Source organism: Lepus europaeus, chromosome 1 (genome assembly GCF_033115175.1).
Source record: "Lepus europaeus isolate LE1 chromosome 1, mLepTim1.pri, whole genome shotgun sequence".
Lineage (NCBI taxonomy): Eukaryota > Metazoa > Chordata > Mammalia > Lagomorpha > Leporidae > Lepus > Lepus europaeus.
In genome coordinates this window covers 116,730,643-116,840,077 of record NC_084827.1, presented here as the reverse complement: position 1 = coordinate 116,840,077, position 109,435 = coordinate 116,730,643, and the positions used below count along the sequence as shown (strand labels likewise).

General features: G+C 42.9%; 1 protein-coding gene across 6 annotated transcripts; it reads left to right on the top strand.

Annotated features, from left to right (window-relative positions):
- Positions 1 to 35,164: 35,164 nt before the first annotated feature.
- On the top strand, positions 35,165 to 96,408 carry SP3 (Sp3 transcription factor). 6 transcript variants are annotated; one of them, XM_062187915.1, is made up of 7 exons: positions 35,165 to 35,261; positions 35,872 to 36,023; positions 36,521 to 36,658; positions 45,074 to 46,433; positions 84,124 to 84,316; positions 90,380 to 90,576; positions 94,665 to 96,408. In XM_062187915.1, the coding sequence occupies exons 1-7, from the start codon at positions 35,255 to 35,257 to the stop codon at positions 94,979 to 94,981; spliced, it is 2,364 nt and encodes a 787-aa protein (XP_062043899.1). In that variant the 5' UTR covers positions 35,165 to 35,254; the 3' UTR covers positions 94,982 to 96,408. The 6 variants fall into 6 exon arrangements, with proteins under 6 accessions (XP_062043899.1, XP_062043907.1, XP_062043931.1 ...); XM_062187923.1 differs by lacking the exon at positions 36,521 to 36,658; XM_062187947.1 differs by lacking the exons at positions 35,165 to 35,261; positions 35,872 to 36,023; positions 36,521 to 36,658 and adding an exon at positions 39,777 to 39,821.
- The last annotated feature ends 13,027 nt before the right edge of the window (positions 96,409 to 109,435 follow it).

Below are 109,435 nucleotides of genomic sequence, written 5' to 3'. Positions count from 1 at the left end.
TTATTTATTTATTTGAAAGTCAGAGTTACACAGAGAGAGAAGGAAAAGCAGAGAGAGAATGGTCTTCTACCTACTGGTTCACACCCCAGGTGGCCACAATGGCCAGAAATGGGCTGATCCAAAGCCAGGAGCTAGGAGCTTTCTCCAGGTCTCCCATGCAGGTGCAGGGGCCCAAGGACTTGGGCCATCTTCTACTGCTTTCCCAGGACACAGCAGAGAGCCAGATTGGAAGTGGAGCAGCTGGGACTCGAACCAGTGCTCATATGGGATGCTGGCACTGCAGGTGGCGGAGGCTTTACCGGCTACACCCAGCGCCAGCCCTGTGAATTCCTCCTCTTAAAAAGTCTTTGTGTGCCTGGTGAAACTCCTCCCTCACCCAGCCATTCTTAGCAAACACACCGTTAATGCAAGCTTGGAAGAGGATACCTGGCAGTCTCCTACTGGCTTCTGGCTGTCCTTTCTACACCTCTTGGTAGAGATGGCCCCTCTTCTGTGCACAGAAAGCCGTAAAAAAAAAAAAAAAAAAAAAAAAAAAAAAAGGAGAGACCTGTCTCTGCTCTGTGGCCCGTGGGAGAGGAAAACTCTTATAAACTGTAGAGTTCTTAAATCTCTAGCTAGTGTTAAGTGCCCATGGTAAAGTTAACCATGGCTTCAATTTGGTCTGTCAAAGATGGAATTAAAAGTAAATTTGAAGTTTCACAACATAGTTCTCTCTATTACGGGTGCTGCTGTGCATTAAAATGGTCTGTGCGAGGCTCATTGGGATGGGCAGAGATTCAATCACTGCTAATGGGTTAAGGAAATGGGGTGGTGAGAATTAGGGTCATCCATCCCAATTGGGGCAAGAAAGAGAACCAGGGCATGTGTTTTGCAGACTTGACATCTTGCCAGCTGGAGCCAGAGGGAAATGTTTTTCTGAACTCATTGAGCAGCCTACTCACAAATCATAGAGATAGCTGCATTCAATGAGATTAGATAGAATTTTTATGCGATCTGGTTAAAGACCTACACCACCCACTCAGAGTTGCACAGAGCACCCCTTAGGGACCTTGAAACTATACCACGTCGTTAGGTAGAAGCCACTTTAGCAAATACCATGACAACTGCTTTTATGGAATGAGGCTATTTGCATATCCCTATTACAGTTTAGGATTTAAAAAAAATTTTTTTTTTGATAGGCAGAGTTAGACAATGAGAGAGAGAGACAGCAAGAAAGGCCTTCCTTCTGCTGGTTCACCCTGCAAATGGCCGCTAAGGCCGAGCTACGCCGATCCGAAGCCAGGAGCCAGGTGCTTCTCCTGGTCTCCCATGCGGGTGCAGGGCCCAAGCACTTGGGCCATCCTCCACTGCCCTCCTGGGCCACAACAGAGAACTGGACTGGAAGAGGAGCAACCGGGACAGAAGCCACCGCCCCAACTGGCACTAGAACCCCGGGGTGCCGGCGCCGCAGGTGGAAGATTAGCATAGTGAGCCGTGGCAACAGCCTAGGGTTTGTTTTTTTTTTTTTTTTTAAGATTTATTTTATTTGCCTGGAAGCAGAGTTACAGAGAGGAGAGACGAAAAGAGATCTTCCATCTACTGGTTTGCTCTCCCAAATTCCTACAACATCTAAGGCTGGCCCAGCCTGAAACCAGGAGCCCACATCTCAACCCAGGTCTCCTGTGTGGGTGGCAGGGACCCAAGCACCTGCTGCCTTCTAGGATGCACATTAGTAGGATGCTGGAATCGGTACTCTGATATGCATGCAGGTGTCCCAGGTGGTGTCTCCACCATGCACTAAATGCCTGCCCTGACCATGATGATTACTGTGTAGACTCCTCAACATCTCTGATTTTTCTGCTCTGCTGTCCCATACAAAGAGAGATGCCAGGAATCCTTATGCCTCTGAGCTACTTCAGTCTGTCCTGGGCTCCAGGTGTAGGGAGTCTCTGGGCCCTTGACTTTCATAGGGGCAGACAGGGCCTGAAATCCTGGCCTGGCCTGTCCTTCCAGATCAATTTCCATAGTTTTGCTTGAGGCCAGATTTGAATGGGATGATTAGAACTGGAGCCGTTTGTTTGTTTTAATTTCATGTTTTTTTTTTTTTTTTAAATGAGCATTCTATTTCCTTTTATGGGGCATGTAGGGGGGAGATTTACTTGTTTATTTATTTATCTGAAAGGCAGATTGACAGCGAGAGGGGAGAGAGATAAAAAGAGAGATCTTCCATCTACTAGTTAATTCCCCAAATGATTGCAACAACTAAAGCTGGGCCGGGATGAAACGAGGAGCCAGGAACCCCATCTGGGTCTCCCGCATGGGTGGCAGGTGTCCAAGTACTGGACCGTCTTCTGCTGCTTTCTCAGGGGCATTAGCAGGGAACTCAATCAGAAGTGGAGCAGCTGGGACTGGAACTGGCGCTCCAATACAGGATGCTGGTGTCTCAAATGGAGGCTTAACCCACTATGCCACAATGCTGACCCTAGGTTTCATGTTTCTCTGGTCTCTAAATATGAGGATGGTAAGAAACCCCTGTAGGAAGAGTATGTGTTCAAGCAGGGTGTTCAAGCAGGAGGTGCATCTCCTCCTGCGGGAAGATCTGCCTGTAGGGCTTACCTAGTCCTCAGCCTGAGCGTGGGATCGCTCTGACTAGTTTTAAACCCTTAGCACATCAATACTTCAGGCGTGCCCTGGTCTGATTCCTGGAGAAGAGGGCAAATGTGGTAGGATTTACACAGATGCATTTCATCTCAAACACTATGATTCCTTTTTTTATTTCTTTAAGATTTATTTATTTATTTGAGAGGCAGAGTTACAGAGAGAGGTCTTCCATCTGCTGGTTCACTCCCCAAATGGCCACAATGGCTGGAGCTGGACCAATCCGAAGCCAGGAGCCAGGAACTTTTTCCAGGTGTCCCACATGGATGCAGGGGCCCAAGGACTTGGGCCATCTTCTACTGCTTTCCCAGGCCATTAGCATGGAGCTGGATCAGAAGTGGAGCAGCCCGGGGCTTGAACCAGCGCCAATATGGGACTACACCACAGCGCTGGCCCCCTCAAAGACTATTCTTAAAGGTGGGGGTGCATGTTTGCCAGTATTATGCTGAAGCTTAGGAAGGGCTTCTCCCAGCCCCCCGGGAATGGGCTGGGTGCCTTGGGCTCAAGAAGGGGCAGTGGTGACCAGCACAGGCTGGCACACGCTGGTTTGGGGGTTGGGGCATGCACTCGCTCACCTCGTGCCTTTGCTTGTTTTTTTTTTTTTTTTTTTTTTTTTTTTGAGAAAAGAAGAGAAACATACCCCAAATTCCAGATGACAGAACTTCCTTAAGTTGGAGGCACCAAGGTTCTGGGAGTGGGGAGGATTTTCCTTGCACAAGAAAATGTACAAAAACAAAGAACCTGGTGCTCCTGTATAGCTGGAACTCATCCATTTCACCCATGGGTGTGAATCCTGCTGCTGCCGGGGGTCTAGAGGACAGAGCTGTGGGCTCTCAGGAATCAGAGAACAGGCCGGGGGAAACCCAGGGCCTTTTTAGCTGCTCTACCCAGAGTACGATGCAAAAGCGTCGCGCCCACAGCCCGCAGCTCGCTGCCTGGACAGGGCGCAGTGCAGTGCTGCAGGGGAAGGTGGGACTTGGAAGTCTCTAATAGGCTGTGAGAACATGCTTTCCCACATCAACTCCCAGACATCTGGAGGGAGAGAGAGAGAGGGGTGGAGGCAGGGAGACCTTCTCCGTCTAGTGGAAGCCAAGAGCCCAACAGCAGCAGTAACCGTGCCAGAGGAAGGCAGGCAGATGGCCAAAAATCCCGGAGCAAAAGCTGAGCAGTGGGGGCAGGCCCCCCTCTCCGAGCAGAGCTCTGGCCCAGAAGTGTTGGAGTGGGGGTGGGGGGAACAGTTGCCTAAGCAACCAGGGACTGTCTAGAATCCCTGGGGGTTCCTCTGAGCTCTGGGCTCCAAGTTGGGGTGGGATGGGTCAGGGGGAGGGAAGCTTGCTTATTCTTTCCTTACTGCGTGGCAGGCAGTTGCAGGGTCAGAAGGGGCCCTGTGGCTTGAGACTGTCAGAATCCCCCTTCCCTGGCCAGCAGAGTCCCTGGCCTTCATGCAACCAGGAAGGGACTGTGTGCGTCAGGCCAGCAGCTGTGTGCCTCTGGAGTTCTGAACTGCATGTAAAATCCTATTTGTTACTGTGTGCTGCCCGGTTCAGCAAGGATGTAACTTTGGTTTTTACATTGTCATCTGCTGGCCAAGAGTCAGCCAGCACTCGTGTCTCCCTGCGTCCCCCCAGCAGGACATCAGGAGCCTTACAGTAGTATCTCAGCCCTCAAGCTCCAAGAGGGTAAGGGAGGCCCTGGGGAGACAAGCGGGCCCCACCGCGTGGGGAGCACCCCAAGCACCGGGCTTCCCCACTCTCTGCGCCCCTTCTCTTGAGAGCCAGCTTCCTTTCCTGCGCTCCCTGGGCTGCCGGCCTCGTTTCCTGGCTCCCAGAAAGCTTTGCTGTGAGAACAGGCCGAGGAATCTCCTGGGGTGTATTTGCAAGGAAGGGAGTAAGCTGGGGTTGGATGCCGTCCACGGGCGAGCGGAATCGACCTCCGTGGTTCCTCACCCCACCGCACAGCACACTCTTCTGGGAGCTGAGTCGTCGGTGCACCGGGCCAGAATACAGCTTCTTGTTTCGTTTTATTCTTCTGAAACAAGTTTTGACAAAGGAATTTAAAAAAAAGAAAACAACATTTCCCAGGTGCCTCCGAGTCGAGACTCACTGGGGTAAAGCAGCGTGGCTCGGGCCGTGTGCTGCAGACCGGGCCGAGCTGCAGGGCGGTGCAGAGAGCCAGCGCGCGGCCGGGCCTGCAGCTGCGGGCGGCGGAGGGGACGGCGGGGACGGCGGGGACGGCGGGGGACGGCGGGGGCGGCCTTCGTCCTCTCCCCGGGTCTGCCCCGGTCCCGTGGCGCCGTTAGGGGAAGGGCGCTTGTGGGAAGCCGGCGGCGAGGAGAAACGCGACTCAGAGCCCTGGAGGAGGGGCCGGGTGGTGCACTTTTTTTCTGTCTAAAATAAAACCCAGAGGAGGGGTGAGGCAAAGACAAAAGAAGGGAAGAAAAGGAAGTGAAACAGCGGGCAGAATCGCTGACGAAAATGAGAGGATCCAGGCAGATTGAAAACTCGCACACACCTGTTCTTTGGGCAGCTCAAGAAAGTTGGGCTCTTGACTCAAACAGTGACAATCACAAGTGGCCTCCTTGGAAATCTGTCCCAAATCTCTGAATAGCTGTAGCTCCAGCTGCTGCTTTGGGACAGTTATTTCAGTATCCCAGAGGAAAGATATTTTGGGGTTTAATCCTTGCCAGAAATAAGAAGCCAAGGGAAAAGGAGAAACATTACAGAATTTCCAAAAATATTTTGATAGCAATGCAAAACTTTGGAGATGCTTAAAGAAAAATGAGAGTACACACTTAGTTTAAGGAAGCCTGCTTGGACTGGCTCTGTGTTTTGGCCTGCAGATTAATTATGTTTCTGTGTTGTAGGGTCTTCAAAAGGGTCTAGGCTCAGCGATACACACTCTCAATCATCTGGGTAGGCTGTGCTTGTGTGTGTGTGTGCATTTGTGTGTTTCTGTGCCTTTGTTTATAATGTGTATTTTTAGTTGTGGCTTGAATATTTGAGGGGTCTTAAAATGTATATTATGCAAAAACTGCATCAATTTCACATTTTGCACTAAAATAAACTTATCTTTTAATTCCATTTTCCATGAACTTAAAAAAAAAAAAAAAACAGAGGCAGACTGAGACAGAGCTACCGTCTGCTGGTTCACTTCCCAGATGTTTGCAAGAGCTAGAGCTGGGCTGAAGCTGGGAGCTGGGGGCTCTATCAGGGTCTCCCACGTGGGTGGCAGAGACCCAGCTGCCTGGGCCATCACCACTGCCTCCCCGGGTCTGCATTTACAGGAAGCTGGAGTTGGGAATAGAGCTGGAGCTTGAACCCAGGCACTCCAATATGGGATGTAGGCCTCTTGGCCCACTGGGCCAACCACCGGCTGCTCAGTGAACATTTGAACACTACCTGCCTCAGTGGGTGTGGAACAGGTAAGTTCTATTGAAGTTTTAAAGAAATATGGGAGGAGCTGGCGCTGTGGCATAAGAGGTTAATCCTCGGCTTGTAGCACTGGCAATCCATATGGGTGCCAGTTCTAATCCCGCTGCTCCTCTTCCGATCCAGCTCTCTACTGTGGCCTGGGAAAGCAGTGAAAGATGGCCCAAGCTCTTGGGCCCTTGCACCCATGTGGGAGACCTGGAAAAAGCTCCTGGCTCCTGGCTTTGGATCGGCTGAGCTCTGGCCATTGTGGCTATTTAGGGAGTGAACCAGTGGATGGAACACCTCTCTCTTTGCTTCTCCCTCTCACTGTCTGTAACTCTACCTCTCAGATAAAAAAAATATATAATAATAATATAATAATAATATGGGACTTTTGTCATTTGGGAAAAGGAAGGAGGTAGGAAGGCCTCAGCAATTTAAAGTTGACCTGGTCATCAGGGCGGTACTGGCTCATTCCCTTTCTCAGAGACCTTTTGTGGGCCTGGCTAGGAACTAGTTTGCTCCTAATAAAACTTGCTGTTTTCTTCCTGCTACCTCCTGTATCTCTTGAATTGCTTGGGAAAAATCTTTTCTTTTTAATGTGTCCCAGTCTTAGTGGTTAAAGGACTCTGTCCCTTCCCGGCAGCTTGGCAATGAGACTACTTTATGTGTTCTTGTTTTTAATGAGTGTACACTATTAATTGTAGTTCTATAATATTTTATTTGTTATACTCATTTTCTCTATTAACACCCAAGGGCAGCGTTGCACATGTTGCACTTTTAAAAGAAAATAACGGTAATTATGCCTTGAAGGTAGGCAGAGAGGGCCTTAGGAATGACTGCACTATGAGGGTTTCCCCCAGTCCTGTGCTCATGAATAAAAATCCGCCCATCGTCAACTTTCCTGGGCAGTCAAATCTGTAGAATCAGTTTTGGATCAAAGCTACTGAAAGTGGCAAAGCTTTGCTCATCTCAGCAAAGGTTTTCGTGCAATTTGGGACCAAGTAATAAACATTTGCCTGGTGGAATCAGCATCTGAAGGAACAGGATTTTCCCAGTGGCCCAAGTATGAGCTCTTTTGAAGGCTTGACAGTTAAAACTGAGCAGAATTCAGATTGCAGTCTTGCTGCAGGACTTAGCAATTGTGTAAACAACGTCTTATCTGCTCCATAAAGTGTTGTAAAAATAACTCACCCTGGTGGCTGTTGGTTTAACTTTTCAGTGACAGGAGACAGAAATTGTATATTTAATTTAAAAAGGAAGAGAGAAAAAGTGTTTTCATTCACATGATTATACTTGCAGGAATTTGTTTTGTTTCCTTGAATTTTAAAATACAGACATTAGTAACATGTAAACTCCACAAAGAAGAGTTTTCAAGTTTACTTTGCTATCGAAATTTTTTTTAAAGATTTATTTATTTATTTGAAAGGTAGAGTTATACACACAGAGAGAAGAAGAGACAGAGAGCAAGAGGTCTTCCATCCATTGGTTTACTCCCCAATTGGCTGCAATGGCTGGAACCACCGATCCAAAGCCAGGAACAAAGAGCTTCTTCCGGGTCTTCCCATGTGGGTGCAGGGGCCCGAGGACTTGGGCCGTCTTCTAGTGCTTTCCCAGGCCATAGCAGAGAGATGGATAGGAAGTGGAGCAGCCCAGACTCCAACTGGCACCCATATGGATGCCGGCACTGCGGGCGGTGGCTTTACCCGCTACGCCACAGCACTGGCCCCATCAAATTTAAGATTGAACTTAATAAAGAAAGTTTGAGGGGCAGATGGTTAGTTAGCCTAGTGGTCAAGATGCTGTGTCCCATACCTGAGTGCCTGGGTTTTATGCCCAGCTCTGGCTCTTGACGCTAGCCTTCTGCTAACGCAGACCCTGGGAAGCAGCAGTGAGGGTTGGACTAACCGAGTTCCTACAACCTAAGTAGGTGACCTGGATTGAGTTCCCAGTCTCTAGCTTCCACCTAGCCTATCCCCAGCTGCTGTGGGCATTTGGAGAGTGAACTCTCCAAATAGAGAACTCTCTCTCAAATAAACAAACACTTCCACCTTTTAATAAAGAAAGTTATTAAGTTGAATGCTAATTGGTAATGGCAATTACAATTTTAGAGTGCTTAACAGTTTATAAAAATTGTTCATATGCTTGCTCGTTTAATTTTCAATCCTGGAGAGGTAGATTCATTTGGTTTTATTGTCTCTCCTTTATGGGTGGGAGGGTAGAGAGACCAAGGCTCAGAGAAGTTAGGCATAAAAGTCATAAAACAGAAACACGAAGAAATTAAGTCTGACACCAAAGCCCTGCCCTTGTTAGCTGCTTGTTGATTACTTGGTGAGCACTGTGAAAAGCTAATGAATCCTGTGTAGGTGTCTTGGATCGTACGGTGTTCAGTTTTGTTGGGATTCGTTAGGAGAAAATGTGAGATGGGTAGCAGGCTCAAGCTTCCTCCTGGTTCCGGGTCCCTGTCCCATGTTCAGCACCTCTGTTGGCTCAGTCAGCCGCTGTTCCCGGTCCCAGTGCTAAACGAGATCTAGAAAAATTCTTTCCTCTAAGTTAGGCCAGCCCAGCTGTGACAACACTGGACCCTTTCAAAATTGGCTCAGTCTAGTAAACTGAGAAAACAACTATAAAAACATATAAATGGATTTGTTCAGGGAACCCAGATTTTTTTTCAAGTTTTAACTGAACTATAGCCTGGCCTGTAGCCACTGGGGTTGTCAGGACACCCCCCAGCAGCTCCTAGGCCTAATTCCATCTTATTTGGGGTGACAGGATGTGACAAAAGGCACTCAAATACCCAGCCTAGTATGGATTTCCGGTCTAACCAGACATTCAGTCCTTTCCACTGTTCTCACTCAGAGCTCTCTGACCGTGTGTCCTGCCACGTCTCTGTCCCGTAGCCACTTCTGGATCTGTAGGCTGTTAGAGCCCACAGGGCATGTGATTTGTAGTATGATAGGCAAGCATGAGGTTGGGAGGAAGGGGCCTGGGGCCAGGTTCAAGTTCCCGTGTGTGATGCTTTTCTGGTCTCAGTTTTCTCACCCGGGAATCAAGTGGATTAAGTTGGACCCACTCTTCTTTTGTGAGCCTCCATCATAGAATTTCCTGCCAGTAGCCAAAGCCTAAGAGGCACGGCAACCGTGGGAGGAGTCTCCTCTCAAACCGGCGCACATGCATGTGGGAGAGGGTTGGATGCGGGCACCTTGCTTCTCCAACGACCCAAAGGGCCAAAACCAACTCATTTCTAGCCCAGGGGTACAAACACGAGGGAAAAAGCAAGCTAACCGCCTCGAAGAACCAGAGAAGACGCAGGGCTGTCACGGATGACGCCCGATGGGATGTGGCTCTCACAGGGCAGCAGTTTCTGTCTGGCGGTGAATCCCAGGCTCAGGCACTCAAGGCGTGCTTCTCGGATGACGAATCAATGGACTTCTGATAAGATAAATGAGCAAGCGGTATTATCTGACGGCCTTCTCTGTGAAGCTATAGCTGGACCTAGGCTAGCCCCTGGGTAGTCACGTGGGGTTCTGGAATCACTAGTCCAGAGGCCGTCTTTGTAGCCACTGACTGGAGAGGCCTTGCTTTCTACAGCTCTTGCCTTCCCTAGCCTGAGCCTGGCCTGTGGAATGGTTGATCTGACATTTATTGCTCTGCCCATCACCAGTCAATCACCAATCAACAGCCCCAGGATAATCCTCCTGTGACTCAATTCACTCATTAGGCTGAAACCGATCACACAGTCCTCTGGAGACTTTTTTTTTTCCTAAGATTTATTTTATTTATTTGAAAGACAGAGTTACAGAGAGAGGTCGAGACAGAGAGAGAGGTCTTCCATCTGCTGGTTCACTCCCCAGATGGCCGCAACTGCCGGAGCTGTGCCGATCCGAAGCCAAGAGCCAGGAGCCTCTTTTGGGTTTTCCACGTGGGTGCAGGGGCCCAAAGACTTGGGTCGTCTTCCACTGCTTGCCCAGGCCATAGCAGAGAGCTGGACGGGAAGAGGAGCAGTTGGGACTCGAACCGGCGCCCATATGGGATGCCGGTGCTTCAGGCCAGGGCTTTAACCTACTGCACCACAGCGCCGGCCCCCTCTGGAGACTGAGTGTATGGTGCTAAGGGTGCAGTTAACATATGGATGGATGTGTAAATAAGCAAATTTAGTGTTAAACTGAGAAGAGCAGGAGAGGATGAGGAGAAAGGCACCGGGTCTCCCCGTCTCGGTGGGTGCTTCTCTCTGGTATTCAGAAACAGGCACAGTGTGCTTTGCAAAGGCTCTGCCTGTGTTCAGCTTTGAAAACAGACCATGTCAAATGATCTCATGAACATCATTTTACAGTCAGAAAAGCCGGACACAAATACGGAGGACATCGCATGGGACCACAGGATTTTAAAGCCCTGGCAGGTCTTGCAATACCTGCTTGGTGCCAGTTCCAAAGCTCTGAACTGTGGTGGAGCAACACCTCCCTCGGAGGCCGGGCTGCCTCTGGCTGCTCTCCCCTGCAGGCAGGTTCAGGCGCCTCTCCCTCGGCTTCCACTCCTCTCCAGAAGCCAATTCCACAGCCTGATGATTTGGTTCCGTTGCTTAATGCCTACATTAGTAGTTGCTTTTTCTCCTCTTCACCAGCCTCTGTTCTGCCTGGCCCCGTGGTGTGTTAGTGCTGTGGGATGCACACACCAGGACATGGGACATGTTGGGTACCCGCCGTGTTCTTCCTAAGGAGCAGGAAGGTTTACCTACTTTGGGTTATAAGTGATCCTTGCCCCACACGCAGATCACAACCAAGTAATTAGATAGGAGAGGCAAATATTGCATGGTGTGTAAATAGTAAATGAATTGATATTTAAAAATGCATAATTTACAGGGAGATAGGCTTCATTGTTTTTTTATACAGAGAGTCCAACACTGGCAGAGAAGATGGATTTATGATTTATTCATTCCATCATCTGCTGGTAACTACATAAATGTGCTATGTTGGGCACTAAGATGGGTAAGATGTATTTCTTCTCTCAGAGGTGACAGTCTATAGAGGACCCGGGATGTGTGCACTCATGTATAAAATACAGATAAAAGTTGTTCTGCATAACCAAAGAGGCACACACACAAGGCTTAGGCAAGGGAGCATTTATTGTTGACAGGGGAGGTGGTGCAAGCCTTTGAAGTAGGTTTGCATGGTGGGATTTCAGTGTTTTCACATGACCAGTGTTTTTGCCTGGTCACTGATACCTGGAGATAAACATAAGTCACATAGGGGCCAGTATTATGGCACAGCTGGTTAAGCTGCTGGTTGCAAACCTGGCATCCCATATCAAAGTGCTGGTTCAAGTCCTGGCTACTCTACTTCTGATCCGGCTCACTGCTATTGTGCCTGGGAAGGCAGAGGAAGCTGGCCCGAGTACCTGGGCCTCTGCACCCGCTTGGGAGACCCAGATGGAGTTCCTCACTCTTGGCTGCAGCTTGGCTCAGACCTGGCTATTGTGGCCAGTTGGGGGAGTGAACTAGCAGATGGAAAATCAATTTCTCTTTCTTTCTCTCTCTCCTTCCCTCTTTTTCTCTCCCCTTGCCTTACCCGCTTGTTGCTCTGCCCCTCTGATAAATATATCTTTTAAAAACATAATTCACACTTACGGAAAAATTAGCATTTTTTTCTGAGTTTGGCCAATATTTACCACAGTAGCATTATCAGAATCTTACAATACCTGCAGCCCCTCCCTGTTTTGGGGAAGTTGCCAGGGCCATAGTTCTTAACCTTTTTTTTTTCCCCAAAAAGATTTATTTATTTATTTGAAAGGCAGAGTTGCAGAGACAGAGGGAGAGACAGATGAAGAGAGAAGTTCTGAACCTTTTGACAATCACTTCCTGTTTTGAGAACCTGATGAAAGTGATATAGCCTCTTTCTAGAAAAATAAACACATATACTCAGTGGGTTTTCCCAGGAGTTTGTAGATCCCTGCAGCCTATTCTTGGACTCCCAGGAGTCCGTGGTCCCTTGTGTAAGAATTCCTGGTGCAGGAAGCTGTTGGTGTTCAGAGCTGCAGGGCAGGGTCACACTGCCGGAGCCCTGGGGACTCTGGGAGATGGAAGCTGCAGCCACAGCGTTTTCTCTGGGGCCCTTGCACCCTGGGCGCAGACTGATCTGCATAGCGAGGGCCGCGTTAGGTGTAGAGCAGCGCTCCCCGGTAGGGTGCACCCACATGGACACGCATGCGCACGCACACAGGCAGACTGGGGCTTGTGCTTGTATGGGGCGCACGTGCGTTCCGAAGTTTCCCTGGTGACTCTGGTACCTGTGCTGCGTCCCCACTCCCACTGCCTTAGGATGTTATTTTCTATCAGTCTCCGCAGCTGGTCGTGCTGAGAGACTCCTGGCAAGCCCGTCAGACGTGCCCAGGCGAATCTGTATCCTGGCCCGGAGCCCAGCTTCAGCTCAGGCGGGGACATCCCTCCCATCCCCTTCCACGCTGCATTAATATTGAAGCTGGATGGCAAAATAAGGCTACCAACAAGGAGACTGGAAAGCAGGCAGCTTACAAATGCCGGAGGAAATCCCCCTGTAGCTTAGCTTCATTGAGCAGGAGCCGGACTGGAGCGTTCTGGGGTCTGGGGTGTGGCCTGCAGAGGCTGATGGAGTCCTGTCTGCTATGTTTTATGCCATTTAGCAGCTCGGTGGCTTCTCCCTGGGGACTGAGGCCAAAGACCAGACAGAATAAACACGCGTGCCAGGCACCAGAGGCACCCTCTGCCTTTATCTGCTCCCGCCTTCGTAGGGGCACGGGGGCTCTTCTCTCCATCCAGACCCCCTTTCCCCACTGGGAAGGGCAATCCTGGCAGTACTGTAGCAGCCCTTCTGGTTCCAGCGGGGCAGTCTGCGGAGACTCCAAGACCATACCTCGTCCACAAACATACCAGCAGTCCCCAGGAATTACTGAGTTCCTATCAGTTCCCACAGAATCTCACTCCATCTGGGGATTGGGTCAGGCACTTCAGACATCCAACATTTATGGGAAGTTTATGGCAGGGAGATATTCTGGGGAATGCGTGAGGAGGGGACCTTCCCAAGGTCCCTTGATATAACAAAAGCAAACTAAGGGGCCGGTGCTGTGACATAGCCCGTAAAGCTGCCGCCTGCAGCATCCCATATGGGCACTGGTTCATATCCCAGCTTCTCCACTTCCGACCCAGCTCTCTGCTATGGCCTGGGAAAGCAGTGGAATATGGTCCAAGTACTTGGGCCCCTGCACCCACTTGGGAGACCTGGAAGAAGCTCCTAGCACCTGGCTCCTGGCTTTGGTCTGGTCCAGCCCTGACCATTGTGGCCACTTGGGAAGTGAACCAGTGTATGGAAGGTCTCTCTCTCTCTCTCTCTCTCTCTCTCTCTCTCTCCCTGTCTCTCTTACTCTCTCTGTAACTCTGCCTTTCAAATAAACAAATCTTAAAAACAATGACGCTCACACCTGTTGGAATGGTTGTTATGAAAGGCCAAAGGCAGCAAGTGTTGGTGAGGCTGTGGAGGAGGGGGAACTGTCGTGGGAATGTAAAACAGTGCAGCCATGGTGGAAAACAGTATGGAGGTTCCTCAGAAAATTAAAAATAGAAATGTGTTGTCCTAGTCCATTTTCTAGTGCCACAACAGAACACCGTAGACCGGGTAATTTATAAACTATGGAAGTTTACTTGGCTCACGGCTCTGGCCACTGGGGAGTTCGAGGGTGTGGTGCCAACAGCGGGTGAGGGCCTTCCTGCTGTGTCATAGGATGGCAGATGGACAAGAGAGGAAATCCAGCCGCCTCACTCCTCTTGTCAGGAACCCATTGCTGCAATAAGGAACCCACACTTGGGATAACAGCATCAATAGGTTCACCTCCTATTCTGTTACAATGGCAATTAATTTTCAACTCAAATTTTGGAGGGAATGGTAATGTGGGGAGAGCATTTGGCTCACCTGGAATGTAGACATCCCACATTGAAGTGCCTGGATTCAAGTCCCTCTGCTTTGCTTCCAAATCTAGCTTCCTGTGAATGTGCAACTTGGGAGGAAGCAGGGGATGGCTCTAGTCCCCGCCATCCACATGGGCAATTCAAATTAAGTTTCAGGCACCTGGCTTTGGCCTGGTCCATGCCTGGCTGTTGTGGGCATTTGAGGAGTAAACCAGTGGATGGAAGACCTCTCTTTGTCTCTCTGTACGTCTGCCTTTCAAATAAATGAAAATGTATAGAGGTGGGCATTGCTGTTGCACACCCTGGGAGGCAGCAGGGGATAACGTGAGTCCCTGCCACCCATGTGGGAGACCTGGATGGACTTCTGAGTTCCTGGCTTCAACCTGGCAGAGCCCTGGCTGTTGTGAACATTTGGACATTTGGAGAGTGACCCAGCAGATGGAAGAGCTCGCCTTCTTTCTGTCTATATCTGCTCCTCCCTCTTTGTCACCTGGCCTTTCAATGAATGACAAGAAAAACAAGACAACACACTGAACTGTAGCACATGTGATCCAGCTATTGGGTATGCAGCCAATGGAAATGAAGTCAGTATGTTGGGGCGGGTGCTGTGGCGTGGTGGGCTAAGCCTCTGCCTGCGCCACCGGTGTCCTATATGTCCTAGCTGTTCCTCCTCTGATCCAGCTCTCTGCTATGGGAAAGCAGTAGAAGATGGCCCAAGTCCTTGGGCCCCTGTATCCGCGTGGGAGGCCTGGAGGAAGCTCCTGGCCCCTGGCTTCAGACTGGCTCAGCTCCAGTTGTTGTGGCCGTTTGGGGAGTGAATCAGCAGGTGGAAGATCTCTCTCTCTCTGTCTCTCCCTCTCTCTGTCTGTAACTCTACCTGTCAAATAAATAAATAAAATCTTAAAAAAGAGAGGGAGAGAAAAATACCTGCACTGATGTTCACTGCAAAATTATTCACAATAGCCAAGGTATAAAATCAACCTAAATGTCCATCAACAGATAAAGGGATAAGAAAATGTGATGTATATACACTGTGGAGTACCATTCAGCCTTTTTAAGAAGGTGGGAAATCCTGTCATTTGTGACCACATAGATGGACCTGGAGGATGTTCTGCAAAGTGAAATACATCAGGCACAGAAAGAACAATCCTGCATGATGTCCCTTGCCTATGGAATCCAGCACAGTGGAATGAATTCACAGAAGCACAGAGTAGAATGCTGGTTCCCAGCAGCTAGGGCACAAGGGGGGTGGGCAGCAGGTAGGAAGTGGGGAGCTGTTGGTCACAGGATGCAAAATTTCAGTTAGGCAGGAGGCACAAGTTCAAGAGCTCTACCGCACAACACGGACTACGGGGAATAACAATGCCCTGGACATTGGAGCAATGCTAAGAGGGTACATGTTACGTGTCCCACCACACAGGAAGGGAGCAGTGAGGTAATGCCTGTGTCAGTTGGCTTCGTTCTACTATTCTACAATGTATGCATATTATAAAACAATCACGTTGCACACCGTAAATATGTACAAAAATTTTGTCAATTAACAAAATGGCAAAGTACACTTCCCAGCTGGGATCCAGACTGCCTTCTTGTCTTGTTTCCTTTTCTTGTTTCTTTTGTCTTTACTTAAAATTACGGTGAAGCTTTTGCCATTTTAAATGCTTTCATGAAAGAAAAAGAGGAAGAAGGTGTTTTACTCTTTCTAGTTCTTTTTATTTATTTATTTATTTTAAACATTTATTTATTTGAAAGACAAAGTTACAGAGAGGCAGAGGCACCGAGAGAGCGAGAGCAAGAGAGAGAGAGAGAGAGGGAAAGAGAGAGAGGTCTTCCATTCGCTGATTCACTCCCCAGATGGCTGCAGTGGCTGGAGCTGTGCTGATCTGAAGCCAGGAGCTTCCTACGGGTCTTCCATATAGGTGCAGGGGCCTAAGGACTTGGGCCATCTTCTGCTGCCTTCCCGGGCCATAGCAGAGAGCTGGATCAGAAGTGGAGCAGCTGGGACTAAAACGAGCGCCCGTATGGGATGCCAGGGCCTCAGGAGGTGGCTTTACCTGCTATGCCACAGCGCCAACCCTCTGGTTCTTTTAAATAACATCCAGTCCTGACGTCTGTCCTGAAATTGTCGTGACCAAGAGAAGAGAAAACAGAGAGAGAAATCCCAGCCTCTCGCTCCCTATTCAGAGGGAGCTCAGCCCCTTGGGGAAGAACCTGTTGGCTGGGCCACAGGAGCACCTTGGTTGAGGTTTGGGGGCTGAACTGTGTTAGAAGATGGGCTGTTGCCCTGAGGGTCGTTCTTGTCTTTGGAATGGGTTCCCTTGAATGTGGAAGGCAGGCTGAATAGAGCAGCTCCCAGGGCCTTGTGCTTCTGAATTTGTTTGCATTTTTTTGGTTTTGTTTTATTTATTTATTTTTAATCTCCTAAGGTTTGCGACTTTGAGAACTCACTCAGAAGCCGAGCACTGCCAACATGTAATGATTTTGCTGTGCAGCAGAACTTGGGACAGCTGCCCGAGACAGGAACCACCAAGACTCAGGGCTCAAAACTGAGCTCCTTGTGAAACCCACACCGACACCGAACTAAAAAGCAAACACAGCTTCCCAAGGCAGAAAACACACGGGAAGGTTCATCCCTCTGAAGAACACGATATCATTAAAACACAAGTGAAAAACTGGGAAAAAATATTTGAAACGCAGAGACAGAATAAATGTAACATCACTTCTAATCCATGAGAAACGCTGCAGAAAATTGGAAAAGGGTAAAAACAAGTAATTCATGGTATAATACGTGTGGCACTAAGTTTATGAAAATGCTCACTCTGTACTAGTAATTAAAGAAAGGCAACTTAAAATCAACCAAAAAAAAATGCCAATTTTTGATAACCAAGTTTGCAAAGATTAAAAAGGAAGTAAAAACAGTTGAGTGAGTAGGTGGAGAAACAGGTATTTGTATAAATTGCTTTTGAGTATATAAGTTGGTACATATATATATATATATTTTAAAAATCTTTATGCTATTTGAAAGGCAGAGTGACGGGGTGGGGTGGGGTAGGGGAGAGAGAGCAGTATTTTCTATCCACTGGTTGATTCCCCAAATGGCCACAAGAGTCAGGGAGTTAGGACTGTGCCAGCTGAAACCAAGAGCCAGGAACTCCATCCGGATCTCCCACATGGGTGACAGGGGCTCAAGTACTAGGATCATCTTTTACTGCCTTCCCAGGCACATCAGCAGGGAGCTGGATTGGAAGTGGAGCAAGGTGGGACTCAAACTGTCACTCTGATATGGGATGCTACTGTCTTAACTGGCCTGTTTGTATACTTTGTGAGGCAGTTTGGCAGAGTATATCAGAAGCTTTACAAATGTGTGTGCCCTTTGATATGCAAGTCCACTTAACGGAATTTAACCTTAGGGGATTGTCACTGGTCTGTGCAAATGTCTAGCTCCATAGACCTTAAACAGTATGACATACTGTGAAATATTATGTAGGTATTAAAAATAATGTCAGAGATGTTTAATTATATAAAAAGATCTATCCTAGATTTAAATCTCAATTTATAATTAGTATACAATATTATAGTTCACTACAAAAGAAACTGTGTTTGGATAGAAAAAAGACTAAAAGCTTATATAAAAAGGTTAACAGTTAGAAATGGTGGTTGATTTTTCTGGGATAGTGGAATTACAGGTCATTTTATTTCCTTCCATCTAGTTACCCAAATTTTCTAAAGTTTCTACAAGTAATATATTTTCCTGTCATAATTAGAACAGCAGAGTTCATAGCTTTGTTTATTTAGCCAATTGGTGTTGTATTGTTAGTCTGCGAGGATGGTACAGTAAGTTTTCTGTCTCAAAGCTTCAAAGATAATTTGGCCAATGAGCTCTGTCGCTGTGAAAGTTTCAATGAAAATTTTTTGAATTTGGAGCAATTTTGGTTTTTCCCTTTGTAGAACAGTGATGTCAGAAGTGTCTCTAAAAACAGCAAATTCACTCTGGCTTATTGTATGATATTGGACAAGTGATCTAATCCCTTTATGTTATAATGATCTATGGAATTTCAAGTCCACAATGTTTAATATAACTATGACATTTGTAGGTTTTAAAAAAACAAATCAGGGCCGGCGCCGTGGCTTAACAGGCTAATCCTCCACCTTGCGGCGCCGGCACACCGGGTTCCAGGCCAGCTCTCTGCTATGGCCCGGGAAGGCAGTGGAGGACCTGCACCCGCATGGGAGACCAGGAGGGGCACCTGGCTCCTGGCTTCAGATCAGTGCGATGTGCCGGCCGCAGTGGCCATTGGAGGGTGAACCAACGGCAAAAAGGAAGACCTTCCTCTCTGTCTCTCTCTCTCACTATCCACTCTGCCTGTCAAAAAAAAAAAAAAACAACAACAAACAAACCAAATCAGGACCCCTAGTCCTATAAAACCAGTCAAAGCATGAAAGGCAGAATTAGACGAACCCAAGCTAAGAGACATTCTACAAAATACCAATACCTCTCAAGAGTCAAGGACCTGAGAAGCAGAGGAAGAGAAACCGTCACAGGCCAGTGTGGACACCAAGACATGGCAGCTAACACAGTGAATGTATGCCCTGAGTTAGAGCTGGTAACAGAAACACTGGGGAAATCCCAACGAAGCTTGGAGTTTTTTTAACAATGTGCTATTGTTGGCTTCTCAGTTTTGACAAATGTACCATGTAGTGTGAGATGTTAACACTGTAGGATTTCTAATCATCCCGATTTGCTCAGGAGGGGACTTTCTTGGGATAGAGACTCTCAGTGTTAAAAACTAAGATAAGCTGGGCAAATTGGGACAGCTGGTCAACCCACATTGGGGAAAAATGGGTTAGAAATATACAGGCGGGGCCAGTGCTATGGCACAGCGGGTTAACCCCCTGGCCTAAAGTGCCAGCACCCCATATAGGCGGTGGTTTGAGACCCGGCTGCTCCACTTCCAATCCAGCTCTCTACTGTGGCCTGGGAAAGCAGTAGAAGATGGCCCAAGTCCTTAGGCCCCTGCACCCACGTGGGAGACCCAGAAGAAGCTCCTGGCTCCTGGCTTCGGATCGGCGTAGTTCCGGCCGTTGCAGCCAATTTGGGAGAGAACCATTGGATGGAAGACCTCTCTCTCTCTCTCTCTCTCTCTCTGCCTCTCCTTCACTGTGTAACTCTGACTTTCAAATAAATAAATAAATCTTTAAAAAAAATATACAGGAGCTCCATTATCCTGGTAACTATTTTTGTATATGTAAAAATATTCCAAAGTAAAAGTTCTATTAGAAAATATGAGACATTTTAAAACTCCCTCAAAAATGGGAGTGGATGTTTGGCTCAGGGGTTAAGCCATGGCTTGGGGTATCAGCATCCCCTATGGGAGTGCTGCTTAGATCCAGGCTTCTGGTAATGTGTTGTGGGGGGCTGGGTCCTTGACACCCACGTGAGAGATCTGCATAAAGTTCTGGGCCCCTGGCTTTGGCCTCCCCCAGCCCTGGCTGTCAGCATTTGGAAAGTGAACCAGGTGGTAGAAGATCTCTGTCTGTCTCTCTGCCTTTCAGGTAATCCCCCCACCCCACCCCACCCCATTAGTAACAGCTGACTAATGGGCTGGAGTAAGGGGGCTAAAGAAGTTAAATACTCATGTATTCAATACACTGATGGAAGTCTTACTACACACAAAGTTTTCTGCTGCTCCCTGCTTTCTAGTGGACAAACAGGTACCCACAAGTGCCCACTTCTCTTCTGACCCTTACCTTGCTGGATAATCTTAGCGGTACAAGTATGTGTTTGTAAGGGACTCTCAGCTTTTATTCATTCACTTTTTAATACATTCACTTTTAGCATACATTAAATAAGATTTTAAAAGTTTGGGGGCTGCTGTTGTGTTACAGCAGGTTAAGCTGCTGTCTGCAATGCTGGCATCCCATATGGGCATCCATTCTAGTCCTGGCTGCTCTGCTTCCGATCCATTTTCCTGCTAATGCTCCTGGGGAAGCAGTGAAAGATGGCCCAAGTACTTGGATCCCTGCCACCTGCGTGGGAGACCTGGCTGAAGCTACTGGCTCTTGGCTGTTGCAGCAATTTGGGGAGTGAACCAATGGGCAGAAGACTCTTTCTCTTTCTCCCTGTTTCTCTGTAACTGTCTTTCAAATACATAAATAAATGTTTACCTATGAATTTTTCCAACTCACAAAATATTCATTTCTAGGCCTTTTATTCCCATATTCCCTTCTTCTCCAAAAAGTTTCCACAGTGAGAGTCTGTGTGAGACCACTCCAGGGCTAGGACCCCAGGCCATCTCCCCTACTGTGATCTGCCCTCTCTTGCCCTCGTACTCCACCAGACTTGTTTTCTTTCTTTCTTTCTTCTTCTTCTTCTTTTTTAAAAAATTTCATTTTATTGATTTGAATGGCAGAGTGATAGAGAGAGAGGAAGAGACAGAGAAGTAGAGAGATCATCCATCCACTGATTCACTCCCCAAGTGGCCACGTGGTTGGAGTTGGGCTGGGTGGAAGCCAGGAGCCAGGAACTTCTGAGTCTGGGACTCAAACTGAACTGGCTGGCAATCTGATACGGGCTGCCGGAGTTGCAGGCTGCACCACAATGCCAGTGTCCCTGCTAGGCCTTTTAAACTGAAGAGTCTTTTTTTCTACCACTTAAAAATATTCAGGTCCAGGGGCCAGTGCTGCTGGCATCCCATATAGGTGCCAGTTCAAGTCCCTGCGGCTCGACTTCTGATCCAGCTCTCTGCTATGGTCTGGGAAAGCAGTAGAAGATGGCCCAAGTGCTTGGGCCCCTGCACCCATGTGGGAGACCTGGAAGAAGTTCCTGGCCCCTGGCTTCGGATCGGCCCAGATCCAGCTGTTGCATCCATTTGAGGAGTGAACCAGCATATGGAAGATTTCTCTCTCTCTCTCTCTCTCTGCAACTCTTTCAAATAAATAAATAAATCTTTAAATAATATGTTAAGGCCTAATTTACATATAGTAAAACTCACCCTTTTCAGGTAGAGTTTCTGTAAATCTTTTATTACGATTTATTTAGTTATTTGAAAGAGAGGGATAGAGAGATAGAGGGATAGAGGGCTAGAGGGAGGGGGGAGAGAGAAAGAGAGAGAGAGAGAAAGGTGTCTTCCATCTACTGGTTTACTCCCCAGATGACCACAATGGCTGGAGCTGTGCCTATCTGAAGTCAGGAGCCAGAAGATTCTTCTGGGTCTCCCACATGGGTGCAGGGGTCCAAGGACCTGGGCCATCTTCCACTGTTTTCCCAGGCCATAGCAGAGAGCTGGATAGGAAGTGGAGCAGCTGGGACTAGAACCGGCACCCATATGGGATTCTAGAGCCACAAGTGGCAGCTTTACTTGCTGTGCCAAAGCGCTGGCCCCTCTATAAGTTTTGACTACTAGATTTTCACTATTGTAATTAATGTATTGTCTTCTTGGCTCTTAATAGATGTTTAGAATTCTTTATTGAGAAAGGAGTCTTGAAATACTTTAGCTATGTCAGTTATAATAGGTAAAATCTTCATTAATTATTGCTCATTCCCTGAATACCCTATTTCCTCTCCTGGGTATATGATTCAGAATTACTACATTTAATTTGTGCTGAGGACACAATTGGTAATTTTGATGGAAGTCAACAATTGGAGCTATCAGAAAGTTGTGATTTAATTGAAAAGGAGTCAGTGTGGATTCACATTTTAGCTGTCTCGATGATGGGAAATAACTTCTGAGTCTAATAACTCGTGTCAGCTGAGGGAAGCCATGAACCAATTACTTGGCTGTTGGGATAAAGTCTCATGAAAAGAATACTATACAACAACTAATCTAGAAGTTAGGTAAGTATGGTACAGGGATGAGCTACTTAAGTAGATTAAACATTGATTTTGATATCAAAGTGTGGAATAGTTTGGGATGGATGGGTTACAAAGCTCCAGAGATCAATATTAGGACCGATTTTATTCATTTTGTGTGTCAGTGACTTGGCAGAAGGAACACGTGGTAAGCTTGTTATACAAAACTCAAGGGAGGGCCAGTCAATACAAGGAAGGAATGAAGTGACTTGAGTAGACTGGGAACAAAAGCAGATAAGGGGCTTATGCAATCCAGCGTGGAGGAAATATGAAGTAGAAAGATTATCTCACAGGAATGTGAAACCAGAATGTTTAGAATGGGGTGAAAAATTAAAAACTCATGAGTAAATAAGTTTGCTGGAGGTAAAATAACTCAAGTGCTATGAGCAAGGCAGGACTGTGGATTATAGAATTTAAAGAAATACTATATCATTTTTTAAAAGAAGATTTATTTATTCGTTTGAAAGTCAGAGTTACACAGAGAGAGAAGGAGAAGCAGAGAGAAAGAGAGAGGTCCTCCATCAGCTGGTTCACTTCCCAATTGGCTGCAACAGCTGGAGTTGTGCCGATCCGAAGCCAGGAGCCAGGAGCTTCTTCTGGGTCTCCCAAGTGGGTGCAGGGGCCCAAGGACTTGGGCCTTCTTTCACTGCTTTCCCAGGCCATAGCAGAGAGCTGGATCGGAAGTGGAGCAGCTGAGTCTCGAACAGGCGTCCATATGGGATGCCAGCACTGCAGGTGATGGCTTTATCCACTACACCACAGCTCCGGCCCCTACCATTTTTTAAGAAGATTTATTGGCCGGCGCTGTGGCTTAACAGGCTAATCCTCCGCCTTGTGGCGCCAGCACACCAGGTTCTAGTCCCGGTTGGGGCGCCGGATTCTATCCCGGTTGCCCCTCTTCCAGGCCAGCTCTCTGCTGTGGCCAGGGAGTGCAGTGGAGGATGGCCCAAGTCCTTGGGCCCTGCACCCGCATGGGAGACCAGGAGAAGCACCTGGCTCCTGGCTTCAGATCAGCGAGATGCGCCGGCCGCAGCGGCCATTGGAGGGTGAACCAACAGCAAAAAGAAAGACCTTTCTCTCTGTCTCTCTCTCTCACTATCCACTCTGCCTGTCAAAAAAAAAAAAAAAAATTATTTACTTATCCCATATGGGATGCGGGCATGCCTGGTGGGGGCTTTACCAACTACGCCACAGCACCGGCCCCCATACTTTTTCATATAGTAAAGAAAAGAACTCACTGAAACATATGCCATTAGAGCAAAAATAAGGACACTTGCTGTCAGTGATGGACGAGCACTTAGTACCAGAAATCTGTTAAGTTAGGTGATGGGGTTTTGATGCTGTGTTCAGCTAGTGAATAAATATTATCTTGATGGCTTCTTTACAGTCCACAGATCACATGACTAACAGTTTCTGCATGATAGCAAGATGCCTAAAGCTTTAATCCCAAAAGAATCCAAATCCATAGCTTATTGAAATCAATGAATTGTTCAATAGATATTTGTCATCTTCTATTTGCTTAACACCGTAAGAACTATTTCTTGACCTCTTTCGTTAAACATGTTTCCTTTGATAAAATGTAAAAATCTCATTTTCCTTTAATGTTTGAAAATCAGTAAGTTAAATGTCAAAGCTTTAAAAAAAAAAAAAAAGTTCCCATAGGACAAAGAGCTGCTTTGTTTTCAAGTTGTACCTCTTTCCTTAAAAACCACTGCTTAAAAACCATAGAAGAGGGGCCAGCTACGGCCTGGGAAAGCAGTGGGGGATGGTCCAAGAACTTGGGCCCCTGCGCCTATGTGGAAAACCTGGAAGAAATTCCAGGCTCCTGGTTTTGGATTAGTCCAGCTCTGGTCATTGCGGTTGTTTGGGGAATGAAGCACCAAATGGAAGACCTCTCTGTCTCTCCTAGTCTCTCTCTCTGTAACTCTGCCTCTCAATAAATAATACAATCTTAAAAAAAAAAAACACCATAGAAAAAGGGCAAGATATTATGTTTGTGGACAAAGGGCTAATGATTCAAATTGTAGTTGACAATGCCAACTTGTGAAGTAAGGGCAGTATTAAGGAGGGCACTGTAAGTGCAATGGAAGATTACAAAGGAGGAGGCAGCATTGTGGCACAGTGGGTTAAGGCACTACTGGTGCCACCAGCATCCCATATTGTAGCACCAGTTTGAGTCTCAGCTGCTCTGCTTCCAATCCAGCTCCCTGCTAATGCGCCTGGGAAAACAGTGGAAGATGGCCCAAGTCTCCCACGGGGGAGACTGGGATAGAGCTTCAGGTTCCTGGTTTGGGCCTGGCCCACTCCAAGCTATTGCAGCCATTTGGGATGTGTACCACCAGTGAATGGAAGATCTCTCTCTCTTTCTCTCTCTCTCTCTCTCTCTCTCTCTCTCTCTGTGACTCTGCCTTTCAAATAAATGAAGGAGAAGGAGAAGGAGAAGGAGAAGGAGAAGGAGAAGGAGAAGGAGAAGGAGAAGGAAAAGAGACTGGGAGTATAGGACTGAAGGTTAAAGTGTTAATGGGATTACAGGACCACAGTGGAGAGAGGAGGAGAATCCTGGGGCCAGGGAGTGAGTAAATCCTTGAGGGTAAGACTGATGAGCCATGGGACAGTGAGGATTTTGGAGAGAGGCCCTTGTGTGGGAGTCACTAGGATTTGTTGAGTTGGGTACAGGAGGGTTAATCCAAGGGCAACGTGGAACAGAAAGGCATAGAATAGTTCCACTGAGTCCACAGGGAGCTGAAGGACCCCCAGGGATTCCTGGATTTAGAAGGCAGCTCTTTGACAATGCATCTGGCATATTTTAGACTTCTATTTATGTTATCTATTATTTGAATTTGTATACACACATATATATATATTTAAATATTTATTTATTTATTTTAAAGTCAAAGTTACAGAGAGAAAGAGGGAAAGACAGACAGAGAGAGATCTTCCATCTGCTGGTTCACTCCCCATATGGCCACAATAGCCAGGGCTGGGCCGGGCTGTAGCTAGGAGACAGGAACTTCTTCAGGGTCTCCCACATGGATGGCAGGGACCCAGATACTCGGGCCATCTTTCACTGCTTTTCCCACGCCATTAAAAGGGAGCTAGATGGGAAGTGGAGCAGTTGGGACATGAACCGGCACCCCTGTGGGAAACTGGCTTTGCAGGCGGCAGCTTCACCCACTATGCCACACACCAGCTCTCTATGTTCTTCTTTTTTTAAAAAATATTTATTTATTTATTTGAAAGTCAGAGTTACACAGAGAGAGAAGGAGAGGTAGAGAGAGAGAGAGGTCTTCCACCCACAGGTTCACTCCCCAGTTGACCGCAAAGGCTGGAGCTGCGCTGATCTGAAGCCAGGAGCCAGGAGCCAGGAGCTTCTTCCGGGTCTCCCATGTGGGTGCAGGGGCCCATAGGCCTTGGGCCATCTTCTACTGTTTTCCCAGGACATAGCAGAGAGCTGGACCAGAAGTGGAGTAGCCGGAACTCAAACCAGAGCCCATATGGGATGCTGGCATTGTAGGCAGCGGTTTTATCCACTATGCCACAGAGCCGGCCCCTATGTTGTTTCGTAAGTGGACTATTTGCTTGTTGAGGGTAGAGCCCATGCAGTGTCTTGCAGAGTGGGAATTCAGTAAAGCTGTAGCTGTAATGGACAGGAAACTGACAGAGATTCTGCAGGACAGTTGGTTGGTACTTGGAAACTTGCTGCATATGGGAGAGATGTGCCGAAGGTCACCTCAGGGGATGGGCATTTAGCCTGGCAGTTAAGCTGCCCATGTTGCTGCGTGCCTGTGTTTGCTCCTGGTTCCTGGTCCCTATTCCTGCTTTCTGTCAGTGCAGACCCTAGGAGGTGGTGGTGATGGCTCAGGTAGTTGGGATCCTGCCACCCACCTGGGAGTCCTGGATGGAATTCCTGGTTCCCGACTTTGACCCTGGCTCAGCCCTGCTGTTGCAGACATCTGGGGGATGAGCCAGTGGATGGGCACTTTTTCTGACTGTCTCTCTCATTTTCTCTCTTTCTTAAATAAATGCAAAATAATTTTTAAAAATTTAAAAAGGTAACTTCATGCATAGGTTTCTGAGAGAATGACAATGTCATTGTTGGAGATAAATGTCCGAGGGTACAGGGGGCTGGCTCTGCAGAGAAAGTTAGTTTTGAGCATTCCGAGTGAGACATTGAGACCAGGTTACAGGGCTCGGGAGACGGTATACAACTCAAGATTGCACACTGGCCGGCGCCGTGGCTCAATAGGCTAATCCTCCGCCTGCAGCACCGGCACACTGGGTTCTAGTGCTGGTCGGGGCACCGGATTCTGTCCCAGTGCTCTTCCAGGCCAGCTCTGCTATAGCCCGGGAGTGCAGTGGAGGATGGCCCAAGTCCTTGGGCCCTCCATCTGCATGGGAGACCAGGAGAAGCACCTGGCTTCTGCCTTTGGATCAGTGTGGTGTGCTGGCTGCAGTGTGCCGGCCACAGCGGCCATTGGAGGGTGAACCAATGGCAAAAGGAAGACCTTTCTGTCTGTCTCTCTCTCTCTGTCTAACTCCGCCTGTCAAAAAAAAAAAAAAAAAAAAAAAAAGATTGCACACTGAGTTCATTTTTATTTATTTATTTATTTGAAAGTTGGAGTTACACAGAGAGAGAAGGAGAGGCAGAGAGAGAGAGGTCTTCTATCTGCTGGTTCACGCCCCAGATGGCCACAAACGGCAGGAGAAGTGCCGATCTGAAGCCAGGAGCCAGGAGCCAGGAGCCAGGAGCCAGGAGCCAGGAGCCAGGAGCCAGGAGCTTCTTCCAGGTCTTCCAAGCCAGTGCAGGGGCTCAAGGACTTGGAGCATCTTCCACTGCTTTCCCAGACCATAGCAGAGAGCTGGATCGGAAGTGGAACAGCCAGGATGTGAACTGGCACCCATATGGGATGCCAACACTGCAGGTGGTGGCTTTACCTGCTACACCACAGCGCTGGCCCTGCACACTAAGTTTAGAGAAGAGGGCTTTCAGGGGACAAGCTTGTAAAGAAGAGCCCAGGCACACCCAAGCCTGGAGTGATGTTCATTGTTAGGGGCTGGAAGGAGGAACAGAAACTCTACAGCAGCACGGTCCAATGCGATAGCCACTGGCCACGTGCGGCCACATAAATTTAAATGTACGTTCATTAAAATTAGATAAAATAAAACATCTCAGTTCGTTAAATTCATTAATGAGCTTAAATTTTAATTAATGAAAATAAAACATTTCAGTTCACATGAGCCATGTTTCAAGGGTCTAGTGGGCACATGTGGTTAGCAGCTACTGTAAGGATAGGGCAAACAGAACATTTCCATCATCACAGATGGTTATTTGTGGGACAGCATTATAAAGATACAGAGAAATCGTCATTGGAGAGAAAACCAGAAAGCAGATCCTATTTCCAGGGAGGAGAATTTTCAGGAAGACATGTTTACATTGCCAGATGCTGAAATTTGGGGTGGAATTAGGAAGGCAGGAGAGCACGTGGCTGAGACCTTGGGCAAGGAAAGGAAGGGAGCAAAGGAGACAACTGCCAGAGGAGACTGCACAACACATGGAGGAGTCTTAAAGATGGGGAGCCCTGCTCACGTTTGAGGACAAAGGGACAGAGGCCCATGAGGAGGGTAAGGGCTCCCAGGTCACACCCTTCCCTTGCTTCCCTTTTTAGCTGTAGAGACAATCTTAGAAGAGGTTGTAGGCAGAGCCTGCAATGTGGGGTAGCAAGTTAAGTCTTTGTCTATGATGCTGGTATCCCATATTGGCTGCTCCACTTCCAGTCCAGCTCCCTGCTAATGCACCTGGGAAAGCAGTAGAAAATGGCCCAAGTGCTTGGGCCCCTGCACCCCTGAGTGAGACTTGGATGAAGCTCCTGGCTTCTGGTTTTGGCCTGGCCCAGCCTTGGCTGTTGGGGCCATTTGGGGACTGAACCAGTGGATGGAAGATCTCTCCCTCTCTGTAACCCTACGTTTCAAATAAATTAAAAAAGAAAAGTCTGTAGGCTCTCTCTCCTGGATGTCCTGCTAGCAGCTCCAACACATGAAATCACACTCAAGATCCTCCACTCCATACTGTGATATTATGGGAGATAGAAATATTTTGGTTTCCATCCATGGTTCCTGGCTCATAATTCCTTCCCCAACACAACCCATAGATGCTGGACTCTCTCTTCCCTGGGGAGGTCAGGGAAATTCTCTCTGATCTTCCCGCTCTTTCTCTGACCACCTCGCAGGTCAGGGATTCAAAGTTATGAGGGAAGACTGCTGAAGAATCCGCGTGCAGGCGGTGCTGGGAGACCCCGCCCCCACCACCTACACACAGTCTCACCAGTCATGCCCCGGTGGTGAAGCCTCCGTGAATCCACAGGCTTCAGAGAGCTTCTGGGTACCTGAACACACAGGGGGTCCTGGAGGGCCCCCACGCCTGGGGAGGGCATGGACGCTGGCTCCCTTCTCTATACTCGCCCCATGCACCTTCTTGTATCCTGTATGAAAAGCACTAAGTGTAAGCAGGTCCCTGAATGCTGTGTGTCCCTCCAGTAAATTCATGACCCTGAGCGGGAGGGGGTAGTGGGAACTGGTATTTCTAGTCAGGTGATCAGAAGCACAGGTAAAACAACTTGCGGCTTGTGACTGGCATGTCAGGTGAACAGGGTGGTGTCTCAGGTTGGTGTGTGGGGAGGTAGCCCCCAGGTGTAGTGGCAGAAGGCAGGCGTGCTGTGAGCATGTAGTAGGAAAAACTGAGTTGGCGGTGGTTTTTCCTCCTTTATCTACAGACGTACCCACTCCCACTTAATAGTCCTGGTTTCTCTTCCTAAAGCTGGAGCAGTCGTGTGAATCATCCTCTTCCCCACCCCCATTAGTTGTCTGGGCATGCTTATTTTACTCCTTCTAGCATGTACTTATTTGGTAATTCTTTTAAAAAATGTCTTTTAAAAAGGTTTATTTATTTATAAGGCAGAGCTACAGACAGAGCCACAGAGCGCCTTTCCATATGCTGAATCACTCCTCAAATGCCTGCAACAGCCAGGGCCGGGCTAGGCCAAAGCCTGGAGCCTGGCACTACATCCGGGTCTCCCACATGGGTGGCATGGGCCGAAGCACTTGAGCCATTGTCTGCTGCCTCCTGGGATGCTTTAGCAGGAAGCTAGATATGTGGAGGAACAGTGGAGACTCAAACCAGGCACTCCACAATGGGATGTAGTGTCTCAAATCGTGTACCACAATGCTTGCCCATTTTTTTTTTTTTAGTTTAAAATAAAGATTATACATTATTTCAGGCAAACAGCAATAAAGAAAATATAATAGATTCAGCTCATATTAAGTAAAATTTGCAAATACAAATTCAAAAATCCTGGGGAAACCAATCCCAATCCCACAGCTGTCCCCTGTGCCACTAGCATCCCATAAGCACACCAGGTGAGTCCTGACATGGCTCAGTCCTGGCCATTGTAGCCATCTGGAGAGTGAACCAGCAGATAGAAAATGTCTTTCACTCTCTGCAACTCTGCTTTCAAATAAATATTTATAAAAATTTTTTAAATTAGCATTTATCATTTATTTGTACAACATGTACTACATAAATGTATGTAAACACATGTAGTACAGAGTGTATTTGGTATGTTCTAAAACTTTAAGTGGTATTATAGTTTGTCTTTTTTTTCTTTTTTAGAATTTCTTTGTTTCATTTTTATTTCAAAGGCAGAGACAAGCAGAGAATGATCTTCCATCCACTGATTTGTTCCTCAAATTCCCACAATACCCAGGGCTGGGCCAGACCAAAGCCAGGATCCTGGAACTCCATAGTGATCTCCCGTGTGGATGGCAGGGTCCCAAGCACTTGGGCCATATCTACTGCCTACCAGGCTACATGTTAGCAGGAAACTGGATCAGAAGTAGAGTAGCCAGAACTTGAACCATGCACTCTGTTATGGAAATCGGGTATCCCCAACTGCAACCTAAGCTGTTGTGCCAAACACCCACTCCTAAACTCATCTTTTGGTAACGAGTTTTTTTTGTTTTTTTGGTTTTTTTGACAGGCAGAGTGGACAGTGAAAGAGAGAGAAACAGAGAGAAAGGTCTTCCTTTTGCCGTTGGTTCACCCTCCAATGGCCACCGTAGCCGGCGTGCTGCGGCCGGCGCACCACGCTGATCCGAAGTCAGGAGCCAGGTGCTTCTCCTGGTCTCCCATGGGGTGCAGGGCCCAAGGACTTGGGCCATCCTCCACTGCACTCCCTGGCCACAGCAGAGAGCTGGCCTGGAAGAGGGGCAACCGGGACAGGATTGGTGCCCCGACCGGGACTAGAACCCGGTGTGCCGGCGCCGCAAGGTGGAGGATTAGCCTAGTGAGCCACGGCGCCGGCCTATACCACAATTTATAAATCTACTGTGGATTATATAGTACAGTCATGTGTCACTTAATGACAAGGATACATTCTGAGAATGTTGTTAGGCAGTTCTGTTGTGTGGATATCATAGGGTATACTTACACAAAGATGCTTACGACATCACTAGTCACTGCTTGAAGAAATCTGTGGGCCAGCCATTCTAAATGTGATTCTTTGTTGACCAAAGTGTCATTATGTAGTGAATAACTGTAATGTTTATATACATACCTAAGTATGTATGTGTGTGTGTATATATGTATGTATATATTGTACAATGAGGTGCCTTCAACAAGTTCATGGAATATATGTAAAATGAAAAACTGTCCTTGGATTTCAAAATTTTTTTGCACCAAAATAAATTTGTCTTTCAACCACTTACAATGAGCTCTTTGAAGTACCATTGAGTATATATGCATGTGTGTATATAATTGCATTTAGTTTTTACCCTGGTTCTTAGGTTGAAAGGGAGTGATGGTATGTGGTGCAGCATTTCAGCTGCTATAGTTCTATCCAATCATCTCCCTGGCACCTCATCCTTCAGCCCCCACTCCCATCCACCTGTCTTCTCTAGTTACTCCTTGGGTATGGTGGATCTTTTGGGATTAGTTGATGTATCTGCAGAGAGGGAGTTGTGACCTGAAGTATGAGCGCACTCGGTGCTGAAGATCGTTGTTCACCACTGAAGGACATCAGACTTTCTAATGGTGCCAGATTACATAGTCTTCTTTGCTAAGTAATGCCACTTCTTACGTACAGCCAAGAGAATTCCTAGCATCCTGTGTTCTTCTAGGACAAGTTATTGAGAAAGTAGAAATACATTATACGTTTCATCTTTTCTAGGAAAATTGCCAAGACTCAGAAATCGAGTGTTCGTGGACAAAGCTTCCTGGGCTTACATGACAATGACTTGGGAATGTTGTGGGTAACTAGCCATTTTAGAATCCCAAGGAACGTCAACAGATAGTGAGGATGGGAATTTTGATTATAAGGACATCAGTACTTTTGTGGACCTTGAATGAAAATGAGAAACTCATCAAGAAAAGGAATATCTTTTTCTTTTAAAATAAAGATTTATTTATTTATTTGAAAGGCAGAGTTACAGAGAGGCAGAGAGAGAGAGAGAGAGAGAGAGAGAGAGAGAGAGAGAGAGGTCTTCCATTTGCTGTTTCACTCCCCAAATGGCTGCAATGGCTGGAGCTGTGCTGTTCTGAAGCCAGGAGCCAGGAGTTTCTTCTGGGTCGCTCATGCAGGTGCAGGGGCCCAAGCACTTGGGCCATCTATGAAAGATCATCTTCAAAGCAAGTGTTCCTTAGAATGTGAGTTTTTTATGTTAGGGGTCATGTATGTTGAATGCTCTTGAATGCTCTAACCAATACATGACATGTTGTAGACATTTACTATTACGAAGATGGCCAAGACAATTATCTTGTGGAAAAATGAATGCTGGATAAAAAAATTAAAGTTAACTGGTTTCCTTCTCTCTCTCTGTAATTCTACCTCTCAAATAAATAAAAACATTTTTTAAAAAAGATAATGATCTTCCATAAAAATATATACTAATTATATCCCCTTTAGTATTTATATTTTTTGTTTTTATGGGTAGATGAATCTTAAACTGATCATTTAAGAAGAGCCGCTCTGTCGGTAAGCAGAGCAGACAGATGTGGGTTTGTATCCTGAAAGGGTACAAACTTTGAAAGGGACACTAAGTTCCATAGGATTGCTGAATTTCCATTTCCTCATCTGTCAAATGACAGTTCTATAATATTGATCACATGGAGTCTGTGAGGATTAAAGTTAGAGATGTGAGGGCTTGGGACATAGTAAATGCTTAAAATGTTACCTCTGCCTTTTGGTACATTTAGAAACAAGAGAAAAGGCTTTTAAGGTATATTGTTAAGAAAACAGAGAAACATTAAGTGGGGGTAGATATACCTAGTTAATGGAAAGTTGAATGTTTCTGAAATGTGATAGTGCTTATGTATATAGGGCAAATTAAGATTCTTGAAACCTAGCCTGAACAGATCAGAGATGTGCGACAGGTAAAAGTAGGGTTCACGTCACAGCAACAAAGCCTATGTTCCTGAGTACTGATTTAGATTGACATATACAAAACTACCACTTTTAAGATAAAGAGCAATTGAATATTGGCAGTTGTACATGATCCACTGAATAGATGTTTGGGGACGGGGGTGTAGAAGTAGAGACTGTGAAGCTACAGGCACGGTCTTTCAGGTGTGATCCAGGACAGTCGTCTCTAATACAGAGTGGCCAGGTGCAGATCAAGCAGTGGAAGTGGTGCGTGAGTCCATGCCAGTAAGAAACAGTTGCCTTTCCAGGTTCATGACGTTTCCAAAGGATTTAAGAAAACTTAGAAAAACACATATGAAACAAAGAAGGAAACTGAGGATAAGGGTGGGTGGGAAGAGACACCCAGATCTCCTAATGTGGTGGAAAAGGTCAGCAGTTTCCTTAATCACTGTGGAAAGGAGAAAGTATGAATAATATCCAACACTGGTCTCCCTGTTGGGATTAGGTGATGTGTTCCTATGTGGACATAGGAACCCTGCAATTTTGGGTTCCTACATAAACAGAGTTGGAGATGCCAATGGGAAAGTACCCTTCTACTAAAAATACATCTTTCAATGGAACTGCATTTCAAGATTTGTGTACAGTATTGAAACAGCTAGGTGTAGGCATTCAGTTAAGTGACCGTCTTCACTGCTGGCATCTGAAGTCTCCATGTCACAATCACTTTCAAACGTGGTCTGAGTATTCTGAATCAGACTGTAGTAGCCAGTGATGTTTTTGGTGCCTGCATTTCTCAAAAGCATTGCATCAGGAGACCAGTGCAGGTGCGTGATTTTGTTTTTCAGAAAGATTAGCAGTGTTTTTATGTGTTATAGTCTTCCTCCCCACCCCCACTGTAAACAAGTTTTTGTCACTTGTCAATGGGTGCTGGTGAAGAAATGAATTTGATTCTTGTGGCCAAGTACTTTGCTTTCTATGGTGGCTTAGACTAACCCTTTGCAAAAGGGGCAGGGAGGCGGTGTACTGGGGCCATGTAACATAGCCCCGCTCCCAGCCAATCACTTGAAGTCCCACTTTTAGAGAGCGGGCTAGCCTGTACCCAACAGGGCCAGGTAAGAACAATGGAACAGTTACTTTCCCCTCTTCCCCTTCACTGTCTTTCCTGTCCTGCTCTTCAAGCCAGCTGTCCCTCGTTTTGTCCTTCCCACCTCAACAGCTTATTTTATTTTCCTTGAACAAATGTTAAGTGTAAACTGGCACACTAACTTTCTAAGTGATTCTTCTAGTTAAATATGAGAATGAAAGGACTTACTATTAGATCAACCCTATAGTTGGACTCAGAATTCACATGTTTGTGGTTTTTTTTTTTTTTGTCAATTCCCTGGAAATTTGATCTTTTGCACAATTAGGAGCTAAGTAACCATGCAGTGTTTCCAATGTTATGAGCATAGGTGGCAAGCATAAGTGCTTTTTAACTGAGATGCAAAGTTAGTCAATCACAAATGGGCTACCAATTTAGTTACTGCCCACAAACTGTAAAGTGTTTGGGCTTCTCAACTTCCTCCTCCAGCACAGTTTCATTTATCACATGAAATACAATCATCACCATAATTGGAACACTGATTGGAGTCAGAGTTACAATAAAAGTATTATGGACAGTCTCCCCGCCTTTAACCTTTTTCTTGGCAACTACACCTAAAGGTAATAGGCAGAGATGTCTCTCAGTTGGCAAAACACACACATAAAACCTGAGCATTTTCGCCCAGGATGACAGCGAAATATCAACGATGCCAAAGACGGAAGGAATGTTAACCTAATCCAGTAAGTGAAACAAGATTTTTAAAACTAAAGCATGAAATGTTCCAAGAAAAAAAACCAGAAAACTTCACTGAGATTCACTATTTAAAAAATGTTGGCAACGGCCGGCAGGACCTTTCAGACTTGGTACCGAGAGGATTAAGAAGCAGGGAATGATATATGTATGTGCAATGAGTGACTCATTTTTTTTTCTTTTTAAACAAGGATTCTTGCCTCATTGAACACATACACACGCCACATCTAAGTTCCTTTTCTGGTGCCACTGGCCAGCATGAAAGCTCTCCACTTGATTTTTCTCTCGCTCTAAACGCCTGCCTCCAGGGCAAGGGAAAAAGGGAGACGGTTGGAGACCTGGGGGGCTGAGAGGGATGGGAACGAGATGGCTCTGGCTGTGAATACGACAGCTCAAAGTGTGCGAGAGAGAAAATCCTCCTCCGGCTTCGGAGGGGGTGTCTCCCCCAATACCAGCTCCCTCCCCCCGGGCTCGTGGGGCGGGTCTGGTTTGCTCAGTAGCAGCAGCGGCCGCAGCAGCAGCCCCGAGGCTCAGCGGCAGCGGCCTCCTGGCAGCGCAGGGAAGCGGCGGCTCCGGGAGCGCGAGGCCCTGGGGAGATCGAGCCGAGGCTGCCGCCGGGATGGAGGAAACATCGAGTGGAGCCGGAGCCACCGGGGACGGATTTCCTCCCCAGCCTGGCTGCCCTTCAGCTCGGTCGGGCCTACTCGGAGAGCCTGCGAGGCGGAAGAGGCCTGCGTCTCGGGCCTGGCAGCGGCAACCGGCGAGCGAGGCGGGCACAGCGGGGTAACTGGCGAGCCGTAGCCGCTCTCGGGAAGCTACGCTGCCACAGCCGCTCATTGTCTCTCCTCTTCCACCCGGGGGGCAAACAGGAAGCGCGCCGCCTGGCCGAGCGACGGACGGGCGTCCGGACCAATGAGGACGGCCGACGGGGAGCGTGGTGGCGAATGAACGCGGAGAAGAGGGGCGGGACTTCCGGGCGGGCTGTCACCCTCTTCCCCCCTTTTGGGCTGGAGGCTCCACCTTTTGTGTTTCCCGCACAGTCAATCAAAATAGGAAAAAAAAATCCCCGGACCGCTCCGGCCGTGTCCGCCGCCGCTTCCCGCATCCTCTCCCGCCGCCGCCGCCTTCGCTCCTCACCATGTGTAAGGCGGCGGGGAGCCCCGCCTGAGGTGCCCTAAACACACTATGACCGGTACGTAAAGCCGAGAGAGAGCAACCCCTGCTGCCGCCGCCGCTGCCGCCGCTGCCCGCAGCCAGCCCGGGGCCGCCGCCGGCTCCCGGCCCCGTGGTGTGCCGCCGAGTGTCTGTGAGAGGCAGAAAGCCGCACTCCCCTCCGCCTGCCTGCCCTTCCCGCCAGCCACCGTCCAGCCCTCAAGCCCCCCCCAGCAGCGCCGTCTCCCCGCCGGGCCCCGGGCCGCCGGGAGCGCATCCCCCTGTGTGCGGGCGCGGGCGGCGGGCGGGCGTGTGTGAGTGACTGACGGTGCGAGAGCAGCGAGCGCGAGTGAGAGCGAGCGGCGCGAAGGGAAAGGGGAGGAGAGGAGAGGGGGCAGGGGCAGCGCGGGGAGGAGGAGGAGGAGGGAAAGAGGAGGAGGAGGAGGGTTACAGGCAGCGGCGGGCGGGGGCAGCAGCAGGAGGGGAGGAGGGAGCCGCCGCCGCGCCGCCGCCGGGGGGCGGGTGGGGGAGGGGAAGGGGCCTCGGTCGGGGCTCTCGGAGTAATTTCGCCGCGGCCCGCGGGCCCCCTCCCTCTCCTCCACCCGCCTTCCTCCCCACCCCCACCCCACCCCCCCGCGCTGTGCCTGCAGCTCCCGAAAAGCCCGTGAAACAAGAGGAAATGGCTGCCTTGGACGTGGACAGCGGCGGCGGCGGCAGCGGCGGCGGCCACGGCGAGTATCTGCAGCAGCAGCAGCAGCAGCAGCACGGAAACAGCGCGGTGGCGGCGGCGGCGGCGGCCCAGGTGAGGAGCGGCTGAGCCCGGCCCGGCTCCCCCCTCGCGCCGCTTTCTCCTCCCCTCGCCTCTCCCCTCCCTCCGCGCCTCTCCCCTCCCCTCCCCCCGCCCCGGGAGCTGCCCGCCCGAGGCGCCAACGCTCCGACCCCGCCCGCGCTCCCCCGCCCGCCGCCAGCCCGCCCGCCCGCCGCCTTTTTGTGCGTGTGTGAGTGTGCGAGGGTGCGCGCCCTCCCGGGGTGGGTTCCGGGCGCCAGGTGGAGGCCCGGCGCGCAGCGAGCGTGCGACGGGGCGGCCAGCCCGGGGCGAGCGGCGGGAGGCGGCGGCGGCGGCGGCGGCAGCGGCGGCGGTGGTGGTGGTGGTGGCGGCGGCGGCGGCGGCGAGCGCGGGCTGGCGCTGGCCGGGCCGGCCCGGAGGACCGAGCCGCACTTCCTGTGCGAGCGGCGGCCCGGCCCTAACCGCCACCCCCCTCCCCTGTCTCCCTCTCTGAACCCGCCCATCGGGGGTAGGACACTCAGCCGTCACCGCTCGCTCTGCTGGCCGCTACCTGCAGCAAGATAGGGCCGCCATCGCCGGGCGACGACGAGGACGAGGCGGCCGCCGCTGCCGGGGCCCCCGCCGCCGCCGCCGCCGCCGCCGCCGGAGCGGTAAGTCCCGCGCGCGCGGCCCGCCCCCGCCGAGGCCCCGGCGCCCGCCATCCCCGGCCTGCGGGCGCCCGCCCCCGAGGCCTGCCCCGCGCCCGCGCGGCCCCGCGCCCCGTCCTGCCCTCCGCATCCCGGTTTGGCCCCGAAGCCGGCCCTGGCTCTCTGCACATTGTCACTGCGGCACCTCGCTCAGAATTCGCCACAAAATGAAGTCTGCGAGGGCGGGGGTGGAGGCCTCCAAAATGGATGTTTGAGCAATTCATATCAGCGCTGCAAACTCCTTCGCCGAGCGGTAGTGCATTTTCAAGCACAGCCTATCGGCCATAGATAGTATCGGCCACGGCGGCAGTGCCTCTGGTTCTTGGAATTCTGGAACCTGGAGCTTTTTCTGCTGGAGGTTGCTAGGTCTGGCTGACTGAACTCGTAAGAAAGGAAAAGTGAAGTTCGTTCCCCCGAGCTAGCCTTTTGTATGCAGGAATGAGCACTCCTTGAGTGCTTTTTTAGTGACCGCTCAAAATTGTTGGATTTGAGTTTTTGCAGGCTGCTACTTAAATTTCCGGTCATCTTTCCTAGTGGTGTTGAGTGGAACACTTAGCCACCGCTGAAATCAGCCAGCTTACTTAGGTGGTTCTTTAGCTTTTGAAATTGAATGAGTGTCAGCTTCAGAAACAAAAGTCAGGAATTGTATTTACATGCGTGCTACTTACAGTTGGATTTGCTTGGCAAAACGGGTATTTTCGTTTTATTGTGGTTGCTGTAGGATGTGGTGGGATTCTTTTTGTAGTGTTTTTACAGTGTCTGGGCTGGGGGGAGGAGCTGGGAGTGTTATATTAGGGCTTAATTCACAGTTCTCTGGTAACAGATTTTAGACAGTTAAGTTGTGAACTTTACTGTTGCTTTAGTTTAACATGTTCGTGTGTTCACTTACTAAGATAATTGGAGCCCTTTTTTTTGACATGGATAATAGGAATTGATTTGTGCGGTGATGTTTTCAATTGGTAACTGTAGACAGAAAAGTTTGATATTTGCTATAGTCTGCATTAAATACTTAATGTCTGGTCGTTAAAAGTTGACCTAATGTTAAGCTACTGTGAAGCTACATAATTGGTAAATGTCATTTTAGTGCTTCAGATTATACTCTGGGGGACCTGAGTAGCTTTAACTTCTTAATCCTGCTTTGGTAAACAGATTAAAATGTAAAAGCAGACATTTGTGAGAAGCACTGTTATTGAACAAACTTACTTGACTGATTTGGTGAGCATGTGTAATGAACTATATACCTCCATTCCCAAACCGCCAAAACAAATTGGCTTTTTATTTTAATAAGCCACTGCATCAAGTCAAATTGAAAGGCAGATTGCTTCTGTTTATCTTTTCTTAATATTCTGATTACAGCAGAACTTTTCTTGTAAATGTGATTTGCCAAGTTTAGGTATCAGTTTACCTCTGGGACCGGAGGAGTGAAGAAGGAAGTTCTAGGTCAAAGGATGTATATATACATCTGCGTTACTCTCAGGTGCGGATTAGCACATTGTCTGCATCCTTAGCCGGCCATGGCCATGTACTTGTACCGAAGTTTCCATGCCTCTTCAGTCCCTTTTCTGAATTCCCAAATCACTACTACTAACAATACATTTCCTGCCAGAAGTCTGAGATTTAGCAGGCAGATACCTCATAATTTGTCGATCATATTAAAAATGAAAATAATGATGTTACCAGAAACATCTCCAAAAAAACCTTTTGTTTGTGTTTAGTACCTGTGCTTAAGATTTTTCACTTTGAGTAAAATGATTAAGGCTGGCTTGTTATCTGTGTGCTTTAGCAAATAGAAAACTTATTTTTCCATTTTAAAAGTGGAGTTGAGACTTTTTTTTTCTAGTACATTCAGAAAGTAGGGAGAAACTGATTTAAGTGATATCATGGGCTTTTTTTTTTTTCCTGTTTAAAAATGTGCCTAGAAAATAATCTTACTCAGATTAGTGGGAATCATGAGTAGTCTGCAGGCAACTTTTTTTTTGTAGCTGTGTCTTGAAAATTTTGTATTTTGTAGTAATTTTAGATTTAGAGAAAAGTTGGAAGTAACAGACCTGAAAGTTGCCCTACACAGCTTCCCCTGATATTAACATAACTACGGTACATTTGTCAAAACTAAGAAATTGGTGTTATGATACTACTAAGCTAACTGTGGACTTCATTAGGATTTCACCAGTTTTTCCATTAATGCCAATTTCTGCTCTGGGATCCAATCCAGGATGCCAAATTGCATATGGTATTGTGTTTAAAAATCAAGTGGAAATACCCACATACAGTTCAACTTTATGCCAGTTTAGTTTGTTATTTTAAGATTAAAAGGGCCTTGAAAAGCCAATCAGTTGCTGTGAAGGCTTGCTTTATTTAAATATCATCTTGAATTTAGAATTTGTTATAAAAGAGGATCCCAGTCCAGGGTATTTACCTTTAGTACAGTGCTGAAGGAGTCCAATCGCAAAGCAGTCTGAGAAGTTGGGTAGTTAATTTGTTAATAAAACAGAGAATAGAAAAAAAATAGACCTTTATACAAGTATGAACTAGTCCAGTTTGCATGTGTGAAATTGTGGATTCTTTTTTTTTTTTTTTTTTTTACTTCAGCGAAATAAACTGAACAAGTAAATATCATTTCATGATTGGCTTATGCTGCAACTTCAGTATTGATTACTTTAACACAAAAATGTTGATAGCTTTTAAAAAAAATTGGTAATAGCTTATTTTAAGAAAAGATCATTTTTGCCAGTACTTGAAATAAGACCTACACTATCATTTTAATGAATTTGTTAAGATCTTTTAATTCTGTTAGTGTTCTTTGAAGATTTTAAGAAACTCAAATACTTGCCTAAGAATGGTTCTTAGTTTGTACCTTAGCTTCACACTTATTCTTATTTCCAGTTACACATCTTCCTTGCCTATTTCTGGATTTTATAAAGCCATTTGTGGGAACTGAGAAGTTAATCCCTTCCAAATAGTATGCAATAAGCAGTGTGGATTTTTTCATTTTCCCTTCCTGCAGGTATTATCTAAAAAACTATGCCCTTTTTCCCCATCCTTCTCAAATGCTGCCTCCCCATTTTCATGCCCAATTGCACTGGAGAATGCCCTTGGAATGAATTTTGCTATAGGACCAGCACTGCAGGTACCACCTTTCTGAAGCCGCTCCCCCTTTTCCCACTGTTGATTGGGTCCTTTATCTCTGAGTGGTTCTGTGTTTATGTGTAGAGGGAAACTGAAGAGTACCCCTCAGTTACAGCTTTTTACAATACTGCCAACTTCCACGTTCTGTAGTTTGCTAATTGTCCAGTAAGGATACTAGTTACTGGTTTGTGAGCTTAATGGAGAGCGTTATCTTGCAACTGAACCACATAGAAATTCTTGCCTGAGTTGTGTGTTTTTATGTCTCTGTTGCTTTGTTTCTCTAGTGTTTCCAGTGGCTTGACATCAAACATTTTTATAACTTTTTTGGTTTCAGATGACTTTCTGATTTATCCCTTTCTCATTTGGTGTTTAGAGTACTTGATTTCTTTCAGTGACATGTTGCTGATAAAATGAAATATTTGGGGTTTATTCAGGGTGGAATTATAGAAATAAATAGGTTTAAAATTAGCTTAGAGTTTTTTACTGGAAGGCTCTTAATACCTGAAAGTTAGTTTTATTGATCTGTTTCCATCATTCTGTCCGTTTCTTGTCATTTTCTTTGTCGTGACTTTAAAGCAGAGTAACTCTTCCATGTACTAGTCTTACTTTGTACCAGGAATTGTTCTGGTGTCAAATGGATGGTTTTCAAATCTGCTATCATAATCTTTAATAATCATAATCATACTTTGTGGGAGTACATAGGCCTTTATAAAGCTTAACGTTTTTTGTTTTTTTTTTTGTGACCCTGTAAGGTAGTAGCCCTTGTGAAGCTAAGGAAATTACGGTCTTCCTTGAAATCACACACAATTTCAATTGCACATTTGTAGCTGGGACAAAAATTCAATTCTGAGTTTTTTCTTTCTAGTGTAATACACTCCCCTCCCCTAGCATGGTTTTGTTTTAAATAATTAAAGTCTAGTAGTTTTTTTTTTTTTTTTTTAAAGATTTATTTGAAAGGCAGTTACAGAGAGGCAGAGGCAGAGAAAGAGAGAGAAAGGTCTTCCATATGCTGGTTCACTCCCCAGATGGCCACAATGGCCAGAGCTGTGCCAATCGGAAGCCAGGAACCAGGAGCTTCTTCTTGGTCTCCCATGTGGGTGCAGGGCCCAAGGACTTGTGGCCATCTTCTACTGGATTGGAAATGGAGCAGCCGGGACTTGAACTGGCACCCGTATGGGAAGCTGGCCCCTCAGGTGGATGCTTAACCTACTACACCACGTGTGGACCCCTAGCACAATTTTTAAAGCTGCAGATTATTATGTAAGAATAATTCCTTTCTGGACTTTTTTTTTTAAAAAGATTTATTTATTACAAAGGTGGAGTTAGAGAGAGACAGAGAGATCTTCCATCCATTGGTTCATTCCTCAAATGGCTGCAATTCTGAAGGCTTGGCCAGACTGAAGCCTAAGGCTTCATCTGGGTCTCTCTCATATAGATAAAGGGGCCCAAGCACTTGGACCATTCTCCGCTGCTTTCCCAGGCCATAGCAGAGAGCTGGATCAGAAGTGGAGTGACCTGGACACTAACTGGTGTGCCCACATGAGATGCAGTCATCTCAGGTGATAGCTTTACCTCATACGCCACAAAGCTAACCCCTGGCCTTTTTTGCTGAAATTATTTGTTGCTGTGTTTTTCCTTCAACCTTGTGCTTGATACTTTTCATATGTGCTTTTTCACCTTAGATTTATTCAGAAAAGTTGAGAATATATCGTTTTGTTTAGAGATAGTCTTTGGATTAATGGCCTAAACCACTGGGAAGAATGATACTACAGTTTATTATTTAGTTTCTTGAGATGGGCAGTATTTACTCAGAGTTGGCTTTTAAGTAATATTTATTTTCAAGGAGTTTCTTGACTAGAAAGTTGTTCACTGAAGATTGAATATATGCATTTGTTACTGTTAAGTAAAAAAATAAGTGCTTACAATTTCTCGGCAAGATTGAAGTTGAAGAATTCGGCTTTAATGTTTAGTGTTTGATTTTAAAATTTAGGTTGAATGAGTTTAAGTGTTTGAAAGACAGATTACTGTTTTAGTTCCATCCCAGAGATTTGTATGAGGTTCACAGTTTCTCAGCTTTTAGTCTCTTCTGCCTTTCTTTTGGTCTCTTTCACTGGGCCTTAGTTTATCTTTATAAAACACAGATGCGATTGCACCGCTCACTTGCTTATAAACCTTTTATAGCTTTCATTTACTGTCTGTGGGATAAAGTCCAAACAATCCATCCAGTAGGATCAGTGCAGCCATTTCCAGGCCTTGATAAAAATGTCTCATCTGTTCCTTACTGCTTTTCTTTATGAATATGAATTTTTTCTGGACCTCTTGAGCTCCATGCTGTGTATTATTATTTAGGGGTTTTGTCTGTGGTTTTTGTGTTACTGTACCTTTACTAATGTTTCTATATCCTAATGAACCTTGGTGAAATCTTGCATTTTATTCTCATATTAACTCAGCCTTCTCTTCACGTTCTCACTTTTGTAATCATATGACTAGTCTGGGCCACTTTTTATGGTATGTTAGCATGCATGTGTATGTCTGCTCGGATAGATTGTGAGCCATTTGAAGATAGGGATTGTGTATCTTACGAGTTTACGTATATATGCTTATTTCCTGTTGGCAGATATGTTTTTAATGTTTGAGTAGTTAAATTAGGGTTCTTCCAGTGGAAAACATATTTTTCAACTGTATATGAAAATTGGGCAATGATTTTTTTAAAGAAATTTAAGATCTTTTGGTCCTGTAATATTTGCATTAAAATTTATGGGATGGTCTATGTTAGGAGAACATTTGTCTTAGCTTTTTTTTTTTTAATGTCAGATTCCCTTTGAGAATATGATGAAACCTTACATTATCTCTGCTGTTTGATCCCTTAAAGCCCAACCATGGGTCCTAGATTGACAATGCTAGGCCAGATATGCTTATGTTCTCAATGTCTGGTGATACTTGGGAGGTTATAGAAAATTATGGTTAGATCGAGAAATAAGTGAGATAGGCTGATGTATTAGCTTTTCATTACTATAACAAAATACCTGAGGCAGACCACTTTATAAAGAGAAGAGGTTTATTTTAGGTTATGGTTTGGGAGGTGCAAGATGGAGGCACCTCACCAGATGATGGTCTTCTGGCTGACAGTCCTGAAGTAGCATAGAATACTGCATGGCAAGAGACAGGGAGCCTGTGTATCTGTGTCTGTCTCTGCCTCCTCCTGACAGAGTCATCAGGATTCAATCATGGGGCCTCCATCCTAATGACCTAATCTAATCAAACTCTCCAAAGACCCCTCCTGTAAACACTAGTTGGATTAAGTGTCTACCCTCTTAATAACATGGATGTGAGACTTTGAACTCCTACATGAGTTCTTTGAAGTGAAGTTGCATTTAGACTGTAGCACTGGTTTCATTTTTATTTTTTTTTAAGATTTATTTATTTGAAAGAGTTAGAGAGGGAAGGAGAGGCAAAGAGAGAGAGGTCTTCCATCCATTGGTTCACTCCCCAATTGGTCAAAATGACCGGAGCTGCACCTACCCGAAGCCAGGAGCCAGGAGCTTCCTCCAGGTCTTCCCAAGGACTTGGACCATCTTCTACTATTTTCCCAGGCTATAGCAGAGAGCTGGATCAAAAGTGGAGCAGCCGGGTCTCGAACCGGTGCACATATGGGATGCTGGCACTGCAGGCAGCAGCTTTACCCGGTTTGCCACAGCGCTGGCCCCAGCACTGGTTTTATTTTGATGTTAAATTCCATAAGGTCTAGTCTCCTTGTGTTTACCCCTAGTGTTTGTGGTTGACAGGCCCTGTGTTCTAGAGTTAGGCTTAGCCTAGTTTTAAATCCTGTCTTGACCATTTGATAGATATGTGATTTTTATCCCATACTTTTTGTATCTGTGAAATAGGAATAGTTAACGCTTGACCTCACAGGATTGTTTTAAGGAGTAAGTGGCATAATCTTATGAACCCTTGTTATAGAATGTGGCACATAAAAGAAAAACTCAAATGTTAGACCCTATTGTTGTTATTCCCTTTAAAAAAAAAAGTAGGGTTTTACTGCTTTTTGCTTTCTACATTGGTATTTTTCCCAATCGTGCCTAAGCCATAAACCGTGGGGATATATGAGGTTGTAGCAGGTCCCAGAATGCAAAATGTGTGTGCCTGGCATTCTACTGCAAAGTTAAATAGAACAGTAAGTAAAGCCAGGCTATATCCTCCAGGTTTGTTTTTTTTTAAGATTTTATTCATTTATTTATTTGAGAAGTAGAGTTACAGACAGTGAGGAAGAGACAGAGAGAAAGGGTTTCCATCTGCTGGTTTACTCCCCAATGGTCGCAACAGCTGGAGCTGGGCTGATCTGAAGCCAGGAGGCAGGAGCTTCTTCTGGGCTCCCACACAGTTGCAGGGATGGGGGGCCCAAGTGCTTGGGCCATTTTCTGCTTTCCCTGGCTGAGGCAGAGAGCTGAATCTGAGGAGGAGCAGCCGGGACATGAACCAGCGCCACAGGTGGAGGATTAACCTACTGCACCACAATGCCAGCCCTTATATCCTCCAGTGTTTAGTTTCTAGAAAAATGTTTCAGATGGGGCTACTTTGTCATGTGGTTACTGGGCAGTAACCTTTTCTCATTAAATTTTTTTAAGTTCTCATATTTTTCTAGTAGTTTATGGGAAAAGTAAGGAGTTTGTTGACTTGCTCATGGAATAACTCTAGCCATGAGTTTGCAGTAGAATACATTAATTCATGCCATAAAGGAGTAGCCTTAATTATTTGATAAAAAGTTTAAAGTAGTAATATACAAGTCTTTTTAACTTGGATGACTACTTGATAATATTGTACTAATGTTCCCTGTTTTGTATACAGTTGTAATGTGCCTAATTTGATCATGCATTTGTAGTGGACTATATACTTTTTAAAAACTCTAGTAGTTGGTGTGTTTGGCTTAAACTATTCATAACTTTTTCTAGCCACCTCCTCTGTGTGTGTGTGTGTGAGATAACCTATAGCATTCGAGATTATAGATGAGAGATCAGAAAATCAATTTATAGTTGTAAGAAAAAATTCTGAAAAATTTTTTTTTACCCTGTTCAAATGGATGGGCTGTGTTTGCAATAACTAACAAAACCTGAAGTAATAATTATTGTAAATTGAACTCTGTGTTAAGATAACTTTGTTTTCAGGTAGTAGGATTTATATCAGCTTATAGAGTATTGAGGATTTGTTAAAATATACCACGAATATATCATAACTTTTTTTTTTTTTTTAATCCAGACAGGTGATTTGGCTTCTGCACAGTTAGGAGGACCACCAAATCGATGGGAGGTTTTGTCAGCCACGCCTACAGCTATAAAAGATGAAGCTGGTAATCTAGTACAGATTCCAAGTGCTGCTACTTCGAGTGGGCAGTATGTCCTTCCCCTTCAGAATCTGCAGAATCAACAAATATTTTCAGTTGCACCAGGATCAGATTCATCAAATGGTACAGTGTCCAATGTTCAATATCAAGTAATACCACAGATTCAGTCAACGGATGGTCAGCAGGTTCAGATTGGTTTCACAGGCTCTTCAGATAATGGGGGTATAAATCAAGAAAGCAGTCAAATTCAGATCATTCCTGGCTCTAATCAAACTTTGCTTGCCTCTGGAACACCTCCTGCTAATATCCAGAATCTCATACCACAGACTGGTCAAGTCCAGGTTCAGGGAGTTGCAATTGGTGGTTCATCTTTTCCTGGCCAAGCCCAAGTAGTTGCTAATGTGCCTCTTGGTCTGCCAGGAAATATTACCTTTGTACCAATCAATAGTGTCGATCTAGATTCTTTGGGACTCTCGGGCAGTTCTCAGACAATGACTGCAGGCATTAATGCCGATGGACATTTGATAAACACAGGACAAGCTATGGATAGTTCAGACAATTCAGAAAGGACTGGTGAGCGGGTTTCTCCTGATATTAATGAAACGAATACTGATACAGATTTATTTGTGCCAACGTCCTCTTCATCACAGTTGCCTGTTACGATAGATAGTACAGGTATATTACAACAAAACACAAATAGCTTGACCACTTCTAGTGGGCAAGTTCATTCTTCAGAGCTTCAGGGAAATTATATCCAGTCGCCTGTTTCTGAAGAGACACAGGCTCAGAATATTCAGGTTTCTACAGCACAGCCTGTTGTACAGCATCTACAACTTCAAGAGTCTCAGCAGCCAACCAGTCAAGCCCAAATTGTGCAAGGTATTACACCACAGACAATCCATGGTGTGCAAGCCAGTGGTCAGAATATATCACAACAAGCTTTGCAAAATCTTCAATTGCAGCTGAATCCTGGAACCTTTTTAATTCAGGCACAGACAGTGACCCCTTCTGGACAGATAACTTGGCAAACGTTTCAAGTACAAGGAGTCCAGAACTTGCAGAATCTGCAAATACAGAATACTGCTGCCCAACAAATAACTTTGACGCCTGTTCAGACACTCACGCTTGGTCAAGTTGCAGCAGGTGGAGCCTTGACTTCAACTCCAGTTAGTCTAAGCACTGGTCAGTTGCCAAATCTACAGACAGTTACAGTAAACTCTATAGATTCTACTGGTATTCAGCTACATTCAGGAGAGAATGCTGACAGCCCTGCAGGTGAGTCTTCAGTTATATCATGCCATAAATAAGTCCAGATAATATGTAGGGAAACTTTGTATTTTAGGTGTTTATCAGCATCTGGCCCTTGTTATAGCTCATGATATGTTTTCCAATGTTTATGTAAAAGTAGACCTTGTCAAGTTATCTTCACAATTGTTCATCTTTGAAAGTTTGTAGCATTTGAAGTTCAGAATCCATTTTACTGTTGTACCAGTAACGTTTGTGGTTTTTCCTTACAACAATTTTATATTTGTTTTGACTTTTTCTTGGTATTGTCAAGCATTTTAAAATGTTTGGTTGGCAGGTAGGGTGTCTGGGTTGGCCTTGGTGTGATGTGGGTTAAGTGATTTGTGCATTGCATATTTGCTTGGGGAATTAGGTTGGCACAGTGAAAACATGATACTTGGAGTAAAGAGGACTCAGCCTCTAGCTATCTGTGTGATTTTTGGCCAACTTTTCTCTTGCAAACTTGCTTTCCTCATTGTGTAAATGGAAGTGTTGGCCTAGATAATATATGGTACTTTTTATTTAGACTGGAAGTGGGGAACCTTTTTTCTGCCAAGGGCCATTTGGATATTTATAACATCATTCGTGGACTATACAAAATTATTGACTTAAAAATTAGCCTGCTATACTGAATTTTGAGTCCTGCCTGCATTTGCTTTGGCAGAGCCAGACCAAAATAATTTTCTGGGCCTTATACAGCCCTTGGGCAGGTTGTTCCCCACCCCTGTTGTAGACCTAAAATTAGTTGGTTCTTTGATATTGAGCGTTAAACTTAGCTGTGCTAGAAATAACTATTAATAGTATGGGGAGTGATTTTAGAAGTCTAGTCTCAAGATGTGCAACATTCAAATTATAAAGTTTGAAAAGAGCTATTGTTGCTCTATTGTTATTTGTCTAATTTAACATTTTATTGAATGTTTTGTTATGCACTAAATCCTGAACTTTATTACTTTAGCTCTTCTAATTTGTATTTGAGTTTCTGTGGAGATGTTCTGTTACAGCCTTTCACAGGGTCATTGATTCCAAACTCTTAATTGGGTCATTTGACTTGAACTGATCGAAATAACTCCAGTCAGCATTTAGAGATTACTTTTATTCTTTTGAGAAATTTGTGGTGTACTGCTTAGAAGATTGAAATTGTGTAGAGCCTCAGGTCTGTATCTGGAAATCCCCTAATTTTGCAGTTGTGCCTTCAGTAGGTGTAGTTTAGAGGAACAGTTCTCAGTGTGATCAGTGGACCCCTGATAGGGCCTCAGAGAGCTCTCCTGTCAAATTACTTTTCATGATAGATTAAGAAGTCATTGGCCTTTTTCACTGTGTTGACATTTTCACTGATGGTGGATCAAGCTTCGTCCCGTACTGGTGGTTGCTGTATTCTTGACCATGCACTTAACAGTTGAAGAATTTCAGTTTCACTGAAAAATGACGTTGATGAACTGGTAAAAATATTTTTACTAAATTTTCACCTTGAGTACTGTGTGTCTTTAAAATAATAGCTTTATGGTGTATAATTCACATGCCATAAAATTCATCCTTTAAAGTATACAATTCAGTGGTTTTTAATGTAGTCATAGACTTATTTAACCCTTAATACTGTTAAATTTTCATCACTCCAGAAAGAACCCCATATTTGCTAGCAGTGACTCCTCAGTCCTGCCCCCTGCTCAGCCCCTGGCAACTATAATCTACTTTCTGCCTCTTTAGATTGCTTTATCTGCATTTGCCTGTTATTTCCTGTGAGCATAGTGTACAAAACATGGCCTTTTGGGCCTGCTGCCTTTGATTTAGTAAAATGTTTTCAAGGTTCATGTGTATAGTATCATGTATCAGGACTTTATTTCTTTTTATTGCTGAATAACATTCTGTTGTATGGATATACCCCATTTATTTACCTGTGACGGACATTTGGATTGTTTATATGTCTTGGAAATTATGAATAATGCTGCTATGAACATTGTGTATAATTTTTGTGCAACACATTTTCTTTTGGAGTATATAATCTAGGAGTGGATTGCTGGGTTGTATGTTAATTCTGTTTAACTTCATGAGTAATTGCCAAACTGTTTCCAGAGAATGCACTGTTTTGTGATCTCAGCAGCAATGTATGAGGGTTCCAGTTTGTCTTGTCTCCCCACTAATGCTTATTATTGATCATCTTTTTTATTACAACCATTCTGTAGGCGTGAGATGGTGTCTCATCGTGGTTTTGATTTGCAGTTCCTGCTGCATGTCTTTATCGTTTTCTTTGTGATGAAATGGGAAGTATGCTTCAATAAAACATTTCCGTTGCCTACTAAAATAAGATAGGTGTGTTTGAAAAAAGGTACTTCTATCCCTTGTTGTGTAGTTTGTGAGTTGTAAGCAAAACTAGGTGATATTTTCATGAAAGTTTTTACTTGAAAGAATGACAAACTGTAGCTATTTTCTCAAGCAAATGAAGTGAGCCTGTTGGAGGAAGTCATGGTATTCGCAGTCAGTGGTAAAATTTTGGCATTCCAATAAAAAATGGAGTTTTTAGAAAAGTACTTTTTTGGCCGGCGCCGTGGCTCACTAGGCTAATCCTCTGCCTGCGGCGCTGGCACCCCCAGTTCTAGTCCCAGTCGGGGTGCCGGTTTCTGTCCCGGTTGTTCCTCTTCCAGTCCATCTCTCTGCTGTGGCCCGGGAAGGCCGTGGAGGATGGCCCAAGTGCATGGGAGACCAGGAGGAAGCACCTGGCTCCTGGCTTCGGATCGGCGCAGTGCGCCAGCTACAACACAACCAGCCATAGCGGCCACTTTGAGGGTGAACCAATGGAAAAGGAAGACCTTCCCCTCTGCCTGCCTCTCTCTCTCTCTCTCTCTCACACTATCTAAGTCTGCCTGTCAAAAAAATAAAAAATAAATAAAAAATCCATAACTGGCTGAAATGCCAAGTTATTCCTCTCTTTTGCAGCTTATGTGAGAGTAGGTACTCTTGATATGATTCAGCCCAAGTCACATTATAAAAGGTTGAATGTAAAAGCACATCTGAGACTATAGATACCTTCTTTTAATCTTGGTATTAAAGAGATTTGTAAAAATGTGAAATACTGATTTCTCTAACCTTTATTTTTGGAAAATAGTTTTTTATAAAATGTTTATGTTAATCTGTAAGAGATTTATTTTTAAATGAGCTTAAAAACAGATTTCTGTAATTTCTAACATTTTAAATACCTAATTTCTAGTGTAAATAATCATAGTATGATATATACACACATACAAATATATGCTTTATGTACAAAAGTTTTTTGGGGGCTTCAGTAATATTTAAAAGCTTAAAAGGAGCCCTGAGACCAAAAAGTTTGAGAATAGTTTTTATTTACTTAATTATTTGAAAGGCAGAGTTACAAGGTGGGGTTGGGGAGGGGAGAAAATCTTCCATCTACTAGTTCATTCCACAAATGCTTGCAACTGCTGGAGCTGAGCAGACTCGAAGCCAGGAGCTTCTTTCAGGTCTCTCGTGTGGGTGCAGAGGCCCAAGCACTTGGGCCATTTTCCACTGTTTTCCCAGGTGCATTAGCTGGGAGTTGGATTGGAAGTGGAGCAAGCGAGACATCAGCCGTAGCCCATATGTGATGCAGGTGCCACAGGACCCGCTGTGCCATAGTGCCAGCTATGAAAACTGTTTTTTGAATCAATTTTAAGTCTGTGTGAAGTTCACATTTTAGAGTTCTATACATGGTTTTTGTGCATTTGGTCATGTAATTAGGTTGGTATTAAGCACTGAGTGCTTCAGTAATTTATTTTCAAAGCCGTTAAAATAAAAAGAATTAAATACAAAATGGAATTTTTAAAGTGGTAATTTAGTTTATTTGAAATAGTGACCAGAAAGGATAATGTAAAGAAGTCCTCCAGAAAGGTCATTAAATTTGAATTTTACTCCAGTTTTAAAGGAATAAAGAAAGAATTTGAGAGAGTAAGTTAATACACAGTATATTTAGTAAGAAAAACTAAGAAGTTCTCATTTTGGGGGTTATTGGGAAAACTTTCTCTCGGTCTTTTTAATTGGCAAGAAAGATCTTTTAAAAAAGATTTATTTATTTCAAAGGCAGAGGTGATGGAGAGTGGGAGACAGATCTTTCATCCACTGGTTCACTTCCCAAATGGCTGTGGCTATTGGGTCAGGCCTAGGCCGACAAAGCCAGGAGTCAGGAACTCTGTCTGAGTCTTGCACATGGGTGGCTGGGCCCCAAGCACTTATGCCATCTTGTGCTTTCCCAGGCCATAGCAGAGAGCAGGATCTGAAGTAGAGCAGCTGGGACTCAAACCGTTGCCCATATGGGATGCTGGCACTGCAGGCAGTGGCTTTAGCTGCTATGCCGCAGCGCTGGCTCCATTAAGATCTATTTTCAATTAACTTTGTACACATGATTAACTCTGTACTAAGTAAAGAGTTCAACAGATATTATGAAAAAAAAAAAAGTTCCTCAACAGTCCAAAGACTCTCAAATTATCAATTTCACTTCTGTAGATTACCATATATGTGCTCTGTTAGTTACCACAGATCAGGGAGAATATAGGGTATTTGTCCTTTTGGGACTGGCTTATTTCACTAAGTATAATGTTTTCTGTTGGGTCCATTTTGTTGTTGCAAATGACAGAATTTCTTTCTTTCTTTCTTTTTTTTTTTTTTTTTAAACTGCTGTGTAGTATTCCATGGTGTATATATCTCATGATTTCTTTTATCCAGTTTCCAGTTGATGGACATTTGGGTTGATTCCATATCTTAGCTATTGTAAATTGAGCTGCACTTGTTTTTAAAGCTCTCTTATGGGTGGGTGTGGTGGCTGCTGTTTGATACACTGGCATCCCATATCAGCATGCCAGCCTCATGTTGGAATACAGGGTCAAGTTCTGCGGCTCGGCTATGGGTTCACCTTTCTTCTGATGTGCCTTGGAAAGCAGAAGTTGGTCCAAGTGCTTGGGCCACTGCCACTCTAATGGGAGACCTGGAGGGTGTCAGAGAGTGGCACACTCCTGCCTTGGCTTGACCACACTGTTGGCGGTCATTTGGGGAGTGAACCAGTGATGGAAGCTCTCTGTTTCAAATTTACTCTTTCATTTAAATAATTCAATCAGTCATCTAATCCTCTTCCTCCTCATTTCTCCTTTTTTTTTTTGACAGGCAGAGTGGACAGTGAGAGAGAGAGACAGAAATATCTTCCTTTGCCGTTGGTTCACCCTCCAATGGCCGCTGCGGCTGGCACGCTGCGGCTGGCACACTGCGCTGATCCGAAGCCAGGAGCCAGGTGCTTCTCCTGGTCTCCCATGGGGTGCAGGGCCCAAGCACTTGGGCCATCCTCCAATGCATTCCTGGGCCATAGCAGAGAGCTGGCCTGGAAGAGGGGCAACGGGGACAGGATCCGGTGCCCCGACCAGGACTAGAACCCGATGTGCCGGCGCTGCTAGGCGGAGGATTAGCCTGTTGAGCCACGGCACCGACTTTTTTTTTTTTTTTTTTTTTTAAGTTCCCCTTCTACTGAGATAACTTCTATTCCAGCCCTTTTAAGCAGTAAATGCGACCTGACCCTTTCCTTGTGTGGGGTACTTTTACTCTTAGGAGCCAATCCTCATCTTCCTTGGGACATAAAGCCCATCTATCCCCAACCTGCAGTCCCTCTCACTCCTGAAATTTCTTTCCATTTCTGGCCCACTGGGAAATTCATGCTGCTTTTGAGATTGTCTTTGTAGTCGTATTCATCATTGCTGTGTATTTGAAACTGGGAGGAGGCAAAGTATGAATTTCTGTATCTTTCTGTTATCTTTTGTAGATAAGAAATTTTCCAAAATTTCAAAGACTTAGTCCCTCAAATTTTGGTGTGCTACCAGATTTTGTTTTCTCTAAATAGTTTTATCCTTCAAGACTGGGTATATTTAAAATGCAGTCAGGTTATAGAAGGCATTACTTCTCTAAAGCAAACAACTTAGGGGCCAGTGCTGTGGTACAGCGGGGTTAAAGCCCTGTCTGCATCATGGACATCCCATATGGGTGCCGGGTCAAGTTCTAGCTGCTCCACATCGATCCAGCTCCCTGCTGATGCACCTGGGAAGGCAGCAGAGGATGGCCCAAGTCTTAGGGCCCTTGCATCCACATGGGAGATAGAGGAAGTTTCTGGCTCCTGGTTTCAGCCTGGCCCAGCCCAAGTTGTTGCTGCCATTTGGTAACAACCAGCAGATGGAGGACCTCTCTTTCTCTACCTCTCTGTAGCTCTATTTTCAAATAAATAAAATGAACCTTTAAAGAAAGCAACTTAATGTTTAGAATTCCCCATTATCCATGGAAAACTGGCTAGTGGCAGACTAATTGGTATCTGTACATTTTTTCTGTCATTAGAGAAAGAAGCAGTACAAAAAGTTAGTGCACCTTATGTGCATCTACTGTATCACTGTCTAGGTGGGTTTTTTTGTTTGTTGGTTTGGTTTTTTTTTACAAGCAGAGTTAGACAAGTGAGAAAGAGAGACAGAGAGAAAGGTCTTCCTTCGGTTGGTTCACCCCCCAAGTGGCCGCCACGGCCAGCACGCAGCACTGATCCGAAGCCAGGAGCCAGGTGCTTCCTCCTGGTCTCCCATGTGGGTGCAGGACCCAAGCACTTGGGTCATCCTCCACTGCACTCCCGGGCCGCAGCAGAGAGCTGGACTGGATGAGGAGCAACTGGGACTAGAACCCGGGGTGCCAGCGCTGCAGGCGGAGGATTAGCCTAGTGAGCTGCGGCGCTGGCCTAGGTGTTTTTGTGTATATTATTTTTTGAAGGTTTTTTTTTTTTTTAAGATTTATTTATTTATTTGCAAGTCAGAGTTACACACAGAGAGAAGGAGAGAGAGAGCAAGTGGTCCTCCGTCCACTGGTTCATTCCCCAATTGGCCACAACGGCTGGAGCTGCGCTGATCAGGAGCCAGGAGCTTCTGAATCTCCCATGCGGGTACAGGGGCCCAAGAACTTGGAACATCCTCCACTTCCTTCCCAGGCCATAGCAGAGAGCTGGATCAGAAGTGGAGCAACTGGGACTTGAACTAGGGCCCATATTGGATGCCAGCACTGCAGGCAGTGGCTTTACCCTCTACACCACAGTGCTAGCCCCTGAAGCTTTTAAAAAAATTTTTTTAAGATGAACAAATTTCATACATTTCATATATATAAGTGAGAATTCTGGATTGATGGATGTCACCTTACAGGTGATTTTGTCTTTCCTTTTTCTTAAATATTTACTTATTGATTTGTAAGTAGGATAGACCGAGATTTTCCATCTGCTGGTTCACTTTCCAAATGCCTGTAACAGCTGGGGTTGGGCTAGGCCAAAGCCAGGAGTCAAGAACTCCTCCAGCTCTCCTGTGTGGATGGCGCTTCTTCCCAGGTGCATTAGCAAGAAGCAGTCAGAAGTGGAGAAGCCAGGTCTTGAAACAGGCTCTCTGACATGGAGTGGGGTCTTGAGCTAGGCTGTGGTAAAGGATGTCCACTTCCCAGGTGGACTCGAACTGTGTTCTCCGATAACAGTATGTGGGCATCCTAAGTGCCAAATTAACTTGTTGTACCGCAACACCCACCCCTCACTTGTGCTTTTGTTAGAATGCTTTCTTTGGAGCATTGTTCTATATTGCCATATTTTAAACTAAGGGAACTTGATTATAGCTTGTTTTTTAAATTATGTGATCATTTTAGTGGTTCTTGATTTTTTTTTTATTTTTATTTTTTATTTTTTTTGACAGGCAGAGTGGACAGTGAGAGAGAGACAGAGAGAAAGGTCTTCCTTTTGCCGTTGGTTCACCCTCCAATGGCCGCCGCGGTTGGCGCGCTGCGGCTGGCGCACCGCGCTGATCCGACGGCAGGAGCCAGGTGCTTCTCCTGGTCTCCCATGGGGTGCAGGACCCAAGCACTTGGGCCATCCTCCACTGCACTCCCTGGCCACAGCAGAGAGCTGGCCTGGAAGAGGGGCAACCGGGACAGGATCGGTGCCCCGACCGGGACTAGAACCCGGTGTGCCGGCGCTGCAAGGCGGAGGATTAGCCTAGTGAGCCACAGCGCCGGCTGGTTCTTGATTTTTTTTATCCAGTTTACTTTATGAGGGTACTTAACATGTGACACTTTTTAAAAAATAATTCTCTGATGAGTATCATCATCCTCCTACAAACTAAATTAGTCCGTCATCATTCATCCACTCAGCGGATGTTTGAGAATATAGTGGTTGTTTGCAATAGTGAAGAAGACTAAGTCTGTACTCACTTGAATCTTGTGTTCTAGTGGATAAAGACAGATAAGCATAAATGATCATTTTAAGTAGCTGATGTTATGAAGAAAATAAAACAGGTTTATGGAATATTAGGAAATATGAAAGAACCGTGGAGGATGATGGATGGTGGTTATTTTAGATAGAATGGTTAAGAAATACTTCCTCATAATGAAATGCAGTTGAACTGAATGTTGAAAAAGGAGCCTGTCGGCCAGGCACTGCGGCTCACTTGGCTAATCCTCTGCCTGCAGCGCCGGCACCCCAGGTTCTAGTCCCTGTTGGGGCGCCGGTTCTGTCTCAGTTGCTTCTCTTCCAGTCTTGCTCTCTGCTGTGGCCCGGAAGGGCAGTGGAGGATGGCCTAAGTGCTTGGGCCCTGCACCCGCATGGGAGACCAGGAGGAAGCACCTGGCTCCTGGCTTTGGATCAACGCAGTGTGCCAGCTGTTGCGCTCTGGCTGTAGCGGCCACTTGGGGGGTGAACCAACGGAAAAAGGAAGACCTTTCTCTCTTTCTCTCTCTGTAACTCTGCCTGTCAAAAAAAAAAAAAAAAAAAAAAAAAAAAAAAAAAAAAAAAAGAAAGAGGAGCCTGTCCTGTTGAGAGCTGGAGGAAAGAATAGTTCAGGAAGAGGGGACGAGCCAGGTGTCCAGGCCTTAGTGAATGTGGGATCTGAGAAAGTGAGATTGGAACAATCAGGGACCAGATAATACAAGCCACGGGGATTTGGATTTTATTTAATTTTTAATAGGAAAACATTGGAGGGTTTTGAGTATGGGAATGCAATAGTGTGATTTATGTGTTAAAGAGAGTTTTCTGGGGGCCGGCGCAGTGATGCAGTAGGTTAATCTTCTGCCTGTGGCGCTGGCATCCCATATGGGCGCCGGTTCTAGTCCCGCTTGCTCCTCTTCCAGTCCAGCTCTCTGCTGTGGCCCAGGAAGGCAGTGGAGCATGGCCCAGGTGCTTGGGCCGCTGCACCTGCATGGGAGACCAGGAAGAAGCCCCTGGCTCCTGGCTTCGGATTGGCGCAGCTCTGGCCGTCGCAGCCATTTGGGGAGTGAACCAACAGAAGGAAGACCTCTCTCTCTCTCTCTTTCTCTTTCTCTCTCCCCCCCTCCTTCTCCCTCTCTCCCTCTCTCCCTCTCTCCCTCTCTCTCTCTCATTCTACTTGTCAAATAAATAAATAAAATCTTTTAAAAAAAAAGATCGTTCTGGCAGTTCCCTGAGGCAGACTTTAAGCACAGGGCTGACAGTATATTGGCAAGAATGGATAATGAGTTTGGCTAATCTAGTAATAAGGAAAATCTGAGGGAGAGATGGGCAAAGAGGGGATTAAGAATTCTGTTTTGGTTTTGTTAAAATTCAGAATGCCTATTAGATGCCTAACTGGATAGTTCAAGTAAAAAGTTGAATATCAAAAGCTGATGGTCAGGTTGGGGTAGAGATTAATGTATATAGATGTGACCATATGAAGTTATTCCTGTTTTAGCTTCTAGTAGGAGTGACAGCAATTAGAAATATTTTAAGTCCTTTCCGCCCCACTTTAGGAAGAATATTGGAATAGGAGCTGGTAGCTGGAGGTACCTTAGTTGAGGGAGAGTTTTTCTGGGAGTTTCTCAAAAAATAGGAAGCCGATGATGCAGGGCAAGTGGTATAATAAAGTTGTTTTTAGGAAGGCAAGCAAGATGAAATACAGGACATAGGTATATGGATTAGGCACAAGAGTGGAGATAATCATGTTACAACAGGAAGGACACAGGATAGATAGAGCTTTACAGATGCATATAAGTTGATGGAGAGATAGTTCTTGGCATAGAGTTTCTCATTTCCTTCTGTAATATGAAGCTTGAATCAGGGCAAGTATTTTTGAGAAGGAAGGTGGTATATGAAATTAGCATCTGAGAATTGGAAAGTGAAATGTAGAATTGCGGCAGTACTGGGTACCCACTTAAATGATCAGCACAGTTGTTTTTACTCATTACCCTTTATCAGAATCTCTGGGGTGGAACCCAGGACTCAGTATTTTTTTTTTTTTTTTAATTTAGTTTAGTTATTTGGGAGGTAGAGTTACAGAGAGAAAGAAAGGTCTTTAATCCGCTGGTTCACTCCCCAGATAGCTGCAATGGCTGGAGTTGGGCCCATCTGAACCAAGACCAGGAGCTTCTTCTAAGTCTCCCACGCAGGTGCAGGGGCCCAAGCACTTGGCCATCTTCCATTGCTTTCTCAGGCCATTAGCAGAGAGTGTGATAGGCAGTGGAGCAGCCAGGCCTTGAACAGGCACCTATATGTGATACCGGCGCCAGAGACATAGGCTTTACCCTACTACACCATAGTGCGGGCCCCTCCAGTTAACTTTAGCTGTTGGGCTGCATGCGCAGGGTTAATTGTTTGCTCCCTTGGAAAATCCTGTTTTTTATTTCCTCTGACATATTTTTGTGATCTGTTCTCCATTCTCATCCCCTCCTTAAAAATTAGTTTTTAACAGATTCAATGTAGTTCATAGATATAGTTCTGAGAATACACAGTGATATTTCTTTCATCCCTCAATCCTCCCTCCCCCCCTTTTTTTTTATTTGAAAGGCATTCTCATTTTATAAGTCTGGCTCTGACTGGTTTCCTAGGCCATTGTAAAAACATCTGATCTGTTTTCCATATCTCTGCTCTTTCCTCTTTCCAGCCCATTAAAAAATTTAAAAAAAATATTTACTTCTTGAATAGATGAATATCTGTATAAGGCACACATTCAGTTATAAAAAGTTAGCCTCTTTCCTTCCTTATCTTGATCCCTTAGTTCTTCTCCCTAGAGTTAACTATTGTCTTTTTTCCTAATGTGTAAAATATCTCTGGTGAAAGGATACAATCACAGACATTGCTATGCCTGTGTATTCTCTGCCACTCCCTGAAATTGTACCATACTAGACTTGTTTTTCTGAATTTGATAAGTTTTAAGTTGGATTTGTTGCTTACAAGTATACAACAATCTTTTTTTTTTTCCCTCATAATCAGGAATTTTTAAAAAAATTTATTTGAAAGGCAAAGTAAGAGAAGGAGAGATGGATGAGATCTTTCATCTGCTAGATTCATTCCCCCAATAATTGCAATGGCTGGGGCTGGGCCAAGCTGAAGCCAGGAGCTTGGAACTCCATTTGGGTCTCTCACATGGGTGACAGGGGACCAGGTACTTGGCGCTGTCTTTTGCTGCTTTCTAAAGGGCATTAGCAGGCAGCTGGATCAGAAGTAGAGCAACCAGGACCCATATGGGATGCTGGCATTGCAGGTTGCAGCTTAACCTGCTGAGTCACAATGCCAGCCTCAGCAATCTTGTTCTTATCAGTGACAGTGACAGTATTGAAGAGATGTCTTGTAATTTGTTTAGTAAGCTCCTTACTGGTGTATATTTTTTTAAAGAAGATTAATTTATTTGAAAGGCAGAGCCGAGAGTAAGGGATCAATTGATCTATCTTTGATCTTCTGGTTCAATCCCCAAATGGTTACAGTGGCCAGAGCTGGGCCAGGCTGAAGCCAGGTGCTTGGAACTCCATTTGGGTTTCTCTTGTGAGTGCAGGGTCCCAAGCACGTGGGCCATATTCTGCTGCCTTCTCAGATGCATTAGCAGGGAGCTGAATCAGAAATGGAACAGCTGGGACTTGAACCAGCACCCATATGGGAAGCTGGTATTGCACATGACAACTTAACTTGCTGTGCCACAATGCTGGCCCCAACTGACCTGTATTTAATAAACTTATACATATGTATTATTATTTTACTTAGAACAGTATGTATCTGATACATGTTTTTATTTTAATACATCAGTTCTAGTTCCTAGGTTAAAGGACATAGGCATTTTAATTTTGGAAAATATTAAGAACTGTTACTGTAGCGCCTTTACATCACTCATTTTCCCTAAGCACAGAACATGTTGCTGTTTTCTGTAAAATCCTCATTGGGTGCCAGTGTTTGGTGAGGGCCTGTTTCCAATATTGGAGTTATGCCTGACCCCTTCGCTGCTGAATCCTGATCCCTGGTGTAGACCCTTGGAGGCAGTGATGCTAACTCAAGTGGTAGAGGTTTTTTTTTTTTTTTTTTTTTTTTTTTTTTTTTTTTTTTGGGACAGACAGAGACGGTGAGAGAGAGAGCGAGAGAGAGAGAAAGGTCTTCCTTTTTTCCATTGGTTCACCCCCCAAGTGGACGCTATGGTCAGTGTGCTGCGGTTGGCTCGCTGCACGGATCCAAAGCCAGGAGCCAGGTGCTTCTCCTGGTCTCCCATGCGGGTACAAGGCCCAAGCACTTGGGCCATCCTCCACTGCCTTTCTGGGCCACAGCAGAGAGCTGGACTGGAAGAGGAACAACTGGGACTAGAACCCAGGGTACCGGCGCCGCAGGTGGAGGATTAGCCTAGTGAGCCACGGTGCTGGCCCATGTGGTAGAGTTCTTGCCACTCATATGAGAGACCTAGCTTGAGTTCTAAGCTCCAGCTTTGGCCCAGCTCAGTCTTGGCCATTGTGGGCATTTGGGGAGTGAGGCAAAGGATTGGAGCTCTATCTATCTGCCTGTCAGATAAATAAAAATTATCCCAAATAAATAAGTAAAAACCAGACAAAATCCTAGAAAGAAACAACTTCACTGACTCTGTCATTGCCTTTACATCAGTGTCTGCAAATAAACACAGAGCTTTTCTTGTGTGCTAAATAACTGGAGAGAACAAAGATGACTGTGATAATGCTTGCTTTGAGGTTGCCTGATAACCTAACAAACAGCTCAGTGGATTTCTCCACCTCTGTACTGTTGCTGCTTTGGGGCTAGTGTTTCTCTGTGCTGGAGTCTGTCCTTGGCATTAGGATGCTTAGCAGCACTCCTCACCTTTGCCTTCAGATGTTGAACAGCCCCCACTCCCTAGCTGTCACAGTAAAAGCTGGCTTCAGACACTGCCACATGTCCCCTGGAGGACAAAATCCTCCCTCCACCTCTTAATAGCCCCTGGCTTAGATGATGTATTAATAATGAAGTACAGTGCAGAGAATAGAGGAGTAACTTTCAGGTTGATGTCTTCTAAAGTTCAGCTCACATGTGACCTCATCTTGTAGCTTTTCCTGCCTTCTTTAAACTACTGTTTAGTAGTGCTTGTTTCCTTTGTTTTGTAATATATGTAGTCAACAGTGTTTAATCTCTGGAATTCAGCAGTCATTTCTTAACTCTTTTTTTTTTTTTTTGAGAATGGATAAATGAAGGGCTGTCAGTAATAGATACAGAAAAAACAGATTTGGATGGTAATGTATACTGTAAATTTTACTGTTTGCTTTGTTCAGACATGTGAAATGTGTGGTATTTATTCATACCATTACCACTTGTGTAATTGTGTTAAATTTGTAGTTTTTTGAAGACCCTTGACTTTAGAATTCTGTTTTAGAAACCAAGCTGTAAACTTAGGGGGAAAGGAAACATAAGAGAAGCAGAAGGAATTTTAGATTGTCTAACCTGCTTCTGAGGGAATTTCATAGAAGAGTGTTCATAGAGAACTTTGTCTCAGAGTTGTTTTTAACACAACAGACTTCATGTATTTATACTTAGCATGATGAGAGATTAAAATGTCTAAGTTCTTTCTAAGTAATACATACCAAAATATTTGTGGATGAGATACTGTGTCTGAGATTTGTTGGAAAATAATATGGAAGAATTTTGGGTTGTAGAGGAACAGAATTGTCACAGAGCTTATTGAAGCTATGGGTGATGGGTCCATTGGGATTTGTTACACTGTTGTGCTTTTGCATGTTATTTAAGATTTTCTGTAATAAGACACTTTTGAAAATGTTTTAGCTTTTCATGTTTTTGATGACTGAAAGTTTTGGACTATTGGACTTTTTTTTAAATTTTTTTTTTTATTTTTGACAGAGTGGACAGTGAGAGAGAGAGAGAGACAGAGAGAAAGGTCTTCCTTTGCCGTTGGTTCACCCTCCAATGGCTGCTGCGGCTGGCGCACCGCGCTGATCCGAAGGCAGGAGCCAGGTGCTTCTCCTGGTCTCCCATGGGGTGCAGGGCCCAAGCACTTGGACCATCCTCCACTGCCTTCCCGGGCCATAGCAGAGAGCTGGCCTGGAAGAGGGGCAACCGGGACAGAATCCGGCGCCCTGACCGGGACTAGAACCTGGTGTGCCGGTGCCGCAGGTGGAGGATTAGCCTGTTGAGCCACGGCACTGGCCTGGACTTTTTAAAAAAAGATTTATTTATTTATTTGAAAAGCAGAGTTACAGAGGGGTAGAGGCAGAGAGAGAGAGAGAGGTCTTCCTTCCGCTGGTTCACTGCCCAAATGGCCACAACAGCTGGAACTGGGCTAATCTGGAGCCAGGAGTCAGGTGCTGCCTCTGGATCTGCCTGTGTGGGTGCAGGGGCCCAAGGACGTGGGCCATCTGCTGCTGCTGTCCCAGGCCATAGCAGAGAGCTGGCTTGGAAGTTCAGCAGCCAGGACATGCCCATATGGGATGCCGGCACTGAAGGCAGCTTCACCCACTTTGCCATAGCAGTGACCCCTATTAGACATTTTTAAAAATAAATTTAACATACAAGTAAGATCAACGTTAGATTTTGTGCCCAGATGCCTGCAATGTTTGAGTTAGTGAATCTTGTTTATAGTAACAGCTTGGGCAGGGTGTGAATACTTGATTCATATGTTGGAAGAGGATTTTTGCTTTTGTGATGGCCTTGAAGATGGATTTTTGACTGTTCAGACTATAGAAGATGTTCTGCTTTATCTCTTGTATTATGGAGAAGGTATTTGATAAACTCGTGGGGACTGAACTACAATGAAATGGACTTGTTTTTTCTTGAATTTCTTGAATATGAAGGGGAAAGCCACATACATTTTTTGTTTTTCAAAGATCTATTTATTTATTTGAAAGAGTTGCAGAGAAAGAGAGAGTAGAGTCTCCCATCTGCTGGTTCACTCCTCAGATGACCACAGCGGCTGGAGCTGCGCTGATCCAAAGCCAGGAGTTTCTTTTGGTTCTCCCACGTGGGTGCAGGAGCCCAGGCACTTGGGCCATCTTTTCTGCTTTCCCAGGCCATAGCAGAGTTGGATTGAAGTGGAGCAGCTGGGACTTGAACCGGTGCCCATATGGGATGCCTGCACTGCAGGTGGTGGCTTCACCCTCTATGCCACAGAGCAGACCCTCACATACATTTTTATAAATACTATTGGTACTTAGATTTTGTTAGCCTTACTTGGCCAAAGGGATAGTACAAGCTCAAGAATTTGAGAGGAGATGAACACGTTTCTTAGAGTAAACCTTTATCTGGTCAAGTAAGTAGTACTTTTTGCATATTAAATGTATGAGAAGTATGTATGTGCTCATACTCTCAAACTTACTGATTTGTTGAGGGAGATACAGACAGCAGTAATCAACAATATAAACCCATATCAACTAGCAATGTAAATCTGTGTAAGTGGGAATAGGAGCAGTTTATCCAGGAGACAGTTGCATGGCTGAGCATTACCTCAAAAATGGTTTGCAAGGTGTTAGGTATTAAGTACTTTATTAAATTGCTTATTAGCAAGTTAAAGTTTCTGAGAAATCTGTGGAAAATAAGCTTGACTGCTCAAGCAAGGAAAGCAACATCTTTTTCCTTTTCTTGCTTGTACTTTTGTTCAGATTAGTATTTCATTGGGTTAATTATGAGGAGCTCCTAGGAGAAATGCTGTGGCAGCATGCATAGAAGGCTGGGCAGTTTGGTGTCTTGTGGCTGATAGGGCACATGTATTTGAGAAAATATGCTGAGAGTGTAGAGCACTGAATACCATGGTAAGGATTTTACCATTTTTAACTTGAGTTAAGGGGCTGTTGAGGTTTTAAACAGAGGAATAACATGAATTTATCAATAATTGGAAGATGTACTCATTTCAGGAATAGGCTAGAATGAGAAAAAACTAGAATTAAAGAAGATAGGAGGCAGCTTTAATTATACAGGAATAAAATAATGAAAGGAAGAATAGTAGACATTTCAAAGCATGAGTATATAGGATTTGTGATCAGCTATTGGGAACGAAAGTCATGAATCCATTGTTTAAAGAAAAGTCATTGGCAGAGTTGTGAGGGGAAATTGATCTGGAGTTTTTGGTAGTAGAGAGAGGACAGAGCTAAGGACAAAAGTGGAATTCTCTAGGGTAGAGAGGTGATGACACAGTTGAAACGATGAACACAGCTAAACTGAGGTGAAGGAGTTACAAAAAGGAAGATGTGTTGGGGGACTTAGGGTGTTAAGTAACTACTAGTGTATTAGCATCAGAAAAAACATGGCAGCGAAATGTGTGCAATTTCTGTCATTTCTAAGATCCACCCTACCCCAGTTCCACTTTTTTGACTGAATTCTTTTTTTTTTCTGCAGTTTTCCCCCCTAAGATATTATTTTAGGATAATAGTACTTTAGTGGGTAACATATTTTTGTGGGTAAGAGGAAAATAATATTTCTCTTTCCCTTGACTATTGGAAGGTTCAGTTTATACTTAGTGGATAGTTTTGGTTTTGGTTGTTTTGTTGGTTGGATTTTGTTCTTGTTTTCTTATTTTCCCTCAGAAGAGCCTCTACATGAGTTGTCTATAAGTTATAAGCAACTATCTCTGCTGCTTTATTTGACAGAACTTGTTTTATTCTAGTCTGATCATTAATAACTTTAAAACAACTTTAAACCTTGGTCTTAACTGCTGTATGAAACCAGTCCATTTGTACTAATTGTACTAATTGGTGCTTATACATTTATTTGTACTAATACATTAATTGTACATTTGTACTAATACATTTATTTCCTAAGCAAAGTTTGCTGTTATATTTACATAAGCCCTTCCTTGTAATGCTCATTCATTACCTACCACTGATATCTCTTAATTCCCAGTTCTTGCCTATAATTCAACCTTTACCATGGGTCCTCCAGTATGCCAAAGTTCTATCTTGAATGTAGAAGTGAAGATGAAATAGAATGTAGGCATTTATTTTTTGGAGAAAAAGGTTTTAGCTTAGAACTGTGAAAACAAAGTGTTAAACTTTGAAATTTTGAATAAATAGTGCACAGTTGATTTTTATGTTACAGTGTTAAATGGCAGGAATTTTAACTTGTAAAGGCTATGTGGAAATCATTTGAACATTTGTAAATAACTTTAGTTTTGATTAACATTTCCCTCATTTGCTTCTCTTTTCTGTTTTAAGGTGTATTGTGACTTTTTTTCTCCCATTTAATTTGTCTTCAGTCTGCACCTGGTTTAATAACAGTCCCTCAGGAAGGCTTGGTTAGAGAAGCATTAAAGAGGATTTGAAGTACTTGTTTGCTCAAACGAAGTAAAAGCAATAGTATTTGAGCTTTATTTACATCTTTTCCCATTGCTTTCACCTAAAAAATTGTTGAAAGGAAATTAAGTTTCATAGTAAAGAACTTAATTTGACCTAGAGTCACTATTTTATCTGGGTAGTAGTAGAAGCAGTTTACTCAAGTAGCTAACTATGCTACTTTTTTTTTTTTTTTTTTTAAGATTTATTTTATCGGCTGGCGCCGCGGCTCACTTGGCTAATCCTCCACCTGCGGCGCTGGCACCCCGGGTTCTAATCTCGGTTGGGGCGCCGGATTCTGTCCTGGTTGCTCCTCTTCCAGTCCAGCTCTCTGCTGTGGCCCTGGAAGGCAGTGGAGCATCGCCCAAGTGCTTGGGCCCTGCAACCGCATGGGAGACCAGGAGGAAGCACCTGGCTCCTGGTTTCAGATCAGCGTAGCGCACCGGCCGTAGCGGCCATTTGGGGGTGTGAACCAATGGAAGACCTTTCTCTCTCTCTCTCAGTGTCTAACTCTGCCTGTCCCCCCAAAAAAAAAAAAAAAAATTGTTTATTTGAAAGAGTTACAGAGATAGTTAGAGAGAGAGGTCTTCCATCCACTGGTTCACTCCCCAGATGGCCCAATGGCCGGAGCTGTGCTGATCCAAAGCCAGGAGCTTCTTCCAAGTCTCCCACATGGGTGCAGGGACCCAAGGATTTGGGCCATCCTCCATTGTTTTCCCAGGCCATAGCAGAAAGCTGGATTGGAAGAGGAGCAATTGGGACTAGAACTGGTGCCCTATGGGCACCAGTGCTTCAGACCAGGGCTTTAACCCACTCTGCCACAGCGCTGGCCCGAACTCTACTACTTTATCATTTTATTTGCTTTTTGAAACAGGTTTATATCTAGGGGAAAAAATGGGAATTAAAATATATTCTTTGAAAATCTAGCTTGAAAGTTTTAAACTATGAGTATAGTAAGTCATCAGTACTGTCTGTCCACCTAATACTTCTCTTCCTGATACACTCAAGTTGGCTGTAACTAACTAGCTTGCTTTGTCAGTGAAATAGGCCATAGTGACCCTTCCTTCCTTCCGTCCTCCCTTCCTTCCTTCCCTCCTTCCCTCCTTCCCAGGCAGAGTGGACAGTGAGAGAGAGAGACAGAGATCTTCCTTTTTTCTGTTGGTTCACCCCCCAATGGCTGCTGCGGCCGGCGCACCGCGCTGATCCGAAGGCAGTAGCCAGGTGCTTCTCTTGGTCTCCCATGCGGGTGCAGGGCCCAAGCACTTGGACCATCCTCCACTGCACTCACGGGCCACAGCAGAGAGCTGGACTGGAAGAGAGGCAACCGGGACAGAATCCGGTGCCCCGACCGGGACTAGAACCTGAGGTACTGGCGCCGCAGGTGGAGGATTAGCCTATTGAGCCGTGGCACCGGCCCATAGTGACTCTTGTATTACCATTGATTAGTATGTGAGTCATGCACTATACTCTCAGCTGACCTGTGATGGATATAAATAAAATTTTTTTTAAAGATTTATTTATTTATTTGAAAGGCAGAGTTACAGAGAGGCAGAGAGAGAGAGAGAGAGAGAGAGAGAGAGAGAGAGAGAGAGAGAGATGTCTTCTATCCGATGGTTCACTCCCGATGGCCACAATGACCAGAACTGCACCGATCCAAAGCCAGGAGCCAGGAGCTACCTCTGGGTCTCCCAGTTGGGTGCAGGGGCCCAAGGACTTGAGTCATTTTTTTTTTTTAATGATTTATTTATTTATTTGAAAGAGTTACACAGAGAGAAGGAGAGGCAGAGAGAGAGATGTTGTCCATCCGCTGGTTCATTCCCCAATTCGCCGCACTTGGGCCATCTTCTACTGCTTTTCCAGGCCATAACAGAGAGCTGGGTTGGAAGTGGAGCAGCTGGGACTTGAACTGGCAGCCATAAGGGATGCTGGCACTTCAGGTGGTGGCTTTACCTGCTGTGCCACAGCGGTGGCCCCTTGATCCATCTTCTGCTGCTTTCCTAGGCCATAGCAGAGAGCTGGATGAGAAGTGAAGCAGCTGGGACTGGAATCGGTACCCACATGGGATGCTGTCACTGCAGGCGGCTGCTTCACCTGCCATGCAGCGGCTTCACCTGCTATGCCACAGTGCTGCCCCAGATAAACTTGTTTTAAGTCACTGAGATTTCCAAGAGTTGTAGCCACCTTAGATTTGCCTTGCACTGTCTTATATGATAGCCACTGGTTCTGAGATAGCATTTGGCTTTTGAAAAGTGGCTAGACTTAAGATTGACTGTAAGTATAAAATACAAAATGAGATTTGAAGATTTTGTATAAAAATAGAATGTGAAACCTTGCAAAAATTTTTATATTGATTGCAAGTTGAAATTATTGGAGTAATGGATTAAAGGAAATAGTATTACAGTTAATTTCACTATTTTTACCTGTTTCCCTGTGACTGCTAGACAGTTTGAAATCATGCAGTGATTTTCCTGTGACTCCTAGACAGTTTGAAATCATGCAGTGACTTGCATTTGTATTTCTAATGAACAATACTTAATACAGCTTGTCCTGACTAAAGTAAAAATTGATATAAAGAAGAGTATGCTCTAACAAAAACCTCAGTTGTGGTATTGGCTTAAGGACTAGGCAGCAGTGAAACTGATACTAGAAGCAGGGAAGATGGCAATGCCGCAGAGGAATATTTGATAAAATATGGCTGCAGTAACTTGGGAGACAAGTAATGTAACTGATGGATTTGTAGCTTTAGGGGATAAGGTTGCAAAGCAAATGGTATGTTAACTGCTTTTGGCATAATTTGACAAGAGATATGAGTAGAGATGAGTTAGAAAATTATTGATTTACAAGTAGGCATGAGCATGACGCTAGTTCAGAAATTTGGGAAGTTGTAGGATTAGAAAAACCAACTGCTACCTATCAATGAAAGATGAAGCTGAGAGACTTTTGAGCAAATCAGCACAACTCAGTCTTTTGTCAGGTATCCAGTTAAGTTTATAACTGTCACTACCATTATTAAAACTTCTGAGTAGATTAAAGTGACTCAGAATTAAGGTCTACCAAAGGGATAGTTTTTTTCTGTTGGGTTAACAGAAAGAGTCTAAAAATGTGGATTGCTTCCTAAAGCCATGGAAGCTCAAGCTACCCACAGATAGATAGAAATGGTCTTCATGGGGCAAGACGTGTATATATGTGTGTATGTGTGTATATATATATGTATATGTATATATATGTATATGTATACATATATATATGTATATATACACACATACACACATATATACACATACACACACATATACACAGTAGATCTAAGAGACATTTACAGGCATTTCTTAGAAAAATTGTGGTTATAGGCATTCGTGCTTGGAACCAACTAGAGTCAAATAAGTAAGAAGCTTTTCTGAGTTTTTCAAGGAGTTGTGTAGCCAGAGAAGCCACATGCATGGACAGAAATCTGAACAAAGTGTAATTTTGAGATTTAATGATCTTGCTGTCTATCCCATCCCTCCCTAACCTAGTTTTGTGCTGAGAATTCTTCTGGGCTGAAGACACTCTTATGTTCACTCTTGGTGGAAGAGAATAACAAACAGCAAACCCCCCAAGAGGGCAGAGCCTAGAAGCATAGACATGGAGAAGCCCCTCCCAAGAATCAGAGCCTTTTTACCCTCTAAGGCAGAGGAGAGCCCTTGCAGTAGCCAGCCGCTCAGTGGGGTGATTGTTGTGTCCTCCCTTTTATTGGTAGCGGCGGCGGTGGTGGTGGTTATACTTAACCTTGTTCTGTCATTGTTTACTGTGTGTGTTTGAAGAGAGGTAGATACCCTGGTTGTTTTTGTAAATATGAGTAAATCTCTTTGAAGAGGGATTGCGTTTGGACCTGATCTTGAAGTTATTTCCATTATCACCCAAATATTCTGGCCTTTGAGCTTAGTGCCGTGACTAGATATGTGAGTTCCCTTCTGGAGAGAAGGGGACAGATGTATTTTGCAGGTAGGAAGAAGAATAAATTACTTGATCAATGGGGATTTAGGAGTCATGATTCTTCATAGTCTACTTTTCTTCCAAGCATAAAACAGCATTTCCATTTCCAATAAATCTTGAAGTCAGGCATGGCCGTGTGCCTTTTTGTAACCAGTAAGATGTGAGTTGGAAGTTGAAGAGCATGTGACTTGCTACGTCCCTTTACCTTCCTGGAAAGCTAGTCAGGGAAGAATGTGTCAAGTTGAGCTCATTGTCAAGGGGCTGGTAGAGCAGATCTTTTCCTGCCAGTCTGAATTGGACATGTAAAGTTAGTGAGAAGTAAACTTCTGTTGTATGAAACTAGTTAGGTTTGGGGATTGTTTGTTAGCACAACCTCACTAGTCCTGATCGATGCATTAAGTTATAATTTTGCTTGCTTGGGGCCGGCTTGCGTCCCGGCTGCTCTTCTTCCAATCCAGCTCTCTGCTATAGCCTGGGAAAGCAGTAGAAGATGGCCCAAGTCCTTGGGCCCCTGCACCCACGTGGGATACTTGGAAGAAGCTCTTGGCTTCAGATCAGCACAGCTCTGGCCGTGGTGGCCATTTGGGGAGTGAACTAGCAGATGGATGACCTCCTCCCCCCCTTCCCCCCGCATCTGCCTCTGCCTCTCTGTGACTCTGCCTTTCATATAAATAAATAAAATCTTAAGAAAACATTTTTGCTTGCTCAATAACTTTTTGGATTGAATACATTGAAATTTGAGAGCAAAAGAAAAGTAGACAGATTCTAAAATTGCTAAGATTAGCTTTTTGCCTTATATTCATTGTAATAGTCCACACCTTGACTAACTACCCTCTTAAGTAGATAATATGACAGTTTACTTAGGTAGAAGACATAGGAAGGAAAACTTTTAGTTGACGCTTGTAGTATCCTAACTAGAAGTTAACTGTTTAAAGCAACCTACTTGTGATTTAGTGAGTCATAAAGCACTGTTTTCTGTTTCTGATGCTATCACCCCATATTATCATTGTTTACTATCTACTGTAATCCTTAGGAAAAACAGACCTTCTGACACATGATTGAAGAAAGAGAACTTTCTTTTTTTGTTTTGTTTAAAGGCAGGATTTTGTTTTTTAATGATGGGGGGGGGGTGCGTAAACTATGCTTTTTTTTACCCCTAGTCCACAGGAGTAGTGGCAGCAACATGAGTTTTAATTCAGTGCTAGAGTGGAACTGTTTCTGCAGATGAAGCCTTAGGTGGAATGCCACCTAAGTACAAAACTGATCTTAATTGACTGCTCTGATTCATATGAGGACCTGGGATCCCAGATATGAAGGCATATTAGAAAGTTCTTGGGGGGCCGGCGCCGTGGCTCAATAGGCTAATCCTCCACCTTGCGGCACCAGCACACCGGGTTCTAGTCCCGGTCAGGGCACCAGATTCTGTCCCGGTTGCCCCTCTTCCAGGCCAGCTCTTTGCTATGGCCCGGGAGTACAGTGGAGGATGGTCCAAGTGCTTGGGCCCTGCACCCCATGGGAGACCAGGAGAAGCACCCGGCTCCTGGCTTCGGATTAGCGTGGTGCGCCGGCTGCAGCGCGCTGGCTGCGGCGGCCATTGGAGGGTGAACCGACAGCAAAGGAAGACCTTTCTCTCTGTTTCTCTCTCTCTCTCTCTCACTGTCCACTCTGCCTGTCAAAAAAAAAAAAAAAAGAAAGAAAGTTAGTTCTTGGGGAAAAATGTGACTAAAAGATGTTTACTGCAGTGCAAAAAGTTTTTGAAATGCACATAGATTTCTTCAGAGTATGCATTTTCCGTGAAAGACCCCTCATATTTATCTTCTCTGCTGACATTTTGCAGTAATCATTCAAGGAACTGGTTTGAAAATTGCCGTGAAGCAGGTATAGCCACTATGACCATCTTCATTTTGGTGGGGTTGAGTTTCTTAGGAGTACCTACCTCAGATCCTTTTTTTTTAGACTTACTTTTTCTAATGCTTATATACAGTATTAACGATCCTGGCTGATTTCCAAGTTTAAAATTGTGTTGAAGAATGTATATTAGAAAGAATGATGTAAATGGTGACCTGGGAGACAAGGGAAAAAGAGTTCACATCATCAGAATTGGGAAGAACATAGAAAAACAAGTAGGTAAAAGAAGTCAACATTCTGGAAGTTTTTCGTGTAGAGTTCTTGTCTAATACCATCAAATTATTTTTAATAATAATCTGGAGTCATTAAACAAATAATTCTGAGTTCCCTGCCAAGGAAAGTAGACAAATGTATAATTCATTCTGGAGAGATTTCTCTTCAAATTGTGGTAACCTGTTGTTATCTGGTAACTACCCTCAATAATTCAAGCTGTGAAGATTTTGAATTTTAGAAGTTTTTGATGTATTTTTATTTTCGATAATTTTAAAGTATACACTGATAGTGAAACAGAAGTAGTAAATAATACTTTCTCAAAATTTAGTTAATATGTTTTATATTTAAAGCTTATAGCAAAGAATTGTTAAATTTTAAAAAGTGTGCATTATAATATGTGCCATTACCATTGTGCTTCAACAAATTATAAGAATAATATATAGAATCTAAAAAGCATAACTGAAATCTGTTCTGAAATGGCTGTTTTAAATATTTGAAAGAGACTTATCTTGCAGTATGCAATTAGAAGAGCTGGTAATGGAATTAATGTGTTGTCTGTTTTTGCGTTCTTGGTAAAATGAACCTGGAGGAAAATATCTACTGGGTAGACTGTATGAAAATGGAGAACAGGATTATGAGAGGTGAGGTTTTAAAATCATGTTTATTTAGCCTCGTGGTTGAGACACCAGATGGGACACCTGCATTGCATACCAGAGTTCCTGGGTTGGAGTCTGGGCTTTCTGTTGCTGTGCACTCTGGAAAGCAGCAGGTGATGGGTCAGCTAGTTGGGACACTCCCAGGTGGGAGACCTGGGTTAAGTTCCTGGCTCCAGGCTTCTGCTAGGCCCAGCTCTGGCTGTTTCAGGCATTTAGGGAGTGAACCAGCAGATGGGAGCTTACTGTCTTTCTCTGCCTCTCAAATAAATTAAAATGAATAAGAATTTTAAAAAATCGTACATAGCTTACTGCTATATATAATATATTTCCCCCAGTTGATTTTACTAAAAGAGACTTGAAAAGAACAGGAGTATATTTTGCTCTCTCTAGTGATACAGTGTTTCAAAGATTAGATGATTTGGAGGTGGGAAGGGGAGTAAATTAAATTAGGATCCAGTTTCTATGATAGCTATAATTTTATTTTTATTTTTTATTTTTTTTATTTAACAGGCAGAATTAGACAGTGAGAGAGAGGGACAGAGAGAAAGGTCTTCCTTCCGTTGGTTCACTCCCCCAAATGGCCGCTACGGCTGGAGCTACGCTGATCTGAAGCCAGAAGCCAGGTGCTTCCTCCTGGTCTGCCATGCAGGTGCAGGCGCCCAAGCACTTGGGCCATCCTCCACTGCCTTCCAGGGCCACAGCAGAGAGCTGGACTGGAAGAGGAGCTACCGGGACTAGAACCCGGTGGCCATATGGGATGCCGGCGCCACAGGCAAAGGATTAACCAAGAGAGCATTGGTGCTGGTCCTATAATTTGTTTTGAATCAGCAATAATATTGTATCTTCCAGTTTGAGTGCTTAACTGGTGAGTGTTTGGCACTGTTAGGATTTAAATGGTGAGTTGTAAGTTGTGATAGCTGCTTGTAGCACATCCGTTTCTTGTATAGAAATCACTTTATTGCTGTTTATTGGATAGCAGGAATTACTGGGAACTGTCATTTTTGTATTAACCTGGGGGGGCAGCTTTTTAAAACTAGTAGTTTTATAGTAGTCTTTCAAGTTTTTTCTTTTTGCAGAACAGAGACAGGCCTTTCATCTGTTGATTCACTCCCCAAATGCCTGCAACAAGGCAGGAGCCCAGAGAGTCAAGAACTCAGTCTAGGTCTCTCCTGTGAGTGTCAGGAACCCAATACTTGAGCCATCAACTGTGGCCTCCCAGAGTGCTCATGAGCAGGAAGCCGGAGAAGCAGAGCTGGAATTCCAACCCAGGCCACTCTGATTATGGGATGCCGGCAGCAGAACCACTGTGCCAAATGCTTGCCTCAAAAGCAGTCTTTTTCTTTTAATCTGAAGGAAAGAGGAAAGCTAGTCCCTAGATTACGGTGGAACAAAGAAGCCTTGGGAAAGAGTGCTATCTGCAATAATAATTTACCATATTGATGTATATCCTTCATAGTTATTTTGAACTTTTTACCTGTCACATTGGAGATTTTATCTGACGTTCCTAAAGTAAGCTTTGCATAGAAGTAGGAAGCGATAAGAGACTGTCTAGATGTAATAGGAAGAATAATCCTGTTAATGTATAATCTTTAAATAAATAGAAAAGCTTTGATAATTCAGAAAATTGCTGTAATAAATGGAAGATTAAAAATTTTTTAAAAATTCATTTAGTTGAAATGCAAAGTTACAGAAAGAAAGAAAGAAGGAGAGAGAGATATCTTCCATCTGCTGGTTTACTACCCAAATGATCACAGTGCCTGGGCTGGGCTGGGCCGGGCCAGACTGAAACCAGGAGCCATGTGAGTGACAGGGGCCCAAGCACTTGGGTTGTCTTCTGCAGCTTTCCCAGGGAGCTGGATTGAAAGTGGAGCCACTGGTAGTTGAATCAGTGCTTATATTGGATGCCTGTGGGGCTGGTGCTGTGGCATAGCAGGTAAAGCTGTGACCTGTGCCCTTGGTATCCCATATGGGCTGCTCTGCTTCTGATTGAGCTCCCTGCTAATGTACCTGAGAAAACAGCAGAGAATGACCCAAGTGGTTTGGTCCCTGCCCCCATGTGGGAGACCCAGAAGAAGCTCCTGGTTTTAGACTGGCATAGCTTGGGCCATTGCTGCCATTTCTGGATAGATCTCTGTTTCTCTCTCTCTGTCTCTTCTTCTCTTTCTCTGTAACTCTGCCTTTCAAATAAATAAATAAATCTTTTAAGAAAAACAAAAAGCAGGTAGTGGCTTAATCTTGTGCACCACAATGCTGGCCTCTAAAAATTAATTTTAAATGGGGGAAAGGGAGTGGTCATGGAGGAATGCTGATCCAAATCTAAAGAGATGGAGTTTAGAGGAAGAGATTGTTTAATGTAAAGCAGATATGATACAGTGTATATTTACATTTTGATTATATTTGGCAAATGAATAAAGTTTAGTTTTAAATCCTGCCACTAAAGTGTTAGCTTATTTTTTATTAGACTTGACTAGTTATGTTTCAGGAACCAGTGTCTATAATTTAGAACTACTTCACTTAAAAGAAAAATCAGTAAAAATACGTTCGGTAGCTCTACATTGTCCACAGGAATCTGGATGGCTAAAAAAAGTCTAATTAAAACAGTAATGTAGGGAACCGGTATTGTGATGTACTGGGTAAAGCTGCCGCCTGCAATGCTGGCATCCCTTATGGGTGCCAGTTCATTTCCAGGCTGCTTTGCTTCTGTTCTGGTTCCTTCTGATGGTCTGGGAAAAGCAGGGGAAGATGGCTCAAGTGCTTGAGCCTTTGCCGTCCATGTGGGTGACCTAGCTGAAGCTCCTGGCTTTGACCTGGTCCAGCTCCAACCTTTGGGGCCATCTGAGGAGTGAAACAATAGATGGAATGTCTGTCTATCTGTCTGTCTCTCTCTTTCTCTCTCCCCCTCTCCCTCGCCCTTCTCCCTCTCCCTCTCTCTTCTTCTCTCCCCCCTCCCCTCTCTCAAATAAAAAAAAAAAATCTTTGAAAAACAAACCAGTATGTGAGATCTTGGGAGATTATCCTGTATTTCTGTTTACAAAGTTTTTATGGCAGGAAAAACTGATTAAAGGTAAAATGTAAATGAAATAAAGAGGGAAAATTAAATAAACCAAGAATGAAATGAATTCATCAGTGCTTAAAAAAATTGAAGGCAGAGAATGAGTTTGATAATAACAAAGTCCTAATGATTCACTGTTGATAAAGGAGAATGTCTCATTTATTTGTTTATTTATTTTTGACAGGCAGATTAGACAGAGAGACAGACAGAGAGAAAAGTCTTCCTTCCGTTGGTTCTTGGTTCACTCCCCAATGGCCGCTGTGGCCGGCGTGCTGCGCTGATCCGAAGCCAGGAGCCAGGTGCTTCCCCTGGTCTCCCATGCGGGTGCGGGGCCCAAGCACTTGGGCCATCTTCCACTGCACTCCCGGGCCATAGCAGAGAGCTGGACTGAAAGAGGAGCAACCGGGACAGAATCCGGCGCTCTGACTGGGATTAGAACCCAGGGTGCTGGCACCGCAGGGGGAGGATTAGCCTTTTGAGCCATGGCCCCGGCCAAGAATGTCTCATTTTTACCAACAATACTGTAATTCATTTATCTAGTATTAGCTATTTAAATTAAATGTGCATGTTCCAGACTTGATAAGCCAATATATCTTAAATATTTATTAACTCTTGATAAATAATTAGCAAATTAGTTTTAGGGAAAAAATTTAGAATTTTTTGTGATAATAGGTTAAATAGAGGTTAGGCTTGCCCTGAGTTGTAAGTACTTAATTAAGACTGAAAATTAATCTTATCTCTAATCGTATCATATGTGCCTCTATATGTGTGTGTATGTATATATATTTTACCATTTAAATTTCTTGTTTTCCCCTCCAGCTCTTGTTCAAGTCTGTGAAATTTTTTTCTAATATATAAAGTTGTTTTATTGGTAGACCTTGAAAACAGCAGTGATCATGGGACAAATGTATTGTGTCAGTGCAGTATCAGGTCTGGTAAAAAAGGAAGTTAAATGTTTTTACATGGAGCATAGACATAAAGAACGAGTACTGCTGTTTATAAATTTCTTAAATGTAATATGTTGTATGCTGTTTTCCTTTAATTTCCATTGCTGTCATTTAAATCTTTCATGTTTTTCCTCAGATCCAAGTTAAATGTAAATGAGCATATTCATTTTTAGAAATGCCAGTATATATTATATAGGTATTTCTACTGAATATAAAGGCTAAGAATATTTCAGGGACTCCTTCCTATATGTTAAATCTACGTTTGTGGACTAGCCTGGGAACTTCAGTTTTCTAATGCTTGCTCTCAAAACAAAGCTCTTAGAAACAGTTGCCTATATGTGGCTTCAGTTAATCTTTTTTCATTCCTTGGTGTCTACTCTAGGGAGGATTTTTCCTCACTTCACTACAGTAGTGCTTATCAAGATCATTAGTGATTATCATATTGTTACTCCAGAGGTCGTTTCTTAGCCCTCATTGTACTTGCCAAGCATTTGACATGGTTGTTTTATGTTCTTGGAATGATTTCTTAATTTGGCTTCTGGATACCAAGTTCCTCCTATCTCATTGGCCACTCTGAGTCTCCTTTGCACAGTCTTCAGTCTCTTGTTGATCTGTAGTGCCCAGGATTTTCTCATTCCAGGTGACCCAGTACCAGAGATGACCAAATCTATATTGGCAGGCCAGACTGCTGCCTGAACCCAAACCCATCAACTGCCTGATCCCCATCTTTATTTGGATATTTAATAGACATCTCAAAGCTTTTATATCCAGACTTAGGCCCATGATTGGCAAGCACCCTTTCCCCCACCTCCCCATACCTTTACTATCTCTAGTTTACCAACTCCATTTTTCTAGTTGCTCAGGACAAAAACTTCCTTTTTTGTTCTACCTTATGTAATAACCAGCTATCAAATCTGTTAGCAGTTAACTTTGGCTCTACTTCCAAATATTCCTGACTGACCAATTCTACCACTTGTCTATCAACACCATAGAGTTAGGATGCCATCTTTTCCTTTAATCATCACAGTAACCTCCCAATGTCACTCCTCGGAATAAAATACGAAGTTGAAGTTCTTATAATAGCGTGTAATTTATATGAGTCTCTCCCCTGCCCATTTTTAAAATCTCTGGTCTTATTACTTGCTTCTCTTTCCTTCACATTTATTCTACTCTAGTCATACAAGCCTCCTTGCTTTTCCCTGAATACACTAAGCATGCATCCTGCTTTTTATCCTGTGTGGTATTGCGCCTCGCCAACCCCCCCCCCCCGCCCTTGTCCTTTTGTCCTTTTCTCTGGCCATTTTATTTAAAATAGTGACTGTTCTGCTTCTACTCTGTATTATTCCTCCTTCCTCTACTTTTTCCTTACAACACTGAACTGCTTAAAGTACTGTGTATTTATTTGTTTGCTCAGTATCTTGGTGAAGGCATAAACTGCTGTTAACTGCTTTCTCCTGAGACTCTAGAACAGTGACTTGCAAATTGTAGCCACTTACATACTTGTTGAGTGAATAAAATCATATTCTAAATTTCAAATTATGGACTTAATTTTGGAGTATGCATCCCCCCCCCCCATTTGTGTAAAAACTGGGCAAGACCTAGTTAGCTGTATGGGAAGTAGAGATAAAGCCACAAACAGGATAAATGAATTGTTCATCTTTAGCAAATCCCAAGTAATCTATAGGTTACTTTTAAAAAATTAAGAGTAATGTTTATATTGAAGTACAACATTCAGAAAAGGCACAAGTCCTATGTATAACTTGATGGAAGTTTACAAAGTAAGCATACAAGAGAACTACTGTTCAAGATAATTAAAACTATAGTAAGTATAACATTTTTAACCATTGGTTTGATAGAGGTATAAAACGTAGTTTCACAAAATTATATTTGTAGCAATACTGATATGCAAAGAATTTTCTTTTTAAATTTGTTTTTAAAATTTTAACTTCCTCATATATGAGAAAAATGCAGTATTTGTCTTTATATCTTACAGCCATTTTTTCTTTTAAGATTTTATTTATTTATTTATTTATTTGACAGGTAGAATTATAGACAGAGAGAGAGAGAGAGAGAGGTCTTCCTTCCATTGGTTCACTCCCCAAATAGCTGCAATGGCCAGAGCTACGCTGATCCAAGCCAGGAGCCAGGTGCTTCTTCCTGGTTTCCCGTGCGGGTTGCAGGGGCCCAAGCACTTGGGCCATCCTCCACTGCCTTCCTGGGCCACAGCAGGGAGCTGGACTGGAAGTGGAGCAGCTGGGACTAGAACCTGGCGCCCATATGGGATGCCGGCGCCACAGGCAGAGGATTAACCTAGTGCGCCACTGTGCCGGTCCCCTTATAGCCATTTTAAATAAAAATTTTATTTTTATATTAATACACTCACTGCTGCTTTATTTAAGTTGCTAATTGCATAGAATACGTTTCCATTTTATTTTCAGCTTGTTTGTGTCTTTGGGTATAAAGTGAGTTTCTGGTGGATAGCATACTGTTCGATTTCTTTTCTTTCCTTTTTTACCCCCAACAGCCATTCTTAGTCTCTGGCTTTCAATGAAAATTACACATTTGCATGTAAAGTAAATACTGGTAAGATCTGCCATTTTTCTGTATGTTTTCTAAGCTTGTCATGTTTTCTTTGTTACTGCCTTCCTTTGTATTTATTTTCTTTCCTGGTATACTGTTTGGATCCTTTTTGATTTCCCTTTCTGTGTATTTCTCAGTTATATTCTTGGTGATCTGGGATATCAATTGGTACCCTCAACTTATAACAATATAGTTTAAATTATTAGAAACACAGCTTTAATTAAATATAAAAGTCTGCTCCTACATCCTAAAAAAAAACCTGTTCAGATTACCTAGACCAAGAAATGGGATATTACCATGAAAATCTCCCTGTATCCAATCATTATCCCCTCACAAGTAGCAATCACCACTCTTCTATCACCATAGACTTGTCCCCTTTCCTTTTTAAAGACTTAATTTTTTAGGTTTTCCATAGAAATGAAAAGAAGATACAGAGATACCTCACATACTCCCTACTCTGACATACGGATTTGCGTTGACGTCCTCAACAGAGTGGTATGTTTTTACAGCTGATGAACTTACACTGACACATAACCATCCAAAATCCATATTCTTTATTAGGGTTAGTTTCTTCTTGGTATATTTGTGTACTTGAAACTTGAAATGTATGAAATGCATCCACCATTATATATCATACAGAGCATTTTTATGATCTTAAATTCCTCTGTGTTCTGCCTGTTCATCCCCCTCTTCCCTCCCCTCCAGACCTTTTAACTGTCTTTTTAGCATTGTATTTTCTGTAATACCATATAGCTGAAATCATTGCCTGCTTTGAATTTTATATATAAATTGATGTTAAAATTTATGTGTAAGAGGAAAATAGTGTGGGTGGGGGGCTGGTTGGCTTACTGCGTTTGTTTAAGACTGTTTCTGAGATTAATTCCTGTCATTGTATAGAACTTGTTAATTTTCATTATTTTAACATGTTCCATTGAATGAATGAATATTTTTCCTTTCTATTTTTTTAGACTTATTTATTTACTTGAAAGGCAGAATTAAAGAGAGAGAAAGAGATCTTCCATCCTTTGGTTCACTCCCCAAATGTTTGCAATGACCAGAGCTAGGCCAGGCTGAAGCCAGTAGCTGGGAGCTTCATCCAGGTTTCCCACATGGGTGCAGGGGCCCAAGCACTTGGATTATCCTCTGCTGTTTTCCCAGGAGCATTAGCAGGGAGATGGAACAGAAGTGGAGCAGCTGGAACTTGAACTGGCTCTCACATGAGATGCTGTTTGCTGCAGGCAGCAGCTTTACCCACTGTGCCACAATGCTGGCCCCTAATTTTTCCATTCTATTATGAGTGGATATATGGATTGTTTCTAGTTTAGGGTGATTAAAAATAATGTTACTGTGAATTTTGACGGTGGTTTTTATTGTCCTGTATAATGCATTTCGGTTGGAAATATACCTGGGGGTGAAATTGTTTGGGCCACAGGGCATTATAGGTAAGTTTAGCTTTAGAAGATACGAATGAAAGATTTTCCAGAGTGGTGGCACTGACTTACACACCAACAAGCAGTGTGGAAGTTTCAGTTGCTCCACTTCTTTGCCAACAATTGACACAGTCTGTTGTAAAAATTTTTTAGTCATAGGGTAGACGATGTGGGTTAAACCACTTCTTGAAACATCCACATCTCATGGAGTGCCAGTTTGCGTGCTGGCTGCTCCATTTCCAATCCAGCTTCCTGCTAATGTGCCTAGAAAGCCAGAGGATGATGGCCCAAATAATTTGGGTCACCCATATGAAAGATCCAGATGGAGTTCCAGGCTCCTGATTTGAGCCTGGCCTCAACCTGTTACTGATATCTGGGAGTGAACCAGTGGATGGAATATTGATCTATCCCCTTCTCTTTGTCATTCTGCTTTTCAAATAAATAAATCTTCTAAAAATAAATTAAATTTTTAGTAATTCCATTAGTGTGTAATGATATTGAGAATTAAAATTTCATTTACCTGAAACCTAATAATGTTGAATATCTTTTCATACTTTTATGAGCCGTTTTGATAGTTTATTATTTACTTTTCTCCTGAACCTTGTAAAGCATAGATTTCTAAAAATAACCCAGTACCATATAGGACATTGACAGAGCACAGTTTTAAAAAATGCTTTTCTGTCATCTACACTAAGATATTAATAAAGAAAATGTAAACTTGACTGCCCAGTACTGAAGACATTTTTAAGGTATGAGTTATGTCTTCCTCTTCTGAAATGCTCAGTAATAGAAGTATTGTAGATTTCAGTCTTTTGATTTTAGGATATTTGCATAGACAGTTGGTTAGCACCCCTAAGTCAAAAATGGAAGGTGCTCTAAAATTCTGAACTTTGGAGTGTGCATGATACTCACAAGTTACGAATTTCGGAGCATTTCAGATTAAAGATGTTTAGCCCATTTGCATTTGAAAGAGGGGAACTTACTGGTTTAATTAATTTCATGATTATGATTCCATGTGTTTTGAGTAAATGCAGTGATAAAAATTGGGTCTAACAATTGTTGGACAATTAATTCATTGTCTTCAGCAAGCACTTTGTGGTTTTGTTCATATGAACTGACTTTTTATCTTAGAAAAATCTTCTTTTTCATCTTAGTTGTACATAAAAGGAACATAGAAAAGCAGAGACAAGGTGTTTCCAGGTAAATTGTTACCTATATTGGAAGTTCCTTCTTAAGGAAGGTTGGTTAATTTAGTCAGATGATATTTTCTAATTAAAATCATCCTGCCCTAAGTGTATAAAGGAAGTGACTTTTTTTTTTTTTTTGACAGGCAGAGTTAGTGAGAGAGTGAGAGAGAGAGAGAGAGAGGTCTTCCTTTTTCTGTTGGTTCACCCCCAAAGTGGCCACCGCCATTGCTGGGCACTGCGCCGATCTGAAGCCAGGAGCCAGGAGCTTCTCCTGGTCTCCCATGCGGGTGCAGGGTCCAAGCACTTGGGCCATCCTCCACTGCCTTCCCGGGCCACAGCAGAGAGCTGGACAGGAAGAGGAACAACCGGGACAGAATCCGGCGCCCCAACTGGGACTAAAACCTGGGATGCTGGCGCCACAGGCAGAGGATTAGCCAAGTGAGCTGCGGCACCGGCCAAAGGAGGTGACTTTCAAACTAGTTTTGAAGGATAGGTAGACATTAGTTAGATAAAGAACAAAGCAGGAGAACGGCTTAGGAAGAAGAGTGGTGCATGCAAGAGCGTGACGTTGGGAAAGCACATAGGTTTTGAAAATTATGAGAATTTCAGTGTTTTAATACTGAAATTGGAAGAGTACAATGGTGTCAGATTAAATACCAAGTTAATGAGTTGGAGCTTTATCCTGTACAAATAGAGAAGTAGTACAAGTGTTGAATCAGGAAAGTGATATAATTAGATTTTTATTTAGCAAGAAACTTTGAGAGGCTCCATAGAAGATGGACTGAAGAGAAATATGGGAGCCTAGAGATGAACTAATGAACTAACTTGAAATTGGTAGCTTGAACAGTTAGGTTGATGGTAACTAAGGGAATGCAAGGAGGTTTAATGGGACAAGATATGTTCAGTTTGGACATGTTGGGAGTTCTCTATGTGTAATAAAGAAAGCTGGGTTGAGAGTGTCCATGTCAGGACACATTCTTTTAAACATGCTTTTGTAGGTTCCAGTAAGAAAACTAGCAGTAGGAGAAGAGTAAGAGAATCTTATAGTATCTTTATCCCCTCAGTCAGTTCCTCTCTCATTAATAACCTTTTGTTCTCTGTTGTCTTTTAAGTATTTTTTTTTTTTAAGATTTATTTATTTGAAAGTCAGAGTTACACAGAGAGAAGGAGAGGCAGAGAGAGAGAGAGAGGTCTTCCATCTGCTGGTTCACTCCCCAATTGGCTACAATAGCCGAGTTGCGCCAATCCCAAGCCAGGAGCCAGGAGCTTCCTCCTGATCTCTCATGTGGGTGCAGGGGCCTAAGGACTTGGGCCATCTTCTACTGCTTTCCCAGGCCATAGCAGAGAGCTGGATCAGAAGTGGAGCATCCGGGACTCGAACCAGCGCCCATATGGGATGCTGGCACTGCAGGCAGTGGCTTTACCCGCCATACCACAGCACCATCCCCTTTAAGTCTTATATATCCTGGCTGTAGACTCCATCCATTCTTGATGTTAGTATTTTTTCTCCCCCTTTTCCTACTCTTTATCATAGATAATGTTGAATAAACACTCATAAAAGATTGAACTCTACAGTGGATAGCTTTTAAAACATCAGATAAAATTCATTATATGGACTTAGTATTCAACTCTGTATATGTGATACTTGCTGTTTTATTCAACTTGTAAAAAGCTCGTACTGCACAATATTGTGCAGTGTCTTGGCATAATGATCTAGGTGGACATCTGATTATAGATAGACGGAAGTGAAGATTCGTTATATTGGGTATCTGAAAGAATTAAATTCATATCTGATTCTTCATCTCTTAACTGACAAAATAGAAAAACAGATTAGATTTTCTTCCAGTTCCCCCTTAATTTCCAGCCACCAAATCAGATTCACTCTTTATCTGGGCACGTGGTAGACAGTTACATTATTGAGTGAATGAATGTGCCCTTTTCTTCCCTCATGTAACAGGAAAGGTGACTATGCTCCATTAGCTAAAGCTGTAACTGCTCTGGATTATCAGTGCCCAATTTTTAGGAACTTCACTCCTGTGTTTTCAAACTGGATCTTTCTCATAAGCATTTAAAGCATGTTTATCTTCCCTGTCTGTCAAACCGGAACACCTTCTCACCTGCCCTTTTGTACCTTCTTTAGCTTATCCTGCCTTGTTTCTCTCTCTCATCTCTTTGAACCAGGTATCTTGAAAAAGTTGAAAATACTTATTAATACTTTTTCACCTCTTGATAACTCTTTCACTCAGTTTCATATTTGCAGTGTTTGATGACTACTTCCTGACTTTCCTGAAATGAAATCTTTTCTTTTATAGGAACACATTTTTATGGTAGTTCTTAAATGTTTGTGTTCCTCATGGGCCACCTTCTCCTCTCATTCTACTCATAGTCCCTGAGTGATCTAACCTACTTCTTTACTGTGTGAATACTGATGAAGCTCCCATCTCTGTATCTCTAGCACACACCTGTTTTTCTAAGTGCCAGACTTGTAGTCTGGTTTCTTACATGAGGAGGCTTCAGAAAGTTCACGTAAGAGCAGATGTGGTACAGCTGTTGGGCTGTTGTTGGGAACTTCTGCATCTCATAGCAGAGTGTCTGTGTTCAAGTCCTGGCTGTGTTTTAGATCCAGCTTTCTGTAATATGTACCTGTGAGGCACCAGGTGATGGCTCATGTGTTGGCCTCTGCCACTCATGTGGGAGACTTACATGAAGTTCTGGGCACCGGGCTTCTGTTTGGCCCTGCCTTGGCTATTGCAGGCATAATGTTCATAGAAAATGCACATTATCTTTTAATTCTGTTTTTTCCATGAACCTTTTGAAGAAGCCTTCTCATACGTCTCAGGAATAGTTGAATCTAATGCCCTTCAACCTTGAACTCTCTCTCTTTTTTTTTTTAAGATTTATTTCTTTGATTTGAAAGGCAGAGTTACAGAGAAAGAGTGAGGTCCTCCATTCACTGGATCACTCATCAAGTGGCTGTAACGACTGGGGCTAGGTCAGACCAGAGCCAGGAGCTTCTTCTAGGTCTCCCATGTGGGTACAGGGGCCCAAGAACTTGAGCCATTTTCCACTGCTTTCCCAGGCCACCAGCAGGGAGCTGGATCAGAAGTGGAGTAGCTGGGACTTGAAATGGCACCCACATGGGACGCTGGTGCTGCAAGTGGTGGTTTAATTTGTTATGCCACAATGTCAGCCCACAACCTTGAACTCTGTCTTTCTCGTGTATCTGGATCTTCTCCAGTTTTCAGGGCGTGGTACTATCATCTGTGCTGTTGCCCAGACCAGAATACCCTCTCCCATTTTTTCCCCTTGATTCTTGGTGTGATTGTTATGTAAACTCAAGGAGTTTAAAGCTACTTGAATATTGTCCCAAGTATTAATGACTAAATAGAACTGAAGTAAGATTTTGAGTTTATGTATATCAAATAAAAATTTCTAGGAGTTTGTTTTACCAAAGACAGTTAGATTCAGTGTTTGTTCTAAATCATTTATTATTTCTTTTCTAAAAATCTACTTTCTAAAACAAAAAAATTTAATTGATCTGTTCTCTTAGTTTCACTTAGAAGACGATGTCTTTTGTTTTCAGTATATATAGGTGGTTGGCTCTGCTGAGAAAATGATACAACTTCCTGCCATACCAACTTTGTTCATCATTGCATGCTTATTTTGTTTTCCAGTCATATATAATAAAACTTAAAAATAGAAACTGTCTCATATTTCTGTATATCCTTCTACTGTAATGTGGCTGCTGTAAATATTTTGGTAATGATTAACTTTAAGTCTTACAATTGTGAATAGCATAGTAAGCAAGTGACTTTTACATTCATGTACTATCTGCAGGTAGGGATAATGGATGCAAGTTATGAAAGAGAAGTTAGACATTAGAATTTGTGCCAGTCTGAGTTGATCATTGGATTTATTGATTAGTTGAGCAACTATATTTGATGTTTTCCTTTCTTATTGAATCTTTAAAAAGTTCTCACACTGGCTTTATTCTCTTTTTGGCTTAAAAAAATAGATTGTTTTGAAAGAAATAAGCCATAATGAGGAGGAGCAATGATTATGCTCCACACACAGATGAATTTTTTTGATTTTCACACCATACTTACTTTTCCTTAAGAGAGATTCAGATCTCATGCTGTCATTTTGGGCCAGTGGGCTGCTTCTCATCTGTACTTGTTTTTTTCTTTAGATATTAGGATCAAGGAAGAAGAACCTGATCCTGAAGAGTGGCAGCTCAGTGGTGATTCTACATTGAATACCAATGATCTAACACACTTAAGAGTACAGGTGGTAGATGAAGAAGGGGACCAACAACATCAAGAAGGAAAAAGACTTCGGAGGGTAGCTTGCACCTGTCCCAACTGTAAAGAAGGTGGTGGGAGGTATGCACATATGAACCATAGTTTTTTGTTGTTGTTGTTGTTTTTTAATTTTAAGAGTGTTAATAACGTCATCTAATTCTTGAAATACTGCATGCTATATGTATCCCTTAATTATGGCTTAATTATGGGAAGTTATTCATTACATGATTTTAGGTGTGTGTCTGAGTATGGCTGAACTCAAAGGACAAAATATATATGAAATAGAACTTTAAATGCTTTTTAAACTAAAATTTAGTTTGCATTTAAAAAAGCACTGTAACAGATGCCATTTTACAAGCCCACAACAGAAATTAGCCTATTTGCAAACCAGCTATGAGATTTGCCTAAATACAGATAAAAACTTGATTCTTAGCTTGAGAATAGCAGTTATGTAAAAATAAGTTAAGAAGCAGCTCTGAAATAGTTGATAAGCATACGCATTTACATTTTCAACAGAAATGAAAAATAAGCCTTAATGATGGGATTTTTAAGAAACTGGCATTCTAGTATTTCAGTGTTTTTAAAAATAAACATTAGGATAGAATAACGTGACAGGAATAAACTCAAAATGATCAGTAATTATGTTAAATATGGATGAATTATGCTTAATAATTAAGAGATTGAGACTCACATCATATTTTGAAAAACAATAAAAACCAGTCTGATGTTGATTATCACGGACATCACATAATTGGCACTGGAATGGAAGAAGATTTTATTAGGCAAGTGTTAACAAAAAAGAAAACTTGGGTAGCAGTTTTAATATTGGGCAAGATAGGAGTAAAGTGCATCAAATGGACAGATAGTGATTACTTTAATAATAGAAAGTTAATAGAAAGTTTCCATCAACGGTTTATAATTATGATACCTTATTGCAGGCTTTACTCACCCAATCCTTGTCATGGTGAAAGGCCTTATTACAATACCTCTCTTAGAATAAATCTGTTTAAAGTAGATAATATACATTGCAATATGAGCTTGATAGTAAGAAAACCTTTCTGCCTATGTTTGAGGACATTGGCTAGACCTCTTGAAAGAAAGAATCATGGATAATCATAGCTAACACTAAGAACTTACTGTGTTCCTTTTTTTTTTTTTTTTTCTTTAAAGATTTATTTATTTGAAAGGGGATGATGGAGAGAAAGGTCTTCTGTCTGCTGGTTCATGACCAGGCTAGGCTGAAGGCAAAAGCCTGGAACTCCATCTGGGTCTCCCACATTATAAGTGAGATATAGAGGATTTGGACCCAGTTTCATATTCTAAAACCTTAACTATTACACTTGCACTGCCTCCCAAGTAGATCTTTGGCAACTGATTTGTAGGTGTTTGTATGTACTGTTAACTGTTAAAAATTTTCCTTGTTCTTTTAATTGTTTTGGTCAGTTAAAATAAGTATAGAGGTTTTCTAGGCAATAACTTCTAAAGGTGACTTTCCTTTAAGTGGCACTTTCAAGAGCAATCATTTATGAAAGTTAAATCTAATCAGATGAAGGCCTGACCCATATTTCACCTATTCCTTACTTTAAAATGAGAAAAAATTTAATTTATGTTTATTATGCTAACAGGCACTTATAAAAACTCAGAAATATAGAATTTTTTTAAAAAAAAAATACAGAATCCTTGGGAGGTCAACATTGTAGCAGAGCAGGTTGAGCCACCACCTGCGATGCTGGCATCCTTTATGGGTGTTGGTTCATGTCCTGGCTGCTCAACTTCTGATCCAGCTCCCTGCTAATGCACTTGGAAAAGCAGCAGAAGATGACCTAAGTGCTTGGACCCTTGCACCCACATGGGAAACCTGGGTAAAGCTCCTGGCTCCTGGCTTTACCCTGGCCCAGCCGTGGCCATTGTGGCCATTTGGGGCATGAACCAGTGGATGGAGGATCACTTAGTCTCTCCCTCTCTCTCTCTAACTCTTTCAAGTAAATAACTAAAAAATTCTTACAAATACTTACATACATGCTACCAAATCTTATCCCATTTGAAGATAACCACTGTGGTATTTTCACATAAACCCATTCAGACATAACATATATTTTAGAGTAAAATCATCTTACTCTTACTGTTTTGTGTGTCTTTTCTTCTGTTGAAAGTTTTTTTGATAGTTTGTCTAAGTCTGTATAGTCTGCATCTTTTTTTAATGTCTTTTATTATATGGATGTATAATTCAGCATCTTTTGTTGAGAGTTTATTGTCATAATCTTCACAAATGTCTTTACAAATTTGTCTGATTATTTAATTAGTATAAGTTGGCAAAGTGTAATTTCTGGGTCAAAGGGAATTGTCTGCTATAGGCAAGGCTGTATCAGCTTGTACAAAGTCCCACCACCTTTGCTGGCAGTGGTTTTTACCAATTTTTTTTAACCTTCAAAATTTTGAAAGGTTAAAAATATTTCACTGTTATTTACTTAGTGTATTTTTTAATTACTTGTTAAGGTTGAACATTTTTGTTATATTTTAAATTTTCTTCTGTGAATTGCTTCTTCATGTCTTTTGTGAATCTGTTTTTCCTTGTTAACTGTCATGTGCAAATGTGTTTTCCCAGTTTTACATTGCCTGTACCTTTGTGTGAGTGATTTGCAAAATGCAGTGTTATAAAAGGAGCCATCACTTAGTTTTACAAGCTGTCTTGTAGCATAGAAATACTAAGTTGTTCAATTTTCCCTTTATTAGATTCCTTGTTTATCATACTATTGAAAATTTTCCTTATCCTGAGGATTATAGAAATACGTCGATTTTTTCCCCTAAGACTTTAGTGACTTTGTTTTTAAAAATAGCTTACTTTTAAGCAATTAAATTTGAGATTTTTAAGGAAAAATTATATTGTTTCTTAGTGCTTTTTGAACAAAATTCAACTACTATATACATGAGAAGCTCATGTGTAAAATGACAGTGCATCTAATTAGTAAAAGCATAACATATATACTAAATCCAAAATACTCTACAGTGGTTTACAAAGATGAGATTGGTGACATTAAAGATTTTATTGCCTCTTGGCCTTCTGGCTAAGATCAAGTGTAGTTTTTTTTTTTTTAAGGAATACTGGCCTTTTTTATCTCAACCATTTTCTTAAAAAATATGGGCAAATGGTAATTTTAGAGAACTAAATTTTATTCATGTACCTTTTGAGCAAGGCATAAAATATAATATCTAAAAATTATGTTTATTTAGCTGATATTTATTGACCACAACCAACCTTCAGAGACTCTTTAATAGAAGAGACAAATAAGTATAATCAGCTAAAATAAGTTTGAAAGTCATGTTATGTGGATTTTGTATGGACTAAGCATCAATCCATAATTAATTTTTATTTATGTTTTTGCAAAATCTGGTCAACATTTCAGTTTATATTCTGTTTCTCCCACCCCAAATAAAGGAGACTAGATTTACTTAAGTTTTAAAAACCTCTACTCAGGATTTAGCTTATCCTCTGTCACTATATATTGGTGGTATTAAATTATTGGAAACAAATTTACATACTCAAGAATAGAAAATTTAAAGTGTTAATTTTTTCCTGGTTATTTAATAGGTATTAGTAATGTGATTATGTTAATCACAGAAGAAAACTTTTGATAATCTTTTTCTTACATTAACTTGAGTCCCTTCCTTTATAGGGCATGGCTATAAATCCATGTCCAGCATCTCTAGATCTTACCTTGAGCTAAATTTCCTTTTTAAATAGAAACTTCCACTTCAGTGTTGAACATTTCCTGTCGATTATATATTATTTGTGTGCAACTCTGGCCCCTCTCCCACCTTTTTTTCTTTGTTAGATGCCTATCCCATTTTCAGACAGTTTCTTCTGTTTCCTTGTAATTCAATCAAAATATCTCTCCCTCACTTTTTGGGTCTTTGAGAATCCAGATTGTTGCTGTTAGTTTGTGCTTTGTTAGTGCTCCCAGGATAAATTTTGCTAAGTTTGTGAAATAGCACTTTTGAGTTTATAAAAAGCACATTGATTCACCTGAGGAGGGTCAAGAAGTGATGACTATACAAGTGAAGTGAATTGGGTTCTCTGTGAAATTGCTATGGTGAACATATGTATCATTGGTTTGTACACCAATAGCCACAGACATTCTCTTTCTTAGGGCTATTGAAGAATAAAACAAATTTAAAAAGCTAAATTAAATGGAAGCAATATTGGCTTTGGTAAATAAAACTTTGGCATTGCAAGTGAGCCAGAAAAATCTATTTGGCTCAGCTCTTTGAAGAGAGTTGTAGAAATTGGGGGTGGATTGGAGCAGAAATTGGAATTGTGTTAGATTATGACATCCTTGCCCTTGAGACAACAGCATGACTCCTCCTTGTCTTTACTTATGCTATTCCTCTGCCTGGAATGCCTTCCCTCCTTTCTATCTAAATCCTACCCACCTCCTCCACGAAGCCTCCTCTAACCACTGGAGCCCATTGATGTCTCCCTGTTCAGAACACCTAAGGCATCTAACAGCCAGCACTGCACCGTTTAGCACTGTTTGTCCTATGGCAATTTCACATGCTACTGAGTGTGAGTACATTAAAATATAAATGTGGGGAAATATGCATTTTTCCAGTAAAATTTGATTTGAAAAACAATAGGTATATTTTATGCAGTAGGATTGACAGGCTATGGAGGATTTACATGCTACACCTAGACTGTGAGATTGGGGGAGGAGGGGATGTGGGGGAGGTTTTAAATGTGCTTTTTTTAAAAAAAAATTCTCAAACATTGCAAAGTTTATACAATACGATTTTGATAATTGTTGTGTCTAGAATGTCATGTTTTTATAAAAAAGTCATTTATTTTTATTCAGTAACTAGCCTGTTTGTTTTGTTTTTAAGAGCTTGATAAATACTATTTACTGTAGTTTGTAATACTGTTCAGATATCAGTTCTGGAATCAAAATGTTTTCTACTTACTTAGGTTAAGAATGCCTTTGTTTACCTGTCTCCTAATCCCTGTTCTTGGTATCAAACACTGAAACATAGTAAATGTCAAATTTTGTGATGTGGATAAACTATTATATTTCTTGTGGATAATTTTGAGTATTTTGCATGGTTTATATGAAGGCAGTCTTAATTCTAAAGATACTTTTGATTTGCATTTATTTCATCTAATACTAAGGGAATTAAGACACATAGCTTTGTTAGATTAAAGAAGAAGCACACATTAAGTTGTGGCCATAAAAATACATAAATAAAATATGCTTCAGTCATGTTAAGCTTTGCTTAAACTGCCTGACTTCCTTTTAATTGTACCTGTGATCAGCTACGCTTTCATTCTTTGGGTTATGTGAGAGATATCCCAAAAGTTCATGGAAAACGCCTGTTTTCTGTTTTTGTTGGTTTTTTTGTTTTGTTTTTTTCCCAAAGATTGATTGATTTGAAAGAGTTAGTTATCTTCCATCCACTAGTTTACTCCCCAGATTACTATAACAGCTGAAGCTGACGAGGCCAAAGCCAGGAGCTAGGAGCTTCTTCTTGGTCTCCCATGTGGGTGGCCAGGGCCCATGTACTCAAGTCATCTTCTCTCCTTTTCCCAAGCTGTTAGCAGGGAGCCACATCAGAAGTGGAGCAGCGGACACAGGAACCTGTTTCCATATGGGATGCCAGCGTTGCAGATTGTGTCTTTATCCGCTATGCCACAACACTAGCCCCTGCTTGCTATCTTTTAATTCTCTTTTTCCATGAACTTTTTGAAGTGCCCTCATATATTTTTAAAACTATCTGACATTCTGAATAAAGACCATTTAATTTCCCATACAATTAACTTAATTGGATTGGGCCTATACATAGAATTCATGAATGGTTCTGATGGAATAATAGTTTTCATTCTTTATGTATGAAATGTCCTTTTAATTACATAATTCTTGAGCATATTTATATTTGGACAACAATCACATTAATTTTGGAGAAAAACTAGTATGTAGAACATGTTTAAAATACGAATTTTCCCTTAAATTTATTTAAAATGGTCTTGGTTTCTGGGCAGACTTCATGGTGATAATGTCGTTTAGTTGAAAATCATCATGGGGATATGGGATATAAGTGGTGCTACCATTTGCATATTTTCATGTAAGCATATATTATTCTGTGTGTGTTTTTTAGAGGTACCAATCTTGGGAAAAAGAAGCAGCACATTTGTCACATACCAGGATGTGGTAAAGTCTATGGGAAGACCTCACACCTGAGAGCTCACCTGCGTTGGCATTCTGGAGAACGCCCTTTTGTGTGTAACTGGATGTTCTGTGGTAAAAGATTTACTCGGAGTGATGAATTACAGAGGCACAGAAGAACACATACAGGTTCCTAATGTTTACTTTTAACAGATAAAAGTGATTAAGTCTACATAACCACCTTGACGATTTTTTAGCATAGCTGTTGAACTGAATCTTTAAAATGTAACTACATTAAATTTTTGCCTTTAGTAACATGTTTAAAAATGCTGCTTCTAAACAATAAGCCAGAGTAGATTATCTTACAGTTTTATGTTATGCACTTTGGTTAGATACAGCTGCATTTGTGCTGTTTGTTCTGTTAAGATTTTAAATTAGGTTCCTGTTTTTACTCTTGATCCATCTTGGTTTTTCTTCCCTAACACCGTAACAAAAAATAATTCCTTAAAATAAATTTAGGCATTAATGCCTTCCTGTTGTTAGAGTATCTGTCAGGTAAGGGAAAGGCTTTTCACTGAGGAATAACTAAGGCATTGTTGATAACAAAACTTGTGTGTGAGTTGTTTTTACATAGTGTTGTGTGGTTGTTATAGAAAGACATGGACCTAGAAGTGACTGAAACCAACTTAATATAACCAAGAGACAGCTTTCTCTTGCTGCCACATAAAATTAAATGGTCAAAAGTGTGCATCAGCCTGTTCTCAGCAGTGGAAAGTTAAGAAAAAATATATTTACAATCCCCAGAGAGCATAGAAGAAAGATACATGATGAAATGAGGAACAAAGTACATTTTAAAGTCTGCTGTATCTGGATTCTATTCCAGTCCTCTATTAAATAAGCTGTCTCTGAAGCTACTTCACACTTCCTCCTTTGTCTTTAAATATATAAAATAACCTGTGAAGTATGTAGAAATTACAGCAATTAGACGGTCTACTTGTTTTTAGTCCTGTCTCTTTCATTGGGTAGTTAAACAGATGAGATGAACCTGTAAGAAACTAACCATGGGGCTGGTGCAGCGGGTTAATGCCCTGGCCTGAAGCACCAGCATCCCATATGGACGCCGGTTTGAGACCTGGCTGCTCCTCTTTTGATCCAGCTCTCTGCTATGGCCTGGGAAAGCAGTAGAGATGGCCCAAGTCCTTGGGCCCCTGCACCCATGTGGGAGACCTGGAAGAAGCTCCTGGCTCCTGGCTTCAGATTTGTGGAGTTCTGGCCATTGTGGCCATCTGGGGAGTGAACCAGCGGATGGAAGACCTCTCTCTCTCTCTCTATCTCTCTGGCTCTACTTCTCTCTGTAACTGTCCTTCAAATAAATAAAATAAATCTTATTTAAAAAAAAGTATAAGAAAAATAGATAATAAAATAAAAAGTTTGTGTTAGACTCTGTGCTGTTAAAAATGCTCATAAGCAGAGAGATTAATTGCTTGGAGTAGTAAGGCATCGTTGAATGGTGAGTAGGGATCGTAGACATTAGGATGGACCTATAACAGAATTTTTCTCAGTGGAATTTAATCAGTACATTTTAAAAAGGGGAAAAGATAAGTATGGGAAACAGTGAGGGAGGGTTCAGGTAACTACAAGGCAGCACCTCTTAGAACCTTTAAATTGAGGGCTTAATGAACCTCATACATCTCTAACTGGGGAAAAATTAATGTGTGTAGCATTTTTTTTAAAGATTTATTTATTTGAAAGAGTTACAGAGAGAGGTAGAGACAGAGAGAGAGGTCTTCCATACACTGGTTCACTCCCCAAACTGGCCACAACAGTTGGAGCTGCGATGATCCAAAGCCAGGAACCAGGAGCTTCTTTGGGTCTCCCACGTGGGTGCAGGGCCCAAGGACTTGGCCCATCTTCCACTGCTTTCCCAGGCCATAGCAGAGCTGGATCAGAAGTGGAGCATCTGGTACTCAAACTGGTGCCCATATGGGCTGCCGGTGCTTCAGGCCAGGGCTTTAACCCGCTGCATCACAGTGCCAGCCCCTGTGTGTAGCATTTCACAATCTTGTTTGACTGTTGTGCCGTTTGCTATGCAGCATCTCTTGGGAACAATGCCCAAGAGAAACTGAGAAATACTTGCCTCGAAAACTAAAGGATCATTTTGTGTTGGTAGTTATAATAGTGAAGATGAGATTTTACATCATCCATTTCTGTTAAGTAGGATTGAGACTCATCATAGAGTGCCTTGTAGACTCTTTGGCAGTGAAGCATCTAAACTGCTCAGTTCTCTGCAAGGTTACTTTTGCATTCCCATAGCATGTAATTTAGCTTTGTAATAAAATTTGGATTTAAGGGTGATGTTTCTGAATAACTTGTCGGAATAGAAAGTAAGATGGAGATGTCACTGCAGTATAGTTCAAGCCTGAGGTCTAGGAAGGATCTTTTTAGAGTAGAAGTGTGGGACCAAGGAGATAAGTAAGACAATTTTGAAGAAAAAAAATTAAGAAAAATATTTACTATATTTATTCTTTGATTTCTAACTGAATTCCTTTTAGATTGCCTTGTGCCATGTCTTCCAATAATCTGTTGCGTAAGAGGTCTTCAGTATAATGGAAATTCAGTCCATCTTTTGTATTAAAACATTTTATTTGCTGGGGAACAAATTTAGGATTTTTTTTTTCTAATATTTATCTATTTGAAAGAGTTAAACAGAGAAGAGATAGCGAGAGAGGTCTTCCATCCGATGGTTCACTCCCCAGTTGGCTGCAATGGCGCTGAGCCAGGAGCGAAGAGCTTCCTCTGGGTCTCCCACTTGGGTGCAGGGGCCGGAGGACTTGGGCCATTTTCTACTGCTTTCCCAGGCCATAGCAGAGAGCTTTCCCAGGCCATAGCAGAGAGCTGGATCAGAAGAGGAGCAGCCTGTACTGGAACCAGCACCCATATGGGATGCCTGCACTGCAGGCAGTGGCTTTACCCACTAAGCCACAGTTCTGGTGTCACACACCCCCCAACCCCCATCAGGGTCTGAACAGTTTTAACATCTTAATACGTTAGATTTGCTTTTGAATAGTCCAGCTGAAATTACATCAGCTACCTATCACCATTATTCTTGGGATCATTCTATCAGAGTGAACCTCCAGCTTGTGTCTTTGCTTTTTTTTTTTTTTTTAAGATTTATTTATTTATGTATTTGAAAGACAGAGTTATAGAGAGAGGTAGAGACAGAGAGAGAGGTCTTCCATCTGCTGGCTAACTCCCCAGTTGGCCACAACAGCCGGAGCTGCACCGATCCGAAGATTCGAAGCCAGGAGCTTCCTCTGGGTTTTCCACGTGGGTGCAGGGGCCCAAGGACTTGGGCCATCTTCGACTGCTTTCCCAGGCCATAGTAGAGAGCTGGATCAGAAGAGGAGCAGCTGGAACTAGAACCTGCACCCATATGGGATGCTGGCACTGCAGATGGCGGCTTTACCTGCTACGCCACAGTGCTGGCTGTGGCGTGTCTTTGCTTTTATCTGGAAGTACTCTGTTGCCTGAACTCATAAAAAAGTTGAAGATTTAGTTGTATGGACATGTTAATTAATATCTTAACTATAGCTTAAAATTGTACTTTTATTTATGCTTTAATAAAAAAGCATGTTACAAATGACTGCTTACTAGCTTTTTAAAAGATTTATATATTTATTTATTTGAAAGAGTTAGAGAGAGACAGACAGATCTTCCATCTGCTGGTTAACTTCCCAAATGGTCCCAATGGCCAGAGCTGGACCATGCTGAAGCCAGGAACCTTTTCCAGATCTCCCACAAGAGTAGCAGGGGCCCAAGCACTTGGGCCATCTTATGCTGCTTTCCCAGACACCTTAGCAGGGAGCTAGATCAGAAGTGGAGCAGCCAAGATATGAACCTGCGTCCATGTGGGATACCAGCATTTCAAGTGCCTGATTTACCCCACGATGCCACAGCACCCACCCCAACTGGTATCTTTTAAACTTCAGTATTTCAAAGCAAACTCCTAATGTAGTTGAAGTCTTAAAAGCTTAGTTAATTGTCAGTCTCATACATTTGCGCGTTGCTTTTCATCAGAAAGCAAAGATGGCATGTTTATTTTGAGGAAAACTATAAGAAATTTTGCAAGGGGGCAGCTCATGAAAGTAATACAACTTTAATTGACTCCTGCTGCTTGCCACCACTGTCTTTCTTGATATACTGTCTGTTTCAGGAGTGATGATCAATCTGCTAAAGTTGAATTTTAAAAACTTAAGTAATTTAATTTTTTTTCACAGGTGAGAAGAAATTTGTTTGTCCAGAATGTTCAAAACGCTTTATGAGAAGTGACCACCTTGCCAAACATATTAAAACACATCAAAACAAAAAGGTTATTCACTCTAGCAGTACAGTGCTGGCATCTGTGGAAGCTGCGAGAGATGATACTTTGATTACTGCAGGAGGAACAACACTTATCCTTGCAAATATTCAACAAGGTTCTGTTTCAGGGATAGGAACTGTTAATACTTCCGCCACCAGCAATCAAGATATCCTTACCAACACTGAAATACCTTTGCAGCTTGTCACAGTTTCTGGAAATGAGACAATGGAGTAAATATTACACAAATACTTATTCATTGTGGTTATTTTTATACAGTAGTGAGAAGAATATTGTTCCTAAGTTCTTAGATATCTTTTTATTGATGTGCAAAAATTTTTGGATTGACAGTAACTTGGTTATACATGACACTGAAATGCCTTACTTTGTATGATATTCCATAGTATATTAAAAATGGTAAAATTGCATGGGTTTTGTAGGTACTTTTGGAATCTAGAAGAAATGAAATTTTACCAAGTTATATAAAGAGAAAATTGAATTTAACAATGCGAATGGTAGTCTAACCAAATGCATCAATCCTGTGTGGTTTAGTGTAAAAATGAGAACATGTTGGTATTTATCTATTGTAAGATAAAAAAAAAAGTTGGTGGGTGAAAGAAATCATGTTATGATAAAAAAATTTTTGTAATTTTCTTGATGACTGGAATTTTTATTATGCATAACTGACAAATCAAGTTTCCAAGCAAATGTTACATAGTGTAGGCTTTACTTAGCTTATCAATTTGTCATTTTGAAGCTAATTATTTTAATTAGGTTAACTATGTACAATATTTTAAGCATTACTCTTGTAAGGTTTTGAAAACTACATTTTAACATGGAACTCTAGGGATAGTCACCTTTTAAATCCTGTTGAAAAGCCATGTTTAAGATTTAATTTGCCAAAATAATGTCTTGTTAATAATATTCTTTCAATAACGAAGTTGGGCAATATAACCAATGTTTAAAAAGTTTAAAATGTATAGGTTGAGGCATTTGGGTGGTAAGACAATGTTATAGTGAATTATCCTTTTTCTGAATATTGGAGGACCAAAAAAAAATAATAAGGTGTATTGCGTCTTAGCAGTGATTTTTATCCAATCTTGTTTCCAAAAACCATATGTCTGCCAGGGCCTTAAAAGCCATCATGTAAATTACCAGTAAAGTATAACATATGCAAACATAACAAAATCACTTTCATAGTGACGATACTCCAACCATATGGATATTAGTCATAGAGAACTAGAGGTTTTATGATATTTTTTTAAGTCTTTTTTTTTTTTTTTTGTTTAGGTAGTCAGTCTGCACTTAAATATCAACCATTTTCCTTTTTTGCTTCTTCCCTTAAAATTTATATGTATCCAGTACATTTAATTGAGAAACGTATGTTTTTTATTATGCTGTATTTTCTTTTTATTTTTTAATTATTGTTTATATTTTCAATTAAAAATGTACAAAATAAAGTTACATTGCTGGTCTTGTAAGAGCTATACAATTTTCTTAAATGTATACCTATAACTGCAGCAGTTCACCTATTTCAACAATTTGAAATTCTGTTCATTTGTTATTCTTAAGACCACCTCAAATTTAAAGGCTACCTTATTGTACGTTTAAAGTGTATTATAACAGTGTGGTAGTTAATAAAACACTATTTTTTTTCTTTTGAATTTGTTGTATTCCTGTGCATTTAAAATATTTAGTGATATTGGGTAAGAAGATTTGTGTGATTTATTTTTCTTAGTTTTTTTTGTATTTTCAGGTTCTTGGTTTCAGGTACTGAGATTATAAACAAGAATATTTATTTAAAAAGATTGAGAGGCACTGGCAGTTTCACTAAATTTTTATGTAAGAATTAGCTTAGTAAATATAACTTTTGAAAAAATCTGTTAGCCCCTAACCTTCATTGATTTGTGTCAATTTTATTCCTGCCATTTTGTAACCTGTTTCTTGTTTCCCCTTTTATAGCAGTGTTCAGAGTATTTTATCAACAATCTGAACTGACATAAAGACTGCTGAAAGTAACATAATGGCAGGATTACCTGGGAAGTTTGTTTTGAATCTGTGTGTGTCTAATCATGATACAAGTGGGAGAGGGGGAAAGGAAAATATAGCAAAATATTAATATGACTGTATTTTAGGTAACTTAAAGTAAAATCAGATTTTTTTGCATATGTGTGCAGTAGAGGTAAAGATTTCCATCATCTGTTCTCTAGGCCCAACCTGACACTGTCAGTGATGTCTCTGAATGCATAGGATGACTCCAGACACACCTGTGAGGGGTCTTTAGAGTTCATCTGAAGAAAAGTATGCATGGCTTTCAAAATTTTTTGTACCAAATAAACTTATAATTCCATTTTACACGTTTTGAAGAATCTTTGTGTAAATATGGACAAGTTTTTCTGAATGTGAGACGTAAGCTTGGAAGTATTGCTTGGAATTAGAGAAATGAATCAGTGGAACGTATAATTATTTTGAAGATACAAGGATTAGAGTTTCAGTCTTTAAACTCCTTTAGATAATTTTTAGTGTTACTTAAGATTGTGTGAAGAGGATTAAGCTGACGAGGTTGCTCACTTGAGCAAACTGCCCATTAAGTCAGGAGATAAACCTTTTTAGAGTGATTGTTGAGATTTTATAGTAAGTTTATAGAGCACTCTTGATCTGTGAGTTTCAAAGCATATTTTATCAAGTTCTTAGAGAATGAATGCAATGAAGAAGTTAAATAGTCTTGAAAATTACTTAAATAAATAAGTTTTTAGATTTCTTGAGTACCCACTAGGAATGTTTTAGTGAACTTTAGATCTCTTACCAACGAAATCAAAGTATTCAACCTCATATAGGCAAATTGTAAATAATTTTTATATTTTAAAATGTTGAATATACTCTGGAAAAAATACTTGAAGACTGAAGTAAATTTTTTTCTGATTATAAAATATATTAGAAGTATATGTGAGTGTAATATTTCTCAGTGTAAGTATATTCCTTATTAGGTTTTTTGGTCAGTTGATTTATTTTTCAGAAGTCTAGAGTTAGTGCATCATGCACTAACTGTTTATATGCAAATAATTCCTATTGTAGTGTTCATCTAGTGAACCAGTTGTCTGTACTCTGTGTACCTCAAAATAAAGAAAATACCACTCAGGAACATCACATTTTCTCTAGATTGACACTCGGTGCCTTTGAAAAGTGACTCAACCAAAAAACTTAAACTCTTAACAAAGCTATACCTCTCTAATAAAAGAGTCAGGTGCCCTGTAAATAACTTGGGTCTTTCAATACAGTGAAAATGATTAAAAACGTGTGTACATATGAACAAGAGGCATGTCATATGTTTCATGGAAAATGGCTTTTAACCAATATATTTTTTTAAAGACTTATTTTATTTTATTTGAAAGAATTACAGAGAGAGGTAGAGACAGAGAGAGAGGTTTTCCATCCGCTCTTTCACTCCCCAGATGGCTGCAATGGCCGGAGCTGCACTGATCAGGAGCCAGGAGCTTCTTCTGGGTCTCCCATGTGGGTGCAGGGACCCAAGGACTTGGGCCATCTTCTGCTATCCCAGGCTATAGCAGAGATCTGGATGGGAAGAGGAGCAGCCGGGACTAGAACCGGTGTCCATATGGGATGCCGGCGCTTCAGGCCAGGGCTTTAAGCTGCTGCGCCACAGCACCAGCCCTTAACCAATATTTGTCAGAGTGCTGAGAATCATGTTTAAGAGCAAACATGTCTGGCCTCCTGCTTGACCTACTAAATCAACTTATTGGAGTAGAGTGAACTTGTGTCTTGCTTGAAACATCTCCTTGAGTGGCTCTGGTCATCACTTCTGTGTTAGCATCCTTTTAGGATCTTCACTGTAGTTTAAATCCTAGTACTGCTTGCTTAGATTCTCAAGCTTGTAAATTAAAAATTCCTATTAAGTATGTTTGTAATCTGGGCTACTGGAATAAGGTTTGATTTTAGCATATGCAAGTTGAGATGGTAGTCATATCTACCCATTAGTAGACAATATGACTTATAGTTTTATTATATGATGTTAGTAAAAATTGTTTTTAAGGTAAAAGAATTGTTTCAATAGTATTGCTATTGGATGAGTACTAAGTCTCATCTGACAGCACAAAACTAATTAGCTTATATCTTGGGAACAGAATTTGATATTTCAATGAAATTTTTATTTAGTGTTGGAGACACAAGGATACCTTGATATGCGACTTGCCTCCTTCAGGTAGATTTGCATATAATAGAATATGCTGTGATAAATACATGATAGTGGCAGATGCAAAGTGCAGTGGAGACCTAGAATTCTGGATGGAAGAGTCTGGGGAACAGGAAATAGCATTAGCAATGATGCTGTGACTTTAGGGGAATTTGTGAGGGATGAAGTAGAAACGTTTTATAAGGAGGTTAAAATTCTGTGATTCCTGACCTTTACTCAAGTCCAGGATTTTCAGGCGCTATGAAAACGTGACCCAGGTACTGAGCTTTGGGAAACAGCCACAGTGTTAAGAAACTGGTGGAGGAGCAGGAGCAGTCAAGGAGGTTGTCATGAAACAGTAGGAACTGTCAAGATGCTGAAGTTCAAATGCAGCGGATTAACTTGAATGAGAAGAAAAGGCTTTTGGTTTTGTCATTGAGTTGCTTACTGATCTTTGTAAGCAGTTCAAGAGTGGATAAGACTGGTTAATTGAGGGCATGGGGGAAAGCTATGGAGACAGCAGGGTTAGAACGGTGTAATGTTTGTTGGTGAAGAGAAAGATGGGCATATGGGCGGCTGAGTTAGGGATGGGGAAAAGATTTCTGATTGTTGACATTGATGCTGAGCAAAGTAATAGTATAAAATTGCATTTAAGAAATTTAATCCATTTAAATTATTTACTTTTAAAATGTGTAACAATTGAGAATCAGTTTCTGTCATTTTTATTTGATGTTAAAAGATTTTCCTCATTATTGGAATATATATTTCTTAGAGCAGTTTTTTAAAAGGTGCGTGGTAGCTCATATTTATTTTTTAAATTGTATTTCCTTAAAATACAGGTTTTTGGTGTTAGAAATGTGCTAAAAAGGAGACCTGTCTCGAGCCTTTCTCCCTTGTACCTAAATCCTGCTAATAAGCTTTACTAGATGTGTTGGTAATATTCTTATTGTATTGAAACCTAATTTTCATCATCTATTAAAAAATAACTAATAATGATTCTCCTCATAAAATTGTGAGGATTAAATGTAAGCATTTAGCATAGTGCCTGGCTTGTATCAAGGTCTCAGTACTGTCTTCCATCCTTCTTATCTTGTTAGTTTCTGGTTTGTTTGTTTTTTAAACTTGAGAGGCAGAGAGAGCACTCTCATTTTGCAGTTCACTTTCCAAATGCCTGCAACTCCAGCTGGGCCAGGTGAAAGCCAGGAGCTAGAACTCAATCCGGGTTCCATGGGGGTGGCAGAGACCCAAGTACTTGAGCTATCACCTGCTGTTTTTCTCAAGAGTGTATGTTACTAGGAAGCTGGAATCAGGAGTAGAGCTGGGACTTGTACCTAGGCAGTCTGATGGAGGTGGGTGTCCTAGTTGGTGTCTTAACCAGTTGGCCAAACAACCCACCCCGTGTTTCTTAACTCCAGAATTTCATGTTTGTTGTGTAGGGATGAGTGTTTTGGAGTTTTTGTTGTGTGTGATTCATACATTGATTTTCTTTCTTGAAAATGAGAATAAATCTTGGTTTTAATTCAAAAATGTGAAAAGAACATGTAAGAGTCTAAATTGTTAGTGGTTCTGGTACTGCCTTACCAGAAAGGATAGAAAAGAATGAAAGATGTAGATACATCTTGAACAAGTTATGCTGTAAGGGTCTGGCTCTGTGGCACAGTAGGTTGTGCCGTCCCACATGGGTGCTGGTTTGAGTCCAGCTGCTCCACTCTGACCCAGCTCCCTGCTAGTGTGCTTGGAAAAGCAGCAGAGGATGACCCGAGTGCTTGTACCCCTGCACCCACGTGGAAGACCTGGAAGAAACTTCTGGCTCCTGGCTTTGGCCTGGCACAGCCCCAGTGGCTGGGGCCATTTGGGGAGTTAGCCAGCAGATGGGAGATACTCTCTGTGTCTCTTTCTCTCTAATTCTGTCATATATAAATTTTTAAAAATTACCCTGTAGAGTTCTACTTTAATATTTCTTAAGAACCAGCCGAAGAACCTTTAGATTAATTTTGATTGAAAGATAAAACTAAGCTTTTAGTGATTTTAAGGGTGGAAAAGGCCGTTAGAGAAATGCAGCTTATTTCTTCAAACTAATGTCTAAGGCTTCAATATCTAGACCACAAGAAGATACAGGGAGGGCTGGAGTAGATACTTTTCAGGATATCTGCATGATTTATGTTGCTTTCTGAGTAGTGTTTCCTGCCGCCTTTGGGGAGAGGCTGTTTGGATTGTTGGAAAAGGAGTGGAAATTTGCTCAAAGTTGAGTCATATTTTTCTGAGAACTTGAAAAACTAATACCTTGAGATGTCACATTTGGAACATGCATGTGAGACAGAGAAGCAAAGAAGCCATTCAACCCCAGAAGGGGAAAAAAATGGCTGCCTTGATTTCTGAGAACGTTATGGTTTTCATTCCAGTGTTCATGCCTAGCTGCATGTCTAGCTCCTGGGGTCTCCAGAAGATAGGCTTAAAACCTTAGACGCTCCTGCACTTCGGTTTTTAACTTCAGGAGGCTGTTACTACTAAATGCCCACAGAAAAACCTGACATTGTCTCAGACACAGTGGTTTAAAACAGCGACTTGTGCTGTAGAAAATGTCAACATTCAGGCTTGACAGATGAATCAGATTGAGATGAGGGTGCAGTTCCTGTGGAACTTTGATGAATCAGGGTGAGCCTACAAAGGATTGTTAGAGTGTGCCTGAGGAAACATCAGGCCAAAGGCTTGGAAGTCCTTTGTCAGGACACCCTCCTACCAAAGGACTGTGCCTGTGTTGACTACAGAATAGCTCTATGTATACCCAGTTACTTACTCCTCCTCACAGCCTGATGTTTTAAACACTTAGAGTTCATTGCATCTTTCCCATTTTAACTCTTGATAACGGTGACATTTTCACTGTGACTCATTTAGTAAAGGTGAAACTTCCAAGTGTAACAGTGTTTAAGTGCATAGGTTTTGGACTTAAACACACTTGAGCTGGTGCCCTGGCTGCTTACTGGCTAAGTGGCCTTAGGCTCTTTGCCTTTCTACTTTGAGCCTCTGTAAGTTCTCAATAAAACTGTAAGTTCTTACAGTTCTCTATAAAAGCAGGAATGATCGTAGCATTATCTTTATGGGGATGATTATGCAGATTAAATGCATGTAAACCATTTCCTACTGTGCCTAGCATATACTAAGTAGTAGCAAATATAAGCCTTGTAGAAATCAATATTCTTCCCACACGAGGAAGTAGTTGTCCTCATTGGGTGTCAATGAGTTCATTCGTCGTGATCCACCCAGTGTCTGGCAGCAGAGACTTTAGGAAAACTGAAGGTGTTTGTATTGTGCCTTTTTCCCTCTTGTTACGGAATATATATGTGTGTGTGTGTGTGTGTATGTATGTATATATATATATATATATATATATATATAGACAGATAAAAGTAAGACAGTGAGAGAGACAGAGAGAAAGGTCTTCCTTCCATTGGTTCACCTCCCCAAATGGCCGCTATGGCCGGCGCTGCGCTGATCCAAAGCCAGGAGCCAGGTGCTTCCTCCTGGTCTCCCTCGCGGGTGCAGGCGCCCAAGCACTTGGGCCATCCTCCACTGCCTTCCCGGGCCACAGCAGAGAGCTGGACTGGAAGAGGAGCAACCGGGACAGAACCGGTGCCCATATGGGATGCCAGTGCTGCAGGTGGAGGATGAGCCAAGTGAGCCACGGCGCCGGCCCAGTTATGGAATGTTTCTAAGAAAAACATAGAAAGCAGTGTGACCATTATCCAGCCATAACACTATTAACTTGTTTTACTAAAATTTGCTTGTATCTTTTGAAAAGAAATAAGTACAGTTGGAGTTGAAATCTCCTGTGTCACCCTGACTCATTCCCTATCTCTCCTGGTACCCATAGAGATACCCGCTGCTTTCAGCTGGATGTTGGTTGCCGTGCTATGATGAGTGGTTTTGTTTGCTTCAGTAGATGTTTTTGAAGCTTTATATAAATGGTGTCATCCTATCCATGACCTTCTGGGACTTGTTTTGTCACTCATGGTTTTAAAATGTAGCCACACAACCACGTTTCCCTGTTCATTTTAAGTGCTGTGTAATCCGTTGAATGAACATACCTGTTTTCTTGTCTATGGATATTTTCACTTTAAATTTTTGACTGTCATCAACAGTGCTATAGTGAAATGCTTGACATGTTCCCTCGTGCGTTGTGGAGGTTTGTGTCTAGGACTTGGACGCTGACCAGTGGGGTATCCTTACGTTCAGTTTTGTGAGATACTGCCAAATTGATCTCCAGAGAGCACATATCCAATTACTCTCCTGCCAGCGGGTCATAGGAGTTCATGTTTCCCTGTATCCTCCCCAGTCCTTTTTTCTGATGAAAATAGTTTTGTTTTTAAGCTTGGCAAAATGATCCTGGAAAAACAAGTGTAATTGAGAAAAAAGAATAAAAAAGTTCAATGTATGTATAAAAACACTGATGCTAGTAGGCATAACTGAACACTCTCGAACTGCAGAAACTGTTTTCTCAGTGGTTCTATACCTTTTAATTCTCACTCAACCCCTGCTCAGGTATGGCGCTTACAGAGTGTCTCCCCGTAGGGGTCTCCTTACACAACAGACACCCATCTTGCGTTGAATATTGTAAAGAAGACATTAAGCCCAGCAAGCTGTTTCCGAAGCTGTTCATTGCATCCTAGGGTGGAGGACTATAGGCTATTGCACATGATGGGTTGGTGGATATGAAGTGAGAGCTCATGGTTTTCATTCTGATTTCTCCATTTTGGTGAAGTTGAGCATAGTTTCATAAATTTGGACCCTATGTTTCTTTTGAAGGAATTGGCTATTTATATCCCTTGCCCATTTGACTTTTTGGGATTTGCATTTTTGCCCTGCTTTTTAAATACTCTTTATAGAGTCTGCATACACGTTTTAGAGATGTGTTAGCTGATAGTCTTTTCCCAGTCTGAGCCTTACCTTTTAACTTTGTTTATGAGGTTTTATTTTGTGTGTCTTGTTTTGCAGTTTTATTGTCTATGAGTTGTGGTTTTCTGGTCTTTCTGAAGAAATTCTCTACCTGATGTCATAAAAATATTTTCTTCAAAAAATTTTATGGCTTTGCCTTTCAATGTAGCCTCTTAATCTGCTTTGAAAATTTTGTTTATGGCGTTGAGGTCTAATGTTTTCCACATGGGTAGTGAGTCGTCCAAGCATCGTTTGGTGGATGGCCCATCCTTTCCTCCCTGATGGTGATGCTCCCTCTGCCATTTCCAAGTTTCCTTTTGTGTGTGGATCTGTTCTGTGACTCCCGTCTGTCCCTGTGCTGAGACCATGCCCTCGCCGCATGGATTTAAAGTCTGGATCTGCCCACCCCTTCCTGCCCTGCAGAATGGATTTGGACCCTGCCTCTTTCTGTGACTTAGGGTTAAATTACCAAGTCCCATATCATGTTAAGATTTTTATTGGGATCACATTGAACTTATACATCAATTTGAGGAAGAACAACATTTTCCTACTATGGACATTCTGTACCTCTCTGTTTATTCAGGTCTTTAATGTCACTTTTTTGTTAATTGTTACAGAGAATAAGCTTTTTAAAGTTAAATATTGTTCATCATTTCATCATGGTATAAATAAATGCTGCCGATTTTTATAAACTTATTTTGAAAATTTTTAAAAAAGATTTGTTTATTTGGAAGGAAGAGTTACAATAGAGAGGTCCTCCATCTGCTGGTCTACTCCCCAAGTGGCCGCAATGGCCAGGGCAGAGCCAGGCTGCAGCCAGGAGCACCTTCATCAGGGTCTCCCATGTGGGTGGCAAGGGCCCAAGCACTTGGGTCAACCTCCACTGCCTTTCCCAGGCCATTAGCAGGGAGCCGGATTGGAAGTGGAGCTGCTGGGGCACCAACTGGCGCCCATATGGGATGCTGGTGTAGCAGGTGGCAGCTTTACTCACTATGCCACAACTCCAACCCCTGTAAATTGATTTTGTCTAACAACCTTACATAGTTAAGTTGTAAGTTCTAGTAGTTCACCTGTAGATTCTGTAAGATTTTTATGGAGGCAGTCATAATGTGTCTTCGAGTCAGAAGTTTTGTCTCCTCATTTCTCCTCTACTTCTATTTTTAAGATATTTTTGGATCAGCAGCTTAATGTTAAATAGAAGTGGTATGGTCTCTGTCCTGCTGTTTATTTTTCTTCCCTACATGTAACCTTATTTGATCCTTAAACCATTATGCAGTGAGTGGAGCAAGCATTGTCTCTGGTCGCAGCTCCAGCTTAGGTGAAGAGGCACTGCAAGATACGTAGTCAGTAAATGTGGATGGTATCTCCAACGCTGCTGACTGCAGATCCCATATGGTTATCACAGGTGCCACAGCTAGCTTCCCAGAATTCTTAACGTGGATGACATATGTTCATTCAGCAGACTTTGGTGGGTGTGATGTGTGTGGAAAGTTGGGATGAAACGGTTAACATAATTTCTGGCTTGATTATTGCAGTCAGATTTGGCTGATGACATTGTGACAGCAACTACCCTTCCAAACTTGAGAAAATTCTACCTGGTTTCTCTAGTTTCCTACCCTTTTTGTGTTATAATAGCATCCTCCCTTTGTTTCAAACTTAGGGAAGGACTAACTTTTTTTCCTCCTTAAACATGATCCTCTAAGAGCTACAGAATAACCCCACTAAATGTCCACAGATGTGACATCTGGAACACGGCACCCTCCAGCACGTGAGAGCCCGAGTGCAGGCCCTCTGGCTGCTTGGCGCGGTTGTGTTCATGAGGACACCTAATAAACCTTTTATGACAGTCAAAGAAAGAACATCGGGCCTTCCATGCTCAGGCTCCAGTGTTTAGCATAAGGCTTACTTGACAGGCCAAGTTCAGGGCAGGAGGAAACAAAAAAAAGAAAGTTGTTTATGGGGTTGGGCTTCTTGGCCAAAGATTGCTCAGTTCTTCTCCGGTATTGGAGACAGTGAATCAACCCTACAATGGAAATTAGAAACTACGGCAACATATGCACAAAACCTACTTCCTAATCATGCTTAAAGAAGGAAAAAATGGTGTTCTGGCCTGGAAGCCATTTGGCTGCTGATGACCAGCCAAAGGAACAGTGGAGGTAAAGACCACCCCAACCTAAGGGCCCTGTGTTACCTGGGCTTGGCTGGGCCACTTCCCTTCTCAACTGGCAAAGAATAAACGGCCAGTTGTTGAGATATTTCTCACATCCCAGAATTTAAGCTGATGTGTCACAGGGAGCAGGGGTTTGGAGGACAGCATGGTAGGAGATGCTGGAGTGGCATTGGGCGTGGGGCTTAGCCAGTATGGCTGGTGCTCTGCGTGCCCCTGTAACGATCGGGTTCACAGGCGGTTCTTTCTTGGTGCTGGGATAGACAGCATTGTGGTAAGCTGGCCTTTATGGATTCCAACCCAGGGCGATCACGCCTTTGTTCCACACTGAGAGCTGAGGGCGAGCAAGCTGCAAACTCGAGCTCCTTGATCTCTAAGAATTGGCAGCACCAATTCTTTGTTTTGGGCCAAATTTCTCCTGCCATAGTTTCCCTCTGGCCCCCATGGACAGGCAACTGGGGTGAGTGAAGCAGGAGTTTGGCTTTTCGCTGTCACCTACTGCTTGCCTTCATGGTCAGCTGCTTGAAAGAGGTGCCCACACATACTCTACTTCCGCTTCTCCAACTGCTGTCGATTTATTCCCGTCTGGCTTTTGCCCCGTGGTTCCACTGAAAATGCTCTTGAAAAGGTGAATAGTTCCCTGCTTGTCATTAGACCTCAGTGTATTTGGGTCCTTGTCACCCACATGGGAGACCTACATTGTTTTTTTAAAGATTTATTTATTTGAAAGATAGTTACATAGATAGGAGAGGCAGAGAGAGAGAGAGAGAGAGAGAGAGAGAGAGAGAGAGAGAGAGAGAGAGAGAGAGAGAGGTCTTCCATCTGCTGGTTCACTCCCCCAGTTGACCGCAATGGCCAGAGCTGCGCTGATCCAAAGCGAGAAGCCAGGAGCTTCCTCTGGGTCTTCCCACGAGGGTGCAGGGGCCCAAGGACTTGGGCCATCCTCTACTGCTATCCCAGGCCATAGCAGAGAGCTGGGTTGGAAGTGGAGCAGCCAGAACCTGAACTGGTGCCCATATGGGATGCCAGCACTGCAGGTGGCTGCTTTACCTGCTATGCAATAGTGTCGGCCCTGAGACCTACATTGATTGTTGGGCTTCTGTCTTCGACCTGGCCCAGCCCCAGCAGTTGTGGGCATTTGAGGAGTGAACTGGCGAATGGGTCCTTTTCCTTGTCTCTACTTTTCAAACAAAAAGAAGTAAAAAAAAAAAAATTTTTTTTTAAATCAACAGTCTGCGTAGAACTCCCACTTCACACAGCATCCCAGGTTTTTGCCATGGCCTGACTTCACCGTACTCCCAGGAGCTTCTTCCCCCCAGCTCCCCTCCATGCTCTGTGCAGCTGTGCAGGGCTGCATTGTGACTGGTGGGCTCTGGGCACTCTTAGCTGTAAGGATTCTTTCATAAATTGTATAAATTGTATCTTCTCACAAAAAGTTCACAGAAAGTAGAATTAAAAGATCATGTGCAATTTCCATGAACTTTTAAAGTGCTATCATAATCTAGGTTGGATTCATTTTTAAAAATTTAGATAAAGTTCCCTCAACATAAAAATTAAGTTACATTTTTGACAATAATTGCATACATTTATGAAATACAACATGTCGTTGAGAAATATATATGTCTTGTGGAATGTCTAAATCAAGGCAGTTACCATGAATTTCCTTACATATTTTTTTTGTGATGAGAACATTTAAAATTATTTTCTCAGCAGTTTTCAAGTGTGAATATGTTGTTATTAACTGTAGTCACCATGTTTACCCTTGACTGTTTCAAAGCATACAGTCCAGTGGCGGTTAACAAATTCCTAGCGTTGTGCGACCACAATCTGAATCTTGTTCCAAAGCATTACCCCCAAGGAAAACCCTATGCCCATTAAGCAGGCATTCCCAGCCCCTGAGAACACTCATCTGCTGTCCTCCATATTCACCTCTTATGTACATTTCATGTAGATAGAATCATGTAATATGAGGTACCTACAAAAGGTTCGTGGAAAATTCACCTTCTGTTTTTGTCTTTGAAAATCTAGGAGCTGGTGTTGTGGCACAGCAGGCTAAGCCTCTGCTTACACTGTCAGCATCCCATATAAGAGGGCTGGTTGGTGTCCCAGCTGCTCTGCTTCCAATCCAGCTCCCTGCTAATGTGCCTGGGAAAGCAGCAGAGGATGGCCCAAGTGCTGGGGCCCCTGCACCCGCGTGGGAGACCTGGACAGAGTTCCTGGTTCCTGGCTTCAGCCTGGCTCAGCTCTGGCTTTTGTAGCCAACTGAGGAATCAATCAGCAGATGGAAAATTTCTGTTTGTCAATCTTTGTCACTCTTCAAATAAATCAGTAAACAATTTTTTAAAAGCTTTGTTTATTTGAAAAGCAGAGTTACAGATGGAGAGAAAGACAGAGAGAGGTCTTCCATCCACTGGTTCACTCCCCAAATGGGCCTCAGTGGCCAGAGCTGGGTCAATCTGAAGCCAAGGAGCCAGGAGCTTCTTATGGGTTTCCTATGTAGGTGCAGGAGCCCAAACACTTGGGCCATCTTCTGCTTTCCCAGGCCATAGCAGAGAACTGGATCAGAAGAGGAGCAGCCAGGACTTGAACCAGCGGTCATAAGGGATACCTGCACCGTGGGCCCTTGTCTGGCTTTTGTTAATATAAAGTTTTGGAGATTCATCCATGATACCATGTATGTCAGACTCCATTTTTATGGCTGAGCAATGGGTATGCTACATTTTGTTTGTCCTTGCATAAGTTGATGACATGTTGAGTTTATGCCTCTTTGCTTTTGTGCATAGTGCTGCTGTGAACATGTGTGTGCGCGGATTTGTTTGAATGCCTGTTTCCAATGCCTTTGGGTCCATACCTAGGAGTGCAATTGCCGAACTCATTTTCCTCCTGATTTTTAAAAGAAATTCAACTCATTTCCCAGGCCCCTGATATACTGTGAACCTAGGTGCTACTTCTGCTGGGCTGGTGGTGACGTGGGCCCTGCAGCCTGGTCCTTCTGGAAGCCTGTGCTGTTTCTATTGCCCTTGGCTGTGCCAGGAGGCAGGCAGCCCCGACAGCGAAACGTCCACTGGGAAAAGCTGCTGGCCTTGTGGAGCAGGGTGCCCACTGATAGGATGGAGAGTGCGTCTATTCTCACTTCCCATCCCAGGGAGAAATAGGAGCTGAAGGCAAAAGTCCACCTGTGCTCAAAGCAAAGCACTGCTGGGCACACCTGCGTCATGAGCTCACCGGCCAGGTCTCAGGTGAGGCAGGAGGCTGCAGGAACCCTCCCTCCCCACCCCCACCCTCAACTCCCGCTCCTGGCGAGTGTGTAGGCAAGCAGGGTCTCTCGGGCCACGTGTGCTTCCTCTTCACCTCAGCTACCTCCCCTAGTGGAGCCTGATCTGAAAAAAAGAAAAGGAAAATA

What these genes read in the sequence shown, in the direction of transcription:
- SP3 (XM_062187915.1), top strand. An exon ending in CCGCCGCCGCCGCCGGAGCG is followed by an intron (nt 36,659 to 45,073) that starts GTAAGTCCCGCG and finishes TTTTTAATCCAG; the next exon opens with ACAGGTGATTTGGCTTCTGC. An exon ending in GCACAGAAGAACACATACAG is followed by an intron (nt 90,577 to 94,664) that starts GTTCCTAATGTT and finishes TTTTTTTCACAG; the next exon opens with GTGAGAAGAAATTTGTTTGT.